Below are 144,179 nucleotides of genomic sequence, written 5' to 3'. Positions count from 1 at the left end.
ATGCAAATTTGAAAAAAAGCAGTGATTCCTATATATATTTTAAATGCAGTACAAATCCATCCAAACTAATGTTTCAAACAGGTGATATCATTATGATTTGGTACAAAAGCAGCATTCATAAAAGGTTCATTCTTTGAGGAGCAGAGATGGCGAGGATTGCCATTTTGTCACCCCTTTTTTTTTCTCCTCCTTCTATAGTGCATAATATCATTAAACACTCAGGGAATCTGGATAATTCCAGGGCTTAAAGGGAGAGGGCATAAGCCTAAAGTGATCCCCCATGATCCCCGATCCCTCACATTGGCACTGCATCAAGAAGTGTTATTCATCCATTGCTGATATAACCACACAGGCAACTGACTACTGTGGAAAACCTTTGTAATGTACTTTGCTACAGAGTTATATTCACTAAAAAAGAAGCCTCATGTTAACTTTCTCCAGTGCGAGCATCAACTTTTCTGGAGTTAGAGGCATCTGGGATGGATCACACGGTGGTAATGTGTATTGTAAAGATCCAGATTGTTAATGAACAACCAGTCTTAAGGCCAGGCTCTGTGATGGTATAAAGTTGTGTCAGTGTCCTTTGGAAAGCCAGTTTGATCGTGATGAATTTTAAAGCAACGTATGCTGCCTTCAAGACAAAATCTTTTCCAGGGATGTACACCTATTTTTCAACGAGACTATGCAAAACCACACCGCACACATAACAAAGACCTGGCTGCAGAAGAAGCGTTTGTGTATGGGTACTGGACTGGCGTGGCTGCTGTTCTGATGTGAACATCTCCCCATAGAGAACAACAACAACATAGAATGTGTTGAAGGTATTGATGCAAATATGATCGTGAAAGGGAACTGTTGTACACCTTAAAACACATTTGCAAGAAGAATGGGACAAAATTCCACCTTTAACACTCAATTCCTTCATATCTTAAGAGTTGTGTGAAGGAATGGCAACATTATAATGTGATAAAAGCTCTACCATTCCAACTTTTTATAGACTGCAGAAGTGGATGGATATTAACAAATGATCTGAAGTTTGTGAGATCGAACATAAAATATCTGGGATTCACACTGTCTGTAATAAAATGGTAGTAAATGAAAGACTTCCAGTTTTTATTTGAATTTTCCTTACAGTCTCAACATTTAATGCTTTCAGGTTGTACTGCACCTAATTGTTCAGTGTAGAAAATCAGTGCATCAGTTATACAAAAAAAGAAGATCCAAATTTCTTCCACAACTTAATGTTTCCTGTTCTTGTGGATGTTGCTGAACAGATGAAGTTTCCACTCTGTGACACAGTTAAGCCACAGTAAGTGACAGTGACATGGACTGGGGGCTTACCCCTTCGTAAAGCCGAGAGAAATTAACAGAACAAAAGCAGAGCCACAGCTGAGACAGCAAAGTGAGAAGAAATCCAATGCGGATGTCTTTATACCAAACATATTGATGTGCTGTAGTTATTCTCTGGCAGCTTGCCACGACGAAATAACGGCTCTGAAACTAATGCACACCTAGGGGAATAAATCAATGTTGGCAATGACAGCCCTTCATTTCTTATGTGATTGAATTGTGTGAAAACAATACAGTAACCGTGGAATCTCTGGCTACATCTCATTAAGCACTGTCTTCCTTCAAATGTTTCCAAGCCGGGCCCTTAAAGATTCAGCAAACCTCTCCAGTTTTAACACATTCTGCTGACTTTGTGTCATTAAATGATTCACTCAGTCTAATCCAGTTGCTTTCATTCCAATGTTAGACTAACACCATCATACCTTGACAGGAAAAAAATCAGCACATGAAGCAGAGAGTCTCTGATACCAATAAATCCAGTTAGCTTTGCATGGTTTTACATGTTTTACATGACCAAAAATCATTCTAATTAAAAGCAAATAAGGAAGCTTTGATGAATTTCCACACTGGCGAGCTAGAGTGGATACACTATCTGCTAACCGTGATTTGTGTCCACGCTTGTTTTTGTTAATTGCTTTCTCTCCTTTGGCTCTGATAAGACGGATGTACATTCAGTCACCTGCAGCACATTTTGCTGTGCCACTAACCCGATCTGAAAACCATCCATCATATGATCAGGCCGACGATACTTTAGGTTAAAACAGCTAAAAAAAAAAAAATTATGGTAACATAAGAATAATGGCTTTATCTCATCACTTTCAGTGACTGATGCAGTTATTTGTAAATCTGTACTCTAGTGAGACACATCAAAGAACAGACGTCGAGCAAGTGAGGCAATGACAGTGAAATATCTGAAATTACTCATAGAGCTGAATGATAAGAAAGCTGATACTTAATTTACTGAGAATAGTCAAACTGAACCTCATCACTGACAATTATACCACTAAAAGAGTATTACTTTTGACAAAGAATTGTAACTCAGTTCGGTATCACCCAAATACTTTGCTCTAGGTGGCACTAGGGGAAGTCAGTAGCGGGAATTGCCTGTTCAATGTCTGAAACGAATGCTCTGGATGAAGGCGGGCATGTGGTTTCCCCCATTGCTGTTAAATTACTGAGAGGATATCTATCAACGGCTGTTTAAAATCAAACATTTAAAAAGTTTTGGTGTAAAAATGGAACACCAGATAAAACTATTTTCATCTATCTTGGAAGTGTGGCTTTCTGGTGAAATATACAAGCCTCAAATGTGGGCTTCAGTTGAAAGTACCCTTCCTGCTTGGTGCACACTTCAGAGCTTCCATGGGTCCCATTACGGTGTGATGCTAATGCTAGCTCCACCTTAGCAACTATTTAGGTGAGGAAAGGAGAGGAGCTATAAAACACCCCTCTAAAGAATTAAGACAGAGACCTGTGTCCTTTCTAGTATTGTAACTGAGATTTCACCAGATAAACTGAACACATTAATGTCACATCTTACAGAAAGATGTGACGGCTTTCAGAATCTGATTTTGTACTAACGCAGCCATAAACAGAAAATGCTGGGTCTCCCATCATGGAAATAAGAGAGAACACCAATTTTGCTTCTCCTAACTTTAACTCTAGCCTGTACTAACTTCTCATTTCATCAGTTCCTTACAGCCCATGCATTAAAAGCCCTGCACTCACTGAAAGAAGACAGGATTTGTACAACTCTTAGAATTAACTGATTTTTCTCATGATCTTGTATCACTTGGTAGATAATGTGGTAACTAGATTAAAATTTTACATAAAACATGGTCATGTTAGTGACTTCATCATAATTACAGGATGACTTTAAAGCCAAACCACGGAGCTTTGTGGCTAAACCCGTGTCCAGTATGACTCATTCACAGGACATCAGGGGACACTGAATATGAAAATGTTGACATTTTTAATTGAAAATATTTTTAATTTAGAAATTATACAGTTTGAGTAGAGTGATTAATATTGAACAAGAAAAACAGGTTTAAGGAAACTATTTTGACTTAAACGTCACCATGTAAAACTAAAGACTTGCAGATATATAATCTACTGTTTGAATAAAATTTGACATGATAAATATACTGATTCTCTGTCCTGGGAGACCATATACTGTAGCTGCCAGCTCGACAACAGAGCTAATGGAACTGTCCCCGTTCACTATCCATTCCATTCTGAACAAAAACTGAATTTGTTCGCTGTTCATGTTCAGTTACATACTACTAACTACTATGTTTAAAAAAGTCTGCAAAAACTTTGTTTGCTGTAGATCAGTGGTGCCAGAGAGTAAGGCAAATACACTTATCACCCAAGCCAAGTTATTGTGAAGGTTTATTGGTATGAACCAAGGGAAAGGCTCTCAAAGTCTGATTTGTCTGTCCGAGTTGCTCCAGCGCATCTATAACATCAACAAGCATCATCATTTACTTTGACATCTGCATCACAACATCTGAACCATGACTAGCATTTAGAACGGTTCAATTTACCACGACATGTTAAGACAGGAGTGTAAACATTTTCCTTCTTTTAGCTTGGACTTAAGCTGTGTTAGTTAACCTGTGTCACTGCTTTTATGGGTTTTTACTTTTTTCCATCCTCGAACAAGCCTTGTGTAGCTACTCAACAAATTTATTTAAGTTAATTTATTTTAACAAACCAGCAGACAGCTTTGTTTGTCAGAGCCTGATCAAAATCGGTGTATGACAGTGATTCTGCTCTTGTCCATAGGAGAGGTGTCATTTAAACAATTTCTAAAGATTATTGCAACTCCCAGAGCCTTCTTAACAAATGTGAATCTTTCTCAATGCCAGCAGAGAACATTGTACGATGTACACAGAAGATGAGACAAAGAACAGTTTCTTTCTCTATAGCTTCTTTGTGTTTTATATGGAAATCACACAGGACCTGTGCTTTGCAACATGAAATGAAAATGGAACCTTGGTGCAGATAGGAGGCTGCAATTACTTTAGTTTTGGTTTGGTTTATCTTCGCCTTTCTTGTGGCTGGGAGAAGAAAATGATGAAAGGTCGAAACACCTCCCACTCTGTTGCTTTATTACTTCAGCAGCATTGTAACGGTCCTAGAACATTGTGTACCATCCTTTTAAATAGATCTAGCTCTATCTAGCTCTAGACCTTTCATTTTTCCTTTCAATGTTTTCAAAGGATGCACTTTTTTTAAAAGACAAAAAGAGTGAGCATTTTAAATGGCACTTGGCATCCAAAATGAAATGTGCCTTGAAGTTTAATGACATTCAGCCAAACTTGGCGATGGTGGTTTTAAAACAAGCTTGTTTATTTTCTCCTCTACAGAAAAGGTGGTAAAATAAAAGACAACTGAATCATTGCCTGGAACCTTGTGGCTGTATCTTCAAGGCCAAAATAATCTTTGATGATGCCCTTTGAGGCATAATCTTTTGGTCCCAAAGGACTCCAGGCATTGGATCATTAGGGAGTTTTTGATTAATGCTTAAGGAAGGAAAATGTACAAGACTGGGACTCCTGATGGAAAACCTTTGCACAGCTAAGGTCATTGTGAATACAGTCTCAAGTCTTATCTGCATATTTTGCACTAACACTCGAAAATTAACCGAAGAAAGGAAGGAATGCAAGCGTTAACATGGAATCACTATTCAATCAAACGTTAGAGAAACAGCATTGAGCACTGAACCACTCTGGATGTTGAAAATATGGAGGCCAAGATTCACAAATGGCACCAGCCTCAGACACTATTTTGTCGTTAAGACGATACTGTTATTTACTATGAAGGCATAGCAGTTAGTTAGCGTAGACATCACCTTTTGTTTTGTATGTTGCCTATATATTTATGGGAGTTTCCCCTTTTAACGCACAGCATTTGTGTAGCGGAATAGGTAAATGATTCCCACAGTTTGATTTCCAAAGCTTTGTGTTGTGCAATTCATTGCAGATTGAGCCATTAATCTGCTGCCAGAAAAGGCACCTTTGAACTTTTGGGCTCAAGGTGATGGAGGTGGTACAGATGTTGCACAGCACGGGGAGAGTGCGTGTGTTTGTGTGTGTGTGTGTGTGTGTGAAACATTTATTTGGACTGCCACAAAAATGTTATCAGAACATAGTGATTGCTGAGCCACATTTTTATTGATTGTGTGATGGGAAATATGAGATGATCTGGAATATCTAACAAGAAGAAGTCATGGAATACCTGCTGAACCAAATTTCTTTGCAACTCCTTATAATTTTGACCATTTTAATAATTTATGTTAGCTTTGTTACATCGGATGCTATATAACATTTCTATGCCAGATGTGGCCAAATTTTAAATGGAGCTGTTCTCGAGTGCAGAAGAATACAAGGTTACCAAAAGTACAGTATGCAGTTATTTATTTATTGTCATGTAGTTACACGAAATTACTCCTTTCGACCCATCCAGGTTGGCACCTGTTGAACACACACATGCACATGCACAGGGTCACACACTCATGGAGACAGATGCCATACACTGGAGCGGTGGGCAGCCAATCATGGGAGCACGGTGTTTTGCTCCTGGTCTGACTCACCACTAGCTGTCAGTCCACCAATCTTTTTGAGCGGAATCAAGTGAGTGGGAAACAAACTGCCAGCCTTCCGGTTATTGGACGACCCACTCTAACCACTGAGCCACAGCTGCCCCCTATTATCCTATTCAGGGTGTAGGGGGGCTGGAGCCTATCCCAGCTGCCATCGGGTGAGAGGCGGGACACACCTTGGACAGATCACCAGAGCATCACAGAGCCAACACAGAGACAAATGAGACAAACAACCACACACACTCACTGACACTCCTATGGGCAATTTGAATATACCAATAACCTGTATGTATTTGAACTGTGGCAGAAAGCTGGCGTACCTGGAGAGAACCTACTCATACACTGAAGAAACTCCACGTGAAGAAAGGCCGCAGCTGCGATTAAAGCCATTACTGTGGTGACAGTGCTACTTGTGTAACCCACTGTCAGATTCTGAACCATAAAAATACAATAACATATATGAATGAAGCCAAACTAAAGAATGAAATCTTATGACACTCAGTTTTTTTTGTCAAATTTTTTACATTTTTTTATTTTTTATCTCAGCCAAAGAACTCATCTGAAATATTTTAACTGAGCAGTTATTCAGTGCTTATATAGCTTGTGTTGTAGCAACATGACACAAACTGCACTTGTGCTGCTGGTAAATGACCCGTTCCTGGTATGTGACTTTACGCTAATCAGGTCTACTCTCTGTGGGCTGCTTTAGTCATTGAAAGCTGGTTGTCTGTTGTCTGTGTTTCAGCGCAGACACAGGACCTCACCTGCAGCGGTGGACGCTCCCTTTGGCACTATTTATGATTTGCAACCATGTGCTCATTTGCCTGGTTTAATGAATGTGGCTCATAGCCTCATATTGGTATCATGTATTATTCATAACTGGATTCGATGTTAGACGAGCACACCTTAGTCTTACACTGAAAAATTGTGGTGCCTTGAAAGACCTATCAAATTATAGTTGGTTTCTTCACACCTACACCTAGAATTTCCGAATTGCTGCTCGATGTGTCATACTTTGACAAATGAGTACGAGAGAGTATGCTGTTCCAAAACGTTTCTTTAACAATTCAAAGGTGGAGGAGCATGTAGACATCTGTTTAGGGCTGCACTGTTTGCAGACCAGTCCCTCTGGCGCGCTCTCATCTTGTGCGCACAAATTAATGTACAAACGCGTTTTCTCAGAGTTTTGGCAAGTTTAGAATCAAGTGAAAATAAGAATTACACTTGCTTATTTTCTAAGAATGAGCTATTTATATCTATAAGTGTTTCGGGTGCGCGTTCTAACCGCAATCTTTAACCACCATATTTCGACAGACGCTCAAAAGAGGCTCAACTTGCTCAATCTGCAGTCTGGCAACTAGACACTGATTCCTGCTCCTGTAATGGCTGGGTGTCATCGCATTGCAAAATCGCAGTTTTGCCCATTTCTTTTTTTTATTTGATTTTTCATTCAGCTTCTCGGCCCGCTTTTTGTTGACGTAATATTCTCGCTCCATCACAGAGCATGTCGAAGCACGTAATGTGAGGCGGCGCGATTTACACTCGGGTGACATGATAATTATCTGCCAGAGCGACCAACAATGTTGTGAGGTCATCCCATAGTGGGTAATTTTCCGGCCCTCGTCATGCAGATGAAACGCACACAGCTGAGAGTGAGATATAGAGCGAGAGGTGGTGAGAAAAGGGAAAAGAGAAAGCAATTCTCAAGGTAAAAAAAAAGATAGCTTTTGATTTTGACCGCTCCATGGCACCAAAACTCTCATTTAACTGAAGTGGTTGCGGATGTCTCTCATAAGTTGTATATTGCATTAGGGCCTCGGGGGAGATGAAGGATGGGATTTCACAATGCAATTAGAATTTATCAAAGAAAGATTTTTCTGCAGACATGTCAGCCAAGATTGAGGTTGTATTTTGTTACACAAACCTAAACTGGGTCTGTCAGGTGTTTCCTGCCCTCTTTCCTTGACTTGAAAGAAATTACATTGTTACAATTGCTCGGCTTAAGTTTTCAGCTTCTAAGTGAACTGGCATACATCAAAGGGCTGTGACTAATTGAATCAGGGCAGATGACACAAAATGCAAAGTAATGAAGAAACTTAAGTGGCTCAGTGGAGCCCTTCAATTAGAAAAACAACAACAACAACAAAAACAAGTCTTTCTAGAGCTCTAATCCGGAATGGTGCAAATTAATTGCAAAAATTTGAAATCACTATAGATAGATGCCACCATAGATGCAACCAAGTCAATAAGGCAGGTGAACAAAAATCCTTTTTCATGGGAACTTCCATTAATGTAACTGAAATAGAAGATTTAGCAGCAGCCCCACAAAGCCACAGCTGGATCAATGAAATGGAGCATGAAAAATTTCACTTGATCCTCTATGTTAGAATGAAATGTTATTGTATACGAATGTTGTTGCACAGAATGTGTTAGATTGTGAAACTGTGACAGAAGAACAGAGAACATGTGATGAACATGGATGTACTAACTGGAATCTACAGGAAATAAAGTGAAAAACAAAGATATTAACATCATTCTACATCTCACTGTAAAGGCACAGCATATGGTGCACACTACATAAACTATGGCCTGAAAACAAAGCAGGGACACAGACTTCCATCACAGAAGGCTTATACAACACTGGAGCCATCCTCTGATGGCATCAGTTGTTGTATTACATTCAATTATGTCTAGCAGCTGTTGTGATTACAAGTCTGAGGCAGTGGTGCTGATGGTGAAGTAAACCGAGGGTAACAAGTTTACTGATGAGGGGGATTTTGGCGCATCAGTCAATATCATTCTGGTTTTAAAACAATATGATGGTGATGTTGTAATATCAACACAACCAGGCCAACTTTTTTGGTCTAAACCAGCAAAAACTCAAACCTGTATGTATTATTTATGTATTATTTTTGTTTCCTGTCATCTCTGGATTCTCACATTTATATGAACATTTAACTTTAGCAATGGGAAAAGCTTATACAAGGAACATCATTCAATGTTCCTGTCCAGTTCTATGAAATATGCGCATGGAATCACTGCGACAGAACTGCATTGATAATTCAAGTTATTCCATACTCTGTATGTTGCACAGCTTCCTGTGTTGGCTGAAGATGAAAAATAGTGATGATTTTTACACAGTGATGATTTTCATTGTCAACTTAATAGTTTGTTTTCCTTTTCCTTGTCACTGCCTTGTTTATCCAACTTCTCTGAAAAGTTGCAGTTTTTAGACATAAAAAAATAAAATAAACCAAATAAACCAAACCTTTGCTGTCTTCTGACAAGACAGAACAAATTTCTGCGATGATGATTGACGTGTTGGAAGAAGAAAAAAAAAATCCACAGCAATCCACAGGTTAGTCCAGTAGTTTGAAGCCACTGTAGACCAGTCCTGATATGGAAACTACTGGACCCCATCCTGTCTGTGTTGTGTGTCCTCTGCCGGCTGCTGAGAACAGATAAAGGTGTATGTTGTCAAACATACAGACTTTCATCTGAAGCTTCTCCATGAATAAGCAGCCAGCCATCCAAACAACCACACACTGTGTTCACTAAGGAAGAGTGGAAAGATCAATGCTAACTGAGTTCTCTGCACAAGCCATTTTTGATTTAATTAAGACTCGCTGATGGGAGTTTTTGCTTTCTTTTTTTTGTTATTGGAAGACTTGGGGATATGAAGGGTTGCACATGCTTTTGCTGAGTGGCACTTGTAGTCTTAATTCCAAGATACTGGAATCAATAAATGAAGGAAGACAGATGGAAAGGCTCTTAAAAACATAATCACATGCTCGTGTAATAAATCAAAATATATTGAATGCAAGTTATTTATAGAAAATCAACTATATATCTGTACTATTTATCAACAGGGGTGTTATGAGGCATTTGTGACTCAGCATCGAGGGCTACGTTGCTTTGGGCTGCACGGGGGCGTGGTGGTTAGCACTGTCAACTCACAGCAGCAGGGTTCCTGGTTTGAATCCCATCTGATTGCTTTCTGTGTGAATCTGCATGTTCTCCCCGTGCATGTGTACTCCAGGTTCCTCTCATATAAAAAAAACATGTGTTCGGTTATTAATTTTTCTAAATGGGCCTTATCAATGAGAGTCTGTGTGTGTGTGTGTGTGTGGATTGTCTCTGTTTTCGTCTGTGATGAACTGGCGACCTGAAACTTATCGCAGAGGCAGCTGGGATAGGCTCCAGCTCCCCTGTCACCTTGAATTGGTACAGAAAGTTGTTGTATGGCTAAATGGAAGTAGAGAAGATGTGTATTAGGCATTATCCTGTGATAGACGTACAGACAAATACTTTGTTGATCCTCAGGGAAATTACAGCATCGAGCAGAAGTGTAACAGCATTAGAAAGCATAGTCCAATTGAAATTGATAAAGAAGGAAAAAAATCAAGATTAAAAGAAGATGAAACAATACAATACAATGGACCAAGGGAGTTCACTGAGTACAAACTTGAAGATGAAGAAGATGGGTTTGTTCAGGCCTCTCGAAGAAGAGATGCAGCTGAAGATGTGAAAATGAATCATCCATAAGGACAAGACTTTTAGTGCAAACTGCAACTTTACGTGATGGGACTGTGCACACTTAAAGATAGTGTGGTGTAAGAGTGAGTGTTTTTTTTAAAGTTGTGGATGGGTTGCATGGTGGTGAGGTGGTCAGCAATCTTCCTCACAGCAAAAGGGATCCTGGTTCGACTCATGGCTGGGGCCTGTTTTACCTGTGCATGTGTGGGTTCTCCAGCTCCATCCCACAGTCTAAAAACATGCATGTTATGCTAACTGGTGATACTAAATTGACCTTAGAATTGAGTGCATGGTTGGTGTCTTGTTTGTCTCTATGTGGACTGGCAACCTGTCCACCGTGTTGCCTGCCTTGCCCAAACTGGGATGGGCTCCCTCCCTCCCTGACCCTGAATTGCTTAATCAGGTATAGAAAATGCATGGATTTATTGTGAGTTGTTGTAGAGTAGAGTTATAGTCTTATGACCAGCGAAAAGTGTCTTAGTCTTTCTATCAAGCAGGATTTGGACAGCAGAACTATTTGTCACTGAAGACATTTTCTGCCTGATTACTGCATCATACAGAGAGTGGTGGGCTTTGTACAGGGTTGGACAGCAATTTTTTCCTCCTTTCTGCGACTATGACAAGTGAATCTAACAGTACAGCGAGTATTCCTCACCAGTCCATCTTGCTGTGTCCCTCTTCCTGCTGTTTCCTCCAAAACACACCACAACATACGCTAAAAATGATTAAAAATGATGCTTCCATCTACATGCATGTCTGCTGTGCACAAAAACATGTGTTTACAATCAGGGACCGTGAAGTAAACTTACATTACCTATTCTTTTTGTTGATAATAGAAACAAAATGATAAGAAGAAGGAACAGTTTTTTTTTTCTTTTGCTGTAAATCATTCGAGCATCTTATTGTCACTTTGTGCTTGACAGAAAAGCCATACGATTACGCTCAAGCCTTTGGAGAATTTCATGCTGAGTGCATAAAAATTCTTTCCCTACTTTACGAGAGATGTTGTATTCACCACATCTTGTCATTTCCACCAGTATTGTGGCATAAAAAAGAAAGGGACCCATAGTGCACTTTGCTTCAAGCATGGACACAACTTCCATGTTTCACTGAATTGCTGTCTGTAAGAGTAATTGGTTTCAGCATATACATGTAGATATTTTTTTTGGAAAAGGAATAATGCGGGGAACATTAACTTAGATGCTCTAATTAAAACATGGTAATGTCGCCGGGACAATGTGGAAAACTGGCCTTAGAAACATGCTATAGCATATTTAGCTACCCCTTTTGTTGGCTGAAATGCTTTGACTGTAGGTGAAGCAGCTAAAAGCAGCGTCTCTTTGTTTTCTACAGCTTCAGCCACATCAGCGCTTACACTAAAAAAAGAAAGAAAAAGAGAAAAATTCTGATGGTATTATTCCATTTAGGGTTTGACAGGTTGTGTTGGCATGTCGTAAGAAGAATACGATGAGTTGCGTGTAATCTAAATCTTATACTTAAAATCCAAAAAGAAAATATCAAAGCATATGCCCATTTTTAAGTTTCCCACTGTGCTTTATCACCTTTTCCCTAACAATAATGGGAACACTTGTAATGCGAACAGACGAATCGTTTGTTGTTTTAAAAAGGAATTGTTTTCCCAATCTTGTATATATATCCAGCTGCTTGATAGTTTAAGCTCTCCTTAATTTTCAGTTGATGGGAGGTTGGAACTGCAGGCAAGTTTAGCAGCCAAATTTTTTACCTTCAGTGCTGTGTTGATGTAATACATATAAATGAGGCTTTCCTCGATGAAGACATATTCTGGATTGCAGAAGTTGCTCCAGAACCGTTGATTTTAAGCAATAATGCCACACAAATGTGCCAAGTGGATTAACACAACTGCATACTTTGTCATCCCAGATCCTGGCTTTTTAACTGATCCCTCTGTGGAGAGCAACACTCATTATCTCTTAAAGGCAGAACAGTTATCCATCAGCTTTGATTTTTCTTAAATTTGCTCAGCTCCAGTGAAGGTGGCAAAGAGTCAGGATCTTGGTTATATTTGTCCAGTCTTTGCATGTTTGAGTCATAAATTGTGATTTGCAGTTAATCACATTGTACTATTGGCACATGTCATCACGCTGTCATTCAGAGGGGTTAACCTTTTGAATATTTTCTTCTGAAAGACTTGGCTTCACTCGGACGGTGTCTTTTTTTTAATATAAGCCTTGTACAAGATACATGTTTTAGCAGCCAAAAACATTGTAATGAAAATCCAAAGACAATCTTCCATAAGTTTCTTTATAAAAAAATACAAATGTTCTTTCACAGAGACGTCAGAACACCAACATTTTACAGGGTCCTCTTTAAAAGACTGGCAACTACATTTTCTAATTTACAATGTGGCAAATATGCTTTAAGTTGCTTTTAAAGTTTAAATACTTTTAAATAGACTCTTAAATAGACTAAAGCAAACACTGTAAGCAAACGACAGATTTGCAACAAAACACAGACGTATTATAGTAAATTACAGTTGACAAAATGTTGACATTCATGCAAAAGCTGTCAGAGAGTCTTTGGCTGGCAAACCCAACACATAGAAAGTAAGGCATACCAGTCTGATCAGCAGCAGTGGCGGAATGTAAAAAATATTTGACCATGTTTTCTGGTAAAGTCATTGTTCATGCTCTATTCAAGTATGCAGAGCCACGAATTGGGAAAGTTCAAGTAATGTCAAATAAAGATGCTGCTGTCAAGAGAAAACATCAATAAGTTGACTCTTGTATCACAAACAATGGTGCTGTTTTTGTTGTTGGAAAAGTACCATAATTAGGAGTCATCGTCGGTTTTTATGACATGAAACAAGGTGACATTAAAGATGACCTGATGTCCGTTATTCCAGGCGTACAGTGCTCTCTCTCTGACATTATAGTCAAGCATGGAGATGTGAGAGTACTGGTTGTGGAAAGGAATGTCTACGTATTCATAAGTTGAAGTCTTGGTGGAGTAAGCGTAGTAAACCTTTGCTCCTGACAAGTGCGAGTTAGTGATATACAGCGTCCCGCAGATCATGAATGACTCGCCTGCATTCCTTTTGGAGTACTCTGTGTTCCAAGTCTTCAGCACCTGCAGGGTATCAGGTTCTAGCTGAGCGATTACCACATTTCCAGCATTCTGATTGGTTGCGTACACAACCCACATTCCCAGTTCATCTGCCATGACATCAATATCAGAGTATCCCCCCCAAGTGTACGGATACATGTTGTGGAAGCCGGCGAATTCCAACGCTCGCTGGGCCAGCACACTGCCCGTCTCAAAGCTGTACTTGACGATAATGTTGCTCTGGTACTTGTTGTAGTAAAGGGATCCATTGTAGACGATATGATTGGTTCCCTCCCATTTAAATGGGAGGCTGTAGGTTCGAGAAACCACTCCTGCAACAAAGTCATCCATTGTTTTGAACTCGCGCACAATTTTGCTGTTGGTGTAGCTGTCCATATACCAAACCTACATCAGAGAGGATAAAGGAAATAGTTAGAATCAGATCTAATGAACACGTCTGCAACCATTAACTTCAGGGAGAAATTGTCTAGTCATATAGTTACTCTAGATGGTATTTCCTTGGCTTCTAGTTCTACAGTGAGGAACCTTGAAGTTATTTTTGACCAGAATTTATCATTTGATGCACATATAAAACTGGTTTCTAGGACTGCCTTCTTTCACCTTCGTAATATTACTAAAATCAGGAACATCCTGTCTCAGGGTGATGCAGAGAAACTAGTTCATGCATTTGTTACTTTTAGATTGGACCACTGTAATTCCTTATTATTGGGCTGTCCCACATATTCTCTGAAAAGCCCTCAGCTGATCCAAAATGCTGCAGCCAGAGTTCTGATGAGAACTAACAGGAGAGATCATGTTTATCCAGTTTTAGCTTCTCTTCATTGGCTCCTTGTTAAATTCAGAACAGAATTTAAGATTCTTCTCCTCACATATAAAGCTCTTAATGACCGCGCTCCATCATAGCTTAAAGATCTCATTGTAAGGTATTTTCTTAACAGAGCACTTCGCTCCCAAACTGCAGGTTTATTTGTTGTTCCCAGAGTTTCTAAAAGTAGAATGGGAGGTAGAGCCTTCAGTTATCAGGCCTCTCTCTTGTGGAATAAGCTGCCAGTAAATGTCCAGGAAGCAGACACCCTTTCCACTTTTAAGATTAGGCTTAAAACTTTCCTTTTTGATAAAGCTTATAGTCAGGGATGGCTCAGGTAATCCTGAAACATCCCATAGTTAAGCTGCTATAGGCTTAGACTGCTGGGGGACCTCATCTGTCACACCTTTCCTCACTTTGCTCTCTTTTTCCCCTGTTTAATTTCTCAAATTATATTATATACATGTGACATTATTGTGGTTATTAACGTATGTTTCCCTGTTCCAACAGGTATCCTTTGAATGGTGTTATGGTGTTTTTCCCCCCTCTTTTCCCTCTTTTCTGTCTTCTCAAACCCCAGCTGGTCGAGGCGGATGGCCACCCTTCCTGAGTCTGGTTCTGCCAGAGGTTTCTTCCTGTTAAAAGGGAGTCGTTCCTTTCCACAGTCGCCTCAGGCACGCTCAGGACGGGAGATTGGACTGAAGACAAGTTTAGGTGCAATCTGTTGGTTTCCTTAGCTAGGATATTATTTTTTCAATTGGCTCTATATGAATGAATTGGATTATGATTACAATGAATTGAATTCCAATTGGCTTGAATTGGACTATATTATTTAAGTGCCTTGAGATGACAATTGTTGTAATTTGGTGCTATATAAATTAAATTGAATTGAATTGAATTGAATTAACTCACTTATTAAACTCCTACTATGGTACCATAATCACCATTACATAATTCTCTATATCGTAAAATCGGATAGTCAGCTCTATTAGTTCATCAAATGTAACTGCTAAATTCAAATAAATGGCAGAGCTTTCTTTTTCCAGAGAGCACAACACAGTTACCATAAACACTGCACAGGCCTTTGATAGTAACCACTCTCCCCTACACACACACACACACACCCTCACACCCCACTTTCAAAACTCACCCTGTTGTTTCTGGTTGTTGCTAGAGGATCAGTCATCCATGCCCCAAAGCGAGTTCCAGATGTCTTTATTGTTACAGGTCCACTGATTTTCATTAATTTCCCACACGCTGTTAATAAAGAAATGCAGCGATAAGATGTGCTGGGGTGGGTTCTGTCTCTAACCAGATTTCTCAAGCCAATTTCATGCCTGTGCCACCACAAAGTGTGCCCCCTGCGCATACTAAAAAAAAAAAAGCATCAGTGGGAGGCAGTTTTATCTAACTTAAAGCATAACGCTGCGACTACTGTTTGCACCCAAATGCAACTCACATTTCTCATTTCTAGTTTGTGTGTCCTCTTTTTTTAGAGAACCTGAAGACTGAAAATACATAAAGCTCCTTCCATATACAGACCTCCTGCATCATATTTCCACTACAACAGATATTCTTCATAGTGCAGTTACAAACGCAAGAACCAAAAAAAAGAGGTATCATTCAATCAACTTTGGTTTTTCCCTCCCTTAATACAGGAAAATAGACTCCCTGAAAGCCAGCGTCAGGGTAGAGTTGGAGTGTAATTCCAAACGTGACCAGCATGACTGATTCAGGTGACAACTCCCCTGGAGAGGTTGTACTATGGTTGTACATCGTGAGGCCACAAAGTGCCTCCTTTTCTGCTCATTAAAAGGCAGTGAAGGAGGGCATATTACTCGCAGTTAATGCCTATGAGAGATTTCAGAACATTTTACTCTTGAAGGCCATTATTTTCACCAAACTTTAGAGGACTGAAACTGCTATAATCCGAAATCATCTCAAAAAAATAGAAATGGATCAATAAAACAATTGTATGCAAAAATGAATGTGTAGAATGTGAAATAAATTGATTATTTTTATATTTTAACTGAGTTAATTTAACTTTGTGTTGATATGCCACTTTATTATTAAGCTATTAATTGTTTACATATTTATTTTTTATCCCTATATTTATTTCTACATTATTTCTTTGCATTTCCCCAAAATTTGTTTATGAATTTCATAGTCATTTTACAAAGATTTTTTAATAAAATTACTGTACATTTTACCAATTTTCTCAATGTATTTGCTTCTTTTAATTTTCCTAGTTATTTCCCCAAGCACATTTATATTTGTTTACTTTTTACAGTTCTGTGTTTCCATTTTTACATTCATGAATGCACTTTTGCTTCATACTCTGAAAGACAACCTCTGTTTGCATAATGAAGCAGAAATTGATACAGGAATGTAAAAAGGAAACCTAAGAAAATGGATCTATAACAAATATAGAAAAAATATATAAATATATAAAAAATAATACCCAACCTCATTGTCAAAAAAGTGGATCCATTCATCCAAAAATGCAGAGTTAGAAATTTAAATTAATTTCACATTCCATACATTAATGATTTCATTCATTTATCACCCTTTTATTTTAGTGGCATATTAAGCATTTTTAATTGAGCCATTTATATATTTTTCTGGATTCATTTCAAATTACGTCAATTTCAGTCTTACGTACTGAACAGCCCACACAAGCTTGAATGAATTTGTATCTTTCTCGTTTCACAGGGACGAGATTTGGTGAAAACATAATTTAATCAACCACAGCTGCACCTTCGTTTTTTAAAAGGAAAAAATAACCAGGCAGACTGTAAAGGTTGAGGAGCAAATAAAATGTAGGAAAGTTACCTGCAATAATCCTTGGAGAGAATAAACATCGAACTTTTTAGTGACTCATACACAACTGAAACTACAAAGACTGTCAAGCTACACTTTTTATTTATGGATCCCTTAAGGTTGTTTTCTTCTGCTTTACCTGTCAGTAGAAAATTAGGGAAAATAGATGGTATGGCTGTGGCAATTTCTGGCTTCCTGCAAATATTTCTTGTGTCAACATTATTTATGAACTAGTACAATGTTGGTGCTATTTTTCAAAAAGACTTCAAAAACACTAAATTACTGCCCAGCATACATAAACAGTACTCACTTAGCTTGCCCATGCAGTTGCGGAGCCTGTTGTCCAGCCGCAGGACTCGCTGATAAAGCTCATCGTAGTCGTAGGCTCCGAGCTCCTCCTGGATACCTGTCAGCACCACGGATAGATTCCTGATCTCCTCCTTGAACTGGGAAATCAGAGCAGCATCCATCTTGTACTGCTCCAGCACAGGGATCAACGGCTTCAGCTCGTCCATCTTGTCGTTAAGCTCCTGCTGGGGCGACAGCAACACAAGCAGAAATGGGAAAAAGAGAGGTAAAAGGATTTGGATGGATGTTAAGGTCGGGAAGAGTCAAAACTACACATTGTTTGACAAGAATTTGACTGGGAAGGTTGTATAACTCTGCTTCAGTCCATGTTGAATATATGTGTCCATGAAAACAATACATAGTTGTTAGGTTATCAAAGGATTTCTCTAAATCGCTTGTTATTAAAACAAAAACTAGAAATAGGTCCAGTATCACTGAACATGAGATTGATCCAATTCCTGTTTTGTTCTTATGCAGTTTTCATGCAACGTGTGCATTTGTTTATGGGCAGCCATTGCCTTATTCCTTAGATTTAAAAAAAAAATTTTTTTTGCCATGTGAGTGGTTTTTCCATGCAGTTATTTTTCCAATTAATTTGAAGCGAAAGCAACTCTCAGCATGAGAGATACTCATGCTCCTCCATCAGCTGTCCAGTGCAATGCATACAGGGTAGCTAAAGCCACAAGACAATCTCTTGAAGCCTTTGTGGCACATTTATATCAGTAAACACAGACTCTTTCGTGGACTTATTGCCTCGTATATTTGAAAACCTTTTAGACTACCGGGGAAATTTGTCATGGTCTAAAATGGCACTTATGAAATCAGTGTTGCATAACCTCAATTAAGGTAAATTGATTGAAGAGATCAAATGAGCGTTTAATTAAACCTGGTTTTGATTAAAAGGTGCTTTTACAATACCTGGAAATTTTTTGCCATGATGGATTTCCTGTCATCTTCAATCTGCCTGAACTTGGTCCTCAGGCCCTTCATCTGGTTCTCCATCTTCATGACATACTGAAAATCCCTCTGAGTGCGCAGGTTCAGCACCTCGATGGACTGAGACATGTTCTGCACCTACAGTGAAACAAGTCATGATACACAATCCCCCAAACCGGGCTCCTTTGGGAGGCTTTGATAGATCCACAACACTGATTGGTTCTTAAATCATCACAGCCATAGTTACAAGTACTAAGCAGCAAATCTGGTGAATATTTTCTACATTCCTCTGCTTGATCACTTTTATGAGAAAAATTATAGACTTTTTTTCTTCTTTTTTGACAAATCAGATCTCATATTTGCAAAAACAAATATCAGTCCTATTCAAGGACCAGGTCAATCGTCAATATGGGTTAATAGCTAATAATGAAGACACGCGAGTAATAAATGGTGTTCTGTGATTTCCCTGAAGACCTTTCATCTTTCAAAGCCTCTCTCTGGTCTATAATCATTTTCAAGGCCACCTGGGAACAGAATGTTTTCGCCAAATTGATTCTTACAGTAAGCAGCCACACACAGCTGCACATATGCAAAGCTACCCCCCCCCCCCCCCCCTCCAATTTGTGTGTGAATTTGAGTGTGAGAAAATCTAGAAAATCCAGAATATTTTGAGGTAAGAGTTTCCTGCAACACATTCTGTAGTGACAGAAAACAGTGTCGATTAGACAGGTTCTCAGTGCTGTGCTGAAAATAAGTATTTATGTGTCTGTCTTTTTGTGTTTGTGGGACAGCGGTGGGATGGATGCAGGGGGTTGGTGATGGGACTAACCTTGAAACATTTGGCAGTAATACTTGCAAAACGGTTGGAGAGGGCTGTGTTCACACCACTAACCACATTACAAACCTCAAGGAATACTCAAATAGACACACAAGCTCACAAACAACAGACCCAGGCAGGAGGAAGACAGAGTAAAGGTATCCAACAAACCATTTTCTTTCATTTTTACCTGGTTCACTATTTCACCCACATTTTTGTTACTCTCAGGTCCAGGGAACAACAATGGCGCATGTGTTATGAAAGAGACTGTCCTTCTCAAAACGTGGCCATATGGCTTTTGTTTACGCATGCAGATACAGCAAATAATCACATTCAAGGAATATGTGACCAGAAGCTGTGAGAAAGATGAAAACTACGCCAAATAAAGTTGTGTTGTAACAACCATGTTGGTTTGTAACCCTAACTGAGGGAAGTTCATTTCTGAAACAAACCCCAAAGCGATGCTTTGCTGTGATCATTGTGATTACGTGTGACCATGGAGCAAAATGGCATCCCTGATGGTGACTGACGTATTTTAGACTTACCAAGTAACACGATTGCCTGAATTTTTGTCCAAGGTTCTTGAAAAAATAGTTGCAGTTCAACTTTGTGATCATTTACATAGAAATAATCTGTTTGAAGAGTTTCAGTCAGGATTCAGAGTGCATCATAGCACAGAAACGGCACTGGTGAAAGTTACCAATGATCTCCTGTTAGCTTCTGATAGCGGACTTGTTTCTGTGCTTGTCCTGTTGGATCTCAGTGCTGCATTTGATACGATCGATCACAGCATTCTGTTACAGAGACTTGAACATGTTATTGGGATTAAAGGAACTGCATTAGGCTGGTTTAAGTCATATTTATCTGATAGGTTCCAGTTTGTTCTTGTAAATGAAGAATCTTCCTCACACGTTGGAGTAAGTCATGGAGTTCCTCAGGGTTCTGTGCTTGGACCGATTCTTTTTACTTTATACATGCTTCCATTAGGTAACATTATCAGACAGCATGGCATACATTTCCATTGTTATGCTGATGATACTCAGCTGTACTTATCTATGAAACCAGATGAAACCAGGTTGGTCAGACTACAAGCCTGTCTTAAAGACATAAAGACCTGGATGACTCAGAACTGTCTGCTTTTAAATTCAGACAAAACTGAAGTTGTTCTCTTTGGACCTGTTTCTCCAGTTTTAGCTTCTCTTCATTGGCTCCCTGTTAGATTCAGAATAGAATTTAAGATTCTTCTTCTCACATATAAAGTTCTTAATGACCGAGCTCCATCATATCTTAAAGATTTAATTGTAAGATATTTTCCTAACAGAGCACTTCGCTCCCAAACTGCAGGTTTACTTGTTGTTCCCAGAGTTTCTAAAAGTAGAATGGGAGGCAGAGCCTTCAGTTATCAGGCCCCTCTCTTGTGGAATAAGCTGCCAGTAGATGTCCGGGAAGCAGACACCCTTTCCACTTTTAAGATTAGGCTTAAAACTTTCCTTTTCGATAAAGCTTATAGTTAGGGATGGCTCAGGTAATCCTGAAACATCCCATAGTTAAGCTGCTATAGGCTTAGACTGCTGGGGGACCTCATCTGTCACACCTTTCCTCACTTTGCTCTCTTTTTCCCCTGTTTAATTTCACAATTGATTTTATATACATGTGACATTATTGTGATTATTAACGTATGTTTCCCTGTTCCAACAGATATCCTTTGAATGGTGTTATGATGTTTTTCCCCCCTCTTTTCCCTCTTTTTTTGTCTTCTCGAACCCCAGCTGGTCGAGGCGGATGGCCACCCTTCCTGAGTCTGGTTCTGCCAGAGGTTTCTTCCTGTTAAAAGGGAGTCGTTCCTTTCCACAGTCGCCACAGGCACACTCAGGACGGGAGATTGGACTGAAGATACGCTTCGGTGCAATCTGTTGGTTTCCTTAGCTAGGATATTAATTTTTTGAATTGGCTCTATATGAATTAATTGGATTATGATTACAATGAATTGAATTCCAATTGGCTTGAATTGGACTATATTACTTAAGTGCCTTGAGATGACAATTGTTGTAATCTGGCGCTATATAAATAAAATTGAATTGAATTGAATTGAATTGAATTGAATTGAACATATGTTGGGCATGATTTCATGTCACAAAAAGGCAGTGCTAAGCTATTCCATCCAAACAAGGTTTTATGAGCCTTCAATTGAACATAAATTAAATTGAATTCATTCAAAGTTAAAAAAGAACTGCCATAGTTTTTTGACCTGAACACCTGCCTTACATTGTGTAAAGTCTTCTACCTGTAAAAGTCCCTGTCCCGTCGTATCAGGCAGAAGGATTTTAGCAGCAGAGCCTTTAAGTCCTGTGACATGTTTGGTTGGGCATCTGTGGATTGGACTTGTTTTTCCAGCATGTCCCTACAGATACTCAATGAAAAATGAAAAATGTTCGCATAGTGGCAGTGCTTATAGTGTGAATAGTGCACATTGTGCATGCAACAAGGTGGAGCTTGTGCTTCACAAACAGTCGTTCACACGAATGTAAGTTTTCAAGGTTTCCCAGGATAACATTGCCTTGAAAGAGTCAGTCAGAGATGAACAAAGGTGTAGAGACTCTGACACTGAGCTGAAATGAAACAAGTGGACACAGATGACCTCCACTTGAAAACAGTGGCACACAGTTAATAATGTGCTGCTAAAAGCCAACCTTAAACAAATGTTGTTATGCAACCCTGACATTTTATTGTGCAATTTAGAGACTGCAGTTCCAACAAGGAAATGCTTATTGTTTGCTTGTATGGGTATGAAAAAAAGACTGAAAGCACATGCTGACTTTTTGTATAAGGAGGAGTATCATACTAATAACAAGATACAAATAAAGAAAAAACAGTAAATGAATACATATAACTTGTATAGTCTTTACCAAAGAGCATGCATGCAATGTGTGGTCCAATGGAATGGTAAATGTCTCCCTCTGCATGTACTTGTACTACTGTACTGTACTACTCTGTGCTTACCTTCTCTAGTAGTTGGCGGAGCTGTCGGCTCTTGGCATCTCTAGAGCACAGGCTCTGTTCTGGTGCCACCACTGTGCAAATACAGCGCCCGTCAGCATCCTGAGCTGAGCTGTACACCTGCCATCCCTCCTTGGGACCGATAGTCTGCAAGTATGTACAAAAACACACAGAACATGCACTCTGAGGATAGAACCATATGATATGATTTCATAATCATGTGAACCATTGTAAGGCAATTCTAAACCTAGCAACAAAGACACGCTGCTACAAATTCATCCACTGTGAAAAAAACACTTGGACAGATCCCATCAGTGCTACAGACACACATTTCACCTCAGACAGGGATCACAGGTATGATGATACATTGATGATTATACAGATATCTGATTTAGTTTGTAAAGCAGGTAATTGGTAAGTGGAATTGAAATGTCCTCTTAATATTCAACCTGGGCTCTACTTTATATGATCTAAAGTGATGTTTAAGCAGTAAAACATAAATTAATTTGTAACATGCACTGTGCTTAACTGATAAAGAAGTGCTGGAAAGAGAGCAGAGGAGTTAAGCCTTTTGAACATCATTATTAGGCATGTGACTTTCCTCATTCTAAGACAATTGTCACATTTATTAATGTTGAAAACTATCATATTTAGTATAGTAAGAGAAGGTAGAAGTATGCAAAGAAGTAGTAGGGAAACGATGTCCAATCTTGTGCCTGGGTCAAAAATAATCAAAAATCATCCACATTATATATCATTCCTTTGCTTATTGCACAGCTGGAGGTTATTCATCATTTCAGGCTTGCATTCATCATTTCCTAGATGTGCTCACGCACTGCTATCCTGTCTGGTACGAAAAAGGGTAGTCAATCTTCGTCGTGGTAAAATGAGATTTTTCTGGATACATCTGTGTGTAATAGAAAGGTGATTGAAGCAAATAGGAGCAAGGCCAAACCCAACATACAACAATAATGTTTTGTATGTGTCAACATGACTTCTGCCTTCTGCTCCTGCTTGTGAGCAGTGTCGGGGCTGAAATGTGGAAGGGGCTGTTGTTTCCCTATGTAGCAAAAATCGATTTATTCTTTGTAGGATTTTTTTTTCCTACCCACAAAAGAGAGGTCTTGAGGCTCTGTATTATTTGTCATGATTTGTTGTTGTTGAAGTGGATGAGAACGACACCAAGGCCCTGTTGACACTGACTCGAATATTTTGCAAAGCAAACTTCTTCTTCCCATATCCACGTGTGAATGTAGTTTTTTGTCAGAAAAACTGAAATTTTTTAAAAACTCTATCCAATGGGAAGATTATTAAAACTCTGTTCTCAGTCCATCTGTATGTACATGATAAACAGAGGTTTTGGGCATGTCAGCTTACTTCATGCACTGTTGCTTTGTGTAATGAGCATCCACTGGAAAATTTAACAACAAATTGCGCCTACGTATCAATTTCTCTATTTTCCCTTATTTCGTAATATTGTGTCAAACAACAAGTTACTTAATTTTCTGTTCACACAAATGAATTCCATTTGTTTTGGTTTAGCCTTCACACAAAATCAGCTTACTAGGCATGCTCAGAATGCCTTTTTGTGTTTTGACATGACGTTAATGTGGCCTGCCATGATCATTTCAGTGTTTGTGGGGATTTCCGTGTCCTTGAGATGTTTTTTTCTTTTAACAGAGGGAAAAATATTAGTTTCAAGAAATGTCTGGATTTCTGTAGTTGAGCCCTAAAAGTGGGCACAAGATTGCCTTTAACCTTTGAAACAACTTCTCTTTAGCACAAGTATGACTTCAACTACCTCTCTAAATCTGAGTTACCCATTAATGAAAACTTGACATTAGCTTTAGGGATGTTATAAATCAGCAGTTAATTACTCACTGATGCTATTAATTAAATCAAAGAAAAATAGAACTGTCAGATTTTCTGTATGTCCTTGTTGTGCCACAGCATGCAGCTTTTTACTGTTTAATGAGATCATATTCAGTAAATCTCATAAGAATTGTAAACAAGCTAAACTCCCTGCAATCCATTTATGAAAAAAAAGGGGTTTGCTTGGCTCTGCCAACTGTCTCACTTATGTTGCTAAACCCCACAGCTTATAGATGGGGATTGAGGGAGTTGTGGAGTTTAGCTAGTTACCAGAGGCTCATGTTAATACTAAATTAGCATGTTAACTCAAGCTAGAAGCTGACTGTTCTGAAGCAGAGAGTAGATATGACCACTTTTGCTGCAAACGAGTAGCTCACTTATGCACTCACTGCAATTCTTCAACATGACAGAGGTTGAAAGACTGCTGTTATAATGGTTTTATAACCAAAGATAGCCATGGACAAGATTCTGACAGTGTGATATATGTAGGAAAACCTTCCTGCAGTGTGTCTGCTGCTAGAGCTCACATCTACTAACAAGCCTATAGCAGTGTAACGTGAACTAAAGTCTTTATCAGTGCGTCACTGTATAAGAGAACATAAAGTGCAGTCAAGCAAAGGAAATGTAACATGTGGAATTAAAAACTAAGAAGCAGGTCTGTTTAAGTTATCAGCTCAATGTGTCATCCAGCATGAAAGAAGTGGAGGAATCATTTTACCATGAGAAAGGATTGTCGCAGCATACATTAGTGAAATGGTGTCATGACACAGACAATCAAGGACTTCTGAGGTCTAGATACCTCTAAATGCTCATTAGGCTGTAAATGCTATAGTCAGACCGGAGGTTCAGGTGTAGGAAACCCAGAACACCCTCCATAAGAGTGTCAAATTAAAGTCTCTTATTACACTGGTTAAAACACCAATAACACCCACTAACATCTGGCTTCTGACTACAATGAGAAAGTATTTAATGAGTAGATAAATGGGAACATAACATCTGGATGTACCTGCAACTTGTAAATATAGGTGCTGAGCTCAGAGATATGAGAGTGGGAGCAACTCACTTTTTCCTCATACATATGTTTTTATATTTACCAACCTTAACGTCTCACATGGAGGCTCTGAAACAGAGAGCAATAAGTCACAGTGGAAAAGAGTTAAAATTGATTGATTTTATTTGTCTGCAAGACAGCTGGCAGCTCTCTCTCAATCTCCATGTGTGAAACTGACTTCTGCAGTCCAAAAGCCAAAAATAATGAACTCTCTCAGAAAGCTGGGTTTGTCAGAAACTTTAGTACAACACAGCCAGCAGAATACAGTGTAATGTCATCTCTTCATCTTATTGTAGTTGCAGGCTTGTTCCCTGGGTGGTGGTACAGTTGTAGTTAATGGATGGGTTCTGAATACAGTGTAGCCCTCTGAGTACTGAGGGTGAACATGATAAAACTGACAATGGGAAAGGATTTAGGTGCCCTGATTGAACTGTTCCAACTGGCTACTTTTGGTGAATTTTTTTTTCTTTCTTTTTTTTTGCAAAAACAAAAATACTGCAGAAGGTTGAACTTATTGTTCATATTGTTTGTAAGTCAAATTCCTGACCAACTCCATCAACATTCAGGGCCGAAAGTTAATTTGTTCAAAGGAATTGGTTCTTCCAAGCTCAACAGTCAGAGAAAACGATGGTAACACATACTATTAAAACTATTGTTTGTTTAGGTCATATCTATGCAAAATAGTAATAAAATGATTCAGACTTTTAACCAACACTGCAAATATTTATATGTGGGTAGGGTTAGGTATTTGCAGTGATACATCTCAAGAAAAAGAAGAAGGCTGAATTTGAAAGGGAGGGGCAGGGTTATGAATAGGAGAGGTGATTATGTAGGCAAACAAGAGCTGAAATAAACAAAGAAAATAGGAAAGTGCTGACAAAGAAGTACAGAGCAGCTCAAAGACAGCAAACGTAAGATGATTAGCTGAGGAGTTCACTGAACATGTACTGAGAAGAGAATGAGCATAACAAAGAGCTGCACTACCCATCTCTTACAGACTGATTGTTCAGTGTCTGATAAAAAGTCCCAGACAAGCAATACATGGCACCACTGATGTTGGAGACTATACTCATGTCAATATAAGTGTCAGACACGATGTATCCAACTTAGCGGTTGCATTTTACTTACAAAGCCATGTTGCTGATGAGGAACGACTATTTCTTCAACACTTTCTGTCTCTCAGTATGTCAGATAGGAAAAGATCAGGCTCCAGGGCAACGATAGTTTCACAGAGCTGCACGCCAAAGTCTAGTCATTAATCATCCCTACAAAACAGCATCCAGCAGCTCAAAGCTGTCCCCCGCCACCCTGCAGAGTTTTGCCCTCTGCAAAGGCATCAGACATAAAGCACACGGCACTGCATGAATGGTCACACACATTTCATCCTGCACACACAAAAACATAACTGGCAGCCAACCTTCATTTTCCCCCAGTTGTTCTTCTTGATCTCCCAGTCTATGTTTGCCAGGGTTTGGCCCATGGGTTTTGGAAGGCTGATATACGCCAGTCATCGATATTTTTACAGTGAGTTTGCCTACAGACACGGTTTTCTGCCACTTGAATTAAGTCTTCAGTCAACAGTGGAAACCAATCCTGAAAAGCATCTTTTGCGAAGGATGACAACATTTTAACAATTTAGACACAACTGTCTCTGTCACAATATTTTTCTCTGCAAACATTCCATCACTTTATTTGTAGTTTGCTACCAGCCCATTAAAATAAAGGTTTAGCTAATTCTGTAGGTTTTTTTTGCACAACTGTTCACGACACAAGGTTCTCCACAACCTCCCACTCTTGGAGTGAGTGCATGTTTGCTAGTTACATGCTGCATTGAGCCTGTAACAAAACAGGAAATTCACTTAACAAATGAAAAAAAAAAAAAAAAAAACATATTTCATCAGTCAGAGTAAATTTTAATTAATCTACAGAATAATAAGTAGAATGATGTTTTGGGGCATCATTTTAATCATGTCATGGTAAAAAATAATTAAGAAATTTAATAAAGAATAGGATTAAAATAGAAATTAGTATCTGCACGGGTATGCTGACTTCCCTCTGTCATTCAGACAAGTCTCTTTCTCTGTTTAGTGTTTCTTGTTATATTTCTGATTTTTAAATTAAGGATGTTCCACTTATTGTTAAGCCTCTGTTGTTAAAATGAAAGAAAACTGTTTTCACATCTTAATCCTTTTAGAATGGTCTATGTTTTTACTTATTTTTTAGCGTAATCTGAAAATAAGTAACTCAAGTATACATCTGTGTTCTGACCTCAAAAGCAAGAAAATAAATACATAAAGTAGGCCCACGAAGGTAACAGGGTGATTAAACAGTTTTACAAATGATGGCCTGCAAGATTTCCAACTGCCTTCGACATCCAACAGTTATGAAATAAATAACAGTCCTCAGACAAGTCGGATTTATTTAAATCAACTGTTTTCTAAGTTGCAACAGGGTTATCTAGCTTTTATTCAAAAATAAAGATCTTGATAATATTTGGCTTTCATCATACCACCTGACTGAATTACAGCTCAAGCCTCGTAAGCCTCACCAAGGTCCAGCATGACATTTACAGTAACATATATTCAGACTGCCAATCAGGCCAGCAAAAACTTTGGAAAAGACAGGAAAAGAATGGAGTTTTAATGATCAATAAGAAAAAGTTGAGACTGTATAGAAGAAAAAAACAGTTTGAACCAGCAACATTTTAGTTTTTTTCTCATCAACTCATCCCTCAGACGGCACTGCAACAAGAAAAGTCATTCATCAGTATCTGACATGCCCACATTACTACAGTGGGGAATCTTCCAGTCACAGTTCCAGTCACAAACGGCGCTTGAAACTTTGCTGTGCAACAAAGAAACCTTATGATCAAAGACACTGATGCAAATTTCATCAAAACAATGCAAAACCACACACTGCACACATTACAGAGGCACGGCTGCAGAAGAAAAGCGTGTCGATGATAAACAAACCTGCCCACTGTGCCCCCAATCGAGAATGTGTTGAGTCTTTTGTAACAAAAAAGTGTGACAGTGTTGACCCTGTATTGTTGCACTCCTTAAGACATGATTGCAGGAAGAATGGAACAAAATAACACCGGAAATATTTCATCGCATGGTATCCTCATCGCAGTGGGTGTCTCTTTGTGTTGTGAAAAGAAATGGAAACATTACAAAGCAGTAAAACCACAACTGAACCCCCCATTAGGGGCTGCATGGTGGTGTGATGGTTAGCACTGTTGCCTCACAGCAAGAGGATTCCAGGTTCAACTTGGGGTCTTTCTGCGTTGAGTTTGCATGTTCTCCCCATGTATGCATGGGTTCTCTACTGGTACCCTGGCTTTCTCCTACTGTCCAAAAACATGCATGTTAGGTTAGTTGGTGTTTCTAAAATTGTCCTTAGGAGTGTGTGTGTGGTTATTTGTCTCTGTGTGGCTCTGTAATGGACTGACAACCTGTCCAGGGTGTACCCTGCCTTTCACCTGATGACTGCTGGGATAGGCTCCAGCCCCCCCAGCAACCCAACCAATGGATTAAGTGGGTATAGAAAATGGATGGATGGATTTTGTCCATTATCATAGTGTGGATTGATGTGTTTTTTTTTTTTTTTTTTGCAATACTTGCAGTTTCTAACAGTCTGCCAGCTGCACGCACTTTGGAAGAAACCTTTGAAGCGGTGTTAAGGGCTCTCAACAACAGATGGATGGATGGATGAATGGATTGTCTATCTAAAGTCTGGTGAAGCTTCCTGGGATGCCTACAGGATACATGCTGATGTTTTTAATCATGCGGTTAAAAACCATTGCACTGAAGTATATGGAGATAATAATGCTTCACCATTTGAACTGTAACACGCTTCCTAATTTCTGCAGCTCGCCTTTCGTGTCATCAGTAGTTGAAAGTCATTACGTCCTATAAGAGTGTTATATTGTTAAGTTTAAATTAGTTTGGATAAGAAGTGGTCCAAGTGGTAACCCTTTCTTTCTACTAATGAATAAACGCACTATAATTGACTGGGGCAAGAATCTTGAGGAGTTGAGATTTTAGCTAATGACTGTTCATTAATCACAATCACATTTGCTTGTGCTAAAATGATGCCTAAGTATCACTGATTAATTCTTTAATGTAAACATTTCTAAAACATATCTTCTCTTGCCAATAAAACATGTTTGTGAGGGTACCATCAGAAATGTCTCCATTCTAGTGGAGTGGAAGTGAATGGATAGGATAATATAGGTGATGTGGACTAGATTAAGTCAATAAACGTCATTGGAATAATAGTCATAAGATCCATATTACTTCCTTTGTTCTTACCTACAGTTGTAAGCAGCTATAAAACACAGTTGAAAGACGAGTGGTAGTAGGTTGTGTTGCTTCTTAGGTCACTTGTTGTAAAAACAGTATTTTTTAACCCCAAATCACAGCACTTAAAAATTCGATGTTGCTCTTTTTCTTTTTCTTCCTTGCTCTCTGCATGCAGATCCAGAAAAGGAATGATTCTATTCAGAGCTAAACAGATCTGCTTTAGCTGCTGCCATGATTCCCAGCAAGTCCGTAGCTGGCTGCCTGCACCGAATGTGTTTCCACCCTGCTGAATATAGTCTTGGACTCTTGATGTAATTTCTTTACCCATTTTAGATTTGCTGTGCTGCAGCAGTATCAGTCTGGCAATGTGTGGAAATCCTCAAAGGATTACCAAAGGTGAGATTATGGGGAAAGGGAAAAAAATGAAAAGCTTGTCAGTGGCTGGGGCAGAAACCAATCTGTTATAAATACAGTTTAAATTAATGGTGAGAGGTAAACCCTCAATTCCCTCAATGAGCTGCCTGGGGGCCACAAATAGTCTAATACTGATAAGCTGTCATCAAAGTTTTGTCACACTGGCATAAAGTATGGAGTTGTGAGTAGATTAAGTGTCTAAAGTTGCACCGCCATCCTCACTATGCTGAGTCATAAAAGAAGAATAGTGATAGCTTGGAAATAACACCGTCACATGCTTTAACCTTTGTCACCATTAATTCTGTCTGCTACATAGTACACTCTCTCAATCGAGTCCATTCACAAAACAGATGTCTTGCATAGAATCTACTGTTTATTTCAATAGAGTTATAGCAATGTTCTCATTTATGTTAAAACGTCATTCTATATTCTTACTTTGCCAGTCTTTAAGCTTAAGAAATAAGGTTTAAACTGACACAAAGCTGTAATATTTAGAGAGAAATTTGGGCAGCAGAGATGCCAACAAAGCTAAATCTCACATCACAATAATGCTGCCATCTTGCCTGCCACAAGTCAGAGACCTAAACAGATGCTATCTCACCAGTCATCTATCAGCCTGTCCAAACAAAAAGCCACCAGGGTATTGGGAAGCAAGTGGAGTGGAATACACATGTCAGTACTGTAACTGATGATCATACCGCTTAAACGAGTTAACATTTTAGCTCTAATGGCAGGAGGAAGATGAACTTGCATGTGCAGCCAGCTCTGTAACCAGAAAGATGCAGACATCGGAGACAGCGGTGACAAATGGTAACACCCATAAGCACAAGAGCAACAGCACTGGCAGCAATACTCCTGTGGCCAAAAAAGTCCCAGAAAGATCCTGCCAAAGAGATGCTGAACACTATAGAGTGAGGAAAAAGACACAGCACAGGAGAGGGCCATCCTCTGTCAGATGTGACTGTGGTGAAAGACATGCGGGGAGATTAATTTCCTGGGGGCGTGCCACCTTCTTGCCTTTTCTGACCCCAGCAAAGAGAAAATTGAATAGATAATTTTGCAGGAGCTTGGCAAATTCTGCCCCAGACAGGCTCTGAATGAGCAGCAGCAGTATTCTTTTCACATCCTCGCACTTCTTCTCTAGGGTGTGCTTCAGTGAGTCTTCAGCCTGAACAGGACAACATGTCAGTCATAAGCACCACGGAGGATGACAATGAAATAGTCATCAAATGTAATTGGTGAAGTATTGTCACTGGACAGCTCCAGGCCAAAACCAAATGGTATGTGCATACACATGCAGAATATAAAACAGCTGTGACAGAATATGTACAAAAACTTGTGTTGTACACTTTAATAAAGCCAGGCAACGATGGACATCTTTGTTCTTTTATTCCTTATCAGAAGACAACCATCTATATTAAACAAATGTTCTTAAGTAAATAAGCTTAGCGAAGAAATACCATGCCAAGATGGTCTATTTGATAAAGTTTCAAACAATAATATTTACACATTACTTTTGCCCTATAGTTGGAATTGTATTTTGTGGTGTAAGTAATACTCAGGAGGGGGTCTGCCAGAATAAGAACCCTACTTTAATTGATGGCCAAATTAAACCTGTGTCATTAGCATGCATATGTCTTGACAGTGAGTCTGGATATCTGAAAAGTGTGAGTGTGCTCATTAGTTCTGCATGATAAGTAAAATGTTTGAAAATGACACTGCTACCATATCAATGCCACAGACTCTGCAGACCCAGACATGGTCCCATTTCACAGAATGTTGCAGCAAAGGTCGTTCACCTGATTATTTCTTGCTCTTTCGTGTCCTTTGAAATTTCTCCCTCTAATTATGCTCCTCAGCAGTGTTAGTAGTGATGTTAAAACTGCAGCAAAGCCTCTTAACTACACCTCCGTACTAATGTACTGTAAACGCAAAAGAGCCTGTGCTGCTTTTAACTATTAGATAACATCACATTAATATGGGCAGTGCATTTCAGGAGGTTCTTAGAAGTTACATAGCAATTTATTCGCTTTAATTACTTTCCTCTCCTTACTTACATTTTCAGTTAATTGATTCCCTAATTCATAGAATGCCTTTCAGCAACTTTCTGAGAATGTTCCTAAACTTGTTGCTTCAAATATAATCAGACAGAGCATGAGCAGTCCTGTGACTATACAGCACAGCTTGCTAACAGGCTTGTGAATTATTTCAGGTTATCTAAGGCTATCTAATGCTAATTAACAAATTAGTAATTTTTATGTTTTTATTAAATCAGTGGGGTACAATAAGGAAGAGCTTATTTGTTTTTGAACAAATAATACTAAACTGTGTAATTAAACGTTAGATACTTTCCATAAGGTCAGGCTGCTAGCTAAATACTAAATACTTTGCTTGCTTAAAAGTCCTGTCCACTGCTCACTATGTGCATGGGCTTTTTGACGACAAGAACATTATTCAAAACAATGCAAGCATGTTCACAAAGAAACATGCTTGTCTAGCTGCATGAGGCACTCCCAACAAGGCTAACCATGACTCAAACTCAGCGGAGAAGATTGTGTCCTGCCAGAGTGGGGAGGGTGGTTGAGGGCGGCAAGCGCTGTAATACAATGTAATAACACTGCAATGTGTTATTGTGGAGTCGGAATTATCTTATGTCTTCTAATAGCACTAAATGTCTCTGCAGATAAGCTAGTTTTGAATTTTACTTTCAGCCACCCCCACTCAAGCACTCACTCTGCTTTGCAAAGTATCTTGCTTATTTTGTAGAGTAAGTGACATTTATTTGTAGGGATATTTTAGGTCCAACAGTAGCAGTAATTTCTCTTGCAATTTTTTATACGTCATTGCTCTGCCTTCTTTAGCAATAATTGTCCTTATGTATGAAGTTTTTTATCATGTACTTGAGACTAAGATAACTGATTTGGAAGCTCTGACGCACAGCACCAAACAAAGAGCCCATAGTAAAGCAAATCCAGTCCACATTTTAAATTGATGTCCCTCACTTTGCACACACCAGGCTGTCAACACATTAAAACAAGTTATTTGCCAAAGCAACAGGTTTGATCTGATATAAGTTTGAACAAAAGTGGTTCACTGTTCCTGCCCCCAGCTGCTCCTATTTCTTTCCTATTTCTTTCCCTTCTCTTGATTCTTCCTTAATCATGACTCCAGCTCTTAGTAATCCTACATCTCCTCGACTGTAGATTGCAGTCCTCAACTTAAAAACTCTGCTCGAACTCATCACTCAGTCTCAATCTGGCAATTTGTGAGTTTGAAGGCACATTATTATTCTTATTCTAAAATGGCTGGCTGCTCTTTGTCCTCTTCTGACCAGATACTTTCGTACTTCTGACCATTGAGGTCTGGATTTTTTATGGCTCTCTTCTGCTAACCTGGACTCAGGAAACCACTTTCTGGACCTCGTTTCTGGTCGTAAAGTCTTTTTTTTTTTGCTTAGGAACCTTCCTAACTCATTGAAATGACTGGGGAGTGGCAGTCATGGTAAGTGCTGTTTAAATGAACCTCGAAACCTTTGCCTCTCAGACCTCACTAGCTGGCTTTTTCTCCACCTCATATCCTTGTGTTGATCTTTATTGTAGAGCAGATGCACAGCCAACTCAATTGACTGTTTGCTAAACCAAGATCCAGAACAGCCATTTTTATTGAAAGCCTAGCAAGGGATACAGGCTTGTTATGCTTTGGATTTCACCATGTGCAGAAGCTGTGTGAATGGGGAATAAAGTAAGACCATCTCCGACCATTGAAATACAGAGGCTTAAGAGCAGTGCAAAGAGTAGTTGCTGACGTGCTCAGAAGCATGCCGGCCTTATCCAGACTCTAGCTGGCCAAGCTGGTTAGCTTCCTGTTGGTCCCATTCTGACTTTCCCAGTGTTTTTGGAGTATGGAATAAATTTATTTTGGAAGAAATCCTGACAGTATAAAGTAACATTTTGGGAGTAGACACTATTTTATAGTGTCTCCTTATAAAAAAAAACTGTAAATGGGGAAGATGTGTATTACTTTCCAAACATGGATGTTTGGCCTATCCAACAAAATCCCACCAATGGTTTTCCTGCTAGCTTGGAGCTAGCGTAAAATAGACGACTAACATCATGAGAGCTGTAGCCTGTTCTGTTGGATTTTCTCAAATGAACACTTCATAACATTCTGATCTTAAGATTAATTTGACACTGTTAATGTTGAGGACTAACCAGTTCCACCCTGTAATACAAGAAAGTAAAGTGACGGTAAACACTAAAAAGCTAGCTTAAATCTCTCTTTCTAATTTACTGTTTACTCAATCAACCTGCCTGTTACAGCTTAATAATAATGTCCATGATACACAGAAAATGGAACTGAGAAGATTGGGTTTAACAAACAATAACTAAACCAAAACATTTTGTGTCTTTTCATAAACACATGCTTATTTTATTAGTTGTCTCCTTAATTTGACTTAAAAAAGACTAAAACATGCTCTAGGTTTTAGCATCTGTATAATTCTGTCAGTGCTTATAGCTGCTTAAAATAAAGAAGCATTTTCAGCTTTACTAGTGAGAAATTAAAATATCTGATTGCTTTATTACAGTATATATTTGTGGAGAGCACAAACGCTTTCCTCTCAAGTCCAGCCTTTCTGCTGTCATCAAGTGATATGTATTTGATATGGAGACCACTTGGGCTGTAATTACAGGGGAACAGTGAAAGAGCTGTAACTGTGCCCCCGGTAGTTTCAACATCATGTCTCAACTCTTGTAATTATGCCCAGACTTTTTATTAACTGAGCTGTATTCACAGTCAAGGGAGAGTTGCTTTAAAGGGCCCAAGTCGTTGTATATAAAGAAACTACATCTGATAATACCACCATATTCATGTATCAGTTTTTGCTTTGTTTGAAAATCTGCATATTTGATGTTGTCCCTGCTGGAAACTGTTGTGAGAAATATGAAACTTTTATAATCACTAAATGATAGTGTGCATATGTATTTGTGTACCCATATTATTTACCATAATATGGTGTCTGTGCTTGACAAATTTCCTTGACTGTATCATACATTCATGCTAATGAAAGTGTAAAAAGGACATCGAACACAAAATAAATGATATAAGCTCCAGGGAGGCAACCCCCCTCTGAATGTGGATGTGCATGTTATCCCTAAACCTTTTCAGCCTTGATCAGTTTGATTATGGGACCCGAAAACTTTCAATAGGAGCTGAAGCTGAAAACTGCATCTCTTTAAACTGGCAAAACCGGCACTGCTTTTTACAAATGGTCTTTGTGTTTGAGTGTAGGTTCACAAGGCTAGGTGCATGCTTGCCTTCCACCTACCCACACTGGCTAACAAAGAGGGCAAGTGCCTACACAAAGCTCCATCCCACTGGTGCTGGTGCAGAAACTGTACAGAATGATTTGAATTGTTCATGCTGCTGTTGTATTCAGTGCAGCCATGTACATTATTTGTTATTCACCCACCAGGGTGCAAACAGAAAAAAGTGAATAACATTAAATTCTGAGGGGTTTTTTAAAGCAGAAAAAAAAGAAAAAAACATTTCATGCTCTTTAAAGCGATGCCTTCATATAGAAGTGATAAACACAAGCACATGTTACACTGAGTTGCCAGCTATTTTGATTGTTTAAGTAATAAAACCTATACAGTGTTGTGAGAAAGTCTTGTGACCTTTCATGCAGTGTCATTGTTTATCAAACTAAGAACTAACTTATCAAAAATAAGTACAACTCATGTTTCAGGAGTTTGCAGGAATCATTGGCTTGTAAAAAGCTTCAGTAGCTTGCAAATCCTTTCATGTATGATGTCATCAGTCTCTGACATGCCTAGAGCAATTTTGTCTCACATTTTTTGGCTTTGATTGGACCATTGCAACACTTTATTTCTTCTCCTTTTCAGCCATTCTGTTGTAAAATTTTCTGCTGCGCTTTGAATCATTGTCTATTATTGCATGACCCAATTTTGGCTTAGCTGCAGCTGTCAGATAGATGGCTTCACATCTGAGTATGAATTTCATGGTTGTTTTAGGGTCTGCCAGGTACCCAAGTCTGTTGGCTCCAAAACGAGCCCAAATCATCACCATTCCACCACTGTGCCTAACAATTCATTTGAGGTGTTTGCGCTAATATGCTGTGTTTGCTTTTCTCCAAACACATTACTGTGCATTATGCCCAAACATCTCCAGTTTGGACTCGTCTGTACAAAGAACATTGTTCCACAAGTCTTGTGGTATGTTCAGAAGCAGCTTTACAGACTTAAGTTGTGCTGTCGTTTTCATTTTAGAGAGGCAATTCCTCCAAAAACTTTCTTACTGTAGAATGATGGACACAATGGTCTTATAATCCTTTTTAGGTTGATGTGCCGCAGCAATTGCTTCTCTAAATGCATTGCTGATGTTTTTCTTCCTTAGCATTGTGTGAGCACACACCTAAATACAAAATTTCTCACGCTTTGTGAAAGATCATATAATCAAGAGCATTTCATTAGCAGTATCTGGCTGCTACTTACCCTCTTCCTATGGAAGCAGTAAGAAAGTACTTCGTTTTTCACACACTGCTTCAGCATTTTGGCTTGGTTTTGTTGAATAAATAATGATACAGTATACTGTGTCATTAGTCACTGGCATTGACGAGGTTAGTATACCCCTACATTTGTTACGCCATACAAAGATCATATTCATTATGGGTGGCTTTTATCAGAGCTTTCTTTATGGACAAACTCGTGGAAGCAGACTTATTTAAACCTTCAATATCTGGTGCATGTTTTGGTTGCGGGCCCTCGAAAGGCCTTGGGAAGACAGGAAATGAATGCAAGGGATTCAAAAAGATTTCCAAATGATTTTAAATAAATTAGAAGGAAAATAAATTCCTCTATTAGTAGCACAGACTTCAAGGGCTGACCCTTGTGACCAGGGCTGACCAACCCAGCACATTCAACCTAAAAGCACAAAGAAATGGTCAGTCTTCAAAACTTAGAGTGACTTCTTTACAGAATCTGCAGGCAACTCCAGTAGCTTTTGGTGTCTGAGTACATAAATCTACAGTAATCAGATTTTGCATAAATTAGACCCTCATGTGGTGGGGTGCCATAGAAATATCTCCATGTTCAAAATGAATATTTAGTATAAAGCAAAACTTTTGTTAGTTATCATTGAAATAAAAACAAGGTCTTTTGGAATAATTTGTTCTGGACAGATTGGTTAGAGATCACATTAATAGAAGACATCTTTGGTACAGACATTTTTTTTTCAAGAAAGGAACCTCTTGTGAAACACAGTGGTAGTGTTACGGTTCTGACTTGCTTTGCTAAATGAATGACTGTGCATGTTGCATTCATTTTACTATTAATTGTGCATCATATAATCACACATATCTCTATTTCTAATGGCAGAAATTTAGCTTGAAGAGGATCTGTCAACATGGTAAAAGAAGTTGTGTCGTCCAATGGAGGGCAAAGCAGTAGTCTTCTCTTGTAGCTGTATTTAAGGAAAACCACTATAGTCAGTGGTTCAAAGTAAATCAAATGTTTGCAAGAAAAAAAACATGTCAAAAAGCCAATCATTTCATGAGATTAACTGATTTTACACATGACTGGATGAAGAAGAATGAAGGTCTGGGATTTACTCTGAGGAACTGACAGGAGTTTGTTGTCTGCATGGAAACAGCATGGAACAAAATAGCACATAACATAGCAACCAAATTGCAAGTCTTTTCATAGTCTGAATACTTTTTAGTCACTCTATCTACTGTTCAGGTAAAACAAAAACACATTACAATGTATGGGCATGCATACAATTTTTTTGTGAGATAAAATATGCACAAAAAGGAGAGTCACAGTGGATGCCAATGTTTCCACATGCTAAAACATGCAAAAGATAACTGAAATAAAGCCAGTGTGAGTCGCAATCCAATATAAAACAGAATTTCTGCTCAAAATTGCTGTGATTTTCTGTGACTTCTGAGGGATAAATATGTCTGCTGAATTTTAACCAGGCACTTGAGTTTTGGCACCAGTCTGACGTCAGACTCCTGAAGTCTATTAAAACTGTCCTTCTCCTTCAATCAATATGTCTTCCAGGTGCAGAATATTAGGTGTAATGATAAAACGCAAATTCCAGTCATAACTTTGATCAGGATGAGAGTAACTCGGTGCCGTTAGCAGTGGCTGTGTAATTACCTGGCTGGCACAGACCATAAGGAAAACCACACTATGCAAATATTTAATTTTCCCAAAAAGGCTCTTCAGGGATCTGTTATGTACACTGCAGAGGTAATAGCTGCCAAACTAGATCATACCACACAGGGACAAAGTAAATCCATACCATTAGCCTTAGCTTTAACCTCCAAATCCAGGAACGTGGTTGTAAGAGGTTATCTTTAAGTTGCTAAACCCAGCCTGTGGGTCGACTGTGGGGGTGTGTAGGGGCTGGACAAAGACATAAATTTCGGTGCCAAGAGGTAATGACTGCCCCTTCTCTGAACAAAGCCTCCTCTAAAATGTCTGACAGGCAGAGTGACAGCTCAATAATTTCCTGCTTAGTGTAATACCATAAAAGGTTTGCCTTCTGAGATAAGTTAAAACCCTGAGGCTGAAAGGCCTGCAAGCAATTTGCATGCAGCTCTTGATAAAGCAATATCTCATATTCCTCCATGCAGCGATGCATTATGATCACAACCAGATGAAAGATACGAATGGATCTTATACGTGTGTATACAAACACTAAGGATGCACAGAGATGAATGTTTTCACTGTTGGTTAATCTTTCTGTTCTGCTTTCTTTGTGAATTTATTTATGAAGACCTCAAAAATAACAAATCTGAATGCATTTAAATCGTGTCTCTGTACAGACACCACCCAAGAAACAGCCTTTTGAAATAATTTGTTAACAAGAAAAACAGAGTCCTCTCAGCTTAGAAACTGTAACTAATATTACCCCTTGATAAATGGCAAAGAATGAGCTGATTAGCAAATCTACCATGTTAATTTTTTTCTGTCAATGTATAGATGAACGAATTCCCCAAATGTATCTGGAATTGAAGATCTTGTCCTTATCAATAAAGCACCATCTTCTATTGAGTATATCCTCCACAGCAACATTACACAGAGCACAGTGAAGGTTCAGAAAACAGCTTAAAAAATAATTAATGATTTTTTTCCTTTTCTGCGGGGCTCTGCAAAACCAGAGAGGTTGTGTAGCGATCTTTCAGCACCTGAGAGTGGACAGCTCCACATCATCACCTCCAGAAGACCCTGAGCTCCAAGAACCCACATTGCTTTACACATTAATCAGAGGCAATGAGTTTCACTCCTTGTTATTCTATCTATCTTTGGTATGAACTGCGCATGCAACTTAGAACTGCTCAAGGTTAAGCACAAAGATAAACAAAAATTCGGACAGGAACATTATTAAAATTGACAAAAGACTGACTGCCTTTTTATGGTGGATGATGAGGTCATGACACAGAGACATGTTCCATCTACGCAAAAACCCTGCATGGAACAAGTAGAAATTATGTTTAGAGCTTATTCTCATCACCTATTAGGCAGACAACAGAGGATAGCCTTTGATGAAATACTAAAATATCTACATCCACAAGTGGCAAAGACAATGAGCAAATGTGTTTTTTATTTATTTATCAATTTTTTTTAATTCAATTAATTTACAAAGAAACCACTGTTTTTTGCAGAAGGAGTTACATAGTAAGGGCTATTCATGGAGAGTAATTTCCACGAATTTAAGGTTAACGTTAAAAGCCCATATATGTGAACATTTCTTTACATGCCCAACCCAACAGGAGGTTACAGTCCATATTTGTAACTACAATATAATACTCATGTAATGTTCAAAGTTTCCATTGATCTTTATGGGAAGAAGTGCAGCTGGGTGAGGTAAACCTACACCGAAGTATTGTGCCTTCAGTGGAGTTTTAAAGCGAAATATCTAACCATTAAATTACGGGACTTTTGAGTGAAATTTGGAATACCAAAAAAAAAAAAAAAAGGAAACAGTTGAACATATCATTACGGGGATTTAGTAATAGAAATTATTGTAAATCATCCAGCTTTGATACAACAGCTGCTCATAGAGTGTACTGTAGTTAGCGTCGTTCCATTGGAACAAGTGTCAGGAAGGAAATTAAAGGAAAATGCAAACTCACCATAGAGGGATATAATCCGAAGATGGTGAGGGAGAGGAGCGGGTACAAGACGCTCAAAGGGACCCGCATTCTGGCGGGCTCCGGGCAGCCACTTTTCTCCAAGGTTCAGTCCTTTAACATTGAGCTTCTGCCTCAGCGTGTTTGCTTTTATGTCTGTGGAACCGCAGGGAGAGCGCTCTGACAGCGGCACAGAGAGCACGCGTTCAGCGACATCACACCCACCGCTCCCCGGTACTCCGACTGAAGGCAGCGCCGAGGAAAAAACTAAGTTTGGGGCGGAGGAGAAATATTCAAATATTTCAGTTCTAGACTGCAGGGGAGGCGCAACAATATGTGACATCACTCTCTGGGTTCATCTATCTATCTATCTATCTATCTATCTATCTATCTATCTATCTATCTATCTATCTATCTATCTATCTATCTATCTATCTATCTATCTATCTATCTATCTATCTATCTATCTATCTATCTATCTATCTATCTATCTATCTATCTATCTATCTATCTATCTATCTATCTATCTATCTATCTATCTATCTATCTATCTGTCATATACATAACTCCAAGTAGCCTACATAAAGCACAGTGCAGAAAAAAAAACAATAAAACTGAGGAATAGTGTAAAGGTTTTTTTTTCAAAATGTTTCCATTCTTGACCAAAAGCTGATGTGAGATTAAAAAAAAAAGATAATACTCTGCTCACGGCAACTGATTTCACAAGCATTGCGTTTGCAAATATCCAAATCGGCTAAAAAGAATTTATGGATGCAGTTTGGATTAAGCAGAGAGAGCTGCAGGAGTATTTTTTTTATTTTCTTGCCCTGTTTGCTCACAGGGGTGATGAGCACATATGCTTGCCACATCCCATTTTTTTCTGACAAGTGCACCACTTGACAAAGAAATTACACTTCTGCTAAATTTTGATAATATCCAAAATTTTATTTTACTAAATGGGAGTGTTGATCAGGACCTCTGAATATTAGTGTAATTTGATTGGGCAGAATGTTGTAAAACAGAATCCTTCCCTCTGACACTCAGGTTATGAGGACCTTCAGATTTCTGAGCTGATCATTGAGCCCAACAGCTCTCATATCTCCCACCAACCATCCTGTGAAAGTCTGGCTTTAGTTTCCACCAGTAGATGATTTCATAAGCATCAGCTAAACAATTATTATGTCTTTGCACCTTTTTATTAAACAGCAATGCAAAATGTCAACTATTGTGTGGAACAAAAACTGGGTGATAAATTTAGAATTTTGTATGATTTTATTACATTTCTTTACATTATTGAATTCATAGAGAATATCTGAACAAACAGATTACATACATCTGTTGGGGAGTAACTAAACAACTAGATCACAAGTTAAAAAAAAGGACAAATCAACTCTACTAGCATCAAGTGAATAAGACAGTACATCCATACTTAGTTTTACACATCGGGACATAAACAGAAGAGATTGTGGCCAACTCAATGACTGTTAAGTGTCCAGGTCCTGTGGCTGCAAATCATTAGCTCTCCAACACTGTGCTGGATTGTTGGTATGACGTCTTTCTCTAACTGAACTTTCACATTTGAAATACTGATTGAGGCCCATGGAGTCTGAGATGTAGCTCTTGGGCTTCTTGTATTTTCTCTGATCATTGCATAATCTGAACCTATGTTTATTCTTTTGAAGATTGACAGCTGTCTTGAATGTTTTCCACTTGTGAATATCTTTCAGACTGTAGAATGATGGACTCAGAGAGTTCCATCTTGTCAGGAAAGCTCTGGATATCTGCATGTTGGCTGTCTGGTAGCTTTGGTTTAGTTTGGCTAAAATGTTGGTCAAATGGTTTAAATTTGATGGTGAAAGGAAGAGATGGAATTGGAAAAAGACATAGGAAATGTAGAATATAGAATCTTACTTCCAAACAACAAGATGCATTTAACAAATCCATACTGTGAAGTGGGTTGCTGATCCAGATGGACTACCTCAGCTACCTTCCTGCACACTTCAAACTCCATCTTTGAACAAAGTGGATGCACAGTGTATGAGATGATTATACAACAAGCTGCTTTTCTTTGTAGAGCCTGATCTTTTGTTCGCCACAGTAGGTTTTACTGCCGCCTTTTGTCACACCTGGTGCCTGTTGCTGATTACTCATTCATCGTTAGTTCCTCAGTATATAAACAGCCTGGTTTTCTTAGTTCAATTCTAGATCCTTCTCATAAGGTTCCCCCTGAGTTTGTTTCATGTAGGTTTTAAAGTGATGCTTTAGCTTTTCCTTCCCTGGCAGCACCTTTTGTCGATAAAAGTCTCAGTTTTCATCACTTTTCCTGCCTCTTAGTCCAGTCCAGCCTTTGGGTCCAGCTCCTATTCTGGTCACAGATTGTGACTTTTTTCCCCCTTTGCTTTTTGCATTTAAACAATAAACAAAAGTTTTTTTAGAAAAGTCTGGATGTGAGAATCTTCAGAACATTCATCTGCATCACAATAAAACCCCATCACAGATAGATAAGTGAGTCAGCTTCTTTATGACTCTCATTCAGGGAGCTGAGGGGTTTTATTTACAAGGCTGACACTTGGTTTCTCCACAACTCTGTGGTTACATCTATGTGGTTTCATGAATATCTCATGCCTGAGATATTCATGAAACTATTCATCAGAGGAAAAGCAGCTGGAGATCAGATGCTGGTACACGATGCAGCCTCTGGAAAAGTAGCAGTATCATCATGTTGGAAGTTATAGTCATCTGAGGTCTCAATAACCCAGTAATATGCAGTATGGCACTGTGTGTTTGGGGTTCTCGTGTTGTGCTGTCAGTCTGAATCATTCCTGCCGGTCTAAAGGCTACTCCTCCTTTTTATGTTTTCTCTTTTCTTTGTTTGTGTATATTTAAGCAGATCTTCCCGGTGCTCTTTTCTCATATTGTCTTTTTCTTCTTGAATGAGCATTAAAAAAAAACATGGATGCCTTCACTCAGCATTAAGTAATTCTATTGTGTTCACTTAATATACATGCATTGGATCAAGCAAATCTTCTAAACATAATTAAATCTTGTAGTACGAGCAAACACTTTGTCTGTGTTACTTGTGTTAGCCTTGTTGAATAAATTAAATCAAAGGTAACCGAATAGACAAGACTGATATGAGTAAAACCTTTACTGATTCATTCAGCAGCAAATGTGAAATGAGTTCAACCTACCGGGTTGTTGAAGTCCAGCCCTGGTAAAGAAGTTTGATAAACCATAATATTATTATGTTAATTCAATGAAAAAAGAAAGCAAATTATTCTGATAATCAATTGCAAAGCCATTTTATTGTGTGGATAATTGATCCATTTCCATTTTATGTTTATTCAGCCAGTTATTATACTAAGTACTTGATTTACTTACAGGCAAAAATTAATCATCTCAAAAACATCAAATGAATGCAATTATATCATACAAACATATTTCTTTGTAGTCAAAAAAGAATGTGACATTGTGTTGTTTTTCTTCTTTGTGTGTCATTTCTTTTATAGTTTTGTAAGCTTGCTCCCCTGGTTGTGAACATAAGCTCCATGAGATTCACATTCCCTGTGGTTTTGAGTTAAGTACATCAAAATGTTCAATTAATTTTGGTATGAACAGTCCCACAAACTGAATCCTAATAACTTCAATGAACATTGATTGTGGAATAAACAAGTAACACTGTGCTGGAAGATTTTACAACCAGTAGGATCATTAGTGACAGGCAAGGATGTCAAGACTGGGTATTAAAGGAGCTTCCACCAAATGCTTTGTCTTTTCAAGCAAGAATTGGTCATGGCTCACCTCTTTGTTTGAAACTCTCCCAGACAATGCTTTTTTTTTCAGTGAAGAAAAAATTAAATGCAACAAATTGCAAAGCTTAAATGTAATATTGTGAGAAAGATTTAGGGAGTCTGAGACAATCTCAGTGGCCAAAGCTAGAAAGCAAGGCCAGCGGGTCACAATGTTATGGCAAATATGGGTATTGTGTATGAGTGAAGAATGTCAGCAACAAAAGAGATCTATTAACAATATGATGCCACTTTGACATAAGATTATTAAGGTGTTCAGAACAGCCAGGTTGGGTTTTTGACTCACAGACAATATGTTTACATAAATTTTCTTAAAAAGATAGACCTTCCAAATCCAATTCCACAGTCGTAAATTTTCCATAGGGACAGGGATAGTGGCCACAAAAGTCCAGAGAAGTTAGCTTTACTAAAAAAGAAACAGCTGGAGGAACACATTGCATCTAATTTGATTAATTTTCAACAGCTCAGTGTCATGATGAAAAGAGCATCTGAAAGAGGCAGAGTCCCTCAGACATAAAGACGGGCAGAGGTTCAGAATTCAGACTAAGACTGCGCATACAAAATAGGAAGCAATTTCTCAAAAATATTCGTCAATGTAAAACTGTAAAGACTTTGAATATTCAATCAGCTACAGGTCTGGAGACCTCTCTGTGCTTCGGGGACTCAGTTTAATATCAATATTGCATGCCAGTGATCTTTGGGCCTCAGTTGGCACAGCATTAAAATTCTGTCATAGAGATCACTGCATGGGCTCACTTCCAGAAACCATTGTCTGTGAACACAGTTCACCCTGCCATCCACCACTGTAAGATAAGGCTCTATGACTACAAAGAAGAAACCATAAGTGGAAAATTATCTAGAAAAGCTGCTGTCTTCTTTGGGCCAAAGGTTGTTTAAAATGGACTGAGAGCACTGACTGAAAATCTGTTGGAAGGTTAGATGAATGAAAATCTTGAATCCTTTTTAGTAATCATCATAAATTCCATATCCTCCAGAACAAAGAGAAGAGGGACCATCTGGCTTGTTATCCACACCCACTTCTAAAGGCTGCACCTCTGATGGTATAGAGGTGATTTTTGTGTCTGTGGAAGGGGAAACTTTCACATCTGAAAAGGCACATTACTGCTGAAAAGTATAGACAGGTTTTAGAGCAGCATATCCTTCCATACTGGCCCCCTCAGTTTCCGGGCATTTAGAGACTGTTTTGGGCCCGGTACCAACTTTTTTTTAATGTGTTTCTGCCATCAATTTAAATGTGAGCATTTACTATATAGGTTTATGAAACAGAAATAATGTATGAGGGAAAAAGTGTATCTCATCTCGAGTCAACGTTATGTATGATCACCGTTATTCTTCAGCACAGCCTTAGACAAGCTCTCTTGTCATTTCATTAGGGAGTCTTCAGGAACAGTTCTCCAGGCTTCACAAAGGACATTTTAATAACGTTGAGGTCCAGGCTCTGGGGAGGATGCATCACTCCATAAGACCCATTGTCACTGATTTTCAGTCCAGCTCTTGTGTCATTTTGCATACCTCAGCTCTTTCTACCTCTTTCAGTTCCTTCCTTCCATGGAGACCATTTCTGATGAAGCTTCAGTTCAACTGAAGGGCCAGATGCATTTGTTTTTCTTCCTGTTTTCAAATTATTTTATATTATTTATATATATATATATATATTAATGTCTTTTTGTGTTTTTGTGACAGGCTGCTTGAAGCAAAGTGCTGAGTTGTTTTGTGTAGAAACAACACTAGTTAAAGCCCTTCTTTAGCTTGAATCATTCATAGGTCAGTGACTCAACACGCAAAAGCACATTCCTATGAAAATTTTCAAGTAGAAGGGATGGACTACAAATGAGGGAAATTTTGCCAATGCCCAAAGACAAACTCAAGAAAGCCTGATGAAAAGTTGTTCAAAATCACTTTAAAATATTACAAAGAAGTCTTTTTGGAAACTAAAAAAGATTTTTGCACAGTACTGGACCTGTGAGAGCCGGAAGATCACATGCAGGGGAGATGTCTTAGTTAAAATACACTCAGTCATGTTACATGACGCACTTTACCTCCTTTTTTTAGGTTACCATGGTGATGTTTCACAGTTGTGCACCATTTGGCCACGTCTCCTGATGACGAGCTCAGATGTTGATGGGTACTGAACATATGTGGGAGACCAAACTTGTGTTTTGTTGCACTGACAAAGATCCAAAGTGGTAATGGGAATTGCAGCCTGAAGTGTTTATTTTTGTTGAACACTGTGTAACTCGGGAAAAACTAGATTCGATTTTTCTTTGAATTTTCTGATTTATAGTCACATACACATCCCTTTTCTCTGAAAGAGGAGACTCTGATTCCGATAATGACATGCATCCACGTGTCCATGTTAATAAGAGAGTGACCTCTTGTCTCTGGGTGAAACGGTAAAATGCATTAAATCCTACCTATAAAGCAGATTACTGAAATAGAAAAGTAACCTGGAAAGGATGCAGTGCCTATTCACACTGGTATAATAGAATCTCAGTGGGGTGGATTTTTAAAGAGCGACTGCAGATGTTTAAGTTAGAGTAATTCAATTTAAACAGATCTGCTACTGCTGGGAGACCAGTGGGATTATTTCTATATTCCCTCAGCAGACTGGCTCTGCCGTCTGTCAAACGTAAAGCTGTTAATACATATCCATATACAGGAAATGCTTTTGCATTATTCAGCACTTTATGAGATTCCATTTACAGGGGCAGTCCTATTTATTTTTGCTTCTTCAAAGCATCCATCTACTCTCTCCTCTTTTAAACAGACTCTATCTGTCTTTTCTTGCCATCTACCTTTTTTTTCTGGCATTTTTGGGTTATTAGTCTTTTTGGTCTTATGAGGCTATGAACGGGAGAATAGCATGAGAGTGCTTTATATTTTCCCAAAAGTACAGCATCGCAGTAATCTGGGGAGAATAATATGCCCTAAGGTTGTCAGTCAGAGTGTTGGTCAACAAAATCTTTCATTTTGGCTTTTTTTTTGTGTCGACTTGTCTGTCTGAGACTCTCTGCTCTCCCCACATGGGACTGACCGCCTCCCAAAAAGAAGTGCAGTCATTTGTTCATGCAGGCAGTAACAAACAATAATAACACTCAAATAGTACAGGACCTCTGGTTGTGGGAAGAGCAACTGTATCTTGACTGAAAACTCTCAGCCAACTTATACAAAGAAGGCATTTTACACCTAACCGTGATCATTTTCAAAAACAGGAGCCAAAAAATGCTGCCGTATTCTGATGTAGAACTTGTAGCCCGTGACTGAAAGGGTGTTATTTTCCCTATTGTCCCTATTGCTTGCTCAAAGACATTTGTATGATTTTTTTTGTTTGCGTAAAATACAATGAGCCATGATCAAATCCATTTGTATTCAAGGATTATGAAGGTACAGCCCACCTTCAATACCACAAATCATGTGAACATAAATCATAAATAGATCAAATCCATGGTGCTATTACGGCGGAAAATCTTTGAACAAATACGTTTAGTTGTCTGGAGAAGCAGGAGTAATAATATGGAAGCAGTTGGCCTCCTGGGTGATCTCCAAGCATTTTTAAATCAAAAGAACTCAAAAGAAAAACAAGAAGGGGGAATATTTTGCAATAGAAGTGCAAGACTAGACTTAGACACAGCCGATGGAAATGTGTCAGGGCATGAGCAAGAATAGAGATGGCGTACCACTTGCATTAACAGAATATTAGTACTTGCAGCTACACACAGATCCATACACAAAGAAACACACAAAAGCAAAAATAAACGGCCGGTGAAACAGTGAGGGGCCTCATGTGCAACAAGTGTGTGCAGAAGGGCCACATCAGAGTGGCACCTGTGCAGCTCAGAAGCACGACCTGAGAAACAACCTGAGGAGCACTAAGACTTTGAGGAGGTTTGATATGAGGTTTGCACTTGAGACGTCCAAGAGCCCCTCTGTGACATGAAGCATGGCAACAATAGACTTACGCACAAACAGGGCAGCAATCTATTTTTCTTTGTGTAACATTTCACGCTAAATGCTGCCTCAGTAGAGGCACAAGTGCTGTTTCTGCATGCTGCTGATGTGAACAAGAAGGTGTTATCAGGTTCTAAAGTTATTTGTGTGCTCTTTTTTCTACGTGTCATTTGTAATTGTTCTGACAGGCATTTAACAGGCATTAGTTTGCCATTCAGAACTTCTAAGAAAACAAAGGCGTACGTGTTTTTCATGTCAGAGCTTGGCATGTTTGGCAGGGCTTTATGCTTTTTTCATTACAGCTTTTCCATTTTTAGTAGTTCTTTCCATTCTCTTCTTCTTTCTTGTGTCCTTCGATTTTTTTTATCCTAGCATTGCATTCCTGCCTGTGTGCTTTGCTCATGTAAAATGTGCTGTGCTGCCCCCCCCCCCCGACATGTCATTCGTCTTTCATTTTCTCCCTTCCTCTTTTGTGGCATTAGTTGCTCAGCAACATCATTTTATATTTGTTGGTAAAGAAAAAAAATAGCAAGGAGGAAAAAAACGTCACGTTTGGTCAGAGGGGTCTTTTGTGATTGAGCAGAGCTGTTAGGTTTAAAAAGCAAACTCTAATTGCACTTCCACTCCAACTGTTATGTAGAGATTAAACATTTCACTACTTCTCATTCCAAAATATACATTAAAAAAGAAATTCTGGTGTTTTAGGTGTCTTGTGTGGTCCAATGGAGCTCACAATTTGATGGGCAATGCCATGCTTTTATATTTATTGTGCAAGGACTCACTAAAAGCATAGCAGGGGTGTGCATCTGATCTGCTGATACCAGTTATGGATGCTGGCTCATATTAATACTTTGTAAATGGCTGTAAAGATAAGTGAAAAAATATTCCTGCAAGATGGTGTCACTAAAATGTCTAAGTCGAGGCTGCAGCAATCATGATGTCATTACATCATGATGTTTTGTGCTGACTGCTCGGCCCTGGTTTTCAAAGATTGCATCTGCCCCGACATAAACCCCTGTAATCCAAATATGTTACCTCCAGCATCGTTACCAGACCTGGTCAATAAACATATGCTGCTGAGGTTATCGTTAAGGAAACGACAGAGAGAAGGTACTGCGCTATCTCAGCCAGTGTGATCACATCTAAGCATCGACTTGGGTATGTGGCGTCTGTTTGTTTATGATACAGGACATTTAATTTGTAATAGAGTACAAACATATCATAGTTGATAAAAAGGTCACTGAACCGGAGTCCTGTCTCTGTTCAAGCTGACGACAGTTCGCTGTCTCATCACATAGTAGCAGCTGTGTTGTAGTAGCTATGTTGGTTTGTGCCACAAAACGTAGTAGCTCCATAAGAAAGGCTCAAAAAAATACTTTCTGGGCTACAAAATTCTTACATGTTTACAACTGCCTTACAAAAACCTAAAATCTATGTTTTTTTATTACATGAAAGTATTGCATGGTCAAAAATTGTATCATTACTACATCAAGACTCTATGTACTCATTTGTAAATTGTACTTGTAATTGATGTTTTACATGACATCAAACATTCACAAATGAGATATATTGCGTAACTTTTACATGCTGGGCAATATATCATGAAATATTACAGGAGATATGAAGGGTAGACAGAGGTGTCATACCACGGAGAGCCATGCTAGTGAATTATATTCCTTATGTATTCTCCACAAATTCCTTATATTCCTAATAGTCTTATCTGAGCTGATGTTGATGTTGTCCAACTTTTTAGTTCTCCACCTTACTTTCGGTCATGGTTGGTTAGAGTGAAACAAAAAAAAAAGGTCAGGTGATTTAACAAAACACATGTTTAGTAATAACAAGCAACAGATGCTGTATTTATTGACATATATGCTATATATATATATATATAACAGCAGGCAATGATATGGTTTTACCACCTCACACCTTTATCTTGACTCTGCAATGCTTTAGACATGTTTTAGACATGTTTTAGACGTGAATGTGCACTCCCATTATCAGTTTCATGAGATTCTTCATCAATAAAATTGTTTCTATCAGAGAGAAGATTAATGGAATCCTTCCCATTATTATCACTGATGTATCATCAAGTAGAGCAGCTTTAGAAGTATCTTTCGAACCTGAATTGTATTTAGACAGCTTCTGTCCAGTTGATCTTTCTGAGCTAACAACAGCAATAGTCTCTTCTAAACCATCAACTTGTATGTTAGACCCAATCCCAACCAGACTGTTCAAGGAGGTTTTCCCCTTAATTGACACTTCCATATTGGATTTGATCAATCGGTCTTTGTTGATAGGATATGTACCTCAGACTTTTAAGGTTGCTGTAATTAAACCTTTACTTAAAAAACCTACTCTTGATTCAGAAGTGTTGGCTAATTATCGACCTATATCCAATCTCCCTTTTTTGTCCAAAGTTCTTGAAAAAATAGTTGCAGTTCAACTTTGTGATCATTTACATAGAAATAATCTGTTTGAAGAGTTTCAGTCAGGATTCAGAGTGCATCATAGCACAGAAACGGCACTGGTGAAAGTTACCAATGATCTCCTGTTAGCCTCTGATAGCGGACTTGTTTCTGTGCTTGTCCTGTTGGATCTCCGTGCTGCATTTGATACGATCGATCACAGCATTCTGTTACAGAGACTTGAACATGTTATTGGGATTAAAGGAACTGCATTAGGCTGGTTTAAGTCATATTTATCTGATAGATTCCAGTTTGTTCTTGTAAATGAAGAATCTTCCTCACACGTTGGAGTAAGTCATGGAGTTCCTCAGGGTTCTGTGCTTGGACCGATTCTTTTTACTTTATACATGCTTCCATTAGGTAACATTATCAGACAGCATGGCATAAATTTCCATTGTTATGCTGATGATACTCAGCTGTACTTATCTATGAAACCAGATGAAACCTACAGGTTGGTCAGACTACAAGCCTGTCTTAAAGACATAAAGACCTGGATGACTCAGAACTGTCTGCTTTTAAATTCAGACAAAACTGAAGTTGTTCTCTTTGGACCTGAGCGCTTCAGGGAGAAATTGTCTAGTTATATAGTTACTCTAGATGGTATTTCCTTGGCTTCTAGTTCTACAGTGAGGAACCTTGGAGTTATTTTTGACCAGAATTTATCATTTGACGCACATATAAAACTGGTTTCTAGGACTGCCTTCTTTCACCTTCGTAATATTGCTAAAATCAGGAACATCCTGTCTCAGGGTGATGCAGAGAAACTAGTTCATGCATTTGTTACTTCAAGATTGGACTACTGTAATTCCTTATTATTGGGCTGTCCCACATATTCTCTGAAAAGCCTCCAGCTGATCCAAAATGCTGCAGCCAGAGTTCTGATGAGAACTAACAGGAGAGATCATGTTTCTCCAGTTTTAGCTTCTCTTCATTGGCTCCCTGTTAAATTCAGAATAGAGTTTAAGATTCTTCTTCTCACATATAAAGTTCTTAATGACCGAGCTCCATCATATCTTAAAGATTTAATTGTAAGATATTTTCCTAACAGAGCACTTCGCTCCCAAACTGCAGGTTTACTTGTTGTTCCCAGAGTTTCTAAAAGTAGAATGGGAGGTAGAGCCTTCAGTTATCAGGCCCCTCTCTTGTGGAATAAGCTGCCAGTAAATGTCCGGGAAGCAGACACCCTTTCCACTTTTAAGATTAGGCTTAAAACTTTTCTTTTCGATAAAGCTTATAGTTAGGGATGGCTCAGGTAATCCTGAAACATCCCATAGTTAAGCTGCTATAGGCTTAGACTGCTGGGGGACCTCATCTGTCACACCTTTCCTCACTTTGCTCTCTTTTTCCCCCTGTTTAATTTCAAAATTGATTTTATGTACATGTGACATTATTGTGATTATTAACCTATGTTTCCCTGTTCCAACAGATATCCTTTGAATGGTGTTATGGTGTTTTTCCCCCCTCTTTTCCCTCTTTTCTGTCTTCTCAAACCCCAGCTGGTCGAGGCGGATGGCCACCCTTCCTGAGTCTGGTTCTGCCAGAGGTTTCTTCCTGTTAAAAGGGAGTCGTTCCTTTCCACAGTCGCCACAGGCACGCTCAGGACGGGAGATTGGACTGAAGACACGTTTCGGTGCAATCTGTTGGTTTCCTTAGCTAGGATATTAATTTTTTTAATTGGCTCTATATGAATTAATTGGATTATGATTACAATGAATTGAATTCCAATTGGCTTGAATTGGACTATATTACTTAAGTGCCTTGAGATGACAATTGTTGTAATCTGGCGCTATATAAATAAAATTGAATTGAATTTAATTGAATTCTTATGGAACTGGCTTTTTAAGGCTGATCACTGAGCAGTTTTGGTCCCCACTGTGTAGTACCCATTATGGTATGTAGACTAATAAGCCGTAACATTTTGACCATCTGACGAATGTCACTTCAGTTCAGTTCAAACAAACTTTTTAACTGCAATTGTCATTAAAGATAGGTTATTGTTATTGTTGGAAAATTGAAAAATAGATCAGCTGACAAACCTGTTGAAAATTGAAATGTTGCATAGAAGAAGGTGTGGTAGTAATCTTCAGAGGTTGCCATCAGTGGGTTGGAGGTGTTTTAGTAGCTTGGCAACAGCTTAGAACATAATGGACAGAAATTCACAGCCAACAGTTCAACGTCTGTATGGGGAGACATGTGGGGATGACAAGAGGGCTTAATTTCCCAGATTTTCCCTCTGAGTGGCAAACAACATGCCTGCATGATTAATAATGCTTTGACTCCTTACAACAAGTAAGAGTCTTACGTAGACCTTCTCATGCTGCTCATCTCAATTACAGTTTGTTTTTGGTTTTTTTTCCTCCCCATTTGACATATCTATTGAGCTGCAGAGGAGTGCAGACAAGCAATTCTATCACCTTCTTGCATGGCTGAAAAGTCTTGGGGAAATGTCAGCTTGCTCATGCTGAACCACAAAAGTGGCTGTGCATATAGAAATTCAGCGGAAGTTCAGATTTTTGAAAACACTAACATTGTCATGCTGCGGTTACTTTTTGCCCTCAGTGGCAGTCACAGATGAAATTGGTAGCAGATAATCAATGGTCCGGTATTTCTGTAGTATATCAAGCCAGTATAGCTGCGGAATAGGCTTCTGTTTTAACCTCAGAGAGTATTCTAAGCAACATCTGAATCCATTACAGGGGATGAAGAGCTCAATTTTCCTCTTCTTAATGGCAAGAACTCTCATTAGAACCACACTTTGAATCAAAAGTAGGATGCAACACATTGAGGCCTGTTCCAAGGCGATTCTTGAAAGCCTGTCAAGGAAAACATTACCATTCAAAAGCGGTATATCTATTGACAGAATTTTGTGTACCTCCATGGATGATGTGCTGACATGTAGACTTTTTGTACCACTCTGCTACAAAAAGTCTATACCACCCATAAAAACTTCAGCATCAAAATGCAATAAAGAAAATAAGGACCTCTATTTTCATAAAGAAAAAAAACATTTAAAACATCCCCACCCAAAAAACAGGAGAGCCCTTTTGTTTTCTCCCCACACATTTACTATGGAGAAGAAGTTTACTGTCGCGTTCATTACCGCTAACAAACTACAACTCTGCTTTGATGAAGATCTTCAGTTCACAAAACACCCTCGTAGTCTTGGCAGAAAACAGCCTTGCAGCCAAATCCAGTTTTCTGCCGAGACTCCAGATCTTTTTACACCACTCTGGTGTGGCCAATTGCATTTTAGGAAAGAGAAACGGCAACAGCGGATGACAAAGCCTAAAAGGAACGAGTAACGACAAGCTTCCTAGAAATGTAGCGGAGTCGAAAGTACAATATTTGTCTTTGAAATGTAGAGGAGTGAAAGTCATGTTTCCAAAAAACAAATACTCAAGTCAAGTAAAGATGCTCAAAACAATTTAATTAAGTACAGTACTTAAGTAAATGTACTCTGTTACTGTCCACCACTGTGTTTAGGTAGGTAGAACAAATCAAAGTAATATTCACACGAATGGTAGTTTTTTTCCCCATCACAACAATGCCAGAAGACATTACACAGCCCTCCGCCCCTACTGCTTGCCTTCTTCCCATTGTGCATCATGATCATTACCCCTAGGTAACTGATGGGCATGGACCCAGCTATCCACATGATGTTAAAAAAAGCAACTAATCAAACCAGGCCACCTTCTTTTGCAGCTCTGGGGTTCTTTTCTGTTAATGTTCTTATGTGTCCATTGTAGGCATTGTTCAGCGGTGGCCACCGGTCAGGTTGGGGCTCCTGACTGGTCCAAGGCTACTCGGCTCCAAAAAAACTACCATATTCTGTGCACTCTGAAATCTTTCTACCCGAACAAACATGAACTTTTCAGCAATCTGAGCAACAGTAGCTTTTCTGAGGCCAACCCTCACTCTTATTAATTTGTATTAACGAGTCTCTGCCATCTATGCCTCTGTTACCTGCTCACCATTCAGCAGTTTTCCTTCCTTAGACCGCTTTTGGAAGGACCTGACTGCTGCAAACTGGGAACATCACACGGAGGCTGCTTTTGTGGAAATGTCATGAGCTAGCCATCGAGCTAACAGGTTTTCATTTGTTACCAAAATAGCTCAAGTCCCATTTTTTGTCTTATTCTAATCAATGAACTTTAAGGACATAATGTCCACTTGCTGTCAGTGTTTTTCAGGTCACCTGACAGTGGTCCCAACATTATGCTTTCAAAGCCCAGCAGCTAATGTTAGCCTGCTAGCTAACAAACTACTTTAAACTATGATATCACGCACAATTCAAGTAGCAAATTTTGTACACCATTCTTCTTATTGTGCATATGGCATAAAAACAGCAGAGTTGTGTTGATGTCAACAGCAATGCTTTTATAAATGATTTAATAAAATAGATGAATCCACTAAATTCACTACATTGTTTTGAATATTGCCTACATTGTTGTTTCCAGTAAAAATAGTGACTTACATAAATAATCTAAAGATTATACTACAAAATTGGCATGCACAGTTAATAATAACTGATATTTACCCTTGCCTGCTCTTTACTGCCACGGCATTCAAAGCAAACTTAATTCCCGAAAACAGAATATGTGGTACCTCAACTCTTCATCATCTCACCGTCTCAGGCACATGCATTTCCTTTTCTCTGTGCGTGTGTGAGAACAGCGTAAGGGTCAGTTCATTCTTGTAAATGCTCAGAAGACATGTGCTGTGACTCCATCTTTGACCGATCCACAAAGATATAAAATTACCTCAGCAGCAGGTTATTAAAGTGTCAGCCCGGCTGCCTTGTGGTCAAACGCTCAATAATAGTTAATTCATCTCTCTGCAGTCGAAGTTGTAAGTTCACTTAGTGTTTTAATCTAAAGTCTAAATCGGAAACTGCCCTCCAAGCTTTGTCAGATACAACTGGAGAAATATCCTTGCCTGTCTGCAGTCGTCATTGCTGGAATTCTACGTCAATAAATACAGTTGTAATCAGAAGGAGGAGGCTCTGCCTCTGTTTACAGCCATCTTTAATCAACATAAGCTGAAGTGATGAGGCTGATAACTGGAATTCACAATATGCGGAGAAGGTTTTGAACTTTATGGATATGAAACGTGGAGAGATTCTCCAAGAACTTGAAAATGTCTACATCCAAGAACATTAACACCCCCTTGAATCACTGAGTTTCTTTTTCCTGAATGAGCTGAATGAGGGTAATAGATTAGATCACATTCAACCATTTAATTAGGCCTCTTGGGCAGAGGAAGAAAAAATTGTTTTGTGATGGCATTCCCAACTTTCAGTGGAACAACCCCAGGGACCTAACCCAGCAGCAGACTGTTGACTACACATTTACATCAATCAGGCAGCATGGAATAATGCACATTCTCTGCCTCAGAGGGCTTTTTCAGCTCAATGGATTAAACCACTGATGAGTGACATCATCAATTTCCAGCTCAAATAAGGGATTTAGCTTAAAATATGTGGACTCGTCAAATAGAGTTCCACAACAAATGTCTAAAAACTTGATGTTGCAACTGTTTGCACAAATCTGTGAATTTACACTTTGATTTTTAACGAGTGGAATGAATGTGCGAAAGCATTTAGAGCTTTAGTGCTGAATAGTTTGATAATTCAGGCTTGGATTTGGTCACCTGCTCAGCATTTTCAACACTATTTCATTTTCATGAAAAACTAGTGATCAGAACTGGAAATTCTAATTATCTGCAACAGTACTGGAAAATAAAAAGGAGCTGATTCTGAAAGCATGACTGCTCTTCAGTAGTATAGCTTATTTGCAGATAAAGATGTCTTTCAGCTAGACTGTTTTGTGTGGCTGCTTGTAATGTGAATGAGTCTGGGAAAGAGATGTGCTCCAACTATCAAATCAATCTGAGACAGGTTTGTATGGAACATTTCTACCTGTGAAAATTGAGGAAAATCCTTCTGGGGGGATTCTTTGGATGAATCATGCTCCAATCTCATTGGCTTTTCTTTAGAATTAGAATTAGAAAAATGAAAGAAAAAGTAAGGTTTTGCTCCAAGAACAATCCAAACTTGATTAATTCTTTGCAAAGGCACCAAGACCAAGATGTAATTTTATCTACAACAACAGTTTCCATAGATACTCATTGCCATAGATAACCTACAGTATGAAGAATCTGTAGGGCTCTGTCAGAGTCAAGAAAAGCCCAAAAATAACAAAAAGATGAAAAATATTCATAAAACCATTTAAGAGATGTTGCCTTGGACTCCAGTTGTCAGTGATGGCCAGATGCAGCATGAGAGCACCCATTCAACCTTTTCTTGAAACATATTGCCGATGAACCCGAGGCTCAGTTGAGATGTAGCAGACGGAAGAGAATTTTCTTTTTGTCGGAAGTATTCATAAAGGGAAAGAAAGTGAACGCAAACTGGGTCAGAACCATGAAGTTATTCATTAATTTATTCATAGGTTCTTCATCTGTTAATAATTATGTGCTTACACGCTTTTTTTCAGAAAGATTCTCCTGGTTGAATTTGTTCCCCTGGGTGCACCTGGAGTGTATCACTTACCTTACCTTATCCTAAGATGTCACAACACAGCTCTGACACCTTTCTATCAGAACCAGCATGAACTTTTTTGTAAATCCAGGAGTGAGCGTGAGCATACATAATATTTAGTCTGCGTTGGCCATATCATAGACTGGTGACCTGTCCAAGGTGTACCCCGCCTCTTGCCACAGCTGGGATAGGCTCCAGCCTCACCATGACCCTGAAGTGTCACAGTCCATGTTAAGGTCACAGTTTATGTTTAATCATCTTGTTTTCAGGTTATGTTCTAGTCATGTTTTTCCCCTGTCACGTTCGGTTCACTCACGTCACCTGTTTCATTGTTCACAGCTGCACCTCATTCACTGATCACTCCCTCCATAGTATTTAGCCTCCTGGTTTCCTTTCAGTCACTGCAGAATCCTCACGATCCCTTCATGTCTAGCCACAGAAAGATAAGTCTGGGTTTGCCTCATAGCCATAGCCATAGCCATAGCCATAGTCATGTTCCTTTGTTTTTTCAGTCATAGGCTTGTTTCATAGTATTTTTGATCCGGCTCTGCCGCACTTTATGTTTTTGCCTTGTCTTGTTTTTTTGGAATAAACCTTGTTTTGGAAGTTAAAGAGCTGCATCTGGGTCCTACCTCTCCACCAGTTCATGACATGAAGAGGATGTTGTTGGTATGAAAAAAAAAAGAATGAATTCTATAAATCTTGAATTTGATGGCAGCAACGTATATCAAAAAGATGATAGGGACAACAACAGGTAGGAAAAGGAAAAATAAAGAAAAGAAAAAAGATGGAGGAATGTTGCATCTATCTAGGGAAATTAGAGAGTTTCAGCAGAGTTTACAATTCGTGGAGAAAGTTCAGAATTATATTTATCAACATAAAAATGGGGAATTTCCCATCTTCTACAGAATATTTCTCAAATGATTTTGATAATTTGAGACATCTCTCTGCACAATAATAAGTTTCTGTCATGGACATCACTGCCTGGGCTCAATAACCCTTTCTGAGATAAATGTCTGTGAGCATTTGCTTCATCCACAAATGCAGGTAAAAGCTCTGTCTTGCAAAGTGGAAGCCGTGTGTGAGAAGTGCCCCAGAAACACTGCTGTCTTCTCTGAGCCAAAGCTCTCAAATGGAAAAGAGAGATTGAGGATCAGTTATTTAAACTGTCAAAGTTCCTGCCATGGCTACCATGGTCTCAGACGTTACGAGAGAAAACCAAGACGAGTAGGAGCCTGATACCAGCCAGAGCAAAAAGCAAGATAGGCAAGATACAGAGTTTCAGTCCGAGGGGACTGAAAGTGAACAAACTCACCTCAACCTCCACTACTTCACATAATATAACACACAAATGAATTAAATAAGCCTTATTTTCCTTAGTATTACTACTATGATGTTAAAACAACAATGAATTATTCAGAGGTTTGTTGTTGCAGCATGAAATGCTTTATTAGGTTCCCTCACTTCATTCTTCGTTCAACTTCATCAATTAAACATAAACATGGATAACTTTCCTCCCCCTGTAAAGCTTCTCCATCCTCTTTCTCTTTCCCAAGACGTATTCTTACCCTTTCAAGTATAGTGGCCTTTGAAAAGTCTACGTGTTTAATGTTTGAACAGGCGCTGCCAGATCTTTTCTACCACGTGTTCTCCTCTCTCTCTTCTCACGTCCTTTACGATAAAAACAGTCTTCACATTTGTCCCTATACCTGCTTTTTGATAGCACACTGGCTCGCTATTTCCCAAGAGGTGCACAAAATTTTATTGACAGGAAAGTCTGAGAGCCTGTTGTCCTGTTCGAGATTCCTGACCATGCATGGGCTATGATGCCAAGAGCACAAGATGAGAGAGTACAGAACAAGGCTCATCTGAACTTATTCAAATGAGTGTGTCTTTGAAGCACTGGATGGAGTGAGCTTCGTTATGGGCCCCCATGGATCCGCTGCTGATGATCTCTCTGGTTTTCTAACAAGGGGAGGCTTGGCATGTGCCTTAGGGCTTATTCACAATCACTTGGTGCACCTCTCTGATCACTTCACCCGCTTTCTTATCGCCTTTTTTTAATTGTGACCTTGAAGTCCACTTGAGGATATTAAATAGCGAACAAAAAGACCAAACACACCAGCCCCAGTGGTGTCATTTTGTCCACTGAATCAATAACAGCAGCCAAGGGTTTTTCACCAAGGAATTTTCCAAAAGTGAATGATATCTGGAGTCCTCTAACTGCTATATTACATTTAGAAATGCCTTCATCTTGGTATTCATTATCCGTCTCTTGATCATTACCACTGCAGTTCTTGACATTAATACAAGTACCTGATGATATATACAGTTGGAATACATGATACCACTGATTAACAATCAGGGCTATAATAATTTGAATATAATAACAGGTTTGCCTGTGGATTTCTTCTTAAAGCTGCAGATCAACACTTTGGAAAACATGCATGTTTCTTCTTTCTTACCTAATGTTAGATGAAAAGATTGATAGCATTCCCCCATTCCAGGGATTTTGGAAGGAAGGAGGGGGGTTGAGACCCAAATTCTAAAATCTGCAACATGTGTTCAAGTCCAACCTTGACACTGCTGTTTGTCAGGTCTTAGAACACACTGTAAAATAAAATGTACTGCTTCCATGTTGCTGTGGCGATGTGTACTGCAACTGTTAAGTCACCAGCTTTCTATAGTGGTACGTTGGGGTACCCTTTGCATTCACTACCATTGTGGCATGTTCCTGATCAAGCTTCAGTGATGAGGTTTTAGTGATAAAGGGTTAACATAATTATCAGCTAAAACTTTTGTTTTCTGTATGTCATTGGAATGCATTATGAAGGGATGACACCCTGCCCTGCACTTTTATCCCAACCCTCACCATTTGGCTGATCATTTTACCAGAATTAAAAGACAAATGAAAAGCTTAAAAAGCTTAAGTCAGAAATCGCTGCTGTCTACATATAATCCTGTTTTGTTACAAAGCTGGCTGTTATTTTCATGCTAAAATACACCCATTCTTTCTTGTTGTTGCACGGTCAGTCGTGTCATCCATTTCTTGCCAAGAAATAAGTGTAGTTCCCAAAACGTCAAACTGTTACTTTGATGGTTCCACACTCTAAAATGTTCTTGCTCATTAGAAATGTATTCTTGGAGATCAATAAAAGACTGAAAGACAGTTTCTCTTTATAAAGAAAATTTCTCTTCTTTTCAAAATAACAAAAATATTACCTCCCTTCTTCTCCGTGGACAAGAAGAATACACAAAGAACATTTCAACTCCCACTATTCTCACACAAAACGCACAGGCAGGTTTTACGTGAGTTCACGTCTGCAGTATATAGCTCCCAGTTGCCTTCTCATGCATGTAGAAGACATCAGATCAACTTCCGCAAATACTCCATAATGGAGCCTTGGTGGAGTGCACAGCAGTAAGAGGGAGGATATGCTGTAAAAGGTACTGAAATTGGGTCTATCTGCAAAATGTTGAAAGGGCGGAATGTAATAAATACTGCAAGCAGAGGAGAGGGTGACACAACAAATGTAACACACACACACACACACACAGACACTTGCCTCATGGAAATATTTCTGACAATTACCTGCTCCATTTTCTTATGGGTTCATTCGGATGTGGAATGGAGCTGGAGCAGCTGAGACGTCAGCAGGTTCTGACTTGAGCAGAGAAACACATGGAGCTGTTGGCAGAGTCAGGAAAAGTCTTTTTGTGGATTGCACCACAAATCGAAGAACTTATACCAACCTGTGAATGAAGCACACGTTTCACTTGGACCTATTAGATAACTGTTAAGCACCCTCAATACCCTCTGGACTTGGAGTAATGCTATAACTTTAACCAAAGCTGGGCAGGGGGACCATTAAGACTCTGGGCAGCTGTGAGGCAGGGACAGTGATGAAGAAGGATGTCTACAGAACCCTTCCTCCAACCTGGAGGGCTAAGAGAGGTGGCTGGTTCTCTACTCGCCAAACTCAGAAGGCTGAACAGGGAGGCTGCTGTCTATCTTAGAATATCTCTGTATGTAAACTCCTGATTCACTCTTTGCCAGATCCTCACTGTTACAATCGCTTGTGCTGTTCCTAGTTCCTTGTTTCTGTTCTAGTCAGTCTAGTCTATTCAGTTTTTGCTCAGTGTTTTGATTTTGTTTTCCCTGTTTTAGTTTGATGTATTTCCAGCTTTGCCGCACCTTTGTTAGAAAATAAATAGTTTCTTTTCATTTTTGCCCCCTGGCTCTCAGCCTGTGGCTGCACCTGGGTCTTCCTTCCACCTCCTACACTTGACAGCTTATTCTTTGATTGGAATCATAAGTTGTGACTGAAAAAACACTCCCATAGATGACCCCATAGGGATGTTTTTTTTTTTTTGAAGAGTGCTCCCCGTCAATTTCTTATGAAATACAAATTCATGCGTGTTTAAGCAAAATATCAGGCTGTTTCCAAGAAAAAAAGTAGTTAATATGGCTACCTTGGTCATTCGTAGAAGCACTTTTTAAACCTGTTTGGAACTTTTTCAAACTAATTTATTAAATCTGCTTTTTAGGAAATGCATTTGGATAATCGCAAACAGAAACTGCCCGATCAGAGCCGAGCTCAAACAGGAATCCAAACTACAGGCCCCATCTGAGTCTGAACAGTCCCACAGAGGATAAACTGGAACCTGGCAGCTATTGTGAAAGTCTCAGCTTTGTGCCTTCATACAGCAGCAGATCAGCGTCTTCAACTTCTCAAGAGAAGGTAGTGACGTCAGTTCAGGGGTTGTTATTTAACTGTTACGCAGAGTTAGTTTGGAGCAGATAGCATCCATGCACAAAGTTGTTTAGGTATGCGATGTTAACAGGTTGGAGTCAGAAAACAAGATTGTGCTTGTGTGCTTACCAGTTATGTGGTGTATTGTTTAGATTTTTCCAGGTCCGTCTCTGAGGACTGCATGGGGCTGATAGCCAGAATCATGCTTTAAAACGATTACCTCCCCATTTCCATGTTTGCGCTGACAGAGCGCTCTGCCTTCATTCTTCCTATACAGGGTTGATGAGTATACTGGGTTGGTGAGTCACAAAGGAATAGTGAAAACAAAGAGTGCAGCTGGCAATAAGTGGAGATGCTCCCGGCTGTGAGGCTTATATGCTGTAAATGTGAGGAGAAAGTTGGACCTATGTCAGGAGGATTTGACATTTGGAAGGGAGAGCCTTTTGGGCATTTGTGAGGGTTCATTTATCTCGAGTGTTGTTTTCCAGATAAAAAAAATGGCCGGGGAAATGGGTTGATTTTAGGGTTGGTGCTTTTAGTTCAGTTAAAATGCTAAAAAACGTTAACAACATGATATACTATGTATATATCCAGCACTAAAATGCTTTTTCCAGCCCTTGTTCAGGCTCTGGTTCCTTACTGGGAAGCTGTCGATACCTTGGCCAAACCAAAACTATTTTCTGCAAAAATGCATTCAGTTAAAGCCCTTTTAACTAAATTGCATTCATTTGTGACATCCTGGAGAAAATGATTCTTGTCAAACTTTGAAAACAAAGTGATTATATTTAGTATAATTAAGTTATTCAAAGCATGCGGTGACTCAGTGAGCCATCTACATCCCACATTTTGCCCTGCAGGCTGTGTGTATTTGCTGCTAACATTTCGACGCTTTTCAGGTCGTCCTTATCACTGATTGCAAACTGCCAAAATGACCTCATGCATACATGACATTAGAATCCTGAAATGGCAATAGCAGAGAAAAAAAAGTCTGTAGTTAAAGGATGTGGCAGTAAAGTGATTCTTCAGCAAACAGTCGTCTCACCGCTGCCACAGTGGCAACAAATTTAGAAGATGTTTGTTCTTGGCTGAAGAATGCAAATTACTGTCACAACTGGAAGCATTCAACCCTGCGAGACAAAGAGCTTGGAAATATCACCAAAAGTAAGCTGCAGCAGCCATGCCTCATCTTAAATCCCCACTGACAGTTAAAAAACACTCATTTATTAATTAGTCCTGCAGGTGATTTATATTGCAAATGGTGTACGGGTGATGGTTATTAGGTGATGTTGGGGCAGCTGCGGCTCACCAGGAAGAGAAGTCATCTGCCAGTCGGATCCGCTTTTTGATTCGCAGCCGTCCCAGACCACACGTCGAAGTGTTTTCAGGCAAGACATTGATCCTCATATCGCCTCTGATGTGTGCAGCGGTGTGTGAATGTGTGTGTGATAGCGAAAACAAGAAAAACAACCTGTGGATATAGCTATAGGGCAATCTTACTGCAGACAGTTCAAGGTCTCATATCTGCATATTACAAGACGTCTACATTTTTTAAAAAGCATGTTTAGAAACTTGGGCCACAAAATAACATCATTTGATGCATACATTTACAACCCTCTAAGGAGGAATCAAACTGAATTCTGACCTCTTCTGTACTTCTATCCCATAATGTCAGCATGACAGGTTGTGAGTACATCTACATCCTGGTCTGCAAAAAGAATCCCCATTCTTATGCCACGGTGTCTGAAATCATTTCTACTGTTTACATGTCACTGTCTACTTGAGATGGTTTCCTCCATGGTACCCCAAGGGGGTGCAAGGTCAGTTTAAGAATTTCTACTCCTATGGTCCCCCCCTCAGTGAAATGTGGTCACTATTTGATCCTCTGGGTGGTATGTAATCTTTTCTTAGCCATTGATCCAAAGAAAATTGAAGTACGGTTTTGGACATACACACATTCTTCATACTTGCAATTATATAGCAATTATATGTTTGTCCATCTGTATTCTGTCCACCAAAATATGGTGTGTGGCGGAGCTCGATAAAATCAGAGCGTGAGTCCAAAAATCAACTGTGAATACAACATTGCAGTGCTGAGTTCTGTAAGGAAGCCATCAAATAATTAAAAGAATCATTTTTAGACTGTGCCAGAATGAAAGAAAAGCTGGGGTTTCAAGTCAGATCTCGGTGAGCTTTGGACACATGACATCTTAATTTGACCTTTAAGTGGTAAAATGTGTGTTGTTTGTCAGCAGCCTGTTGTTATGGCATTTCAACACAAGGAGTCTAACTAGTAATCCATCCGTTCATCAGTACTGGCTTGTTATAATTCATTTTAAATAAACTGTGTGCCTTGAATATGTACAAAGACAGATTATAGACTTGCATAATCTTCTAAGACAAAACAAGGTATTCGTGAAAGGACTCAAAAGCAAGTTGAAAGTAGCATGGGTTGTGGAGCTGAATTCTCTTCTGAAGTCATAGGGAGCATTTCTTGATTGTTTTCCTCGTGTGTGCAGTTCCACGAGAGCATTCCTTTTGGTTGCCTCGCTACAGAGCCCAGCTCTCCAAAGAAGGAAACACAAAAGAAAATACAAAGTCTACCCTTTTTTGCCCCTCCGCATAGACATGTCAGTTTTTATTACGTGGATTTCTTCTGCACCTTTTCAAGGAGAAATTAAAAAGGTTTCGGGGCTGGTCAGTCCTTTGAAGCTGCTCAGAGTACTGCTAACATTTGTTTCAAGAAGGCACAGGAGGGATGAATACTAATCAGGGCAGTTTTTTTTTACCGTCATAATTTCAAGGAGAGGATTACATTGATTTGGAAACTTGCATAATTGCACTGAAATGGAATCATAACCTGTGCTGTTCGCTGCCAGGATAAATAAGATGGAATTCCTAACGTAAAGAGCTGTGAAGCAACAGCTTCAGCTGCTTAACTCCACAAACAACTTGGAGGTACAAACCTCTACAAGCACCACTTAACTGCATAAACATATTCTATTTCAGTTCAGTGTGTCATTACATCCAATTTCAAAATTGGACAAAAATTCAACATCCTCAGTGAAACATTTGTGTTTAAAACTTTAGTTTTTTGCTTAATCTGAAGGAGTGAGCACAAAGTCAATCGTTGTGCAGTTTTGTTTATGCACTTAAAATGAAGTGAACACTATAGTCAGATACATAATGAGATATAGCTTCATGTACAGCTAATCTTTCGCAAAGACAAGAAAGCAGTAAAAACAGGGACATTTAAATCAAAATGTGGGCAGCTCTTTTTTCCTCCGACTGCGTGGCAAACGAAAGAAGACATTTTATTCAGGTTTCCATACACAGAATCAAAAGAAATTACTGTGAGATTGTTCTTTATTGGTGTCAAGAGAGATGGAATTGCACCAGCCCAGAATCTCAGTTGATGTAACATATCCTTGATTTAAAGCATTTGACATGTACAGAAGGTCCATCTACTCCAAAATCCGCTTACACACCATTGAGACATTCAGTTCGATGTTGTTTCGAATCCAGTTTTTAATATTTAAATGAACTATAAAAAGCACATTGAAACATTTTCTCATTTTAGTCACAAAAATGGGTCACCGGAAGGGCTTGTCATCGCATTCACAGAAGGATCGGAACAGTGGATGTCTAACAGTTAATGTATTTCTCTCTTTAAAAAAAAATCCCCACCCAAAATATATAAACTTAAATGCTTAACCAAGGTATATACAGGGCATAGAATCCTTGCATCTTAAAGGTTATCAAGAAAGTTTGAGGTATACAACCAAAGGAAAAAAAAAAGCCTGTCAAAAAATGTAACAGAAAAAAAACAACAAATAGAATTAAATAAATGGAAATAGATGTCATAATTGCCTCCTACAAGCACAGGATCACAACATTAGTGGGAGATGTTGCCATATACGTACTGGTGTGATACCTCCAGTTGTTCCACCTATGGTCACAAGGGTAAAACAGCAAAAAACCTCAAGCTTTGGACTGTTAATATATACAAAGGTCATACAGTCTAACTTAGCAGAAGAGAATTGTTTGAATGCTCACTTTTATTTGCTTCATGATGTGGAAACAGACTGGGGTGAAAAACAAAAATACCAGAATTCTAAATTTTTTTGAATAAATTTCTTTGATTTTTATGATGTCTTTAACTTATATTGTATATATTTGAACCGACTTTGAAAATATAGAGCCAAAAGTAGAATGTGATACACATGCAAGTTTTGAAAGTGGATTCAGAAATATCAGCATTGTACAAAATAATAATTACAGTTTTTTTTTTCTTTTAATAATTATCAAAATACACCTTCTTTCGTAGCACCTCGATATACTTTTGTGTGTTTTGATCAAGCACCATTGTAGTCATTTTCACACAGCACCAGAAGAATCCAGAGAGGAGATCTGTTTCCCCTTATGTCGCCTGACCCCCTCTCATGGTTACCTCCAATTCACCCTCCTCTGCCACGCTTTCCAATGTCCTTCACCTTTGCTCCATAACGTGGTTAAGTCATGTGGTTCAAGCCCTACAAGGGCAACAAGTATTTTCCTGGGTTACACGTACATACATGGAAAGACATGTTTGCTACACCATCTCTTATTCAAAACTTGCATGTGGCATAGAAAAGGGTGGGGGGCTAAAAATGGGGCTTGGTGTTACCCAGAATGTCTTATATTGACTTTCTTTGCTGTCCCCTTCAAGTCCTTCGTTTTACTTTTTTCATTTTCATTCAGCCAAGGAAGCAGACGGGTCCAACTTCAAACCCAAACTTCTGGTTAGGATCCCCAAAGTCATTCAACATGACGTCGACGATTGGAACCTGATCGATTTTGGGAGTATTAATCTCCATCACAGTCTTTCCATAGCCTTTCCTTGTCTGCAAGAGAAGAGAAATAGACGCAGAAATGAAACATGAGGCAAGAAAATCTTTGACGACTCACAGAAAAATAAACACATTGACAGTCACAGCCTAGTTAAAATCACAGCTTTCTACTGTGATTTTGTTTCAGGAGTAACAGTTCTGTTAAGTGGGAATGAATGGGGCACTTAAGGGTTCTTTGAAAGCTAAATTTGCCACCGATTATACCCGAACACTTAAAATAAAGGTTAATCATTTAAGTGTGTAAGCTTGTTACATGATTTATAATACCACATCGGGACAATACTCGTGATAAGTTGACTCTTTCTGTTCTCCACTGCTGTCGACTTTCTGCTTACCGCACATCCGTCTGAGATGGCCTTCATGTAAGGGTTATTGTCGAAGGACAGCTCCTCGTCGTTGGCACCCAAGAAGCGCAGTGCCTTATCGTAGCTGTCGCTGGAGGCATCGTGCCATGCCACAGACTGGTGGCAGCTGTAGGTGAAGTTTTGCCTGGCTGAGGCTGTCAGTAGTCTGAGGAAGGTCATTTGTACCATGTTTATTGAGTTTCCATCTATGTCCACATAGGAAAACTGTCGGGAAACAGAAAGATTACATTTAGAAGGAACATGTGCAATTTATTAGGTTGTTTCTGAAGGAGGACATCCCTGAACAAATCCTATTTCTACACATCAATGCAACACAACATTAAGACCACTAAGGTTTCTGGGTTGGAAGCAGCAAGGATGGCCAAACTGAGCAACTTTCGCAAACACCAAATTGTGGTGGCTGTTTCAGACTATTTCCACAATTACAGCTCTTGTTGTGAGTATATGGAGTGGTGAGTATCTACTAAAGTAAAGCTGAGACGGACACCCATTACATAGCTGATGCACTGGGTCATGGACACCCTAAGCTCACTGATGTGATGTGAGGAAAAATACCACTGGAGACAGAGGGTGACCTGCTCTGAATCACTGCATAAACACTGTTTCATACCATATACACCCCTATTCTAATGATACTTCTACTTCATTCAGGAGGTTTATACGCCCTCCCACGGTGCAACATCCCTTAGAGTTCAAAATGTTGACTTTGCAGCAGATTTCCTCACTGAGTACCCCTGATACATGTTGGAGTTTGACTCGTGTCACAACTTTCAAGGGGCTTTAATATCATGGCCGACATCACAAAAAAGCACTTAAAGATGACAAAAGCAATGTGTTGTGATCAATAGATAAAGACAATAAGAGATTATAGAACCAACAGCCAGCTCACGTGTTATGTTCCGCTTTCCTGTCTGGTTTTGTTCCTTTCATCCCTTATTTGTCTTAATATTCTCATCTATGTTCCGGTACCCTGCTCTTCCTTGTGTATTTACATGTAATCTACCTTTGTGTCTATGCAAATAGTATCAGAGAAGGATTCCCAGAGGGCAGTATGTTAAAAACACACAAGTTGAAAGCAAACAAAAACAAGCAATCATTAAACTTACTGCTGTTTTTTTAAAATCGGAATCTGTTTTCCATGTTAATGAAATACATGAATTCATCAATTCATAACTTGTTTTGGGTGTCTTGTGGGAAATAACGAATCGACTGAACAGTCTTGACTGTGTCTGAGACTTGAACTCTGTGTGAACCTTGCCTGAGCATGTGCATTATAAGCTCTCTCAGTTCATTTCCCGGGCATGTAGCGCACTTTTAAACCCCTCAGAGCCGTATAATGTTCTGTAACAGTTGGTCTTTTGAACCGTTTGCACTGTGGAAAAGCATGCAGCTTACACCAGTGTGATGGAGCGGCACGAAAAAGCCTTCTTTCGTTTCAAACTAAAAAAAACAAAGATGATGTTTTACAGAGATTTTTAACTGCAGAGTGAACACTAAATCTGAATGATTCTGCTGGTTTCATGGAATAGTTGATTGCTTTTTTTATTACAGCAATGTTTTACGAAATGAGACACTTGTAACTGAAGGTAAACTGCCTTAAACCCCCTGTTGTCTATGATCAAAAGAAATATTTCCCTTGAACAAATGTATTTAGACTATGCTTCACATTCACACACAGGAGCAACTTTGGGTCACCGCCTCACTTTTAGCTTCCTGTCAGCTTCCTCTGAACAGGAACCCACTATGTTCCTGTTCAGAGGGTTACCAGGCAAAACAGGAGAGATGAAGCACTGACTGGCCTGAGGAAGGGGATGAGAGAGAAAACAACTTACTATTTTACCACGCTTAAATTCACTGAACCATGAACCTGGAACTTCTTTGGGCCATGAGGATATTCTGACCTGTTGATAAGAAAACGACAGAGTGTGTTAACTGTCGACATTGTAATGGAAAACATGAAACAAAAATTTGTGGCGTAAAGCCCAGCCTCAAGGATATCATCAGAGATTAACATGGCAGAGAGAAAAAAATGTGAGTTATTTCAATATCGTTGTTAAGTCATTCTGTTTGTCTTTTGGTGACAGTTGAGCTGTTTGCTCAAAAGTAATAATGAATTCTGTTCAAGTTAAGTCCCGGGGTGAAGCGCTATGATGGCTGAATACTTGATGAGATGCGACGAACAGAAACGGGGACTTTTACAACTTATGGGTATAAATCTAAAGGCTCTTACTCCGTTGGACTTCTTATCCGGATAGATGCAGGTTTCGCCCCCGGCTGTGAAGTTACAGTAGACTCTGAAGGAATCCCCAGAGCAGCCTTGGTTTGGATCGATCCAGTACTCGCCTGAGGAGAACCAAGAACACTCACATTTCCTGTTCAACTGATGTGCACAGAGAATATTGTATAGCTCTGTTTCAAATGCAAGTGTGCTAGATTCCCTCAACTTCAGTGAAGTTCTGAGTGAAGTAATTTCAATCATTTTCATTTCTTACACATGGCTGGATAAAATGGAGTCATTATGCCAGAAGCAAGGCACTTTTCCTGACACTAAATCTGCAGCAATTCCTAAAGTAGAGACAGCTTTGCCTATAAGCTCATTTGTTGCAATTGTCATCCTGATAACTACAAATTCTTACTGAGAGGACTGAGGACCCTGAGGTTGTTTCCTCAATTTTGTTGCACTATGTTCGCAAACGCAGCCTAAAAGATTCCAAGGGAGCTAAAAAATGTCAAACACTGACAACTCCAGCTCTCTTCACTTCTTGTGAAGTTTCTTCTTTTTCTTGAGAAGCTGTTTGTCAGACCAACAATAGTGTTTTAGGGAATAAAGTGAAACCCTGCTATCTCCACTAATAATTAAGCTTCTTTCTGTGGCAACACAACTTGTTTGACAGTAACAGTCAAAAAATTAGATGTACCTACTCAAATGGGGAAATATGCCTAACCTTTTCTATTGTATGCTGTACATAGCCACAAGTACCATAAAACAAACAGATGTTTATCTTTACAATACATAAAAAAGCATTCAAGTCTTTGTTTTGTGTGTCGCCTTCAGCTTACCATCGGGGAAGTCTGGTTGGCAGAGCTGGAGATCTTTGCATGTTCTGGCTGGGTTGTTTTGTGTGCCGATAGGGTATTTCATACGTTCAATGTCCTGTTTGAGGTTGTTGAGTGAGCCAAAGATCTCCTCCATTCCCTCGCCATAATCACTGCTGGTGCCAGCTACATCTGACTGTATGTCGCTGGAACGCTTGGTCTTCTTGGGTGATCGAATGGGGAGTGGCTGGATAACCTCCCCAGGTGGGCCCTACAGATCAAATACAAGAAAATTGGCCTCAAATCTTGCCCAGTGCTTTGGCACCAGATGTAGGAGGAGTCTGAAATACTCACGGGAGGACCGGGAGGACCGATTGCACCAGTGTCTCCCTTTCCACCTGCAGGACCCTGAGAGAAACACGAGTAGAAAAGTGTTGCCAATGTTGGATTTAACGTTAAACATTTTTTGTCAAAGTGGAAATACACCTTTTAAAATAGGTTTTACTTACAGCAGAACCCTTGGCTCCTTTGGGACCTTGAGGACCCTGAAATACACAGAACACAGCACAGTAAATTAACAAGTCATTCTTTTATGAGAGTGTAAGGTAAATATAAGTTGAAATAAGCAGAAGACTTACAGGCAGACCAGGGGGACCCGGGGGACCAAGAGGACCGGCTGCTCCACTGATACCCTGTGATACGAAAACATTGAAGATGTCAGATAGTCATGACAGATGCAACTGAGACCAAAGTGTCATTGTGAGTGAAAAGTATAGAATATGCAGGGCCTGGATCAATGAATTAATGCTTTCAGCCCTGAAGAGTGTAAACACAGCACTTATGGGGTGCTGATTCCTAAACACATCATCAAACCTAACAATTCAGAGCTTTTTAAGCCCTTAAATCAGTGTTTCTCAATTCCGGTCCTCATGACCCACTGCCCTGCATGTTTTCAATGTTTCCCTCCTCCACCACACCTGATTCAAATGAATGGCTCCTTATCAGGCCACTGCAGAGCTTGATGACAAGCTGATCATTTGAATCAGGTGTGGTGGAGGAGGGAAACATCGAAAACATGCAGGGCAGTGGGTCATGAGGACCGGAATTGAGAAACACTGCCTTAAATAATGGCAAAATAAATGAAAACTTTCTGAAGCCCTTGTGTTCAATAGAAGGTGACGTTGGGATTTCATTCGACTAAAGCACCTTCAAATGCATCACTTTAAATCACTGAGCAAGCGAGGGCTGAGGACCATGTTCAGTCATTCTGCGTTTAAAAACGGATGAAGGCTGCCATGAGTTTTTAATCAAGCTTTTACCTCGTTTCAATACTATTTGAATGGAGGGATTATACAAAAAAAGTTCAATTTTTAATTATGTGGCTTAGAGCAAAACTCCAACTAGTTTTCCAAAGGTCATAGAAAATGATCATAGAAGGCATGAAATATACAGAAACTGACCACAATCTTAACAGATCTGAGAACATGACACAGTGTTAACAGTTTTCAGGGGAAAAAACCCATAGAATGTTATTCACGACACGTAACCAAACAAAACTGTAAATTAAACTATACGTAGAAATAGTTGTATTCACTCTGCTTAAGCAAAAACAAACCAAAGAATTCCTTTCAAACAACACATAGGAACAAAAACTACACTGATTATGTTTTTGTTTTTTAAGTATTCTAATATGTTAAAAGCTAACATCCAACAAAGGGTTTTCTCTCTGTGAACATAAAGCAGTAGGTGAGGAGATGTGCACTGCAGGACACATCAGCACTGCAACACAAAGCAGTCAAGTTTAGCCAACAGTGACTGTGGCAGGACCTGCTGCCACACTGGAGGGGCAAATGGGCTGAAAATGGTAAGAAGTGAAAGCCAAATGGTCTGTAGACCAGCAGGGGAATAGAGTCATCAATCACTTACATTGTCACCCTTGCCACCAGGAGAACCTTGGGGCCCAGGTAAACCTCGGTCTCCTTTCTCTCCTTGCTCTCCAGGAGGTCCAATCAGCCCAAGCAAACCTGGGTGACCCTGCAGGATGAAAACAAATATGCACACGCACACAGATCAGTCAATTGAAACAGCAACGACCCCACGTGAACACACACTTTAGAATTATACATGTTGGATAAGGGCAACATTACTTTGTTCCACAAAACTGAAACGCTCACGAGAGGCTGTAAGGCGTAAATTTCATTACTGAACAAGTCCGCAGGGGATTTAATTGAAATTTATTTCCTACAAAACGTACAAAAGGACTTTTCTGAAAATGAAAAAGTGACAGAGGCCAATTTCCAACACAAAGATAATGACTTTGCGATTTGACAGCGTTAAACAGCCCACACCTCCATTGTGTTCTTTTCTCTCATGCCAACACGTCAGGGTGTGCGAGGCATCCAGATAGAGTAATGTGCGCTGTCTGAATATTCCTGACAGTTATACTTCACCGGGCAAATTTGCCAGTGGCAGCGAAGAAAAGACCAAGATTGGACAGATTGGAGCGATACATCACAATCAACTGCATTGCAATCGAGTGAAGACGTTTTCTTTCAGAGGTTACAAATGGATTTCTTTTCCGAAACGTTCATGTAATGCGCAGTAATTCTAAAATGTTTTCCACGCCGCTTCTATAAGTTTTACGAGAATTAATACCGACTGACTGAAAGCTGAACCAAATTGCTGCCAAGCAGTTCCTGTCACTGCTTACAGGGTTTTTCTCACAGTTCAGAACATGGAAATGAAACCAGGCTATGATTGGAGGCGGGGCTACGCTTACCTTTTCACCTTTAGAACCAGGGTCACCTTTCAGGCCAGGGAGACCGGGAGGACCCTACGCAACAACAGTTAAATAAAAAGAAAAACAGTTTCAGAAAGGACAAAGACAGTCGAAGCAATGTGAGAGAGAGCAAGAGGACTAAAAAGTTGAAACGGGACACCAGCAAATAAAGATAAAAACGAGAGAAGGAATATTTTCTCTGTTTGTTTAGTTGGGGGACTGTAGCTTCTGAAGCTTCTGAAGCTTCTGATCACAGTCACTCTGCCAAGAGTTGGAAAAATACTCCCTCCAGCAACTCCGGTGACATAAATAAATAAATACACAGAAGGCAGGAGATATTACGCATACTAACCATTGGACCTGGTGGACCGTCTTGTCCTGGAGAGCCGGGCAGTCCTTGTTCACCCTGTAAAAAGCCATTCAGTTGTAGTGAGTAATACAGGCTGCTGTATTTTCTCTGGTCTGCTATTGATTTTCTGTACACAGCTTGGTGATTAATAGCCCAAACAGGGAAGAAAAGTGTGCTGGAATAAACAAGTGAAACTACAGTATAAGCCAAATGGGAGTATTGATTATTCCATGAAGTCTATCATCATGCCTTTGCAGTACTTTTATAAGAGGACACTGTGTGTTTCTTAGTTTGAACATGCACGTCTCTGTGAGACTTACAACAGGCCCGGGGATTCCACGCAGACCCTCTGGACCAGGCTTCCCTGGAGGTCCCTGGGGTCCAACAGGTCCTGTTTTACCAGCTGGACCCTCGGCACCTGCTTCACCCTGTATGTGGACATACATACAAATGGTGGGAATGCATGGCTTGAGCTGTACAACACTGTGAACTCATGAAGTTTCACCGACTGTTGACTGGGAATATTAATGATTATGCTTTATCAAATAGAGGAAGGAAGAGAAAGTAAACGCCACGGGTAAATATAGTTGGTTCTTCCTTGAGATATAAATATCAATGTAGAGCAGTTACACAGAATAATAAATAATTTTTCGATCTAGAGAAAAAAAACTATTTTGCAGCCTGTTGGCATTTCAGAGTATTTTTCTGTCAGAATTCAGCTGCAGGCTGCTTTTAGTTTGAAATAAAGCACTAACTTTAGGGTAAATGTGGACGAGTTCCTGTTGCCTTACGCGAAGTTCAGAGGAATAGATGCTGCTAAAATATTCATGTATTTGTATGTTGTTACTTAAAAACCAACCGCAATCAGACACACATCAATATACAGAGAAACTACAGGGAGCGCATAGAAATCAGATAAGTCAAGCCTGAGCTGTGAGTTACTTAAAGATTACAGGCTTACTGCAGAGCTGCCAGGACGACTTCACTGAATGTGTGTCACAGCTGCAGTGCTTTCAATCAGATGCTTCAAAACGCTTTTTTCAGGGACATCACAGACCGCTGACAGTAACTTTTACAGCACAAATACTAAACACGTAGGTAACATTTAGTGTCATTTGAAAATTATTTTGGAAAGAATCACATCCATACCCTGGTATCTGATGCGGCAGCAAAGAAAACATTAACCTTTTTGCTGCTGGCAATGCATTTAGATTCTGCACGAAGCAACAAATGCAGATATTTTCACCCTGATGAAACATAGAGATTTGGGGTGCGAATTAAACCAAAATGTTGGTGAGCTCTGATGCACAATAACACTGAATACCTGAGGGCCTCACAAAGATACTGTAGTGTTGACTTTTAAACTGGAGAATCTTAGACATAAACACCCTGCCTGCATACATTTCCATGTAATCCATGATGGAAAGTAAACAACTTTTGTGGTTTTTGTGCTTTTATTTCAGGAACGTCAGGGACGTGCTGAGATGGCTCAGCTGTGCAAAGCATGAATTGATTTTGTTACCTTAGCGCCCTTCTCTCCTTGCCTGCCCTCTGCACCAGCAGAGCCCGGAGGTCCCTGAGGAGAGTCAAAGGACAGAGTTTCAGCATTCCAACACAGCATCAACACACACACAAGTGAACGATCTGTCACAACAAATAAAGCTGTCTTTGATTCATTAAAGAATGACATGCATTCTGTATTTATGTACGATGCTTGTGCCTAAAAGAAGAAGCGATCCTCGTCGTCTCCCCAGAATCCTGATATTTTAGTCCACTGTTATTAGATTTCATATTGAACAATTGTCTTGGTTGATAAGTGGGAGCTTTATTCAAACGGGGAAGATAATCCAATGACGTCAAACGTGAACTACTTCAGTTATGTCAAGAAATATTTGAGCAACTGCCCACAAAAACATACAATCCTCACAGAACACACACACGCAACCTTTGCAAGGTCATCTTTTCTGTCTGATCAGACTCCTTTAGGCCCACAAGGATTTCTTTCAACTCCACCTTCAGTCTCCCTTTTCAAACCACCCTGCATCCAAATTCCACTCTCATCCACGGACTGCAGCCTGAGTGCTATTGACCGAGAGTCTATAATGTGAGCTCTCCTCAGGTCTTGGAGCTTTCATCTTCCCCTGATATGTACCTCTTACTGGTGGTGAAGAGGAAGGCTCTTGATCAGCACAAAGCCATTTCGGCTGAGGCACAATACACAGCAGCTCGAGTCAGTGTACAGGCGTGTCCGTCTTATAAAGCTTGCCAAAACAGCGTTTTGATAGATCTGCACTGTCATGAATTTGAGAAGCATATTATTAAAGTTTCTAATCGGACAAGATGGCTGCCAGTTAAAGAGTAAAAAAATAAGAATACGTAGGGTCCTGCGCCCCAATAAAAAGAATTAAAGCTAGACAGGGTTAATAAAAGTGTTCCAGAGTCATTATAAAATCCCATCAAACAAAATATGTGACAAAGCACAATCAGCTTATTATGACTCACTGGCGAGTACAAAGAGAGAGCAAATTCATACCCACAAAATGCAACAGAAAAACAGATAAAGGGCCAAAATGTCAGACCAATTCGTGCTGTGGAATTTCCTATTCAAGGCTAATTGGGTTCATCCTGGGTCTGCTTTATTTCCTGTGGGATTTAAGACCGGTTTGTGTTCTGAAAAACAACCCTTTTCCTAACCATGATCTCCTGACCATGCAGGTGCTGCATATGTTTATACGATGCTAAATACACGGAATGAACATTTCTTCGTGCACTTTGACAGTCAACCTTGGTTTAAAAGTGCCTGATGTGTTTTTCCCCTATTTGACTAAGTCTTGCTATGAAGAATGGCTGCTCATTTTCATGTGGCCTATGAGATTCACATCATATTGGAGTTAGGTTTGTGTCCCATCTGTTGAATAAAAGCGTTTACTAGCTCTGATATTTAACACAGACATCCCAGCCTCATAAGAGACATCACTCCTCAGAATGGAAAAGAGAGACCTAAATTAAGAAGTTTCTCTAAAGTAGAAAACTAGTGTTTTTTGCGGTCGTGGCTATGCAAATGATTCGATGGTGGGTGTGCAGTGTCCTGGTGAGGATATTAGGCTGTGAGGTAAGTGCAACAAGTCATTTCAGTGTAACTGAGTCGACATTTTAACATCTGACTGGGAACAAAATATGAAACTCCATCTGTGAGACACTGTTGCTGTCAAACAAGTGAAGAAATGATAATCGCATCACAATTAACATATTCAAGGATCAAAGATTTTATTGTGTGTCATTTTTTTTGATGGGCCCATTAAAAGCTGGCACTTGTCTTCTAATAACCTCTTAACACGTCCATGCTCTGTTTTTGTTTTGCCGCTGCTGTCAGTAAGGCAGCCGTGGATCAATAATGTGTCAGAACACATCTTTCACTTCTTTTCCACGGCCACAAGACAAATTAAAATGGAACCCACAACTTTTCTTTCTTTTTTCTTGTAAGCCTTTTCAATTTCTTGCAAGTCAAACAAAAAAAAAATGGATTCGTGACTTTCACATCGTGACATTCGTTTCTCAGGAGGCTTTGAAAAAGCTTTTCTTCACAGACGGCATAACGCACGACCCACCTAAAGCTGACACTTTGTTTTCTCCAATCTGCTTTTAATGAAAATGAATCTCTACAGCTTTACTGCCAAAACAGTTGTTTGAGAACAGTTGCTGCGAGGCAACATGAGGTAATACTGGCTCATTGCCCCCATATATTTAATAACTTCAGCTATTTAAAAAAAGAAAAAAAAGGAAAGCCTTAAGACATCAATAAACCTACATTTGACAGATCAATCAACAACTGTCAGACTTTCAGATAAGGGACTACCAGGCTGGTCGAGCTCAGATCATTGCTGCAGGCACATCAATGATGCATAAACACAGGTACTGCGGCTTTAATGGCCAAAGACTTACTCTCTTGCCAGGTGGGCCAGGTGGGCCAGCCTCTCCTGATGGACCTGGGGGTCCCTGAAAACAAGAAAAGAAACAAGAGATGCAGGATGCTTTGAGAATACTTTCTTATGAATTGTAATGGCAGAATAGCAAGCGTCACAGAGTTTTGAGACGATTCAACCCAGATTTAGTCCATAAGGCTAAAACTCACATTCGGATGAATCATTGCATCGCTTGATCCAATTACTTATTTGTTCATTGAAATAAATCACAATAATTCTTTATGGCTGGCTTTAGTCATTACTGAAAAGTAGTACAGCCTATTGTAAGGATCACTGCACTTTTACATATAAGTACAAATAAAAAAGGATGCAGATGTTTACCTCACAAACACCTCACGTTACACAGAGTTTATCACACTAATACATCTTTGAAGACTTTTCAGCATCCAATCAGTCTTCAAAAACTAATAAGTGTCATTTATAGTTAAGATTTCCTCTGGCAATAATAAGGTCTCATTTTCAGATAATACATTAGGAGTCATGATTTGTTGTACTTTCCACATTACTATTTGGCTTTTGTTTGTAATCATACTTACTGAATTTACAAGTAGATAAGTCAATTTACCCAACACCCAAGAGAATGAAGTCCATTTCATGAATTCAAATGTTGCAGCGAAAATGACTTACTTACTAAATATAATTACAGCTTTCATAGGCGGGTAAACTTGTGAAGGAGTATTACATTAAGGAATAAAAAAGGCTAATCCATACTTAGTGTAAAAGTAGCTAACTACAACGGTCATTTGATCCCATTATGTGCTTACTTGTAAAATGCCTCTCAAATATGATATAAAGAACTCATACATAGATTATGCAGTCATTTGTTCAATCCAAGTAATGAAAATTGTCAACAACTTACGGGTTGACCAGATTCACCATCCTCTCCCTTCTCTCCTGATTCTCCGTCAGTACCCTGAGAGAAAAAGAGTGATGTACAGGTCACAAAGTTGTCCAGTAAAAAGATTCATCATATATTATAGCCGTTTATTATATGTATTCAACATGGCCTATTTCTAATTTCATACTTACAGCAACACCTGGCTCTCCAGGGGGGCCAGGGTCTCCAGGGAACCCAACAGGACCCTTTAAGAGAGAGAAATGAGATACATCAGTATAAAAAAAGAAACCTGAGGCACTGCTACTGAGACATAATTTCCCTGGATACAGGAATTAGTGACATAGTTAGTAATTTAGACAGTAATTCAATCCTGTGTACCTGGTTACAGCCTGTGAAGGTAATTTGATGGACTTAATGATGATGTTGCAAATCCACGAGAGAAGGCCTCACTGCATCCCATTATCATACAGGCATAGAATATAATCTCCCTCAATAAAAAAGTCTTTTTAGCTCTGCAGTATGTTCAAGGATAAAATTGCCAACCCTGAGGCTGTATGAGACATTTGGTTTAAATCAGTATCTGACTGAGCAGAAAAAACACTCCTTTGCAGATTTTAGTCACACTTACAGGGTTGCCCTTTGGACCATCATCTCCAGGGGGTCCTTTGGCGCCAGCAGGTCCAGCAGCTCCAGGTGGGCCAGCTTCACCTTTTTCTCCTCTCTCACCTTTTGGTCCCTATGTTGATGGAGGATGGGGAGACATTCAGTGAGTCATTACAAAAGGCAGCAGTTTTAAAATTGCCTACACCGAACGGAGGAAGAAAACAAGACTCGCAGTCAGATGCTGCTGAGAGATACTGGATCTGAGGGTGACCTCAGTGTATGTAACACAGGATACTGACACTGGATGGTCAACACAACTCACAGGACCGTCATATCTAACAGCTGTCGATATCATGTCATTATATATCACATCATACATAATTGATCTATATTGTTGTATGTTGTGTGTTGAATGTCAGGGTTAATGTATGTGTGAGTAGACACAGTGATCCAGCATGTGTTCAAACGTGACCCACAAAGTGACAAAGGATTAAGAATTTGATTGCAGCCATTTAGTGGAGGGAGGTCATTGAAATACAGAAACACATTAAGACAAAAACTCTGATGCTTATGACTGTGTGTGACCTCCCACAATGACTTAGTAAATGTCAGTGCCAATAGCAAATAAATGGGGAACTAGTAGCGGATATCTTGAACCCTTGTAATCATTCTTCCCTGCAAATCACACTGGAAATAGGCCGTCTTTTCAATCTGCCGTTCTGCCTCCATAATGATGGATGAGGCAGCAGAGATAATAGAGCCATCAGTGATGGGGCTTTGGGAAAAGAAAAGAAAAGCAACTAGCATACGTTTCTAATTGGCAACAACCAAGGGCATTATGTGGATCTAATAAATTAACATCATGCAACGACTTGGACATTCAATGAAACAAAAACAACAACAAAAAAACTTTACATATACTCTGAAGTCCAATAACAAAGTAGTGCTCCACAAAGGGTAAATGACAGTTTAAGCTGTTCTCAGCTAAATATGTGTCTGGTGTTTTGATGCAAATTTGTTCCATGCAAACGTTGTTCTTTAGGACAGAAGCACCAGGCATGTCCTCTTGGTAATTACATCTTAAGAGTCTGGGAACAGACTCAATTTGGCAGGCTGTGTGGACATGTGGTGCAAAGCAGGGGAGTCATGCTGGGATGATATACCCGCCTAAATGTGAGGAGCAATTACTTTCACCATGATGAACACACTGTGCCACTTTATCCAAAAAAACCTTCTCATTACACTTTGTTTTTTCTTGATTTTCCCTGCGGCTATCCATTCATTTTGTTGATATGTATTGTATTTGTGTTGACCACCTCTGTGATGAACATAAAGACGATCAGCGACAGTGATATTTACAACAAATATGAGATGTTATATGTGTTTTCCAGTGGACCCTCGAAACACTCATACTATAGTGGAAAAACACCTGCACCCTGTGGCACAGACATACATTAGCAAACAGATAAAGAAAACTGTTGCTGCACATATTAATCTTGACGCACAACAAAAACAGAGCTTTCTTACCCCAGTTCCAGACTCTCCGGGTGGTCCTGGGTTTCCGGCCTCTCCTTGCTCGCCCTGGGGTTAGATAAATGTCAGTGTCTGGACAAATAAGTCATCAAACTGACACATGGAGGGTTTCCAAATTCAGACCCAGCATCTGAAGAAAGTTTTTCAATATTTTTCATACGTTATGTCAATGATTGTAATTGATTATTGATTTAACAGCCACAATACAGCATTAAGACTTTATAGTGCAGCCATCTGCCAATTGGCAGCCAAATGAACGGAACTTGAGGGGACTACTGTTCAACAGACATTTATAGTGTCAGAGTTCTCTCTCTTACCTTTTCGCCCACAGATCCCACAGGACCCACACCACCAGGAGGACCTTGCGGGCCCTGCAGCAGGACATTAAGAAAGGAGTTATACTATGAGTCATAGTCCATGATCTGAGGAGAGAACTTAACATAATATACTGGCCTTCAGGCGTAAAATAAGCAACACAGTTAATGATGGCGTTCAACGTGTGTCACAGCAGATCATTTTAAAAGTTTTCTACTTTAAGCCATACGTACATCAGCTCCACTAGGACCCTGAGGACCTCTGGGACCCGGGGGACCAGGAGGACCCTGCAGAGAAGAGTTAGTGTTATATGACCGTAGTTTATTTCAATTTAAAGTATTTACAAAGAGCAGCCACGCCTCTTACCATGGGCCCAACATCACCATTCTCCCCCTTTTCACCTGGAGGTCCAGGAAGCCCCTGTGGACAAATCACATGAATAAACAATGTGTGAAAAGAAAATAATCATATTATAACAACAAGGTGCTGTTGCATGAATAAGCAACAACTCTCCTAATGATTTTAATTTGTTTGTGCAGTATTCACACCAGTCGGTGCTGCTTGACATTTAATTCAAGATTTGATTTGACTGCTGGAATACATTGTTGCGATACACTAAATATTAAACGTATCTGTGAGCCAGAATGTGCATAAATGAATCGGTATCAAAAAAAAATCAGAATCCATGTTTTAACTGCCGTGTAGTCCTATTATCTGGTCGATGAAATATTCAACGAGAATATGCAGAGCAAGGTCAAGAATAAGTCTACTGAATTAAAAAGCGGAACAGAATGCAAACTGTTTGAGATTTGGGACAGGAGGGGTCAAACCCTCCTGATAAATTCACAGATGATGGTGCAGGGATCTTATTCTGCAGTTCTGTTCCTAGCTTTCTACCCATGTAAGAAAATACTCGTCCGTTCGCTTCTCTTTTTGCTGTCGGTGACGTGTACGTCGTGACTCTAACATGCAGGCTCAAATTCAGCTCACTTATGCATGTTAAATGAGCAGCTTGGGCAGGACCTCACGTGTGTCTGACATTTCTACCAGTAACTGGCGTGATTAAATATCTGTGGCGTGATTTCTGTCTGCTGCTGGATTTGGAGGCCGTTTGTCATCAGAGTAAGGTGTAGGGTGGCGTGGAAGAACATGGAAGACTTCCTTTGTCTACATCATTTTTGTGAATTTTATTACACAGTATGTGTGTTTCAGTCCCCTTGTTTTTAAAGTAATATCACGAGGTACGAGCTGCATGTCAGCTCCTCCCATGCTGAGAGATATCATCTGTGTAAAGGTCTCCTCTTATCTTAAAATAATTAGTAGTGCTACTAATTATGCAGCCCGGTAAATGCACTTGGTGATGAACAGACTATTGGAGCAGATCAGTCCTTGCTATTGATGGAATCACAATGGGAAGTGAATTACTCCCAATTAAAAGTCCATTGAATATAATCCCGCAGAGATGGAATAGCTCCGTGGAATGATGGGCAGTAGTCTGTGTAATTTCATCAAGACAATGACCCCAATCTGTGGTAAAACTTCTGAAGTATTAGGCTAAAGAAGTTGATGACTACAAAACAAATAATCACAAATTAATGGACTACAACTGAGGCAAGGGTCCCCCATTAAATCTTTGTCATGCTGCAACAAAACATCATTAAGACTCGCTGTTCTGTAATTTGTTCTATCTCAACATTATTTGTACAAAGTTGAGCCGCCTTTTAGGCAACACTTCACTATGTCTCCAGGTGAGTACCATTGAGTTATAGCCTAAAATGTTGTATATTAAAAATAAAAATGTAGCATCGATTGCTTAGACAGCCCCGCAGAGACAGCGCGGGTGCTCATGAAAGATGGATGTCGTGAGGGGTGTAAGGTGAGGGGTGTAATCATCGCAGGTCTGAGACGGGTCACTATTCCATGCTCCACAGATCCAATTCAATTGCATGAGTTTGTGTTTCCCTTCATTACCACTGGAGCGTGGTGTAAGATGAAAGTTTAGCAACACAGAGGCCAGACAATTGATTTAGATTCTTTACTGTTTCCTGCTATCATTAAAATGCTGTGAATGCCCAAAAATAATCTGTTCTGTTGATTGGACCCCTCAGAATGAAAATCTGTATTTCTCTACTTTCCATCTCAAGGGCATATTGAATCCTTGGGGTGCAAATCCTATCCTGCTTTCCAGCATGTGTGTTGGGGTTGACTACCGAAATTGGTATTAAATGACCAGCGCTAATGACTTCAGATGCAGTAATTTCCCGGATTCAGAATTCCACAGTGTGCTATTTCATGTTACTTCTCAGTTAGTTCAAGGAGTTTCTCCCTCTCCAATGTGACCAAAGCAAAAAGACCAGATCAGGAAATGAGAAGTGACGCTGTCAAGGTGTCGTGGAAAATCAGGGAAATTTCGAATTTGCTGGCAATATGATGTATTTGGTCACAAATATGGAATGTTTATTTGGGCTAATGTGAGCCTCTACAGCATGTTATATATAGAAAATATGTTGGGTGCCTGTTTAGATGCATGCTACATGCTGATATATCATGCCAAGTTGCCTGAGTTCTTTCCAAACCAGAAAATGAGATGTCCATTATCTCATTTAAAAAAAAATGTATTTAGTCTTGTTTGAAATAATTGAAATTCACTCCAGAAAGTGAAAGAAACTGCATCAGAAACAAGAGGCACTAAACAAACCCTGCAGGCAGAACTTGCCCAATGTGGTAAACAAAGCCTTCAGAACTCAGCGAAGGCTCAATGAGGGACTAAATTGCCTAAATGAGACTATTCCTGTGTCGTTGGTGAGTAACTCAATAAGAGGCATCAGGATGCTTGGCTTCTCCCCTGTTCTTTTGGGGCAGATGCAGAGTTGTATCATTGTGAATGTATTTTAATATACCTTTCATGACAATCTGAACAAATCTAAATAATTTTCTATGATCACTGTAACTAAAATGTACATTTAATAGTATAAGAGACAAGTTTTCCAACAGCTCTTACGATTTGTAATCATATGTTATGGTACGAACCTGTAGACCAATGGGACCAGGGGGTCCAGGGAAACCTCTGGATCCTTCATCTCCCTTCTGTCCAAACATACCCTGCTGACCTCTAGGACCAGGCTCTCCATCAGCTCCCTGAGAAACAACATACACACTGTAGCTGTGACCTTCTGTTGAAGCTTAACATTTTCACTGTGTTGCATTAACCTTAAATACTAAACCTTTTATCTAAATCTGTTAAATTCTTTATAAAACATCCACAAAGTCCACTGGCTCACAGAACACGCATGCCTTTAAAAACTTATTGGGACTTCTGGTGACACGTGTCTTTTCTATTTCACTCGAGAAGCCGCTGAAACTCGTGGACCCAATATGTTCAGGATAGTTGTACTTACAGCAGGACCTGGGGCACCTACGGGACCCTGGAGACCAGCTGGTCCTGGAGGACCCTGAACAAATGAACAAAAATGTTACCATCAAAATGCACATTCCATAATAGCTAAAGAAATTGCAAAACACTTATTGTATCACATGCAATGGAATTAGACTGAACGCATCTCATTTTTATTATGAAGTGTTATATGTGTGCATGTCTGTACTGCAAGTGGGAATCCATTGAAAACGGACTAATTCCATTTGCTTTTAATAACTCACCTGCTCCCCCTTGTCACCCTTACTTCCTTTCTGACCAGGCTCTCCAACCTCTCCCTGGGAAAGAGAAGCACACACAGTTGCTGATTAACTTCACTTCTTCTCTAAATGTCAACACCATGTCTCAGCTGCAGTAACACGTTATCTGCAGCTATAATCTTGTCACAGGTCTATATGGATGTGCAGCTCAAACAGCGGCCTAATAGTAACCTAGTTTTAGCTGATGACAGCAGCTAAAACCATCTCCTTTCATTGTGTTTTCTTGCACATTCGAAAACAAATCTGGAGAGAAAACTTGTAAGAAAAAGGGAGGCGCATGGCCTCAGTGTGAACATAGAGATGAAGATCAGCTCAGCAGTTGAAACTGGCAGATTTCTGGTAAGTGTGGCTGACTGACCTTGTCACCGTCCTCACCGGGTGGGCCCTGAGCTCCAGCAGGCCCGGGAAGACCAACAGGACCCTGGACCCCGTCACGACCAGCTGGACCTTGAGGTCCTTTCTCACCCTAGAAGAATTAAGATATTTGTTTTAACGGTGCTTTAAAAATCTGAGATCGAACGAGGGAATAATAAAAAAAGAAACTTCCAGTTAGAAAAGCTACTCACAGGTGCGCCTTTCTCTCCAGCAGGTCCTGGGGGGCCCTGAGGACCAGGTCTACCAGACTGGCCAACTGGACCAGCTTGACCAGCAGATCCCCTCTCCCCAGGAGAACCCTTTAAGTATCAGAAAGAGAGAAACATACTAAGTAAAAACAAGACAGAGCCCCTTTTCAGTGTTGCGTGTCCTGAACAACAAGATCACACATACAGCGCCACACAAACTAACCCTTTTAAAAGGAAAAGTGAGAAAACAGCAGAAGCAACACTTGGTAACAGGTGGCTTTTAAGTACGAATAAAGCCCTGCTGCTCCTTTAAAATGCAGTCGGCACTTGCCGCTGTCAGGGAGTGTGCTGATGTGCCAGGAGGCAATGGTGTTTCTGTAAACTCTGAGCAGCCCTGGCCTGCTGCTGAAAGGACATTTCTGAGTGAAACAGACTGCCGACGTGTATCAGTACACTTACTGTAGATACAGGAACTCAGTGTTCACCTAAATCCACAGAAACATGGTGGTGAATAACACTCAGTCAACCCTTTATTTACCTTTGTTTTCCCTAAAAGATGTGGCCTGACCAGAAAACTGCCAATAAACTGGAATTCTAGCGTAGTGAATCACTATCGTTGTCACTGGAAATTTGAATTACTCTGCTGTTCTTAAAAAGAATTGGAAATGGGAAATGAAATCAATGTGAAGAGAGATGGTGTTAAAAGCACAATGTCTAACACATCAGCATCCAACCTTTGTTTCTCCACGATTAGATCAAGTAAAATGAAAACGGCTGACATTTACCTGTCTTGGATGAGAAGTAATGAATGAATTTATGTACCTGGGCTGTAATGAGTGTGGTGGGGCCACGTTGTTGCTGCATTATTCCCAACATGTACAAAAAACACGAAAGCCCTTTACTGCAGTTAATAACAGATCACGCCAAAAACTTCAACAGTGTGTGCCAAGTTGTGGAGGAGGGTTGGAGGGGGTCGGGCGTCTCCCAGGTAACTGCCTAATAAAATAGATGTGCACGAGACACAACATGTTGCACCTAAAAAGGTTTCATGGAAAGACTTTGCTTTGGACGTGTGTGCAAAGTGAAAACATCAAAGGCAAAGGAACACAGCCCTCTGTGACAGTCTGAGAGGAATGGAAGAACAGCACAGGCATTCAGTGCCAGGATGCAACGTCTGGGCCTGAGCAGGGATGTGTGATAATGTGACTCAACATATGGATGCTTCCAGGCTGTGTGGTTTTGATGTGTGTGTGCGTGTTTATTTATTTGTTTGAGACTCTGTTTGTGTGCCAGCAGGCAATGGAGCAAATAATCCCGGTCCCCAGCTACTCGAGTGGATGATCAGATTGTAAACTCCTGTGTGCAGGATGATGAGATAAAGTAAGCTGCTGCTTTCTTTGGGAAAACCATAGATAAATCATGCATGACATAGCCATGACGGCGCAATGAGTTTGAATGTATTTGTTTGACTCAGTGCAATTAAATAAATTTGATATGTTGGATTTTCTCTCATGTCTCTCATTAAAATCACTGAGTCTCCGTTTTAGCAGTTCTTATTCTTTTCAGCTGCAGCTATGAAGTTCTTGAGCAGGGCATTGAACCTTCCCGCAGTAAGAGTTTGCATAAACTCATGACAGCACTGTCTGACTCAAGACCTCAACATGTTGTTAATCACATAAACAAAACACACTCGCAAAAGTTTGGGAGCTGAAGTCTGAATCTTTAAAGAAAAGTAAACTTTTCCTGTCTCAGTGACACCAACAAACACTGATGCCACACTAATGGATAACGCAGAGTAAAATAAAAACAGTAACGGTGTACTCACAACTGGACCAGGTGGACCCTGGGGTCCCTCTCCTCCCTTCAGTCCTGCCGGTCCCTGAGGTGAAGAGAGGAAAAAGACATGAGGACTGCTGAACTCTTTGGACCTTTGCAGCAGCCAGCATGTACAATCTATAACCCTGAGTTTCAGCACCACCATTATTCTATGCCAATCGAGTCCCAAATGTCTGCGTCGGTTTACAGGCTCGTCACTAAAGCCAGAGCCTTTTAGAAATGTGCTTTTAGTGCATTTACCCAAGCACTACTCAAAAGAGATGTGATGGACATTTTTAACTCAATCCAAAGAGACTGAGTATATTTGAAGGCAAATCTGCTCTTTTGTATTGGGAAGCTGGAGAGTGGTGGGATGAATTTTCCCCACATAAGGATGCATTCTTCTTCTTCATATTCAAACTCGCATTCATGATTTTCGCTTTGTGCAACATATGTGTGCTTCTCCTGTATTCATATGGGCTTCCGCGTATGTTTATTCGTGACCAACGTGTGTGAACAACTCTCTAGTGGGCCACACAAGAACACCGGGCAGTACAGGTAATGAGTTTCTGGAGGCTGTGGCTGTGTGCTGGGCTAAATTACAATGGCAGAAAACAATCAGGCGTGCTGCTGTGCTGCAGCGTCTGACTGACCTTGACGATGTAGGAAGCACAGCACTTTGTCTCCCTACAGTATATCTATTCCCAGCAACTCTAGTCCAATTGCCAACATCTCTCACTAAATAATTTATTTAGTAAATAATGCAAACAGAAAATGAACAAAATTCCTCGAACTGTCTTCTGAAAATGCTTGTGCTGAAAAATGAGAAAACAACTGGTCCTTGAGTTAAAGAGGGGATCAACTTTACAAATGAATCCTTAACTAATAATCCCAAATTCTATAACAGAGGCCCATTATCCACTGTGGCAGTTAAAGCTGACGAGTCGGTGGCGGTGGAGCAATGCAGAAGCACGCCTGTTCATTTGTAAGATGTCACTTTGGATTTCCTCTGCGGCGGATTGATCGCTACGAGTGAATTCCAGGGCTGTTGTCTCTAATGAGGTGAACAGCTCTGGATAGATGCTGGTTCATTTGTTACGTAGCAATGTTCTATCGCTTTCTACCAACACGCCGGTGTAACGTGAGACGGCGAGGAATAACTGCAGGTGGAATCCATTTCTTACCGTGGCACCAGGTAAACCTCTCTCTCCAGGGAAGCCACGAAGGCCGGGGGGACCGTCTTTACCAGAGGATCCTTGTGGTCCGGGATCTCCCTTTTATACACAGACAACAAACATATTAATTGCATTGTGGTTTCCAATGTTGAAGCAATTAAAAAAAGATGGTTCCACAATTGATTTGCTGGCATACAGCATCAAAATGATGTTTGTTTATAGCTGAGAAACACAGTATTTTTTTTACTTCGGGCCAAAATGAAGATGAAAACTACAGCTATGTGTTTTGCATTGATACAAACTTTATTCCTTTATATGAGACAGCTTTAACCGATGAATCAGTGCTTAAGATTTGCAGCTATTAGAGCCTGATTTGCTGTTTCATGTGTGATGTCATTAAACTCAGATAGAACAGTTTGACAAGAAAACTATTTGAATAAATCATCTTTTCAGCGAATCGTCTCTCACCGTTCTGCTCCTGCAGAGACGGACCGGCTTCAGAGTGAAACAGACGCTGTCTTTGCAGCAGCATATTTTTTATCCAAAATGGAGTTATCTACATACACGACTACTAGTATTACTCAATAATTGATATTTTTGCCTGGGGTTTGATTTGGTATGAACTTGAGTTCCAGAGCTGGACTGCACCGTTCTGCTTCTATGTTTTGGCTTGTATGTATAAGAATAAAAAACATATGCACAGCTCTATATTCCTAAAAGCTAATGTTAGCTAGAGCTCCAAACCATCCCAATGAGCCATTAGTTTCAGTTATTATCAGGACACTGCTATTTTCATATAAACAGCTACAATGTGAACATTTAGTCAATAGAACATCATGAACATTTGGATATATACTATTTAACTGAATGAGCAGCCATTGCTTTTGTCAAAGGAAAGCAGAGTTAAAAATGCACGAAACACACTCTAAAGCCTTCTCTAACTCTCAACTCCAACACTCAACCAGCTTTAAAAGCTTCTTTTGTATTTTATCTGCACACAAGGAGTACTAGCTGTAATGGCAGAGCAAAGTAATTTACCTCCTGGTTTACTTTGTACACCGCATTTCTATAACAAGGACATTTGACTTCAGGAGAAGTTACTTCTGGCTTTGTTATTATTTCTTTTGTATTGGCAGGCTGATTTTATCTGCAAACAAGAAAGCACAAAAGTCTGGGCCTAAGAGGTATTAGAGGATTTGGGCTCTGTTTCCCAAGACCTCAACAAAGTCTCTCTGGCATACTGAATACAGGTCTGAGCAGAGTGGGAGGAAAGTAGGGTTTTGTGTGTAGGAGGGTTTGGGCTTGATGACATGTCTGCTTTGGGAAGACAGGGGGAGAATGAAAGGAGAAGACATGGGGGTTTGAAGAGGATGAGGTGCGGGGGTTACTGAATGATCCTGGGAATCAGCGGTTGGTTTGGAGCCGGCCATACTTCTACTGTACAGATGGGTGCTGTCGGTCCCTAATGGGGACTCAATTACCAGGAAGGAGAAGGTCAGGGAGAGAATGATACCAGACATTAAATCTCAGGAACTGCATTTGCAGCAGAGTCTTGTGTAGCACAAGACAGACTGAGACTGGTGTCATAATTGATGAGGTGTGTTTCTGGGTGAATTTATTGTTATAGATTTCTGCTTTCTGAGGATGTAATTATGTCATTCCAAGAGTCTGTTGAACTTTGTATGCCCTAAAATAACACACAGTAACTCTATGTGAACTAAGTAGGCACAAACTGTAAAATCTAATTATTACACTAAATTGCAGCCATAAAAGTTGAATTTGCAGTCCATGTTTGGATGACTGATGTCTCTATCAAGCATGTTGGTATCCTCTTGTCAGTGTAAGTTCAAATTTCAATAAACAGAGGAGGAAACGTTGAGCCAACTTCTTTGGTTGGGTAACAACTTTTCCTGGTAGTTCACTTCACTTCACAGTATACTAGACTCATACCTTGGCTCCCTCCTTGCCAGCAGCACCTGGAAGACCCTGCTCTCCGGGTGGGCCGGGTGGTCCAGGGTGTCCTCTCTCACCAACGGGGCCGGTTTCTCCAGTGGGTCCCTAAGATGTTATCACACATTTGGATTATCATTATCTGCAATTCAAGAACACCATGGAGTGAACTGATGCAATGATTAAAGGCTCGTCTCCGCTGACTGTGCATTTATATAAAAAAAAGCTTTTATTACATCATGTACACATTATGTTATACATACATGCTTTTACACATAAATATATTTATATCACCTATATAAATAGTCATCTTTCTCATCAAAGTTTCACCTCTGTAAACTTGATAGAGTGAGCTGTTTTTTTTCCAAATTCGTTAAACGTAAGACTGGGCAGTACTTTTTAAAAACTTTTTTACTTTCTCTTACCTGGGGCCCAACAACACCTCCTGGACCCGGTGGACCCGTTTTCCCTTGGAAACCCTGAAGAAAGATCAGATAAGATAAGATTAGAACAACAACTGCAATTCACAACAACAATAAAAAGACACAGTTTTATTGCAGCCCAACGAAAGAAATCACAGGCTTTGTTTTTTAACTCTGAAGGAACAATGGTTTCCTATATTCCCCTCATGGATGGCTCACACTGCTTGGCATAAAATGGGATCTTCATGAATATGTGATGAAGCTTAAAAATGGCTCTGGCTGGAACCAAATGTCCTTTTCCTGAGAAGGCAATATATAATCCATCTGCAGTTTCTTACTCAAAAGTAATTCATTTACTTCATCTCAAATAAGCAAGTACATACACGTACCTCGTAGACTACATATAAACTTACATGACACGCTGGGAGCAAAAGCAGGTAAAGCAAATGAGCAAATAACATTTTTTTATTGAAAACAGTATCTCTTGATGAAGCCTGCTCTGTGGTGGAGATGCACGGACATTTAGGATCTGAACAATGGGTAATCCAAAGCAACCTAATTATGACTGAATCCAAATGAATTATAATCCCTGCAAATCCAAGGGCTTCTTTCTAATTTTTAGTTAGTTTGCCACAGGGCATGTCGAGCAGTGACAAAAGCCTCTCATAAAAAAAAATATCTTAATTAACTTCTTGTTGAGTAATAAATTAAATAAAGGAACAAATGATTATTTTTGTCACGTTTGAACAGTTGGATTACTTTAACATAATGGCTTACATTTCTGTTTTGAGGTAAGCAAGGCTGAACTGGGGCATTTGTATACTAAAACTTCACATCTTCGCTGCTAAGCTGCAACAGGAAAGTTGATTCTATCCAGGTGACAACATTACTGTAGGTCCGATGAATGAGTGCCATCTAGTAGTCGTCACATTAGCCACCTTCAAATGCAGTGCTATAATAATGTAACCGCCCTACGTCTCCTGCGTGCAGCTTTAAGTTCCAGGCGTCGACGCCACTGATGCGGGACGAATCAGATGAACAATCCAATTTACATTGACTTATGTCTTCTTCCAAGGGCTCTGCATTATTCTCCTGAAATATTAATCCACCACAGCGCTTAGAAGTCAGCTCGATATTTAATTGAGTAAATGCATCAAAACTGTAAAGATTACAAAATGGCTGGTATTCACTGATCTCATAATCTACTGGAGACGTGCCCTCCACCTGATAAAAGCCCGTGTACTTCCAGGCATCGTATCTTTGAACAAGATGACATGAAGCGAACACAGTAGAGATCGGTTGAGCCAAGAATCACTGAGAGTGACTGGACTGGAACAAACATGTTGAACTGTAGAAGCTGTGCTGTGTGTACAATGACTTTGCATTGTGACTTTGACTTTTCCAATTACATTTCACTGACTCCCTTAATACAAATCCATAACCAGTTTTCACGGGAGGTTTTAAACTCAGACTAATTTGATTTGCAACATATCATTCCCACAACCAAGCAAAGCTTCAGATCCACACTCTTAAAGAGCCAGTGCTGGCTGAATTATGTCTCACGGCTTATTGATCACCACACTTTGTGATTTATGGTGATGTATTATTCAATGGAACTGCCCTGACTCAGAGACACTGGCTCAAATCTTGATTTGCACTTCCTCAAATTCAAGTTGTGTCGCTGGTGTTGGCCACCGAAAAGCATCTTTACTGCTGCGATCCATTCTTGGATTGGGTACTTGTGCCTTTTCACTAGCACATAAATCTGCAGCCATAAACACCTTGGCTAAGACAATCGGTGTCGCTTGAAACACAGCAAAGTCAGGGAAGCGCTCATGCGTGGCGTATTATATCATCTATAGGAAAGAGGCCGATGGATGGGGAAGCTTTAATGATACAGGCGATCATCTGTCGAGTTTGTTGTGGAATTTATTGCACTCTGAGGCTTGTCAAGCCAAGTTTCACTGATGCATACTAAGTACAAAGAGATCGAAGGTGATAGCAGGGGATTGCAGCGAGATGTGATCAAATCAAACAGATTTTTCTGCAATGTGAGGTAAATCTTAGATCCCATGGGACTGCTCGGTCTATGCATCAGTGCAGATTTAGTACACCCATTCCTCATTGAGGTTATGTGTATTTGGGAGAAATAAAACCCTCAAACCTGCATGAGTTTCTGCCGTCGGCTGGTGTAGTTATTCTTCTGTCTGTTGGTACAGAGCTGGCACTTTCCTTCCATGAGGAAAGCCTTCAGTAGCTGCAGAGTCTGAAGGCTTTTTTTCACACATGCCCTTTAACTCCGGAATGATGCACCTTTATTGCGCATCGATATCTTATGTGAACATACAGAGGTCGAAGCTGATCTATTGTTGACGCGCTTCTTTACGTCTAAACTCCAAACAATGTTTAAAGACAAGTATTGCTTAGCTCAGTTTTAGCCATCTATCAGCATATCCATTTAGCCTGTTTTACTACTTAGTAAAAGGGTTTATTCTTATTGTATTGCTAGACTGGTCTCTAAATAAATTACCTACTTTATATATCAATTTCCCTTTGTTTGCTTGACACAAACAGAGTGCAGCCTGTTCGTGTGTGAGTGACTGGAGACGAGAAAAATTCTCTTTGTTTTGTAGACTTCTGTTTTATAGCACAAGTCCACCCCTTTGGTGTCCAGCTGAAATGTTTTATTGGTGATTGTTTGCATACAAAAGCAACAGAGGTAATATGCAGAGCAGGGCGAGTGGATGGGTGGGGGGGGGCTGAATTAAAGAGCAGCTTACTGATTGGAAGGATGAGATCTAAACTGCATTTGTGTGGCAGGTTTTTTTTTGTTGTTGTTTACATACTACAAAGCATTTAAACACAATTTTTGAGGGATCGAAACGAGAATAGACTCTCTGATTCTGTCCAACAGCTTAAATAAATGACTGAATGATCAGTACTCACAGTCTCTCCACGCTGGCCAGGGTGTCCGGGCAGCCCATCCTTTCCAGGTGGTCCCTGTTAGGGAGAAGTGATCATTTACAGTGATGAGATGTTATCGTCTTTGTTGGCACCATATACAGTGTAATTATAATATTCAGAGAGGAAAAATCCTAGTTAAGACTCCTGGAACAGTAATGAAGACATAACAGGTTGCACTCTTTGATGGAAGTAACAACATCACTGGCCAAAGGCTGAGAGGCAACTATGAATTTAACTGGAATCGATATGTGGAAATTACCACTTGTCTCCTGCCTACACTGAGGAGTGGAGAGAAAGGTTCTGCATCTAAAGATTTTTGCACAGAACTACGGAGATTATTACTATCGTAACACTCCAAGAATTACCAAAACTGAATTAATTAATTTCGACTCATCATAAAACTACAATAATTTTCTATTCAAACAGTAGGAAAATGGTCCAATTTAGACAGAATCTTCAGTAGTAGCTGTAAGTCACGTCATCTTTGGTGTGGATGGTTTTACTGTCAAGTCCCTGAAGTGTCCCCAGGAAGAAGACATACTTACAGGGGGGCCTTTGGGTCCAGGGAAGCCCACTGGTCCCTGTGGTCCTTGAGGTCCCTGCAATCAACAAACAGTCTTACTGATCTACGATGCAAACAGAATGAAATGATTCTGCATCTTAATACATTATATAAAAAGGAGCACAAAAAATTGTGCCACGTATGAACGACCCCTTCCAGAGAAGCCCGACGAAGCAAATCAAAGTTATTCAGTTAATGAACGGAACCAAAATGAATGCCGTTGTTCGTAGACCATGTATTACAGTAGCATGTTGGTGAGCCTGTGAGTGGCACCATTTATAAGAAGTTGTGATCATTTAAAACTATCACACATCTTAAAGTCTATAAAGAGAACAAACTGATGGTAAAATAAAGCCAGCTCCTTCTACTTCCTGTTAAATACCGACAGAGAAAATATTAGTAAAAATATCCTCTGAAACAGACAAAGAGACTCAAATGTAACTTCTCGTAGTTCCTCCCATTAAATGACCCAGAATCATATGCTGGTAGCCTCTCAGTAAGACACGAATGATGTTGATCATCTAACAAAATAAGCTTGGCTTGCTAGATTTGGTATTCAGCAAGAGGAGACACAGATTCCTCTTGTAAAACTACAACAAATAGAATCCTCAGTGACCAGACAAATAAAAGTGTTAATAAAAGGAAAGGTGATATAACACAACGGCAAACATGCTCAGGACGGGGGAACCCAAGAGAAGTTTCGGTGCAATCTGTTGGTTTCCTTAGCGAGGAAATTGTTTTTGAATTGGCTGCATGTATGAATTGGACTAATTTTTCATTTAATTACAGTAACTGGATTTGATTGGAATATGATTACCGTAAAATGAATTGGACCCTAACTGGCTTGAATTACACTGGATCACTGAAGTGCCTTGAGATGACATTTGTTATGATTTGGCGCTATATAAATCCAACTGAATTGAACTAAACATGCCTCTATTCATAAGTCACAAATTGACTTTCTTGTTGAATTTTTACAAAGTTTATAATATAAACTTCCAAGCTGACTTGATTTAACATCTAAACTTCTCTTTAATTCATTTAGCATTTTTAAATCATAAACATCTTTCATTTTCAACACAAGGCTACAGAAGCTGTGAGAAGTTTATGACCTTACAGCTCGACCAGCTGAAATGTCACAACTCAGTCTCAGAGCTGCTCTCCGTCCACCAAGAATCATCATTTTTAAAAGGCTTATCGCTACATGACAACATCTGTTTCAAAATGCCATTAAGTGGTCCAGAAAATTGAACTCTGTTGGTGATGTTAAAGGCCTGTGGCCAAGCATTTAAACCAACACCATCTTTTCAACTTAACATGACATTGAACTAAAACATGACTGCAACTCGTTTAGTGAGCACATAAAGGTGTAACTCAACCTGACCTCCAACAGAATTTTAGGAAAGAAAACTTCTCCCCTTGCAATATATAGCAAATGCTAATGCACAAGGTGCTCTCAGTGGAGTTGCACCCAGCAGTTAAAGCTAAACACGAGTGAAAAATCCAACTCGTTCTGATAAAGCTCTGAAACAAGGTGCAGCTGCGGGAATTCTTTTTGCTGTGCAGCAACTAAAGAAATGTGGCGTTAAAGCTGAGTTGCCACCAGGGGCTAGAAATCTAGATTTGGACATTTTTTTTATTTAGTTTTTTCTCTTACTGCTTTTTGCAGGGACAGGAACATGACAGCAAGGCAAACTCCCGGCTGACGGGAACAGGAACTGTTCCACATGGCAGTAATATTTATAACATATAAACATATATATATTTTGTTGTTTCAGATCAACAAAATCTTCATAGAGCAAAGGATATTTCTATGTTACAAATCTATCGATGTTTTCTCAGTTATTTCCAATAAAAATCTTTCTCATCTTGTCCTTCTACAAGAACTGTTCAGTGGGGTAAAAACTGTTTCCTTCTTAAAAGCCATCTGAGAGCCCAGTTAGAAAAAAAAACTATCTGAGTGTCTGGGCTGATTCTACATTAATCACCTAAAATCAGCCCACATCAGAGCCACAGAGTCGACCGTAACTTCAAATCACAAACATTAACTTGCTGTGTTATGGACTTACTCTCTCACCAGGCGGGCCTGGAGGACCGTCACTGCCTGCTGTGCCCTGCAACATACAACAACAAATCATCATCAGTTAACATTTAGCTACGTTTTGACCCTGCGAAGACCACATTTGGGTCTTCGTGGGTCTGGACGGAAGAAGTAGGTGGCCTCACTCAGAGATCTCATGTTCATGTTACTCTTGAAAATAACCCATCTTATAAAAAGGCTAAATTCTCAGTGTTTTTACCTTGGGTCCAGGTTTTCCCGTTGGACCTCTGGCTCCTCGAGCACCACGTGGACCCTGAAGAACGAACAGTCCAATTAATGAAGGTCAGACCCTGACAACACCGGCGTTGTGTAATGTCGGCGATTTGGTTGGATGAGTTATTAAAATGATTTGACTTTGTGTAATCAGTCTTTTAATCAGAGATATTAAAGTGGGATTAGGACCTACCGTCGGACCTCTTTGCCCTCTTGGACCAGGCTTTCCTGCGATACCCTGTTAGATGAGCAAAAGTCACATGCATTATTCATTTTGCTGAACTTTGACATGTGTTCTGCAGAAAAGGAGCATAATTTTCCTGAGATCACAAGGTAATCAGGTAATCATTATCTTGAGATAGCGAAGCTCTCAGTCATATGTTAATAGATAGCAAACAGAAGGCTCGCCTGAAGGAGCTACTGGCTAAAGTGCAGTGGAGGTGGTTCAGCGGACGTTTACTAAACTCAGTGCAACAGATTTACACTTGCGTTGCACATATCATAGATCGCCCTCAGAAGCAAAACTCTGATTCACAAGAAAACTAAAATAAATCAGCTAGTTATGATGTAAAAACAAGCTTTGCTATGTCGAGATACCAGAGTAATCAACTCGTGATCCTCAGAGAAAGGCAAGGCTGCTCACAGCTTCCATATATCAGTAACAGTATCCTTCATTTTGGTTATGTATATATTCAACAATAATAAGTAATAATGTAACTTTTGGCTTATCTTATAGTGTGTTGCATAGCAACAAAATATGTTTTAGTTGCATTGGTCTACAGTAAGCTTTAAGCTATGACAACTTTGTTGGCATTGTGTGTTCACTTCTACCTTTTGCTCTTTTGAATGATTACAAATAAGTGGCTGCAAGATGTGCAGGAAGGAGAGGACAGAGGAGGATGTGAGAGGCTCAGTTACACCTGCCATAAAGGACTCTTTTGATGTGAAGGACACCCCCCCCCATCCACACATATAGAATCTCCCACAGCATTTTACACATCTCACAACCTCCCACCTCGAGGCGAGTGCCTGGGGATATGGGAGGCCCTTCTTGAGATAAATATCATTACAAAGAGAAGTCCTAAATGGCTGAGCCTGTGTCAGCGTAGGCTTTGTGGGGTTTGAAACAGTAAAGGTCCTGTTGAGCAGTTTTAAACCAACCGAACGCTCATTCCCATGAATTTGTCCGAAATGTAAATATTGACACCAGTGCTGTTGTTTAACCATTGAGCAGCGGTATAATTCAGTTTACAGCTCAAAACTATGTATTTACGTGTTCAGTACATCTTTGAATAATCAAAGTAAAACCTGTACCTTGAACTATATTTCAGAATGTAAAAAACTGTGGGACAGCAACGTCTCTTTCAACCCTCAGGGCTGCTTCCATATGTTGTCTTCTCTCCCCAGCCCTCTTTTCCCTGCTGTTTTTGTTCATATCACCTGACAGATGCTTTTATAATGTGAATCAATCCTCTTTCGTGGAGGCACATGATGGAATGGTGATTTTCACAAACAACTGTCCAATATGTGGGTTCTCTTACCCTTGCTCCTTTCTCTCCATTGGCTCCAGGGAATCCCGGGAATCCGCTTGAGCCCTGTCAATAGCAGAGAGAGATATCATGGAGGGGAATGAGACCAACAGGACAGATGGTGACTGGAGTCAGTGAATAATATAAGTTCATGTTGTATTTATCTGCAGCGATGATAAATGCCATCTCTGTATAGCCTCAAACAGTTAGCATTGTGGCTCGAATTTAAAATTCAGTGAGCTTTAAATATATAACTGATAACATTCACAACGCTTTGTTCCTGTCTGATCTGTTCATACGTTTTTTTCTGAAAACAAGTCTCCTCTGGCAGTTTCGAATAACTATTTAATAACATGACAGACTGGAATAAATGTAGTTTCTCTATGCAGATCATCAAGCTTGAAGGAGGGAGGACATTTCTCAGTGAACAATAATTCAAATGATCCCGCAGAGAACTCCTGCATGTAGGCACAGAGGAGGATTTTACAACAAAACACTTTGAAGAAGACAAATGTGAGTATGAGATAAGGTGACACGATTCCTTCTTTATTCATACTCAGGAAGGGGAGGTTAAGAAACACCTTACCTATTCTGTAGAACCTCACCACACGCAGCATTAAGGACATCAACTCAAAATCAGTCTTTACTTCGACCAAACGTGAGATTTCAACATATCACGAATGTTCTGTTATGTTTAACTCAGTGTCTGATAAGCAGTTTTCTCTGTAAAACTGAGTAATCCTGTACTGTCAGGTAATTCAGGGCACCGAAACACATTATCAAGCATACTAACAAACGTTATGGTGACCTTTATCATTATGAGAGTGACACAAACGCACCTTGGGTCCTTGTCGTCCAGGATAACCTGGTAATCCTGGAACGCCCAATTTACCCTGAAAGACACAAATACCATCAATGAGAGCTGAATCACAGATTAGGCTAAACCAGTGCAACGTTAACAAAAAGAGCCCCATTACCTTCTCTCCAGCTGGACCAAGGGGCCCTAGCTCTCCGTTGGGCCCGGCTCTGCCTTTGGGCCCCTCGGGACCATCCTCTCCACGTGGCCCGACCAGCCCAAGCTCACCCTGTGTTCCGTAAATATTCACCAAATTATTCTACTTATCGCCATGTAAAGAGTGAAGACTGAGTGAAGCGTCAGACATCAATAAGTGTAACGGTTTGTGATTTAATTCAGGCTCCTCACCCGGTCGCCTTTGATTCCCATGTCCCCCTTGAAACCTGGGAAACCATCCTCACCCTAAAGGGAGACAAAAAGAAGAGTGCAATTGTTTATTTCTACACAATATAAGTGACAACAGTAGTTTACCCACCATAAAAAATATTTAAAAAATTCTCTGCTGAACTGAAAATTATGTTTTCAACGAGCAATTTTAAAAAAAATTCAGTCCACTGTGTTTCACTCTGCAGATCTCAAGATTGATGCTGCTCTCTGCTGGTCAGGTGGTGTAATAACATGCTGAAATGCTGTGTTGTGTTTACATACTCTCAACTTTTAGCACCCAGACCAAATCATTTCCCGAGGATCTGTTGGTACATGGATGAAGTTATACGAAATGCTGAGATGGTTCTAAAGGAAATGCACTGATTCCATACAGTGACATTCCTGAGTGACAAAAACAAGTGAAGGATACTTCTCAAACATGTGCCTACTCTTTGACACTTTTCCTTTCCGGTCTGTCTCTTGTCTGTGAATTCAGGGCCAACTGATGTTTAATGCAACACCGGGCGCACTGAAACACACACCTGAAGTAAAACACATCCTTCATTCATAACAAAAGCTTTCTCCTCGAGGTTTGCACTTTTAAATCTCTTGCTGTAAATAATTCAATGAAAAATAACACAGATACCTGTCACTGTGGTGAGAGCAGCAACCGTTAACCAGATAATGGCTTCATGGAGCTGCATAACAGTATTGATCTTAGATAAAAAAAAATCATGCATACTTAAGACAGACTTAGTTTAAATTCTACACGGTGACAGTTATTTCAAAAGCACTTGAGACTGATTACAGTGTTCTTTCAAACCAGAAGCCAAGAAGATGACAACTTTACATCCAACACTGAGTGGCCAAGGGTCACTCCAAGAAAGTTTCTGTCTCTCCTGAGGATGGCTATCGACTGACCTCTGCACAGCATTGAGCACGCAGTGAGTGCCCACTGCAGCTCGAGACTCAAAACAAAGCAGACAGGTGGACAGCTGCAGTTTCAGACAGAATATCTGTGGCATGAATACATGTGAAAGTAGCCCTGATGTCTGAAATATTTAACTCTCTGTCTTTCATTGCAACGCAAAGTTTCGACCATCCATCATGCAGATGCGATCGGGAAGTTTCAAAGGTTGAGTGAACTTCCCAAACTGTAACAGAGATCTTGGGTGAAAAGTACTTTCTGTCATAAAAAACATGCATTGTGTGATATTTGACCTATTTTGGTGGCATGCTGGCTGCAACTTGAGCAACAAAAACAAGGTACATTTACAAATGTGTACCTTCTCTCCCTTTGATCCCTTGAGACCACGGACACCATCAGCCCCCTGTTGGACAGGAACCAGAGATGAATTATAATTCAGACTAGTGGTGATTAACATAACAACATGGATGTATTTGGTGGCTGGTTGGCCAAAAACACAAAAATGGTACCTTAACACCCCGAGGGCCAGGATAACCGATAGGACCTTGGGGACCCAGTGGACCCTGGGGCAAAGAATCAGCTTTTAAATGGAGATGACATTTATTCTTCAAATCTAATGATGTCTTCTTGAACAGTAACTTTGTTTCAAGGCAGCTAAGCTGTCCATCACACTTCAGTCTGAGACTGGTCCACGTAAGGTAAGTAAGTTAGTAAGCTCAGAAAAAAAACATGTTTTTAAAGAACGACTGAAAAACATTATCTATCAATGATGAAAGTCTGTCAGTTCTCTGTGATCAAGAGAAAGATGAAGTCACATTTTGTGATTCGAATGTAAACAAAACACAAAGTAATCACAGATGAAAGAATAAATGAACTGTAAATTGAGAAAAAACCTCAATAACTCTAACCATAGCATTAACACTTAGGTCTATGTTATCGTATATCATCATATAGTTTTACTCTGCATGAGCCAGTTGGTTGGCAGGCAAAACTAAATGCTCCCGAGCAGTAGGAATATATCATTGAAGGTGGCTAATAATAATAAAACACCACTGTAAGTATAAACCCGCAATGTTACTCTGTTGTCTCTTTAGGCTGACATTACACGGACTGATTTCGAAGTAATCAACAGGGAGAATCTTAAAATCACGACTAAATGACTCGGCTGCTTAAAAAAAACACCTACTTGGGCTCCTTTCTCTCCAGGTGGACCCTCTTTACCAGGATGACCCTGTAAAAAGAGATGTCACACAGTAGTTAGAAGGGATTGATGCAATACTGCTTAACACAGCGTGAACAAATGCTATTCGGTTACCACTTGCGACAATTTCTGCTGCTGATGCAAATTTAAGAGAAAGTCTGGCTGAATGGTGTTCAATCCAATTTTGTTGGTTTCACATCTACAATGTAGGCGGAAATTCTATGTGCAAACTATTCCAAATTGTGTGCTTCAAGACCAAAATTTGTTTTGTGGGTTCGCCAACACAAAAAATACTAAAAGCAATACCATTACTAACAGTGTCATGAAAAATAAAAGCTACCAGAGTGGTGAACACAGGTGATGTCAGCGGGATATAGGGTGGGTAGATGGGTCTATTATTAAACTGCATGGCACCCTTATTAAAAATCTAAAGCTGGGAACACCTGGCACTTCCAATCTGAGGTGTGATACTGAGGCAGAGAGCAGTAAATCAGCAGGCTCTGAGGCCCGAGGGCATCTGAGGGCTGCCTGCCTCTTCAGCCAACTCAACTCTTCTACTGAGCGCAGGCAGGGAGGTTTGACGTGAGCAGCAACAGGTCTGGATAATAAAATTCCACAGGCCCTTTATTATACTTCTGTTGATGAAAAATGCCTTAAAAGATTTCTGAGGTACGGGTCTGCCATATTTCACAGGCATGTTGTAGTGTGAGTCACGTTTTAAAACGAAGTCTGACTGCACATTTCTTCACAGGATACAGCACGCACATCAGTCACAGCAGCTCTAGTTTGAAATGCAATAACTGTGTATGATAGAAGCTATGTGGAGATTATCGATTCCTTCAACATATTTCAGGTAAAATAAATAAGTGGTTCTCCATTGCCTCGCACTTTAACTGGCGGTTCAAGTTTAAAGCAATGTGTTTGTGAAAATTGGTTGTTTTACAGAATTCTGGCTTTAGAGCAAACAAGTATGCATCTGAATGCAAAGAAAAGTGAGTCCTGCTCAAGGGGAGATTACAAGTGAGCCCTTTATCGTAATGGGTTTGTGGTCAAAATATGCCCACTTCTGCAACCAACTTCTCCCAAACAGCACTCACAATACACAAGAGCAGCACGATTTCCATCTAATTTGCAATGTGCAATATAACAGTGTGTAAAATACAGATGAAAAACACTCCCAGTTGATACAAAACTGTTGGAACTGCTCACTGAAAAACATGCTCATTTCTTTATTTTAACATAATTGAAAGAGCTGGCGACAAAACACTGGAAAAACTGCGGTGTGTGTGCAACCTTTATGCCAACGTGTGCCTCTGTGCAGATGCCGCCTTTATCGAGCCCTGCATATTTCAGCAAGAAGATGCCAAATCACATTTTGTATTTGCATTTTGTCTTTGCGCTTTTCTCCTTTTTCAGTAAAATGAAAGATGGTGGCAGTGTTTGTTTTTCCTGTTTTCCCATTCCACATGTATACCAACTTTGCATGCTTGTGTCAGAAAAGGTTTCAGGAACAATAACGCCCTCAGTTTGCGAGGATCCTATCGGGGTGAAATGGCGTTTTCTGTGTCTTTCTCATTTCCCTCTTTGAGTATGTACTTGTGTGTCATATTGATATACTGTATGTACATATAGGTGATAAGAGCACGCACAGGAGGCCCATCAGCTCCAGGTAATCCAGCCAACCCCGACCTGCCCTGAGGTCCCTGCATGAAGCAAAGGAAAAGAAACACAAGGCCATTGGTCAGAAGATAAAAAACATTGTCTGAATTCTCTCCTTTGCTCCCAAAAATCAAACACAAAGATGTGGATTAGCGGAAATGTTCATTCCTGGCCTTTTTAAAAGATCAGGGAAAACAACACAAAGTGAAAACACAATCAAATAAGAGAATGAAACAACATAATATCCTACAGAACAGACAGGGCAATGATTTGGATCAATTGAATTTGCTTAATTACCAGTTAGACGCCACAAAAAAACAAAAACATGTTGTATACAGTTGCATGGTTTGACTATTCAGACTCTACTCTACTACTGCTACTTTACTCTACATCAGGCAAGTTGCCATATCAAATAATATTTATGGTTATTGGAGTGAGATCATAAGGCAGACTTTATATCTTCTGTTATTTGTGTGGTACTTTTTACAATGTCAGTATTCAAAGAGAAATAATAAAACAGAAACAAAACCTACTTTTTCTCCAGGTGGTCCAATGGGCCCTTGAGGACCAGGAAGACCCTATAAAAAAAGAGACGAAGGCAGCTGAAATGAGTATGTGTCGCTATAGCAACAACGACCATGCTCAAATACTCAAACCCAAGGTGGATAACTGAAGTTCGGTAGAGCTGTAAATAGCTGAGCTGGTACAGGAATGTTAAGCTCGTGTCTGTGTGTGTGTTTGTTGTCAGTGAGTATATTAGCATTTAGCGTGCTTGTGGAAACTAATACACTTAAATATTTGCTCATGTGTTCCTCTGCATGCATTTCTGACTGGATACCTGGTGTGTGTGAGTGTGTGTGCACATGTGTGTGTGTGTCACAGGGCCCTCATCAACAGCTGTGGCAGCTCTGCAGGAATTTAACCAACATGAATATGACCCTTTAACCCCCCCTCCCCTCAAAAGCATTTTCTGACTTAGGATAAGGCCAAGAAATATATGTGTGCTTATGTAAGTTTTATGTAAGTTTATGTAAGTTGTCTCCGGGGAAAGGGGCTGGAGCAGAGGAGGGGTGAGGAGAACAGATAATTCGCCATTTATGAAACTCATAATTAAGAGATTCATTTAAACTTTGGTACAACCTCAAAAAAAAAGAATAAAAACATTACCTTTCACAACCGGAGAGAGCCTAACGTTATACCATACAATGAGAATGAATATGCTCTGTTGTGTGTTCAATTGATCGATCAGTTTCAAAGCTGTCAAGAGTGAATCCAAAATAAATCTACTTTGGTTTGCCCATGGGCTTTGTTGTGAACTGACAGAGAAGGGCAGAATAAATCAAGTTTCCTTGGCCTCCCTGTTATATTTACTCATCACAACACATGCCTCTACGCTGCACTTTTCCTTTGCCTTTGTCCCGTGAAGAGAAGCGGTGCAGGACTTATTTGCTCACCTGGGTTCCAGGGATTCCCTGCTGACCAGGTGGGCCTGGCTCTCCTTGTGGTCCCTGGAAAAGATGAAGACAGTCTAAACTAGATGTTGGTCTTTAGTCCCAGAATGACCGTTCTGCTGGTGGCTCCAGTACCAGGAGGACTTAAACTGTAATTTGCTAGAGATATGCTATTCACACATTTGAATTCCTCAGTAAAATCCAAATGCAGCACACGTGTTTAATGTTGGACGTCGTACTTTATAAAACGTGTAAAAAATGCAGACACAGGCCTAACTGTGTCATCTCCACCAAGATGAATAATTGGCTCTCAATCAAACACAATGTGTTTAATGTCGGCTACACAAGTACAACAAAAAGCTCCCCTTACTCACACACTAAAGAACATATCATGGGGTGGATTTGGACTGTTTGGCAGACATAACAGCACATAATATTTTGCTGCCTTTTGTGTACTGTAGCTCCTCTGAGGCATAGCAATGACCTTTAACCTCACAGTTGTGCTTCCTAAAGAGATCTTTAACTGCTTTACACAAACAGTACAACTTCAATAAAAAGATTTGTCCAGTACTGCCAGCAGCTTTGCTCTCCTCAAGGCTGACGGAGGCACATTCTAATCTGTTTACTGACAGGAAGTTGTGTATGTACCATATTTCCTTTGGGACCTGGAGGTCCATCAACTCCAGCAACACCCTGAGGAGGACAGATCAGAAAAGACTCATAATGTGCCATTTTAGTTACAGAAGGTGATATCACAGAAGGGGACAGTAAAGGCCATGGTACGCACGGGGGATCCGGGGGGTCCTGGAGGACCTCGAGGTCCCAGCAAACCTCTCGGACCCTACGATGAATTAGAAAGAGAAAGAAAATAGTTTAAATAAAACTGGATTCTCTCTGTGCTCACTGTACTTATGAGCAGTTACCTGCTGGATATTTATTCTAGGTTGGTTGCAAATCTAAACAAGATCTTTTTAAGATCCAAAAGCTTTGTCATCGCATGAGAAAACCATAGCAACAGGAGATAAGCCTTACGCTCTCTCCGGCTAATCCTCTGGGCCCAATCTCTCCATCTTCACCCTAAGGAAAGAAAAAGATAGTCAGACCTATGAAAGCTTTTATTTAAGGATCGGTGATTAAGGCTTAACTTTACACAAATAAAGCTCTGAAATAAATACCAGCATTACATTTCAACTATCACCACTTTCTTAAAAGCCTATATTAGTCCGAAGCTAATCTGAAACAAACGTTGTTGGCTGATGCCTTGAGGTGGTTGGAGTTAGGGGAGGTTAGGGTGGTTAGTTTCAGGGGGAGGAAAGGTTCAACACAAATTCTCCTCCTCCCCAGTTCATGGTCTCCTCCCAGCTGCTGCTGCCTGAGGGCAGAGCTGGTGGAACATAGCTGATCTAAACGACGATGGCGGTGATGCACCTCAGTTAAGTGCAGTTTTATTGAAAGTTTTAAGAGTGCTGAGATGAGAGAGGAAGCACTTACTCTCTGTCCGTCCTCTCCTGGGGAACCTGTCGGTCCCATTGGCCCTGGATCCCCCTGAGAAAGAGGGATGAAAGAGATGAAAGAAAGAGCCAGACAGACAGCCTTTCTTCTTCTTTATGCTGATCGGAACAGTGTGTTATGAACCAATGAGAAACAGCTTTATGTTAAACTCCTTTGTGTATTTTTAAACTAAAGTTCATACTGGGATCCTCCCTGCAACATTTCACCTTTATCACTGCTCCAGAGCACAGTTTGACTTTGCTTATTTCATTGCATCTCCGCTCTCACATTTTTCTTAATCTATTCTTATTAAAGTTAAGCTTTTTCAGTAGAATGTATAGGCCTATAAAATGTTGCATTAAATTGATGTTAGAGACAAAGAAAGCCATAACACAGATCTGGAATCACCAGAAAGAAAACTTTAGACCGACGTTCTACGCAAACCAATAACTCAGTCTCAATACAACCTCAAAATTTCACATTTCCATGTATTCTGAGTGATGTAAGTCCTTTAGTGGAGGACATGGAAGAAAGTGCAACCTCTTATTCAATCACTTCCCTCGTTGCACAGCAGTCAGTCACTCAGCACGCCGACATTTAAAGAAGTTTCTCATAAGGATCTTACGCAGACACTGAAATTCAAAACTGTACCAGTGACTGCAACCAAATATAATATTAATGGCATCAAGAAACTTTACCCAGGCTTTTTTTTTAAAATCCTAGTAATCCAAGAGGACAAATCCCCAGTAACTCAGGGGTTTTGTGCCAGTTTTGTGACTTATCACACATGGACACAGCGTTTATCTCATGAGCTCAAAAGCATTCAGAGGAGTCGTTTCTAAGTTCAACAGTATTCAAGTTCACAAAGTTTCATTTAAACGCTTGCTGTTAAACCAGACAACCAGCTGCTACACCTAATTTACACCAAACGTCTTATTTTCTAGCGTTTGTCTTGATTCTGGCAAACGACATCCACCCTTCTGTGCTTACCCTGTGTCCCTTTTCACCAGGCAGCCCAGGAAGTCCATCAAAGCCTCGATCGCCCTGTAAAGCAACGCAGAGCCGACGCCATCAGACCACACAACATTACCAAATGTTAATTATGGACTGCACACATTCATACTAGCACTATTAATTAGTTGTAATAGGTGACATTAAAAAAAAAAGTTGTATCATTTGTACCTTGGTACCTGGCTCTCCGGGCATCCCTCGGCCACCGTCGGCACCGGCGCGACCCTTAAAATGTCACAAAGATTCAGCAAATACTCACAGATCTACATACTGTACAGAATGCCCCCCCCCCCCAAAAAAAAACACACAAAAAAATATCTCATCTGAGGTGGCCAAAAGCTTCTTTGCTGGCTTTTTCAGAAGACGTTTGAAGTGACAGAGCAGACCATGCAGCAGTAGATGGGTAGTTTACATCCCATCATTCAAATGAAAAATGATCTTATCAATTATTGTCCATGCAATTAAAATCGGGACAGAGCTTGACAGATAATCAAGCTTGTGTTGCTAATTTGCCAGTGGTCGGTTTTTGTTTATTCGGATCCAATTAGGTCAATGCGTTTGGCCCCGTTCGGTGACTTCACTGGGAAACTAAATGCGTCCCACATCCCTATCCAGGTTTCCCGTTTTGGCATTTTCAGACAGATTAACTGCCCAACCATTTATCCGAGGATTGGAGGCAGCACAGGCCTTTAAGCACATATCAAGCAGTTGCTTGTTGCAGCGAATATAATCCTCTCAGTGTTTTAGGAGTGTCCACAAGTACACCCCCCCACCCCCCAAAACAACAACAACAACAACAAACACACTTTCAAAGTGCTGTGTGAGTGTTAGAGGTGAGTAAGTTCATGTACCCTTTTGCCAGCTTTGCCAGGCTGTCCTGGAGGCCCTTGGATGCCACGAGGACCCTGTAAGACACGAGAGGACCAGTTAGAGCCCGATAAGACTTATAACCTTGGATGTGGCCTTCAGTGGCAGGTCAGAGACACTAATCCATCATTTGGATCCTCGGTCCTTACTCACCTGAGGACCAGGGTCACCACCTTCACCTTTCAGTCCACTGGCACCAGGTGGACCCTAAAGATAGAAAAAACAAACCAAACATTCTTCATATTCAGTGGATACATTTTTTTTGAACTGTCACACTCACAGTTTGCTTCAGAAGAAATTAATGTGAAGTAAACAGCAGATGGCGATATTGAGCTTAATATGCAGAGAACACATTCATCTGAAGCTAAATTCATCCACTAAATTTTACCACTCTGCCACTAAAACAGATTATGTTCAGCGGGCAGAAATATTGATGTACATTTGTGCAAAAAAACATTAGTTCTTGACATACACTGACTGTGTGAAAAGCAGAGTTTTCAACATGTTACTAATCAGGAATGAAAAAAATAAATCGGATGCATCAGCAGCAACTAAAAGCCAAAAATCTCTTATTTCCCCCACTGTTCTTTGCTTATTCCTGTAATATCTCATCATTATATTTGGTACTCGGTCGGAGAATAATAGATTTAACAGGGTGGTTCTCTGTGTCTTCTGCGGGGTCTCTTCCTGGAGATAAATACTGGATCATGTATCAGCAAGCCCAAGGAAAAAAAGGAGGGGTTTGGCTGCGCAACAACACCCAACAGACAGGTAGTGTGTCCACTTATGACATTTTTACACGAGCAATCCGCTTTCTAATGTTTGAATCTGCTTCTGCTTTGAAAGATATTAATAATACAAGCAACTGAAGATGAAATGAGTCCTTAAACACCAATGCTAAATACAAAAGTAAATGTTTGCAAATGTGCAGTTTCTGTTGTACTGGTGAAAAGCTTTGCCTGAAAGTCATGTGATTAGTCATTATTACAAAGGGCTATTATGTGTCAACCAAATAGACTCACCACTGGCCCGGATCTGCCAGTCAAACCCATCGGCCCAGGGGGTCCCCTCATCGCCAGCTGAAGGGCAGAAACACAGAAAAGGTCAAGATCGGACTCCCTTCAGAGAAAAATCTTACTTCAAGAACAGGTGCTGAACATCTGTAAACACACGCAAAGAATTGACAACAATCTCCCACTGAACTGTATTAATCCACTGTTTAAGTTTCATATGCTCCAACGTGTTTGCATCACCTGTTCTTTCTTGTCTTTCATGCTATTTGTCTTAGTTTTATGAGCATTTGAAGATTAAGAATACGTTTTTTCATCATCCTACCGGAGAAGCCTTAGCCTTTTTGGACAGGTAGGTATTTGATCTTAGACACATTGAACTTCTGTCAACCTTCAGCTTACTTACTGCTGTGAATTTAGCAAACTAAATACATGAAATATGTATCCAATGTACAGTGCATCAAATATGTAGATCATTTCGCTACAGCTGATTCTGTTTAATGCACAGCATGTGGTCCTTTTGGTCCATACTGTTCACTCATCCTTGTGTGCTGTCTTATACTGGGTGAAATCCAAATCATCATCCAAATTTAATTTTTGTCGACTTAATGTGTCATTTAGGTGGGAAATAAACAACTTTCCCAGAACCTTACACAGTGTCTAATTTCTTCTTGCTGCCACCTCCTCTACACCTGTTGATGTAGCCCACCCGCAGATTAAGCCTCTAAAGTATTTTTAACAGTCTCTCCTGTCTTTCCATCTGTTCAAAGTGGCCTTTCTATGTCGATGCTCTTCAGCCGACTCGGCATGTTTCCTTTTAGCCTTGCAAAGCCAACAAAACACAGGCCAAACCCCCTCCTCTCCCTGACAAAGCTTCCCTCCCGGTTTCCCCCTACAGCTGAAAGAGAGAGGCTGGGGTCTGTCCGCAGGCTTCCACTCCACAGCGTCCTGTCTACTTACTCTGGCCTGGGAAAGGATGGCTTGTGCTTGAGCTTCTTGGGCCGACACCACTGGACCCTTCTCGCCATCCCCACCGAAACGGAACTGTTTGACACACACAGATAGTTAATTTAGTTTATCATCTCTATATAACGTTACATTGCCATAGGAATTATCCTGGCTGCAGAATTATATTATTGAAAGATGGTTTAGCTGTGTGACAACTTACAGGCAGCATCAGCATGGTACCAGGAGGTCCTGGTAACCCATCAGCACCAGGTAGACCAGCGCGACCAGGAGGACCCTGAAGACACCGAAACTGTTAAAATCATCCTAACCCAAGACAATGAGTGCAAGTGGCTCCTCAGTGAAGATAAAAAAAACAAAAACATACAGATACTGCAGACAAATGGGTACAATGTAAAACCATAATTATCCATAATCTGGCCAGATGCTTTTGGTTTGGAATAAAAATGAAGCCGTCTCTAGTGCTGTTAACGGCAAAAACACACACAGACCTACAAACACACACGACCAGCGGTAAATGTGTGAGGTGGGCTGTTTATTAGTCTTGTAAATATAAGCTCCTCCTTCTTCAGCAGATTCGCTGTCCTTAAACAAGGAATCTCTTTCTGCGGGCCAGAATCATCCAGAGGGATGTGTGTGGATGTAAAGAGCAAAGCATTTGACTAAACCAAAGCTCCATTTTGACTGAAGAGTTTGGACCATCATAATTTACAAGTTAAATCCCACAAGCTGCACAGTATGCGTGTCTGGTGCTATAAGTTGAGCCATAATAAAAGAACAATATCTAGCTCAAGCACACCACAACAAAAATCTACCCAAATTTAACTTCACTGTCTTCATTCTGTTGAGGCAGCTTGGAATGTGTCACTTCAAAGGTTTGACTGAATTTCTCTGTCTTTAAACTAACGTCTACTTCTCAGAGACTGTGATCAGCTTCAACCTTGGGGTTGAAGCCGAAGGATTGTTGTAGAGCGTAATGGTGTTCATAGCCCTAATTCATATTGACAGTAATGTTAGGATGTGTCCCAAAATATGTGCTTAACAACCACATGCTTTTACCACGTGGTAGTTTCATTTTTACATTTTCAGATTGGGGGGCACATCCAGAGCCTGAATGAAAAAAGTTAAAAGAAGGTTATTTTACAAATTGAATGGAAAATAAGCATCTCTTCAAGTTATAAAATGTGTTCATATTAATATATGACAGGAATTAGTGAGAGCTCAACTGACAGAAATGTAGAATTACATTAACAATGTTAAACATTTTTAATGCTTAACAGAATTATTAAACAAATTCAATGTTATTGAGCAAATGCCATTCATCTTCCAGTTTTTTATGGTTTAAGCATGAAGATTTCATGGATTAACAGCTAAACTGACCATTGGGCTGGTGCATTAGTTTTTTTGTGTAGATACTTTGACTGCAACAGTATCCAATATCCTGTTACAAAACACTTCAGACAAACTTTCTCCGCTCCTCCTCCTCAGTCTCTTTTCAGGAGTGTAAACCATAGAAACCACATCCTCATTTGTTTCAAGCGACTGCCTTTACTTTGTGTACACGTTGAGATTCTGGGTGGTTTGGGGACCTGAATGTCAACTCACTCTGTCACCAGGATCTCCAGCAGTGCCTGGGGGTCCCTGTAGGCCTGAAGGTCCTGGAAGACCCTAAAAATACAAAACTACATTAGCAACCATCAAAATTCCTGCGCATTCAATTCTGAATAATAACACGAGAAACACTGATTATTTTTTTCAACTTCATACTCACTGATGGGCCGGGTGGTCCTGGTGGTCCTTCAATCAGCATGCCCTTGAAAACACAAACACATTGTTTCACACAACAAATTCTGTTCTGTGCAGCAGCAGTACTGTAAACAATCTCACACAAACTGTGCTTTGTAATGAAATCCCAGTTAAACGTTTCAATGTGGTCAAAGAAAGAGTAAAAATGCACTGTAGCAGTGATAATAACTTCAACGCTTCATGAACATTTTCGCCCTTACAGGTTCAATCACGGCTGGCTCGCCCTTTTCACCCTTCTGGCTGAAGGCTGCTTCAACACCGGCGACCTGAAGTTAAAAAGCAAGAGAAGAGGTGACATTCTTTAACCAGCAGTTCCACTCCAAACCTATTGAGCAATCATGATTGAGGAGGTCGTGAAAGCTATTTCTGTGAAAGCTTGAACAAATTTCAGTCAAGAGATCAGTATCGCATACTGTAGCTATCGTATTTGTTTCACAGACAGGCAGTGAATCATGGACAACACAAAGTCAGATCACACTACGGAACAGAACAGGTAAAATGTTAGTCCTACAGAGCAAGAACGGACCACTACTCTACTTGCTTGAAATGGAGCAATGCTGTCATTATATTGCCATTGAGTAGTGTGGCTAATTAAAAATGTTTGTTCCTATTCTTCGTGCAACACTTCTGACCAGCATCTGCACACAGCTGCGGTTACATCAGTAGTGGCAAAAGACTTCTGCTATGTGAAGGTGGTGACAGTGGGGTAAGATGGGAAGGACTTGGAGGTGCTTTTTTATCCAGGTGTTGGTTGGTGGTTTGCAGAGAGCGATACTAAAAGGGCACATCGGTTTAATTAAGACCTCGCATGCTGACAATTCCGGGAGGGATCCGGGCCTAAAATAGCTAAACATAAAACAGAGATACACAACTCTGAATGTATCACAATATCACAATTATTAAATAATAAACTGTCTGATCAGGGATCAGGGAAGGCAAAACTAAATTAAATCCCTAACATCTTTGCGACTGTATGCATGTGTGTGTGTGTGCGTGTGTGTGTGTGCACCGTGAAGACAGCTCTCTGTGATTTATTAGATAACTGCAGTGCACAAAGGAAGGTACATGTCACAGACAAGCTGCTTGTTAAAATAGCAGAAGAGGAGAGGGAGGGATCCTTTTCAACTGCTGACAGGGGAGTGGGTGGGGAGGAGCGGTTAGGTGTGCTGGGTATTTATGGGCGAGGTGTAGGTTGGGCCAACATCCACTGATAGAAGGCGTGTGAAAAAAATGAAGAGTGACTGAAAAGTTGTATGTGATAATGTGAAAAAGAATAATCAAACACTGAAGCATGCACTGTCCCTGTTACAGCTCTCAAGTCTTTGAGTTTCCAATCTCACACCAGTGAAAAGTAGGAGCGGATACACATTTACCAGTTCCACACTCAACCTGTCAATGACATATTTCCCATGCCAAGCCACTAGAAAGACATGCACTGAGAGAAAGTGTGAGGCCCTAACCCGTACTGTTCATGCACACCCCCTCCGTCACCAGGCCAGGGTGCGATACTTACAGTACTCTCCGAAACGTCGGTTTCAGCAGCAACCCCAGGCCCAACCTCGTCATCGTAGGCTGTTGGGGGCTTGGATGGGGCCACTCCATACTCATCATATGTACCATAATCATACAACCTGTCGTCAACCTCGCCCAAGTCATACTCCTTCAGGTCATACTCCTTAAAGTCATATGCCTCTGCACCAGTGTCCAAGTTATCAACCGTTTCAGGAACAACGGAGGGTTCTGGAGCAACTGGGGTGGCCTCGGTGACGAATTCACCGACAAAATCCTCCTCCACAGCCTCCAGATGTTACCCAGTCGAAGAAGAGGGAGGCAATAGTGAGCAACCAAGGAAATAGGAATGTTAGTTAAGCAACTGAGGCAAATAATTTACTGTGAGATGTTATCAAAGCAAACTACAAATGTATTCAGCACGATAAGCAGAATGGTAACACATTATTTATTTCATCATCATTATCGAGGAAGAAAGAAGAAAAATCTCCAGAACTGATATGTTAGGAACACATTATACTTGATTAAAGCATAATGTGTTGACCACAGCAGTAAATGGACTAAATGGAATAATTAAAGTGTTACCAACATTGCTGAATGAAAGCATAATCAACTGACAGTCAAAGGTTTGGTAGTCATACGTGTCAGAACAGACATGATGCTCCATCAGCCTTCTTTACTTTCTCATCATGCTGCCATAAGTGACTGATACAGAGAGTAAAGACAGGCTCATCGATGTCAATCAATAATCACCTTGTAGTACCTGTGCATCTTGAATTTTATGTTTTGATAGCCAATGAGTTCGCCCGCTGTATGTTCCTGGCACAGGTACTACAACTGCACTACAACACTTGGCACAACTCTATAACTGGATTTACCTTCTGAGCACGACAAAGTGGATGCAATTACACAGTTGTTATTGGCAGAACCCCATACTGCCAAAATGTCAATTTAAAATATAATCTTGAATAATCACATCTAAATTGTCAGTAAGTGCGGCAGAGAAAAGCATGATCATGGTTAGCTGTTAGGAGATTTTAGCCTCACTGATCATAGATCTTTTCAAGGTAATTAGCAGAACTAAACCAAGCTTTAATGTGATGGACAATGGGGCGTGTACTTTTTAAGAGATTATCTGCTCTATCATAACCTGTCAATGGCTGTGGGTGAGACTGATTCTGTTATCACTAACTTCTTTTAATCCTGTATAAGAGTACATGTCAAGCCAACTCTCAATTCTTTAGTTTTAAGTGGGGGGGGATTGATGTCATGAGCAAAAACCCTTCTCAGAAGCAGGACTGCACTAACTGTTCAGACTGTACATTAAAAATGTGGACTCATAGACTTTCATGTGTCATCTCTGATCAACAGAGTCTCACCTTCATCTCATCAGATAACTGTCAGTGCTTTGGATAAATGATCAAAGCTACGAATGCACCAAGAGCGAGTTAGAAAGAAAGGTGATCTCACAGTGTCTCAGTATTCCTAATGTGAGATGGTCTATAGCTGCAAAGGACTTTCACAAAGTCTGTTGCATCATTTTCAAAGCACAAAAGGCATCCATAGAACCACACAGTGTATGCAGTGGGCCGAGAGGATAGGGGCTACAAGGCATTTCTAAAGATTTCCCATGTCCATCAGTTCTGCCACATACCAGAATTAAAGTAGGTCAAAAGACACACCAATTCATTTGAATGGCTGTGTCTTTGTCATCTCATACCAGATAAGTTCCTTGGGTAAAATCGTCCAGGCTCACATTTCCCAAAGCACCAAACAGTGGCTTACAAAAGTAGAAAAGAATGAAATAGAAAATTACCTCATTGGCTCCAATCGTGGCAAAGGGGGACTGAGTTTGAGTACCATCTATAGTTCCGTAGTGAATGTCTGTATTGTAATCTTCCTCTACATTGTTTAGCTGAGTCATGTTGAAAAAAGGAAAGAAGAATCAGGGTTAACACAAAGGCTCCAACCGGAGGTTATTTACAAGGGTTCCTCTCAAGCTGGCTACAGACTCTGCTACTTCTAGACAGAAGAGGTTAGGGGGCTCTAAGTCTGCCATCACAGATTTTCCCTTCGAAACTTCAGGGCAGGAAGATCTTGATGGGATTTGATTTTTTTTTTTTCTCTAGATGAATGTTTACCCTAAAATTGCCCCTGGGTCGTGCCGGCGCTGTGGCCTGGTAGCCAGGCATCTGTCGCTTCTTCTTAGAGGCATAGATTTTGGCAGGTGATTTTTTGACAGCCAAGAACTTTAAGGGCTTGGCCTTAGTTTTACTTAGGGATATTCTGGTCCTCTTCTTTTTCATGGTGATGCTACGTTTCTTTCTCTGGAAAAGGTGACGGCGACAAAGAACACCAAGACAAACAGTTATTTGACCTTGACTGGTGTACAGAGGGTTTTTTTTTTTCCCAGCACAACTGTCAGATGCTGTGTGCTCCACTTGCTTCTCAGAGCATGAGACAGTTGGGCAGAAAGTGCTCTGTACAGCAGTCGAGGATTGGGTCGTGGGATACACAGGAGGGTTTTGAGAACACATATACGTATCAGTTTGGCATTTGCAAACAAACACAGAAACACACTTAAAGCAGATGGCATTACCAGAGAACGCAGCGAACAGACACAAGCTGGATTTGACACACTGTGTGTGTTAGCATGCACACTCAGAGTTCAGCCTCCTGTGCCATACTATCAGGTGAACATCACGGCACGAGTAGAAGCAGACTGAGACTGCTGTCTGTGGGCTGGTCTAATTCAAACTTTTGCCTTTTACTTAACTTAACGTTCTTGATAAACAAGAGATTATGACACTGAGTCACTGAGAGTGTATGAAAACACACCACTGAGACAACACACACAATACACAGAGGGAAGGGATGGATGACCGACAACAAGATTCATAACAGAACAAAAGAGAGACTTTTTTTCCCCTTCTTTCATTTACCTGTGGTTCAGAATAATCATCGGTTGGAATGATGTCTGTTGCTCCCTCAGAGTAATCATAGTACTGAGAGTAATCTAAAGCAGCAGTGTACTGCAGATGTTGAGAGAGAGCAGAAGAGAGAGAGTAGGAGGCTTTAGTGTTAGCAGAAGCATCGAGGAAGAAGATGATACATACAGTACATATCATCTTCAGGATGCTTCATGTTCAAACAGTTTAGGCCAAATCATTTTCTATTATACGTTTGCGGCAAACAATGCTAAAAATAAGAAATAAGATGTCGATGTGATAAGAAGCTTCCATCTGTATTCCTTGTGATGGAACACTGACACATTAATTGGTGCAGCCATATTAAAAACATTTAGAAAGTGCAATATTACTTGGACAGATACAATAGCGCCATTTTAAATGCTACAATTTACACAGTATTATGATAATGTAAAATGTATAAATAATTCACATTTTACAATTTTGATCTACTAATAAAAGTAACTTAGTCATCATTAACTTAAAAATGTCTAAATCAAAAAGGTTAATTCCTCAGAAAATGGTCGTACTGTGGTGAAAGACATGAGTGAACAATTTTGAAACCTGCTTTGTGGGTCTTAAACTACCAAACACATGAGCAGATGGGCTGTTTCAAAAAGCTCATAAAAAGGAAAACAACACAGACGGCTCAAACACCAAATAACCAGCTGCATTCAAGGGATATCGTCATGGAACTTTCTCTCTGAAAGCGTGTAAATTACACACTTCAAGTTCAGCTGCAATACAGAGGTCTGCTTTAGAGGTGATCAAGGAAATCAGAAGACTAAAGTCTCTTCAGCTTTTCTTTTTACAAGGAAATTACATCTGATTAAAAAACATACTTAAATGTTTCAAAATGCTTGAGGTATTTGACAAATTAGGTATAACAAGCAAATAAGTAAAGCAAATACAGCAGGGTGACAGTTAATCTGCCTAAAAATCATGATAATGACATTTTGTAGGGAAGTTGAAAGAATCCAGACTCTGATGCAGACTTGTTTAAATATAGTAGTTAAAATGGATTGTCTGTCCTTGACTACTTGCTCGCATTCATAAGAATTGTAAGTAAGCGCTCAGGGTTAATAAGCTTTTATACACTGCATTGTTACATAAAAGAACACAGGGAGAGGGCAGAATGAAAGGTTAGCTAACACCATCAGCTGCTCTCGATATAACTTTAGAAGTACAATAAAGTCGACACATATCAGCCAAACACTGCACCAATCAGCAGCGTCACTGCAGGTATTTCATCTTTGACAGCTGATGAGAAACACTTGCTATGTCCACAGTGATTGGGGTGTGGCTAAATGTGCACCACTTTAACTACTGATTCTGTGTAGTGATGTGCACAAATAGTAAGTCAATATTGGTAATTTTACTTGCAAAATACTTAGCACTTTAGCGCTCTGTTAGGTCTGCCTTTCAGGGGGAATTCTAGACGCTCTTCTTTGTTTTCAAGTCTGTGAAGTATCTGGGAATACGTGCAGTGTGAATTACTCTGTTTTAAAACCAATAGTTGCTTATGTAGCCATAGATACAAAAGCAACCATCTTGGCATTGTTTTAAATAATATCTCGACTGAGATTCCTAGCATTCAATAAATAACATTACAAACTGAGATGAAATGAAGCCAATGGGATTTTCAAGAAAATCAAACCTTTGAATGTCAAATAAATGGGAGCATTAAGCAATGCGTGGGTAAAAATCACGCTCTGAACACGTTCTCTCTGAAAATTCGATCTGAAAACAAAATTTAAGTTGTTCGGGGGGGCCTCGACTGTTGCTTTGTGGAACCTCCCCCACCCTCCCAGGTTGGCTGACCTCCTCTGGCTGCTGCGCCTGTAGAGAATCCCTGTGAGGGGTGTCACAGTCTGGGCTGTAATGTTCACAGTAGTCATATGCTGCTTTGGGATCAGCAACAATCAGGAGCTGCTGGATGTCACCCTGCAGGAAACAAACACAACAACGTGTCAAGTTTATAGTCATGGCGACACAAATCCCCCCACATGTAGTCCTCTAAGTATGCAACTTTAAAATAAACATGGAGAAATCAATATAATAATTATAATATAATAATTATTTGCATGCATAGCACTGGTACTGAAAACTTTCTGGGTTGCGTGATGAAAGCAGGTTATTATCAGCCAACAAGACAGCTACACAGGAGGGTCATGCCTCATCTTGTCCACCTACTCACACACAGTGGGTAAAGTAGCATAAATGAAACTCGGAAATTACAGATGTGATCTCTTAGGTCGCACACTTTGCAGTCTGGCAGACTACCAGCTGTATTATCAAACAAGCTGGGAAAATGAGTGTTTTCACTGCTGCTGGGTAACTGTATCGTAAAGCAATACCTGGCAAAGGTTTGAGAGCAACAATATACAGCAACTTCAACGGTGAAAGCCAACAGATGTGATGATTGTAAAACATGTCAGCATGATGTATTAATCATTTCAGGTGAGGTTCACTGTTCTGCATTTGCTGGTGCACTGCAATTTCTAGTTCGAATGGAAAACATTCGGGCCATATAAAATACTCTATTAGATCTGAAACAATCACTGAAAAAAAAAACTACACTGTTTTATCTATTTCTGGGGACAGGACTCCATAATGCTTGACACCATTTCAGTGTTCCTTTGTTATCCATTCTTGAACCAAAGCACACAGCTCGCTGCAAGATAGCAAACATGGTGATGAAAGCATGTGGATGTCTCTTTCCTTTGGAGTGTGCAATTGCCTGAGCTGAGTTCCTGCGTTTGAGTCTTTATACACACTGCAAAGACAGCTGATGGCGGTTCTGCGGAGGTGGAGTGAGGGGCAGGTCTTTGGTTGGGGCGTTTGGGGAACAGATATTGCACACAGACATGCCTGAACCCAAAGGTAAAATCCTGATACACTGTCAGCAGGGACACTATAGATTGATGGGTGGAACAGAGGATTGGCATGAACCACAAGAGAAATTTAGGCAAGCGAGAACTTGCAAGTAAAATGAGTGTGTGTGTGTGTGTGTGTCTGTATGTGTGTGGGATGGGGGGGGGTATCGTGGAAAAAAAAAAAGAAAAACGAACACATCTATGGAACCCTGACATTTCCCTTAATGTAAACATAAACCTTTCTGTGCTGAGGCACGTTCCATGGGGGGAAAAAAGCCTTTTTCTCTTGAAACTTTCTCTAAGTAAGCGTCCATTAACTTCTTGTTTCGCAGCTTCAGTTTGACAGCTCAGAGTCCTCCCTGAATGTGTCTGGGTGGATGGAACAGCTCTTTAAAGACAATTTTCTCTTAGTGTTTGAATACATTTTCCAGCAACAACTGCTTGCTTGCTCTGATTTCCAAATAACTGACCTTATCTACTATGCCTAATTTGAACATTATTTTTTGGCCTGTCACAACATCTCTGCTCATACCAAGCTCATACCATAGCAATTAACTAAACAGAAGCAGACAGGTGATTTTAAACCGTGGTAATGTATAACAGTTGTATGTCACTTGCTGTATAATTACATACAAACATATGAGGAAGAAGGCAAATCATCTTTCCTTTTGACTTAATCATGGGGTGTACTTGGGTTTTCCACACACAGTTTTAGCAATTTGGCTTAGTTTTTGTTCATAAATAATGACACAGTATCACATGCATTGTCGTATGTACGTATCCAACTTTAAAGAAAGAGGATGGACTTTCTTTTCCACGCGACTATACAAGACAAAGTCTATATCTGTGGTATGAATTCCCAGCATTTGCCATATTGCTCAGGAAATTGTCTGATGTCCATGGGAGAGCTATCTACCAAGTCTGCAGAGAGAAGTGTGAGTCTGTTTGGGGGGGCTCAACAGAAAAAGCAAGATCAAACCTTGCCCTGAGTCAAGTTGACATGTATTACCTCATGTGTCACCCTAAGACCAACAGTGAATGCTTGAACCCTGCCTTGAGTCAGCTCTAATTAGTCCATGTCTGAGAGCCACCCGTCTGAACACAAATATGCTTTGGAGACAGAGTTCGTTCAACCCCTGAGACCAGATCAGCACAATTATGAAACTTCTCACTGGTTCATAGACAACATGACTAATATGAGAAACAAAGTCACTAATAGTGGTCAGTGAAAAAAAATACGATAGGTGTTCACGATGCATACAAATTTAGTCTGATGTTTAAAGGATACATATTTCTAACAAAGGAGGGGTGATAGGTTGATAAAGGCACTTTCTTGTGTAAATAACACACAATAACACACATGAATTATTAACGTGTTTTTCCAAGACAAAGTCAAACTGCAACACCTAATAAGCCCTGGTTTACAGAGACAACACGAGGCCAGACCGAAAACAAAAAGACAGGAACACCAAGAGGCACCCAGAGACAGACAGGTATTTAGAGGGAGCAGCTGGGATAGTAAAAGCTGTTTTGTGCTGGGAGACACCTGGGGTGAGTTACACCACTGTCTTCCATTGTGAGCTGCTAAGGAAAAAAAAAAAGCCCCTGGCAACTTGGAGTGAAGCCACAGCTTCAAAATATGCCCCTCCTGGCTACAGCAGAGGACGGTGCAGTGCAGAAGCAGGCCCGTGAGTTCTGGCTTAATGACTCCAGTGTCAGAGGTCAACGAGTAAAGACAGAGGCAGGGTCAAGGTCAATAGCTGACACTTAAGAATCCTCACAGAAATCTATCGACCACTCCATACCTGCCATATTCACTTTTTTGCTTTGCATCATTGGCTCAATTCACCTCAAACTGTTCTCAACATATCACTAACATGTAAAAAACACAAATGCGTTAGTTTATATGTCCATTATGGATAAAATCTCAGTAGCAGATATACAGTATCTGGAATGGCTGTATTTTGTTTAAAAGATAAATTAGTTTCTTAGTTTTGGATTGAAAAGCTGGCTGACAACTTTGACTCAACTCAACTCAATGTGAAATGACATTATTTATTCAATTCTGCACTGAATGTCTTCTCCCTTCCTCAGCTTTATAGTTTTCTCTTAAGTCATCTATCTGCTAACAACACTGGACAGATATCCTTTACCCTGAGATGCTCTGTACTGCAGAGCTAACAGGGACAGAGAAATAGCAGAGGGGGGGTGGAAGTCATTTGTTGACAGTGTCACACAACGTCTTCAAAATGCACAGTCCACATTGACCCCTTCGTGACCACGAGGCACTGTGCAGCGTGAATGAGAGCAGAAGAGGTCAAAGGCTACAGCATTGCAAAGGAAAAGCGTTATATTTCCTCAGCACAGCTGCGTGAAGCTCAGTGCATGTTTGAACCATCAGTACACAGTGATACTTAATTTGGCTGCAACAGCCTTTTTTGTGATTCTTTTGGATTGGTTTTGCTCTACTAAAATCCTTCTGTAGCCTAGAATTACACAGTGACTACACAGTATCACTGACTAAATCAAAACTCTGTAGTAATCAGCATTAATCCTTTAACCACATTTGCCCAGAGCAACATATCTTTAGTTGAACCACAGCTCTTACAACAATTACAACAACATGTAAGATACTTCTGTGAAGTCCATACAGCACAATCAACTTGAGAAAACCAAGAAACCTGAGTTAGATACCTGAAGGATCAAACCTTTAAAACATGGGCAGCAGAAGACTGAAACAGACATAAATGTCTATTTTCCAGTAGAGCAGGCCACCGCTCTATAGTCAGGTGAATGTGACTTCGAACACAGGTAAACCAAGACAGATAGAAAAGGTGGTAAAAATAGATAAGCTGCTGTGTGTTACTTACACAAGACAGCAAATGTTGCATTGGACATTATCACTGCATTATCCACCACAAGCCAATGTTTTTTTTTTTTTTTTTACTAAGATACTTGGATCAGTGATACTGGCAGCACAGGCACTGTGACTGTACCCTGGAAGACAGGGAATAGCTACAGGTATGTCTATGAGTGTGAGCTGGATTATGGAAGCTAATGTCTGCTAGGCATGAATAGACAGTCTTATATGTTTGGCACAGTAGGGAGGCCACAAGGTGGGGAGGAGAGAGCAGAGGGAGGAGGTGAGCAGGGGAGAGTATGCAGGGAGGGGAGCTGATGAGGAAATAAGGAAGGCCTGATGGAGGAATGAAAGACTTCCATTCATCTCGGTTGAATCCCTTTGGTGGTCGCCTCCAACCTGAAGCAGGTATGGCATGAATAGACATTCATGAAAAATGCTGGTCAGGTTGTGAAAACAAATATCCGAGTTTGAATGAAGAAGAACACAGTATTCCTGTTTTATAGATATTGAATATTAAACCTCGAACACAATACTAAATTGCCCGAGGTATAAAAACTTAACTTTTAACCTTTTAGCTACTTTGATATAGCTTGTGCCACATATTTCTTCTAGTTTTTCACTTTCAGTACTTTTCTATCAAGATTTTAATATTTCACACTATGTTTTAAATGGATGTAAAATCCTAATTAAAAGAACAAAATAAAGTCTGACATCATCTGTCATTGTAACCTCTGGCTTGAATGCACGAGGCCGAGGTTTTTCCTGTCCCTGTCCTGCACATATATATCCCAGCACGCACTGGGCACTGTGGAGCTCTGAGGAGAGCAAACGGAGAACAGACCGGAGACCTGTTCTGAAAACTACACAGAGAAGAGCCTGTTAGCTGACTTATGACTCCTATTTTCAGCCCTTCCACTGACTTACCTCTGACTAGACACACTGTCTGATGCGAATCAGTGAGAGCAAATCTGTGTGTTAAATTTTACTCATTAAAAAAAAGCATATTACACAATAACCAGTTCATCTACAACCGGCTATCAGCCATATTCGTATTTTTCTACTGAAGTTCAGCTTAATAAACAGCACTAAGTCTTTTCTTGTTAACACTTACAGACGGAACATCCAGTTAGTATTCAATAATCAATTAATTCAATGCTAATTATCCTTGTGCATGTATGTGATCGTTAGTTACATGAACAATATAGTGGCAGCATCTTTAAAAAGAGGTGTCTCTACAATATCATCATCTTTACTTGAATCAAACTGATATTTTCTTCATCTAATGGTCCAAATTTTGATAATGGTGCTTATCTCTTTACCTTACTCCAGATCATATCTCTAATAACAACACCACAATGTCATTTGACCTCACAAGGTCAGTTAGCAGAATCGACGTGGAAGCAAAATACAATAAAAACCCCTCTGCACACTCACAAAATGCTCTAAGGTATGGCAACCTGTGTCCATGTGGCAGTGACAAGTAAAAAAATACGACTTTAAGACTAGAATAGAAGCCCCACACATTCAAACCCGCCTTCGGAACAATGTCTTGTCGTTCCTGCTGCACTTCAGCAAACCAGTAAGCAAACATCGCTTCAGGGAACTTTTACTTCCCACCAGAGAAGACCAAGAATAGGAAGACAATTCAGCAATTGTCCATCGCTATCTACACCTGCCTGACCCGTTCCCTGCATTAAACTCCGGATGAACTTTGTCTCAAAGCAAGGCAGACGTTACACATAACACTCATGAGCAAATGCTAACATTCCCCAACTCTCAAAAGTTGAGCCATACATGTACAACCCATTTTTCTAAAATGTCAGACCCCTGTGGAAAGTGTTGCTATGTTTGAAACCTAAACCATCAAGACTAAACGCGTTCAACAAGCATATATAGACACACGTAAAAAAACAAGAACTCATGAATAGAAAAGAGAAATTATGTTCAATTATACATACTTAATGTATTAATGGAAAATGGTAACTATGAAAAAATATATGATATACAAAATCTACAACTTAACTACAACTAACTAACTCTTTCTTGTCATAGACGGTTGCTACTCAATTATGATCAATATGGCAAGATGCAAATTAGCGGTGACAGCAACATGAAGGTAAAGCAACTCACGAATGACATTTGCACGACGACCACATTCAAAACTTTACCTGGAAAACCTCCTCATCCAGAAGCCTGGTGCCGAACACAGTGATGCCGCTGGCGCTGATGGAGGCACGGTCGCTTCTGAGGAGAGGCTTGGTGATCTTCTTCTTACAGTCTACGATGATGGTGACCGTCTTCTTCTCCACGCTGATGGCCACACGGTGCCACCTGGTCAAAGTAATGAGAAGCAGAGATGACTAATAAGGCGAGGTCGTGCAGGATGAAGCTTAGTTTTATCCATTGTTCTCAATTACTGCTGTTACTGTGGGACAGATCAAATATTTCAAGTTTTTACTTCTGTCGATAAGATGTGAGGCAAGGCAGAGAATGTAACGTTTGGGAACGATGATGCAGACACCCGAGTTTTCTTATCGGCATGTTGATCGTGTTCCATCACAACCAAACAGCCAACTCTCTGCTCTTTCTTAACAAACACGTCCACAGTGTAAATTTTGACTGGAAATGGCCTTAAATGCAAAGAATACATATGGGGAGTATGATCCTCACAACACATCTTTATGGAAGTGGATTATGGTGTGAACAAAGGAGATTTCAAAGGACATAAGAAAACAGTTGTTGGTGTTTTGGAAAATTAAGATTTTGGACTTTAACAGTTCACTGTGAGACAGATTGCGTACAAAAGGAAGAAACTGAAGATCCTTTTGACTCTCCTCAGGAGCAACCGGCCAGCAAAGAACAGTCAAACAGCAAGGTGTGTAAAAGCCAACAAATTACAAATAACCCAGTCTAATTTCAAAGCGACTAAAGACCACTCTGACATTTTTCTGAAGTTGAAGTTCATGAGTTGACATCAGCAAAGCACGAAGAGAGCCAATTCTCTCCAAAAACATAATTGAAGCTTGAGTGCTGTTTGCTACAGATCATGCGGACAAGCCTAAAGACTGTTGGAAAAAATAAACAGGAAAGGCAGTCATGCAGTAACACAACTTGTGTGGTTCCACTAAAGAATGGTTAAAGAAGAATAAAGGTAATGTTTCGGAACGGTCCAGTCAAAGCCATTTTCTAATCCTGTTGAAATGGTGCGGAGGGACCTGAAGCAAACAGTTCATGTGAACAAACCCAACAGCATCACAGAAGTGAAGCTGCCCTGTGCACAGGAACGGGCTGAAACTCCTCCAAGCTGATGTTCAGGACTGATCGACTGTTCCGGGAAAATGACAAGCTGAAGAAACTGCCACACAAACGCTCTCAGATATGGATGTCTATTTATGCGGTGTAACTTTCCTCAATAAATATATCATCAAGTAAAATGAGGTTCATACAGTTTGGGTCAATTGCAGGTCATATTTTGACCGATAAATGCTTTAAATGCAAAGGGTTAATCAGGGTCACACGTGAGTCTGACACTTCCCTTGCCTCTCGACCATTTGCTACTGCATTTAAGAGCTATTGCATACCAAGCAACAGTGGACCACATTCTTGCCCCCACACTTTGGCCCTGTTTAACACAGGATTACACTCATTAAACTCCAAACTTAATCCTCCTTCTGGGTTACTCGGCATGACAGACGTGATGAACATTGTGGAAAGTGTGTGTCAAGATCCAGGAAGGCCTGCCTTGCAAGAGCAGGAGACACACAATCAAACATTGTTCCGAGGTGGAAGATGAGACCTGGCAACATTGTAGCTAAAGGTGGGGATACGAGACACATTATCACACATAGGATGTTGATGATTTGACATTAATTATCCAAATCGGGTTATCAAGAGAGGAAAATGTATTCAAATATCTCTGGACAGAACTAGATCTCACAAACAGATTCCAGGGCAGGAAATGGGAGCTTTGATCAAAATAAACTTGTAGCAGTCTCTTGCCTTAAAACTTCAGCACAAAGGATCAGTTGTCCCCTTATATGGTAAGCAGGCAAATGCTGACTTAAGTGGCTTTAAACCATTTCTTAGAAGAATGGAGAATACAACCTCCAATATGTAACAGTAAAGCAAGTGTACAAAGCCCGAATGAGATGAAACTGATGGAATGAGGTTTAACTCGCTAGAAATCCGCCAAACCTCATGTTCACATTTCTAAAGTCCCAACATAACGTGGACTATACTTAAATAGTACTTCTTGCATCTAGCCACATTCACACACACAGTGTTTTTTCCTCCACAACACACACTCATACACCCATGGACACATCTGTGGCAGCATGGGGTGTCTTGCCCAAGGGCATGTGATCCAGGAGGAAAGCTGGGAATCGAACTGCCAACTTTCCAAATGGCAAACAACTCCTCTTCTTCTGAGCTACAAGGAGGATAAAGTTATTTTCCACCTCGTCGATATCGCTGTGTCTCTCTTCCCTGAGAGCGTCACCCTCTCAGCAGCAGCGAATACATCCACAGGGATTACAGCCAGTATGCAGCCTGAGTCACAGAGGATTTAGACGTGGACTGCGACCAGACTGAGAAGTGCTAGAAAATCCTCAACTGAGAGCACTGTTCCGAAGACAGACATTCACAAAAGGCACACAAAACTAAACGGTGTACAGAACTCACACAAAGCTTACTGCCAGTCTTTCTCTTTGCTGGCAAACAGTCATAAAGCACAGCTATTGTTGACATGAGACTTTCAAAGGATTCACCAAGGATCCCTCTGTACTGTACAAACTACATCTCTCAAGCTCATTTTGCATCACAAAACATTTTTCTGTCCCAATATTCCCAAAGAAAAAAAAAAAAAACAGCATGTTTTGCAAGTTAAAATAAAACTTTGAATCAGAATTATCTGTAAAATCTACGGATGTATTTCTTATTATGAGCAGCCCATCTATTGCGTCCTCTTGCTGCCGATGGGCTCATGTCAGACAGACAAAAGCTCTGAATGAGAATTCTAGGATGTCTGAACCTGGGAGCAGATAATCAGGTTTATGCTGAAAGGTTAGGTGCAGTGTTTCTGGTTGGGGAGTTAATCCAAGGGGCAAAAAAGGAAATTTACAGTTGCCTCTATCCCCTGCTTCCTTTCCCCCCCTCTTTAAAATAACAGAGGCAGTGAGTTCATAGATGAGGTCAGGTTGCCCATAACAGCCGTGCTGTGCACCAAATAATCCAGTGTCTCCCCGTCTCTGACCTGTCTCTGTGCCCACAGACCCCTGAGGGGATGGATAATCCGGTGATGAGCACCTGTGGTGCAACGAGGGGAAGATCTGGATTGTTTTCTTGCTTTTATGAAAAAGAACAAGTCAGGGGAAATTTTGAAAAAATGTTAAGTGTCTTAGGTTCCCGCTCCTCTGCTAATAAGTATACACAGTCATGGTGAGTCATGTCAAGTTCAGCCAAAACAAAGAAGAATCCATCTAATATTTTCATCGATATCAAATGCATCTGTATATCACAACATCAGAGGAGCCCTTTACCTTTTCCCGGGCACAACACAAATGTTACCTTTGCATGGTCTTGAATTTAAATCCCAGACTCTCAATGACTTTACTTCATGTTATTCAAATTCTCTGTGAACGAGCTTCAACTGTAAGTCTAAGTGTGTGTTTTCGGGATGCAACTACACGGGAACACGTTCGTGATTTGACGTACTTTCCATCAGCAAGGTTGAGAGTACGGAACAGGGGGTAGTCCTCTGGAGTTGGCCTGCCAGTCTGATCCTCATACAAGAAGACAGGTGAGCGTCCCACCTCCACGCCCAGCTGCTGGACTCCCTGCTCATTGTAAATGGACAGCAAGAAGGACTGGAGGCCAGATTTGGGGCGCACTGTGGTCAGGATGGAGAAGTCCTCAGGAAAAACACCACCTGCAGGGCCAAAAGAGGAGCGAGGGAACAGACAGGCAAATTGTTTGGTGATTTGGTGACTGATGGCACATAACCGAAATATTCATCTCAAAACACTTAGGTTTATTGTTTCTACACTTCAGTGCTTCAAGACCACAGGGTCAGATTTATTTGAAACAATTGGACCCATTCAAACATTTTTTATGATATAAATACTTTTGTACTTTTATCCCACTATTTTATCATATAATACCATAATAATTAAGCTTGTATTAAACAAAACCTTTGCTCAACCTTGTTTATTTGCAACCATCGCTGCAATCATTGCAATTGCAAGCAAATAAACACCAAAAACATAATTTCAAACAGAATGGTAGAAACTGAGAGGTTTGATCTTACCAGGGATTAACTGTGTGGTGGGGGCACTGATCTGGATCTGCTGGCCAACTCTGTAAGCTGAGTCTGGTGATGATGCTCTTCGGTTTGTACAAAATCCTGATGTTTTCGTCACTCCTTCGGGGTAAGTTTGAAACGCTAATACTTTTAGGACATCCACTGGTTCCACTGTTCAAAGAGCAAATGAAACAACAGTCAGATCCTTGTGTGGTTTTCAGTCTGAAACATTTATTTAGCAGTCCACTTGGATGGCCCTTCAAAGTGGAAACACTGATTTCAAACTTGGCTGCGTGAGTTTATTTTGAGTTGGTTATCTGGCAGGTTTTCACATTTTAGATAAAGGTTTGTGTCTTGGAGCTGTTATTTTAAATAAATGCTGTGTTAACAGGCAAATTCTGTGGATTGTGCTGGTCACCTTTCTAAATGCTTAAGTTAGGAAATGCTGCACTGGCTCCATTCGACGGACTCATCTGACAGGAAATGTCTCTGCGAACACAATAAACAGCAAAGCGCCAGCAAAGTTCGAGTTCTATCGCACCTGGATAGGTTTACCGTGATAAGGCTCTTCAAACTGAATCCCTTTACATAAAGGAACCTGTGTTGGTGCCCAAAGCTCCGCTTGGGAAGGCATTATAATTATGCCGCTTTGTCAGAACACCCTCTCAGTATAGAATGTTACCTTTTGGAGAAACTAAAGTATTGACCTTCTGCTATTACTGCCAAACCAAACACATGAAGAAGAAAAAAATCATTCCTGCGTGCCTCAGCCCCAACACTTCTGGCCATAGTTGACAATGCAAATGTTATTCTACTGTTTATAGACCAGATTTCATTTAAAGAGCTCAATGAATATATGGGCAGTGTGAGTAAAGCCCTATTCACAACCTATGTCAAACCTTTGGTGATGACATCAGATAACTCAGATAACAGATAACTAATGTCTAAACAGTTTGATTCTCTGAGCTGCTTCAGTGGATTCGCCAACTGCATTCCCAAAAATCCTACACTGTAAAAGAAAAACTCAGCGAGCAAATTCACAACCATCATCAGAGTCGGATCTCTTAAAAGCTGCCACCCTCCTCTGTGCTGTATAATCAAGATCTACAGGAATAAAGGAGCATCATTTGTCAAGTCACCACAATTAAACTCATCCGCATTCCAACAGATGACACAGAGGCAGGTAAACAAAATTACACTAAGATGGGGGGAAAAAATGGGAAGCTGAGAGCAGAATCAGTTGACGCTCTGTGACAATGCCACAAAATAAGCAAAACACAACTGTTTCTGTACCGTGAGAGGATGAACCGTCTACTTATTTTGGAGAGCAAACTGAGGACTTCATTGTGAGTTCCTGCAGAGCAGCTTTCAGTCCAAACTCCAGGACTCATACATTCCAGATGTGGCAGTTTGGCCAGGCTGCGACCCTCACGCAGAGGTGCTGAGCAAAATGTCAACACAGGACAATCCATTGAGGTGGCCAAATGAGTGTGCGCCTGCATCTGATGGGATGGTGTGTTTGCCCTCAGGGCTGAGCAAACAGGCCACATAGCTGTCACCAGAACTCAGAGGACATGGAAGCATGGATTCGATTATTGGATCATTCCTTACAGACATTACTGTGCAAGCTGTGGTGGTATGCATTGATGGGAGGAGCATTAGGACCCATTACACTACAACACAGTCTGATTTGATGTCATCTCCGTCATGTTCACAGGTGTATCTCATTGTGAACTTTATGTTCCAAGAGATAACAACATTTTTTGGGCTGAGGCCAGAAAGTCTGTTTGAGCTTATCCATTATGTATCATAAATAAGACTCAAACACAGTGACATCATAAATCCCACTTGTGCCTGTACAGAAATGTAAAATTGGCAGGTGCATAGAGGAGGAACCTTTTCACCTGAAGCTCCCTGAGACTCTAATAACATCTTCAGTCAGGGTGTCTCTCTCTCTCGCTCTCTCTCTCTCTCTCCATATATCCCCCCCTCTTCCCCACTCCCCCTCTCTGCTTCCTTTAACTTCCACCATGCTGCCGGCTAAAACAAGACGGCTTTATGCTGGTGTCATACCAAGGAAACTTCACTGAGACCTACCCAGTTTTTCAAAGCATTCCTTCCCACTACTCTCTCCGACTTAGCTTTTCCTCACATTAACTCATTTCACCGTGTGCTTTCATGCAAAACTCCGAACACATAGACCGTAATACAGTGTTTAAACCTCTTTTTTTTTCTTCTAATTCCAAACCGGTCTTGTTTCTACAGAATGACTTTCCTCATTTTCAAAATTCGAGTTGCAGTTTGAGTCGGTGTCTGCGTGGAGGAAAGGTGGACTGACTGTATTGACAAGTCCCTTTAAATGCATCACAGCCTATTGAGATAAAAGTCTACCATAGAGCTAAATTTCCCAGTTAAGCATATTAGGCTGAGGGGTCTGAAAATGCTAGCTTTGTCTGTTGGAATGCACATCTGAGCCTGCGCCCCGGGGGCTGAGAAAACGTGTCTGTACACTGCTAGATGGAGAGGGCACCCTGCAGAAGCGGCTCTGACTCCTGCAAAGAGCTCAGAAGAAACTCAGTAAGACCATGGGACAAAGAGCCTGCAGGAGAATACTTCAAATTTACATAAGGAGGCTCAAGCTGATGAATATAAGAAAAGTGAGACTTTCAAGCTGAAATGCAACTTCAGTCAACTATCCTCCCAAACAGCAGGATGTAATATTTGGAGGCAATAATGAAAGTAACAGGCTCAACATCAAAAGGCGAATCAATAAAAATGGATTTTTCAAAGGAACTGATTTATTGCAACATATTTGAAACTGCAATCAATCTTCATTAACTTAATTAATTTCACTATCAGGGTAAAAAAAAAGTGAGTCATCTGACCAACTCAAATTATTTGAAACCCCTTGGAAACTTGAAAATGGTTGCATAAATATCATTGTGAAGACAGAATATCCTAAATCTCTTCGTCAATCTGTATGCAACATCAAATCCTTAGACAGGGGTCTATCGGCAAGTGTGTGGGGCCTAAGCAATCTCGAATCTGTGACATGTGGCCATTAAGGGCTGCGGGCAGGGCCTATATGTAGGCCTGTTCTTTGAAGGCTCTGAAATCATAGGGAAGGGCAACAAGGGCCATCATCAAATAACTGCTCAGTACTTAGAGGGGAAGCATTCCCACAAATCACACAACTCAGCCTTGTCCTGCAGCCGACCAAACATCTAAGTGCAAAGTCAGAAGTTGGGGGTGGTTGCACAAGCCAGCCATTGGGCTTTGGTGTGGACCAGGGCAGTGTGGAGATAGGGTGAACCTGCCTGACCACTTTTGGCCCCCTGACTCAGGAGCTTTGCACTCTGTTCTGACAGAGCTGAGATCTGCTGAGGCATGTATCAAACTGTACTTAAAACTAGATATTTATTGTCACACTAATCCTGTGCACTAACATATTTCTGTGTGTATGCAAAAGTTTTTGGGTGCCTCATAACCTTCAAATGAATCATATGTCCAGCTGAGTCCCTTCTCCTCTTCAGATGACAGGATTCATTAGACTTATGAAAATAAATGATAAATGCCTGAAAATACTAACAATTAAATTAGTTTCTACTCCACAATTCAATGTGCCTTCAGGCTGACCAGAAACATGATATTCCATGTTAATGTGAGCGGAATCGATGGTTATAATGCAATTCAACAGAGGTGTATAAGATGTCAGCACAGTCCCGGGTCCGACAAATGTCCAGTGTCATCTGGCAGCGGAAATCCACCCTGCTAACCGTGTTCACATCCACCTAGCGGACCACAGCTCTAACAAAGAGGTTTCTTTGAGCCCAAGTGGATCTTAAAAAACAGGGAATGCTGCTCTTTTCCCTGATCTTTAGGAGCACATACCAGCGGCTTAGGATCAATTTAATTAGGCGAGGTGTTTCATCTTCGGGGCAGACACCATCCATTCATGCGTAAAGTAGCCTGCGGTAAATTGTGCTGTAATGAATAAAGTGATTTAGACAACAAAATGACGACAAATCAAACTATTAGTCAGGAGCTCGTGCACTATTTAAAAAAAACATTAAGAGGAGCGTTAAACTTTACAACGTGGGGAGCGCGCGGAGTAAAGTTTGGCTGTGCCTATACTTCTGTCTGGTGACTTCCATAAAACACCAGCTCAGTCAAAGGTGTGAAATGCAACTTCTTTGATTGTGGAGCGAGGAAAACAGATTCGACTGAGATGCAAACATAACGCTGCCAGGTCCAGGTAAGTCTGTTACTTCCCCATCAGTTTCTGATTTTCACCATCCGAGCGGCGCTGCGTCCCTTTTCCGCCACATAAAGTTGCTTAGAAACTTTTTGTCCCTTTTCATCTTACCTGCTCTCACATTAGCAGCCTGCAGAACCAGGGTTAAAGTGATGAATGCGGTTACAGTGGAATCCATACACCATCCTTTCGTTTTCCACCTTGTGGACCACCTTTGCATCTCCATGGTCGGGCGCCCCACAAGTGAATAAAACCTCTGGGCGACTTCAGGTGATTTTTAATGACGTCCCTTCCACAATCCCAAGTGAGGATAGAAACCGTCCTACAAAAGAGCCATAGGTGAGGAGTTTAAGCCTCTTCTCTCAGCTACAACGAGGCCCCGATCCTCCTTCCCAGCGCCCAGCCTTCACAGTGAAGGTATTCGGGCTTTAACCAAAACGCACACAGTACAGTCGCTACACTCCGTGCGTCCATGGGCAGGAGGGCTGGACAAGCTCCACGAACCAGAGTCGCGATTTCAGGGGAATGACAGGGAACCAGTCCCCGATCAGCAAATCGCGGGGCTGGAAATTCTCCTGCAGGTCCACCCATCGGCTCTTCAATACCCTAATAGTCTATTCCGCGTGCGTCTGTTGAACCAAGGAGGAGGGAGGGAAATGAACCAAGTTAATAATGACTCTGCAACGATCAAATGGAAGAACTGTGCCAGCAAGGGTGACTTCCATTAATAAAATACACTATGTTTAACGATTATCAGTAGTTAGTTACCAATTCCCATTAACTATTTCGGGACAGCGGTCTGTTTCAAAACTCCGTAACATCAGTTCTGTCAATTCATAAAACCACAATATTCAGCACAACAATGGAGATCAATAAAGGCTACTCCTCTACTCCATGATGTTCAGTGAAAATGCCAGATTATAAAGTTCCACCGGGCTGAGAAAGTAACACGAATGGAAGGCTGAATGAAGTTGAGCAGGAAAATGAAAGAAGACAAAAAGGGCATTTTCAATCTTTCCTGGTCTCATTGATGACCGGATCAAACGGAGGTAAAAGTGTACAACCAACAGATGTTCTCTTTCGTGGGATCATGGCGTTTTCTTAATTATAATCAAAATGTAAGTCATACATTTATTGACCATCGTTTTGACTAAAACTGACCCTTGTTCCGCCGATATTAGATTTGACCCGAACATGCTTAATGTTCCACCAAGCGAGTGAATATCTGAGCTTTTACAAGAGACTGTCAGCATTATACACACAATGTAGTATTTTATTGTTTGAACTATATAAGCTACATTATATCCCAGACGTCCATATGATTTCCAGATAATGAAAAGACAATCCACACATTTAAATTCATGCTCTAATTTTGATTGTTTGTTTTTTAGTTAAATTATCTTCAGTGAATTAGCGTTTCCTTTGTGATGAACTAGTAAGATAATGTCTTATTAGTCTAAACTAGTCTTATTCCAGGGTTCCTTATCTTTTTTGAACAAGATCCCCAAATCTCTTGGCTCACTGTTGTGGAAGCATGGATGCGAAACAGGCTCTGTCTGTCAGCCAGATCATCTTTTTACAGCCAGCCAGACTCACTTCCAGCCAACTAGTATCAGATGCTGCTCCACATGCCCAGTGACAAAAAGTGGAGCTATTTATCTGGGAGGAATTGATGTCTGGGCAGAGAAGGTTTCATGCTACATCTCATCCTCGCATGGTTCATAAGGCAGGGGCAGTAATTTTAAAAGTCTGCACCAATGGCTCTTGTGAAGGTTCAAGAAGTGCAAAGAAAAATTTGTTAAATGTTTTACTTTTTTTTCTTTTTATCTTTGATGCTTGATGTGAGGCTGACAGCAGCAGATGCTATCCTCAGGGTCTAGTGAGCTATGTTTGATTTCCTGTTGGATGGAGAACATTTTGACAATGACTGAAGGACATTTGCAACTGATTTAATGACAAAACTGCCTTATGAGCTGCCGTGTTATGTCTTCTGCATACGTTCTGTAAGGTGTAATGTAGCAGACAAGTTCTGTACTTGACTGTTCCGTGCCTCCGGTGAGCTGAAAATTAAAAAATACACACTTTTATAATCCTAAGGTGTTCAATATGGGGAAATAATTAAAAAAACATTGGGATGATTGACTTTAGATGAACAGCAACACTTATCACATTGCATTGTGTCATTATTCAACAAAAACTAAGCTGAAATGCAGATACAGTGTGTAAATAAAATTAAATACAGCCCTGTGCTGATAATCACATGCATTTAGTGGATCATCAGTGGGCGTAACCGTAATTATAAAGCAAGTGGAAAACATTCAAGACAGTTGCCAATCTTCTCAGGTGTGACCGTTTCAAGCCAGTTCACCCCAAATTCAAACTGGGCAACACTCAGAGACATTGCATGAAAACCAAAGAGCTACATCTCAGAATCTGCAGTTCATTTGTTAATGTTCACAACAGCACAAGTAGAAAAAGACTGAACAAGTATGGCTTGTTTGGCAAGGCAGCCAAGAGAAATGCTAGTTTGTTCACAAGGAAAGTTTATGTGAACAAACTACAAGACTTCTGGGGAAGAAAATGTGCCTACAAGACCAAAGTGGATGTTGGCCAGAATGCTCAGCACCATGTTCGGTGAAAACCAAACACAACACATCTGCACAAACATCTCATGTCAGCAGTCAAGCACGGTGGCGGAGGGCTGATGGTTTGGGCATCTTGCTGTCACTGAGTCAACCACAAACTGTATACGAATGCATTCTACAGTTAGATTTGAGGCCAAATGTCTGACTATTTAAGCTTGGGTCATGAAACACGGGAAGCATTGCAGGTATACGCACAGTTGAGTCAAGCTACACTTATCGCTCGACTTGGCCTGTTAACTGGGCCGTTGGGCTTGCCATAGCATAGATGCATGAGAGAGGAACAGAGTTTTCAGCTGCAGTATGTCAGACCCTTCAATGCTGTGGCCTGTGGGAAAAACTTTTCAAGACATCCTGCCGCTTCTATCTTTCACTGTAGGAGATCATTTTACATATATGAAATTGATTGAATTATACCTTATTAATCCCTAAAAGGAATTTAAAGCATTGTATTTTAATTAATGGGGAAAAATAACAATTTGATAAATGAATGAAAGCCAGTTGACAAACTGTTCGAGAATTTAAATGTAGTGAGATCGGCATAGTTGGAATCTCGCCATGAATGATTTGGGTTGTTGTGTTTGTAGTCTGGAAACAACTGAGCTGGTGATGCCACATGTGGCCTTCTCAGTAGAAAAGCAAGGAGAAAACTCACAGCCAACAGTTGGTGCAGGGTGCAGAGACACTCCCTCTCAGCAACATGACCAGGACTACACCATCTGCCGCTAATAAGCACTGCAGTCCCTCCTCCTTTACTCTGGCTGTTCTGTATGCCATCTGTATCCCTGTAGTCTGAAAGGTGGTTAGAGAAGTTGGGAGTTTGGAATATGTTCTTGCAGCCACGTGGTAGTGAAACATATAATACTGTATTTCCAATAATCTTGCTGTGTCCTTGTCAGTGGTTTAAACTCATTAAGATTAAGATCAGATTTATTGTCACAAAATTTCTCCTCTGCTTTTTTCAACCCATCCAGGTTGGCACCTCTTGAACACACACATGCACATGCACAGGGTCACACGCTCCACAGATGCCATACACTGTGGGCAGCCATTCACAGCGCCTGGGGAGCATGGGGGTACAGTGCCTTGCTCAAGGGTAACTCGGCCATGGCAAAGAGGTGGACTGACACCCCTCCAGCTGTCAGTTTCACCTTTTGAGTGAATTGAACCGCCAACCTTCTGGTTATTGGACCACCCACCCTAACCAGTGATCCACGGCCGCCACATTCCCAAAGATGATCAAGGGAAAAACGGCTTAAACCTCCTCCTTGCTCTCCATTTTGCTCCTGCCCGGCATCCGGGATGTCTCTTCTTCAACTCGCTGGATGAGTAGTATTACGCTAGGCTTTTTTGGACTTTGGAAAGCCCAATCAGGTGCTTGAACATGCAAACAACTCTACAAGCGTTAAAAATTGCCGGAACCAGCAAGAGAAATCAGCATCACAGCTTCAAAACCAGGATAAAATCTCAACAAGATATCAAGAAAGACCCAATATGACCAGAACTAGTGAAACAAACCTCTAGTGCAACATCTTACCAGAAGGAGTAAGTATGACCAAATTCACTGCAGAGACATTGTCTTTAAATTACTTGAATGGACTGATTTTCTTTGCTTTGTGGTGCATCTGACAAAAGAAACATATGTGATCGACTTCAGCTTTATTGGGAGTTCGGTTGTATCAATATACACTTACACTTGACCATTTTTACAATAGATACAAAAAGTTCAGCCCATATGCAAAGCACCTAAGCACAATTAAATCTAGTTTAGCATATACAGCCTCATTATCTGGGTGTTATCTATCTTTCAGAGCTTTTGGATCTGTACAATTTTGGTCAGACTACCAAAATACTAGAATTTTTCAAGTGTCATATAAACATGTTTATTGATCCCACATTTACAACAGAATGGCTGAAAAGGACAATCTTGGTGTTGCATTAAGATGTTGTGCCTTAAGAGATCTGTGTATTGATTGATGCCCACAAAGAACTGAAACGATCCTTTAAAGAAGAGTGGAACAAAACATGTTAGTGCTGCTAAAGGTTTTTAAATCAGAAGGTGTATTTTGTTCTGTTTTTTACACCAGTGTACTGAGACTTGTGTTGTTGTTCAGCTGAGGTTGTATTTACCCAATTTTAAGACAAAGTAGGGACCATTTTTTCATTTTCTAAATTTCTAAAACACCCAGTAGCATCTTCGTCATCAAATAAGGGTGTACTTACATACATTAATCCCATTCAAAGCAGCTTTACCTACACTTTCTTGGCAGTTGCTGTAGTTCTGACTTCTCTCCATAAGTTTCATAAAGCATCCCCTGCTAAATTGACAGTAACTAGAATGTACAGAGGCAGGACCTCCCCTAAGTGGAAAGCTGCCAACGATAATAACACTGTTTTTGCTGCTCTGACAACTCCAAACTTCTGCGTTGAATAGGTGTGGTATGAATGACATACCAACTTAGCTTGGCTATAATTAGCCCCCCTTTACCGGCGCTACCTCATAACTACAGTACAGGTTTTTACCAATCAGCTGTTAAACTTTCTCTGTTGGAAGTCTTTGTTATAATTAATAAGCTTCAAATCATAGAACAGTTTCTTCTTCTTCTACCTTTGAATATTGTCTATAAGTTTTTATGTTCACCAATCCGCTTGGAGAACACCACCTTTCCGAAACATCGTGGAGTTTCTGTGCTTCAGTTTCTTGTCTTACCTAGATCGCATGATGCCTTTAAACCAACAGTGTGATAATATTAGCTCATGCATTGCTCAGAGGGATTTGTCAGATGATTATTCAAACTGCAGTCTTTATGAATGTAAACTTTGGAAAAGCCTCTTTTACAGAGAAATGCAAAACCTCAAACAGATTAAAAAGGGACTTAGTGCCTCCATGTTGCTTGAACACTGCCGAGAGTTTAATTTGTGGCCAAGTCAGATTTCAGACCATCAAGCAAATAAACAAAGATATACACAAAGTAAAATATACCACACATATTTTACTTTATTTGTGTCCAAACATGAAACCTGCAGTTGAAATGCATCAGAGCCCATGTTTTTTTACCAGTATGTTCGAAGAATAACCGGATATTAACTCCCCTGAAGATGGGGTACTATCTAGTGTCAAGATAACTTCCTTGATCTGTTTTTTTCTTCTTCTTGTTATTATCTTACTTCATATTGTTGTTCAGTTCTTTCTTTCTTTAAACTCAGATGCTATCCATTAAATCCATTAAAGAAGAATAAGAGCGAGCTCTGAAAAGTATGTCGTGTTGCTGTCGTACTTAATGTGTGATCACTGTCTCTAATACACAAATGATTCTCCAGCATACCACACAACTTGGTGACACTTTTGGATAGCTGTTTACCAAAAACGCAGTGCAGCACATGAACCATGGTCCAAGACATAGTTCACAAGAATTTGGAGGCTTTATGCCCTAAAAAGAGAACACACAATCAAAAGTTAAATACAGACACATGCTGCTTTTATAGAAATTTGAAACAGAGAATAGGTCTCTTCCTTGCTACGAGCTTTAGCCGACATCATATTTGAACACAAGCGCTTTTCACAAGCAAACTTGAGCCAACCTTCAGCCACTGTCTGTCACTGTTTACACACCGCGCAGAGGAGAGTATAAAGAGCTCTTTCTCCAGGCCCACTCTGGTCCTCCTAATGCGGGCACGAAAGCGTTTCCTCGCCTCACAAACATTATTTTTGGCCGTTACCGTATTTCATAAGTTTGAATACGCTCCATAATCGTGTATCAGTTGGTAAGTTTGGTTTGCGTTGAGACTAAACACCTTTTTTTTGAGAAACCCAACCTGATTTTTAGAATTCAATGTGTGGAAAGGTAGGGCTTCGTTTGCTTAAATATTTGTACATTAAATATTGCCACATTATCATTATCACATGTATTTTCACTGAAATCCAACATGTAGCACACCTAAATTAACATCTGATTGTATGGTGGCTCCATATCTGTGGAATTTGTGTCATTGTGGTGCTTGTTGCTTATCATACTTGATCAAAGCACATCAGATATGACTTGACACCAAATTATTTTATCGCATGTGTATTTGCAAACAAAAAAGGCCCTTTTCTGACAGCTATACAACAAAATCCATGTGTAGTGTACAGTTTGTGAAGGTAGCGCTCCAAATTTACATGTTCAAATAAAAAATGGACTCAGAAAAACTACCCCAAACTGTTTTTTTTCTGTGGCAGAGCAGAAAAATCTGTCATGTACCAAAGTCAGCCTGGTCTGGAGTACAGGTGTCCATAATAGGAAGCAGCTTGATTCAGCAGAGCATATGAGATACAAGGCAGCAATCGTGAAGCCAGGCATGCAGCAAGCCATTTATATATCTGAGAAAGACAGGAATGTCCCTCTGTCTGAGTGCACTGTAGCTGAGAGGCATTTAAAGTGATGCTCTCCATTGATAAAAGTAGTATTTCAAGGCTGCTGGGATCTTCCTATATCAGAAGACTTGAAAATTATACGCTGTATGAGGCACAGAGTGGCAAATTTCAAATAATAATAGTAGTTATGATCTGGATCGTGTGTGTTTTGTATTTAAAGACAGAAAAAAAATCATTGCTTTATTACTCTTTGCTTCTTCCACTCAAGCACTCATCTTTCTGCTCATAAACTTCAGACAGCCCAGCAAAATTTCTGACATGGCAATTTTCAGCAATAACATAAAAACTTTGTGGGACTTTTAGGAGGTTTACAAAATCACTGCAATGCACAGTGTCATGGACAGTTTGAGTGTTTCTCCCTATTTCCATCTCAATAGAACAATAACAGCTAAGCTTTAAACCAAGAAGAGTTGAAGGTGGAGATGTGCATTCACACCACCTGGTTAGAGCCGCTCTTCAGGCAGCCCTCAGGACAAAAATGATGAGCACAAACTTGGTATGCGAGACTAACGCTATTTAAAAGACAAAGGTGGATATTCTCTGAAAGCATACTGTGCACCTTCTGCACACTGCACCTTGCATACTTGCTGTATTGAAATGTCCCTGTTGTCTTCTAAAGTTTCAAAACGCACCGTGAAAAGCTGTGTCCCTCCCTGAATTACTTAATGAGACTAATGTTGCTGATGTGAGCTGGAAGACACCAGTTCTGAAGTGATGACTGAAAGAATACCAGTGAACTAGAAGATGACTTTTTTTCTAACACTACTTAAAACCTGTTTTGCCTGGTGTTCTGGAGTAGTTTAGAGAATTCCACCTTTTTAAGCCAAAACCTGAACTACAAACCTCGGACTAGACCTGCATCCCGAGGAGGCTGTCGAGGTCGAATGGCGAGAGAACAACACCTGTTGGTCGAGTCTAGGTCAAGGCACCATTTGTGACACTCGTGTGACCTGGAGTCAGAGGAAACGTTCAATTAAAGGTCAAAATTAGCTGGGCTGTTGAAGACAGCAAAGAATCTGCCTGCCTGAACTGATAGATAAAGGGGGAACTGAGAAGTGAGGGTGAGTGGACCTCAGCTAGTTTGAGTGTGTGTGTGTGTGTGTGTGTGTGTGTGTATGCATGCGGCAAATCTCTTAACAGGAGAGTGAGGGAGTTACTGATCATGATAGAGCTGAAGCGCTGTAGAATAATAAATATGGAACTTAATGCTCTCACATTTGAGGTACCTTGGATTTAAATGAAGAGTAATTTGCAAGCCAATGTGGTTGAATACAGCATACTGTTGTCATACAGTTATTTATTTTTATTATGCAAGTCTAAGTCACTTATCAACTGGCTTAGCAGCACACATGCTAGTGATATTGAGCAGAGGTTTTCTCCTCTTTATAGGGAGAAAACAGGGGGTGGCACTGAACTACTGTGGCCTCTAAGCGGAAGTCCATCAGGCAGGGAGCCTGGCTGAGAGGTAAACTGTATTTCACCATTCATGTTGCAAAATGACAGGGCGCCCGGGTGCATTTGATGTGGTCGAGTTCGGATGCACGTTTGATCCAAGTCTGCCTTTGACTACCTTAAAGCTCATGATTGTAAGGTAGCATATGAGCTACTTCGCTCCTGTGCACTCACTTGACCCCTTCAGTACGCTGCATCGGTTGTCCACCGGTGCTGCTTCATTCACCACATACACATCACACTCAACACCTGTTCCCAGGACCTTTTTTAAAACTCAATTCCAACTTAAAAAAAGCCCAAAGACCTGGTTTACACAACCTTATTTATAGCAAACCCAGCATTTATAATGGTGGGTTTCAGTTGCAAGTGTGGATAAATACACGAGGGCACATGTTCAGGATACCCTGAATTTGTTGGTGGACCATACTGTTGTAAACAACCACATTGTCTATAAATGCAATAAATAGGAGTTTTGTGTGAAAAATAGCATCTTGACAACAAATATCTAGTAGATAGAAAATACAAGTAAAGATTTTGAAGTCTATTCAATAGATGTCTTTTGTTCATTGCAAAGATGCTGGTTTTCTGGCAAATAACATAACAAATGAAACCATGCCTCTGAAAATAAGGTGAGTAAAACAGTTCATCTAAAGACTAAAAGTCCTGGAGTTAAAATGCTTTTGTTAAAAAAAAAGTAACTTGTATCTTGTTGGCTGCAGCTGCTCTGCTTAACCTTTGACCACAAAGACAGTTTGTGGAAGAGGTCAAAACAGACATCAAGAGAAGTGATGTAGCTCTCAGCCTGGAGTCAGAGCTGTCTGCTCTGTGCTGTTTGTGCCTTCCTTTACCCTGTCAGGCTCCTGCAAGTCACCCAGCATAGTCCCCTGAGGCACGGCTCTGGTACAGACCCTGTGTGTTCACATAAGCGGAGAAAAAGCCCGACAGGTGTGATAAATCATTTTAATTACTGCCGTCTTGCATTTAGATATACCACATGCCAAGATTTAAGCTAATAACACCAAGACCTTCACCCCGAAGCCCATCCATAGTAGGTGCATTGATAATGTTGGTGAGACATTTTACAGTATTCAACAGTTCAAAAAGATCTTTGAAAAAAGTTGCACTGTACATGCTAGCTAACAGGTCTGTTAGCACATACCTGCATGCCGAAATGCATTATTTAAAGGCCTTAAAACTTTTTGCTATGCTAAGTCAGGATGTCAGATATTAGAACCCCACAAAGGGTTTTTCATTAAGAACTGGAACATAATGTTAGCACAATTGCAAACTAACTGAATATCACCACTCAAATGGGCAGTTGTTCGCTGCCTTAGTTCCTTTTTGTACTTGTCTAATTGGAAGAACCTGCTGTGTGTATGTCACCACAGATGGCCCAGCTGCCTGTTACAGTATAGCACACTCTGACAGTTAACTTTGGTCGTGGCTCGTAGTTGTAGCTTGTGTTACATTGTCAAGTTTGCACAGAAATTTGTTACAGATGTAGATGAATGTTTTGCTGGTCAAAGTAAAGTATAGAAATATGTACTATAGCTTACTAAGTACTTTCCTTAGTATGGAGCTGGGTGAGGGATACAATGAAAGCATATGTATCCTCTTTTTTTTTAATATAACACCTTTAAAGTGTCAATATTCAATTCACATCATTATTGGTATATTACAGTCGGTTATCACCAACCACTGGCAGGCTTCTGTGATGCAGTTCGACATAAGAATACAATGCAGTGATTAGCAATCATTAGTAAATCATTTAAACCTTTAATTTGATTGTAAATACAGTAGAGACAACAGAAACCAAGTTGAGACTGTATAATAATTGCCCATTGAAAACAGCCTTAATGGGGGCAACTACAGTCTGAAATAGCTGTGTAATGTGGGAACTAAATAAATAAAACTAAAAAAGAAACATGTCCAACCTTATTACGGTGGGTTAGTGGGCAACAGACCGGTAACATGACTCAGCATTTAAGAGACTTGAATGATCTTCAGGACCTGGAGCTGTACAGCATTTTAAGCAAATATTTCTGTGGTGGAAATCATTCTGTGGACCCAGGAATACGTCTGAAAACTATGGGCATTTAACAGTTTATATGCACACACACTAAATGCATATAGACAGTATGCACAGTACAATATTGTTTCAGCCTTTTGTCAAATGTGTTGTGGGTTTAAATAGAAAAAAATAACTATCTTCTTTTCCAGGAAACATTGAAGCTCAAGATCTCAACAGTGGTGTTCTTTGTGCTATTTTCAATAAAATATTCAGTAAAAATTATTTTGACGTCACTGGACTGTGTTTGTGTATGATTAACTCCAGCTGGGAAAGAAAGGCATGTAGCTTCAGTAAAAGGTAAATGAAAGTAGCTAATGAATTAGACTATTTGCAGCTTAAAAGTTGAAAAGCTCAAAGCAAGAAATCATCACATGAAGAGAAAAGATGATAGCATCACTGAGTTTATGCATTAATGCCAGCAGCAGTCTCAGGGAAATCTGCGAGACTGTCTGGAATCTATTAGAGTTGTAAATGGTCTCCGTATGTGCAGTCTTTCGGTAACAATGCCACTGCAATCTCTCTTGGTATATTGTATGGCCTGCTTAAATGTCAGAGCAGTGTGAAGATATACTCATCTTTCCTTAGATCAATGATTAACCTGAAAGAAGCAGTTTCTCTTCGCCACATTTTCGTCTTACATAGAAAGAAATCACAGATTGCAAGCACAGGCTTCATCTTGATGTGGCATTATCACAACAGAAAAAACAAAACAGTTACACACATACAGCTGCTTGCTGTTGTTAGGCCCTCTCTGAGTAAAACGACCTTGGAAGGAGCTAAAATGTCTCCCAGAGTGTAATTTCTTGAAGCGAAAAAAGTGAAGGATGCCTGCTGTTATCCAGCTGTGTGCCATCTCTCACCATGTGGTCCAGTCAAGCTCAGGGAGTTGTCCTGGCTTTACAGAGATAATTAACAGTTTGGAGAATGCAGTCTGGTTGAATCAGTGCATGGGAAGATGTGGGGAGAAATCACATAGCAGAATACAGAGTCTTTAGCAGAATGATGAACATGGGCTCTTTGAGCTGAAATAGAACAGCTGCGTCCTTTTATACATTTTGATCTCTGTGAGGAAAGTGCAATCCTTGTTTTATGATTTTGGATAGACAGGACTACACTGGATATCATCTGTCACACAACATATACCAGCCAACAATGTCAGTACAGAATTTAACAAGCTGTTTGATCTAGTTTTATCTATTTAAAGTTGATTAATTATTTCAAAGTTGGCTTTGATGGTCCTGACCTTTCTCAAGCTCTCCGTTGTGTTTAATAAAGATGGTTTTGAGTTGTCTCACAATGATTTTCTCAAATTTACGATCACATTAAACATAATAGATGGAAAGCACATGATTCTACCTTAAGAAAGCACTCAGTGAGTAGAAAATGCTTCAAAGTCAACAAGAGATAACTTCTAATAGAAACCAGACTCAGAACACATCATTGGTCAGGTAAGACTAACCTCATTATAATCTAAATCCAGTTCACTTTCCCTACATCTATACGTGAAACAAGAGCTGAGTTACAAAGCATGCATGTAGCATGTTAAAAAAAACATTGTTAGCCTCCTGAGCTGAATAAGTTGACTATAAAGTAGGTTGAGTAGGTTAAATGTCTTGTGGAAGGGAGCAGTGGCAGCATGCTGTGTGAAATGTAGATAAAAAGAGAATGCAATGGTTTGCAAATCTCATAAACTAAAGTTTACCTCACAAGAGAACATAGAAAACATGACAAATATTGAAAGTGAGACATTTTTCCTCGTTTAATGAAAAATAAGAGTTCATCTTGAATTTGGCAGCAATGCATCTCAGAAAAATTGGGACAGGGCAACAAAAGTCTGAAAGGTAAGTTGTACTAAAAAGAAACCACTTGAGTCAACTAACTGGGTTGAT

General features: G+C 40.2%; 2 protein-coding genes across 3 annotated transcripts; both read right to left on the bottom strand.

Annotated features, from left to right (window-relative positions):
* Nucleotides 1–12,775: 12,775 nt before the first annotated feature.
* olfm3a (olfactomedin 3a) lies at nucleotides 12,776–40,349 on the bottom strand. Its single transcript, XM_072378344.1, has 6 exons — nucleotides 40,124–40,349; nucleotides 22,324–22,467; nucleotides 18,489–18,644; nucleotides 17,533–17,752; nucleotides 15,553–15,659; nucleotides 12,776–13,981 (listed from the first exon to the last, which is right to left on the bottom strand). Exons 1-6 carry the CDS (start codon nucleotides 40,190–40,192, stop codon nucleotides 13,304–13,306), a joined length of 1,374 nt encoding a protein of 457 aa, XP_072234445.1. The 5' UTR covers nucleotides 40,193–40,349; the 3' UTR covers nucleotides 12,776–13,303.
* Nucleotides 40,350–65,003: 24,654 nt separating this feature from the next.
* col11a1a (collagen, type XI, alpha 1a) lies at nucleotides 65,004–132,249 on the bottom strand. 2 transcript variants are annotated; one of them, XM_072378207.1, is made up of 67 exons: nucleotides 131,823–132,249; nucleotides 127,463–127,627; nucleotides 126,871–127,084; nucleotides 123,327–123,489; nucleotides 117,241–117,363; nucleotides 115,396–115,485; nucleotides 114,270–114,368; nucleotides 112,458–112,742; nucleotides 111,145–111,210; nucleotides 110,910–110,951; nucleotides 110,744–110,806; nucleotides 109,341–109,415; nucleotides 109,133–109,216; nucleotides 108,185–108,241; nucleotides 107,316–107,369; nucleotides 107,147–107,200; nucleotides 106,467–106,520; nucleotides 106,275–106,328; nucleotides 105,285–105,338; nucleotides 104,826–104,870; nucleotides 104,581–104,634; nucleotides 104,442–104,486; nucleotides 103,797–103,850; nucleotides 102,876–102,920; nucleotides 102,333–102,386; nucleotides 100,669–100,713; nucleotides 99,992–100,045; nucleotides 99,841–99,885; nucleotides 98,537–98,590; nucleotides 98,310–98,417; nucleotides 98,172–98,225; nucleotides 97,345–97,398; nucleotides 95,997–96,041; nucleotides 95,790–95,843; nucleotides 95,559–95,603; nucleotides 93,473–93,526; nucleotides 92,910–92,963; nucleotides 89,967–90,020; nucleotides 89,542–89,649; nucleotides 87,601–87,690; nucleotides 86,427–86,480; nucleotides 84,605–84,712; nucleotides 84,397–84,504; nucleotides 84,003–84,056; nucleotides 83,744–83,797; nucleotides 83,376–83,483; nucleotides 80,712–80,765; nucleotides 80,579–80,632; nucleotides 80,348–80,401; nucleotides 80,025–80,078; nucleotides 78,523–78,630; nucleotides 78,086–78,139; nucleotides 77,916–77,969; nucleotides 77,016–77,069; nucleotides 74,596–74,649; nucleotides 73,394–73,501; nucleotides 73,077–73,130; nucleotides 72,725–72,778; nucleotides 71,872–71,979; nucleotides 70,584–70,637; nucleotides 70,455–70,490; nucleotides 70,300–70,353; nucleotides 69,970–70,216; nucleotides 69,140–69,252; nucleotides 68,742–68,810; nucleotides 66,880–67,113; nucleotides 65,004–66,538 (listed from the first exon to the last, which is right to left on the bottom strand). In XM_072378207.1, the coding sequence occupies exons 1-67, from the start codon at nucleotides 131,935–131,937 to the stop codon at nucleotides 66,392–66,394; spliced, it is 5,430 nt and encodes a 1,809-aa protein (XP_072234308.1). In that variant the 5' UTR covers nucleotides 131,938–132,249; the 3' UTR covers nucleotides 65,004–66,391. The 2 variants fall into 2 exon arrangements, with proteins under 2 accessions (XP_072234308.1, XP_072234309.1); XM_072378208.1 differs by lacking the exons at nucleotides 112,458–112,742; nucleotides 114,270–114,368; nucleotides 115,396–115,485 and adding an exon at nucleotides 114,595–114,780 and having other exon boundaries at nucleotides 131,823–132,248.
* Between the last annotated feature and the right edge of the window lie 11,930 nt (nucleotides 132,250–144,179).

The sequence above is a fragment of the Leuresthes tenuis genome, unplaced genomic scaffold (assembly GCF_036924035.1).
Source record: "Leuresthes tenuis unplaced genomic scaffold, fLeuTen1.0.hap1 SCAF_24, whole genome shotgun sequence".
NCBI lineage: Eukaryota > Metazoa > Chordata > Actinopteri > Atheriniformes > Atherinopsidae > Leuresthes > Leuresthes tenuis.
The sequence above is the reverse complement of the archived record's forward strand: the minus strand, read 5'-3'. Positions and strand labels throughout refer to the sequence as shown.

Coding starts and splice junctions, on each gene's coding strand:
- col11a1a (XM_072378207.1), bottom strand. CDS start 131,937: ATGGAGATGCAAAGGTGGTCCACAAGGTGGAAAACGAAAGGATGGTGT. Junction 83,798..84,002: donor AGGGTGACAAGGGGGAGCAG/GTGAGTTATTAA, acceptor TCATTTGTTCAG/GGTCCTCCAGGACCAGCTGG. Junction 66,539..66,879: donor CCATCTCAGACGGATGTGCG/GTAAGCAGAAAG, acceptor CTTCTCTTGCAG/ACAAGGAAAGGCTATGGAAA.
- olfm3a (XM_072378344.1), bottom strand. CDS start 40,192: ATGCGGGTCCCTTTGAGCGTCTTGTACCCGCTCCTCTCCCTCACCATC. Junction 15,660..17,532: donor CAACTGCATGGGCAAGCTAA/GTGAGTACTGTT, acceptor CTTTATTAACAG/CGTGTGGGAAATTAATGAAA. Junction 13,982..15,552: donor CAACAACCAGAAACAACAGG/GTGAGTTTTGAA, acceptor TCTCTGATGTAG/GTTTGGTATATGGACAGCTA.